This window comes from Abramis brama (genome assembly GCF_963993115.1).
Source record: "Abramis brama genome assembly, chromosome: 25".
Lineage (NCBI taxonomy): Eukaryota > Metazoa > Chordata > Actinopteri > Cypriniformes > Leuciscidae > Abramis > Abramis brama.
In genome coordinates, this window is record NC_139987.1 from 13,930,818 (window position 1) to 14,042,675 (window position 111,858).

Sequence of the window (111,858 nt, forward strand, 5' to 3'; positions counted from 1 at the left end):
CCCTACATTACTCAACTAATGTAGTCCACTTGAAGGAGTGAATGAAAACGAGTGAGTGAATTCGGACACTGAGTGTGCCGGAAGGACTACCATTTTTGCATAGTTTTAGCAAACTGCAGATCCAGTAGTAAGACGAAGAGATTTATCTTTTCTCTTTTAAGAACTCTTTCATGGAAACTAGCATAAACCTTAATTACACAATTTAATAATCAAGTAAAAAGGAATTTATACCTGTATGATATTAAGCTGTAACCACATTGAACCAGTGGTTTGGAAAATGGATGTATGGATGATTCAACGGCGGGCGCCATCTTCTGGTGAGATGCAGGAATTAATTCGGTGCAATCGTCACAGTGCATTATGGGTATTATCTAGCCGTTGAGTATACACCCATAGACAGTATAAGAAGTGGACAGAGCCATCTCATTGGATCTCAATTGAGACAAGTGAAGCCCATTTTTAGCGATTTCTTAGCACTTCCTTTCCTGACGCGCAGACTCAAACCGAGCAAAGCGTTACACGGACCACGTGAGCAACCCGTCTGTCTTCTAGTAGCTGTGCCAAGAGAAATCTGAATCATTCCCTTCCGAATCTTGCAGAGACGGAGAGTGTGAGTAGGAGCTGTCCATGAGCTTGGAGCAGGAGCAACTTTTGCTAGGTATTCTGATTAATTATATTGTCATTTTGCCTCCACGTCCCCCCGATTGCCCGCGAGCTTCTCCTCCCGTCCATACGGTAATCTCTCTACTGTGCGACAGAGAGTCGAGTGGTTATGACGCAATCGTTAGCCTACTTTTACAAAAACTGCTTCTACGGGGCCATAACATAAGCTACAAGGTAATGGAGCATTTTATACATTGTCGTGTTTCTTTAGAAATAAATAATGGACAAATGGAGTCTTCAAACGCCTCAGATGTAAAGTTATTCGCTGTCAAAGTGACGCCAAAATGAATGGGAGTCAATGGGATGCTAACTGCAGGTGAAGTTCTGCTACAAGATGGTGGCACGCGGCCGGCTTCAACTTCCGGTCGACTTCCTTCCCGCCTGTATACACCGGACGGTTGTACATTTGTTACTGTGGTGCATTGTGGGATTGAATTAGTGAGCTTGATAATGTCTACTATGGTTTTGGACGCCACTATAAATGGCTGTCCTCTCAAATAATGCCCTATTTAAGAGTATACTGGTGATTTTGGACACACACTTAGAGTTCAAACCATTTAGAGCAGTGCTTCTCAATTAGGAGGCTGGGGCCCACTAGAGGCCCTCAATTTACTACCCAAGGGTGTACCTAGTGACCTAACTGATGACTTAAATGATTTAAAATAAGACAAAGCAAGCTTTAAAGGGGTCATATAATGTCATTTTTGTACAAGCTAATATGATTCTTTAGGGTCTAAATTAAAAGTTTGTAATATACTTTAATTAAAAATTCTCATTAGTATTGTAAGAAAACACTCATTTTACCTGGTCAAAAACAGCTCTGTTTTCAGCACGCCGTTTCAGTGCATGTGTCTTTAAATGATAATGAGCTTTGCTCACCCCGCCCCTCTGTTCTGTGCGTACACCGTTTAAAATAATAATACAAAAACCATAACGCGTTGTTCATTATAAACGTGGGATTATTAATTATATTGAGAACGTCGTACATAGAAAACATGCCATAATGTACCCTGAGTGTAAAAATAGCCACATTCATCGTGAAGCGTGCAAGCTATTTGCAAAGATTAATATAAAGATTAATATAAAGGTCAATAAAACGTTACACTCACTTGTTCTTCTGGAGGTTCAGCAGGAACAAGAATAGTTGGTACTGATCCTCTTTTCTGGAGCAGCTTCTTAGCAAAAACAGCTTAATACTGACCCTCGTTTGTAAAGCAGTCTCGAGTCTGGTGAAATGATTCGCGCAAACATGACAGCATTGACGTTGATCGTGGGGAATATTCCCTTCGAAAACAAACTCAGCCACTGCGTCTTCAGCTGTACGGATTTAGAAACATCATCAATATGACTGCTGTGTTCGTTATTACACCCAAGAACAGAACACCACAATCGTTAGACGTCATTCTACTCAGCACTCCAGCTATCAACAATGAACGCGCGTCGGCGCGTGCTATGATTGACAGCTCGCTCACGAGGGCGCGAGGGCGGGTCTGTGTTTGAAACGCTGCTGTCAATCACCCATCGTGGGAGGGGCGTCGATATTGTGACGTCACAATATCGAACAGCTTGATTTGAGACGGGAGGAAACATTATAAGAAGATTAAAAAAAAAACACTGGATGGATTTTTATCATTTTATGATGGTTGTGTACAGGCACTGCCAACACACATTTCAGTACAATCAACTTGTAAAAGTGCATGTACCATTATATGACCCCTTTAAAATGAACTAAAACTACTAAGAATAAGTTTCCCCCCTGAACAACTGTTTGTTTCCTGTGGAGAACCAGGGTTCCGTATGCCAAGCTCTAAAATAATTTGAGAATCACATGCAGTGCATTATGGGAAATAAAGTGTTCATCCCCCCCTGATCCAGAAAATTATATTTATTAAAGATGATGAAATAATGAAAGAATGATGAAAGAATATGTAAATAAATACATTTTTAGGTGACATTTCAAACATGTTGTAGATTCATCATTATACCCTTTTTCCAGTTAATGAGGAAAAATTCAGTTTTTCTATTTTTAGTGACAATGCCATAGAAAAAAAAGAGGAGGGGAGTAGATTTTTGCACAATAAAGTAAACATGGTCTTGTGAGGAGGAGCGCTGGAAAAAGGGGGCAACGGGAGGCTCTTTGCAGAGGTTATGGATGAGGCCTGTTTCCTGCTGTTGAAGTAAACTCAGGCCGCACAAAAGAGGAGATGACGAGAACATATTCACTGATACAGAGCCTCTGTTAACAGCAATTCATCTTGTTCTCTCACGTGACATTATAAGATCTGAATTAGCTTTTCTGCCACATATTGATTCAGGGTTGATGTAAGATATTCAGAGTTTCAGAGTTACATTCGACTTACACAAATGCAAGATCAGTCAGTAAGGGTGGATAAATCAAAACCAGGTGGGATACTGTTACTGTCACACTGTTTGGCTCATTAGACCTTCATAAATAATCCATCTTCCTCCTTGACTCTAAATACTGCCATTTATTCACTTGAATGGAAAAAATCTGTCAGAGCTTTGGAGGGAATTGTTTATGAACAGCCACATTACAACACAAAGACGTTGACAACATCCTAGTTTCAGCACGTCCATTTATCATCTTCATTTGTAACTCAACATATCTGCATCCAAAACAACAGCTGAGTCATTTAATTCAGAAAAGCGGCAACAGAAATCTGAATGGTGCGATTCTTTCTTTTTTTGAACAAAACTACATTTATATGAATTACTTGTCAAAAGCGGCTCCAGAGCCAAACCACAGCGCCCTACTTGATCCCATGCTTTTCTTGGGTGTATCTCCTTCAGACACCCAGGAGATGTGAGACCTCTGGGGAAGAGATGTAATCATGAGCAGAAGCCGCAGGCCTGTGACTCAATGCTAATAAATACCTGCAGTGACTCAGCAAATGAGTGGAAAAACAGAGGCTGTTTACTGAACGTTGTGACTCCAACCTGTAACTGATTCAACAGTCCACGCTTCGATCTGCCTTGATTTTAACCAGCTGAAATGGAAAGTTATAATAATAGAGTGGTGACAGAAAAGACACTAAGCAGGAGCGATACATGGATTTGGGTTGCATTAAGAGCTAAGAAAATCTTCCGCCTTATGCTAACAGGGATAAATATTTTATATACACACAACTGTGCAAAAGGATGCATTAAATTGATCAAAGGTAACTGTAAATACATTTAGATTTTAAATAAATGCTGTTCTTTTGAATATTCTATTCTTCAAAGAGTTCTGGGCCGAAAGCTTAGGCAGCTGCCTCGCTGCACTATCAAGCAATGACTTTGCAGGCAGCGTTTGGGCACAAAGGTACCTTATGAAACTGATTTCAGACATATTTCTGAGGCAGCATAGCGGTTTAATGATATACAGCAAAATAGAGTAAGCTTTGGTGATAACTAATCAAACATGTAATTACAACAACAGTAATTTCATGCTATAAATAACATCAAAAGTAGAAAATGTGGGGTAAAAACGTACATTTACAAACATACTGACCACCAACTGCAACTTTTAGATGCCATTTTTATTTTTTAGCTCATAACTCACAGAATGGAATGCACAGGACTGTAGGATCTTTGAATCTATCCGATGAGGGTATCTCAGAGACAGGAACTGAAGCTAATATTGGATTCGGATTTGCCTCTGAGTCCTAAAATATTAAGCAGCACAACTGCTTTCAACATTGATAATAATAAAAAATGTTTCTTACACACTAAATCGGCATATTAGAATGACTTCTGAAGGATCATGTGACACTGCAGACTGGAGTAATAATGCTGAAAATGCTGCTTTGCCATCAAAGGAATAAATCACATTTTACATTTTATTCAAATAGAAAACATTTTAAATTGTAATATTTCACAATATTACTGTTTAGCTATGTTTTTTATTCATATAAATGCAACCTTGGCGAGCATAAGAGACTGTGTATATAAAAAATGTAATCAATTTAAATCAAAATTTAAGTTTTGTGTCTTTAAAGCATGACTAGTCGCATATATATGCTTTGTGTCTTTTTTTACTGGGTCAACAAAGAAATAAGATTGATGACTCATCCTGCACTACAAAGATTTTTGTCCAATCAAATGTTTTCTTTAATGAGATTGTTCTGCCGCTTGATAAGACAGACATATTTTATCTATAATAATCATGCAAGTTAGAATTAAAATCATATTAGCTTAAACATCTGAGAGGACATGACACTGTTGACCACAATCCAAGCTGAAGTCAAACTGTATTTTACTTCTGCAGCTATTTCCTTCTCTCTCAAGCCTGGACTATCATAAATCAGGAGCTGCTGATGCGATCTATCAGCCGTGTCTGGTATAGTTTTGTCCACCTCCGCATTCAGCTCCGGTTCATGCACAGACCCTGAGAGAGGGCACTCGCCACAAACTCTCCTCAGTTAGCACCATTGATCACCACTGCTGAAAGATGACAAACATCTCCTCCTAAATGAGGAAGCATTCCTTAAAGCAGTGTTATTATAATCTAATTTTACATACACACAAAGTAAACAGTGAAACCAAGCAAGAATTTCAACAATTGTGGCATAATAAAGCTGTTTCTGATTAAAAAAAAATACAAATTGTGGTACTTCTACCAGGTTAACCCATGAAAAACATATATATTTCATGACCATTAATAATATTTATTTTGGTAAGTTTCCAGGTTGGTGCATGGCGGAAGGAAATTTTAATTTAATCAAGAAAGCAAATATGAACCGGCATATCAGACATGCACTAAGACAGCACGTACCTTAACCAGAAAGACAGAATGGATAGATTACATGAAAAACATGCTGTAAGAGCAAAACAACATTTCTAGTGTTAAAAAAAGAAGCACAATATAGTCTCATGGACTGAATATGAGAGGTCCCCACTGAATCTGACAGATTTTGAGAGTGACTTTGAGTCAGCATAATAAAATTAAAGACAGAGGTTATATTTAAAGGGTTATAGTTTACACAAAAATGAAAATTCTGTCAGTAATTACTCACACTCATGTCGTTCCAAACCCGTAATACTTTTGTTCATCTTCGGAACACAAATGAAGATATTTTTTATTAAATCTGAGAGCTTTCTGGGAGGAAAAACATAATTTAAGTAATCAATGTGGCTCCAGTGTTTTAACCTCAATTTTATGAAGCGACGCAAGTGCTTTGTTTGCACACACTCAAAAAAAAACCGTTATACTGCTTTATTTACGAAAATATCGACCTGCAATTCAGTAGGGGGAGAACCACGACGCATGCGTGTTGTGTTGACTCAAGACCGGAAGTTATTATATTATTATTATTATGTAAATATAGAGATCTCGGATTTCATCAAAAATATCTTCATTTGTGTTCCGAAGATGAACGAAGGACTTGAGGGTGTGTAATTAATGACAGAATTTTCATTTTTGGGTGAACTATCTCTTTAAGAAAATGCAGAAACCTTCCCTTTGCTTGAGCCAGATCTGGTCTTAGTTAACAGATCTTCTTTATAGGCACTTTTTAAGAACAATTTATAGCATCAGAATGATAAGATCTACGAGCCAAAACGTCAGTCCTGTCATTTAAAATGTAGGCTAGGCTATGATTGGCATAGCTCAAATTTCATTGAGACATTCATTCTACTTAACTAATTTTGACTATGCAGAACGATTCATTCTAATCAATGAAAGATACATACTTTAGAAAGATAGACTTTTTTTCCATGAGGAATGCTGGGATCATTAAATTTACTACTGACCTGATAGGAATAGCAGACTTTTTAATAGCCAAGTCAAAGACTGCGGAATCTTTCTTTGATGTGTATTTTCAACTTGAATGGTGCTATGGAGACTTCCCTTGTTTTTGAAGCGTTTCAAAAATGACGAATCTTAAAAACGCTTAAACTGCCCACTAATCACTTTTTAATTTATCTCATGTTGTTAATCAAAAAAACATTGCAGTTTAATATCAAAACCAGAGATTAGCTCTCTTAGATTTGCAGACACAATATGTATATTTCTGAGGACGGTTCTACAGTGCAATGCAGGGCGAACATTCACGATTATTCTTATCTATAGGCTAATCTTCAATGGGAAAAGCTTGACATATGTCCGATGACCTGATAAACCCCTTTCAGCAGCAGAGATCCACACAAAGATGTGCGACAAGCTTTATGGTTTTATGTGGTAATATTTTCTCTGCGTTTTTAAGTCTTGGATTTGTTATGTAATAAGTAGCTATATATTCAGATCCCCTTTTTATACTTAGGTGTAGATCAGAGTGCATAATCATTCATGTGTCATGGATGAGATTGCATAAATAATAAAATAAAATAAGATTAAAATATAAAATAAAATAAATCACAGCAAGTTAAAAATGTTGCTCTGCAAAACAATTTCCCACAGCACTGGCAATAAACGATGGTGAGAAAAATGGGAAGACATAACAAAAATTGCCCAAAATCCTTCAGCAGCCTTTTACTTATAATGTCTGACAAAGAAAGCAGCAGCAGCAAAAATGTACAAACTGTGTAGTAACTAGACTTGGTAACACAGAGATGCATTCTACATAGATAAGCGTAAATGGCATAGATCAAAATGCTTATAACAGATAAGGTTAAATCTCATCCTGAAAATAATATCAGTGATAAAGAAAATATGTTTATACAGTGGTCACACAACTCATTGCAGTGTTTATAAAACACTGACTGTGCAAGCGAATGAGACTGTTATTTCTTTGTGATATCTGGGATGGTGTAAATCAGTTAGACATGCATAGCACGGAGATGGAGGAGAGCTGAATCTCAGCCAAAACCAACTTCACAACAGGGGATGAGAAAACTCAATACGGTAGAAACAAAGGCAGAATGTGAGAGCATCTAAGGTGTGCTTCAGTTTCATATACACTGTCAAAAAAAAAAAAAAAATTACACAACAGCTTGTTACTGGGGCAGTATCCTCAAAATGTATCCTAATATGCAGCATTTATGCGTAAATAAGATACAAAGATGTACCTTTTCCTGTATTTTTGTGCATTGCATATGGAGAGGTATATTATCTACTCAGTTAAAAACAGAAGGGTGTTGATGTAATGATATGACATGAGTACGTATGATTGATTTCCTTTTCAAATGTATTACATGATACTGTACAATTATAGCAAATATAATCAGTCAGAGATATTTGAGTTAATTCATATGGTGCATAAATGTTAATATGCATTTATTGTATTTTTTTTGGACATTCATGAAAATGTTTCTTAATGGCTGAGATTTTAAAACGGGCACACCCTGTGTCTAGCTATACACAGCCTGAGGCCAGGCTTTAGTCTAGGTTTTTGGAGCATACTGTATCCTTTCAAATTGCTTTTTAATGAAGGACAAATTTGACTCTGACCCCTCCTGTTTCCCTTTTGCCTTTTGCTACGCTTCAGTTACTTTGAAACTCCCCATCCGTGTTTTGATTTGAACTTGGAGGAAGGAAGACAGAAGACTCAGGTTTGACAAAAGAAATCAGTAGGAATTTAATATTTGATTTAAATATGTACAGATGATTTAAACTGTACTGCTGCTGGAATGTAGGCAGCCATCTTGGAATCTGTTGTTTTCCAGACTATGAGACAATTAAATGTCAACTTTTAAAATGAATTGTGCAAGACAGACTTCAAAAATGTCAGACCCCTCTTTGAGTTGCATTTGTTCTGAGTGCTAAACAGGGTCCAGTTACACTTGAGGCAGTGGCGGTATCAGGCATGCACCAGGTAGCAAAACAGCCCCTCTGGTCATTCAAATGCTTAAATCTCTTTCCATCGAGATTGTAAAAAAAAAAAAAAAAATGCAGGGCACTTCAGAAGCTTCTTTTCAAAACAGAAAATATCCACTGTGTATTACAAAAGAAGGTCCATTGTCTAGTGACTTACTCTGAAAGGTGAATAAACTACATCCTAGATGATGGGCCAAACGTTTTTTCACTCTAAATTTACTAACGACCCAACTGTAAGTTATGTAGACTATACCAAACTTTTTTTATTGTCAGAAAAAGCAGCATAGAAACAGTGTGAGAGAGCTGCTGTTTTGGAAGAAACCCATTTATATACAGAAGAGTCTTTGAGGTTTCACCAATTTCTCGAAAGGTCTCCAGATGAGCCGAAAAAAGTATGGTCCTTTTTTTTTTTCTTTTTTTTTTTTTTTTTTTACAATAAATTAGCTAAGATGCTAACAATCTAGTTCAAAGGGCAAAGGACAATACAACTTGAAAAGGCCTATAATACAACACTATGCAACATTGGAAGTTTCAACACTTTCAGCCTTTCTCTTTATAAATAATAAAATACAACAATCTTCCAATCATTCACATTACAAGTGTCACAATTTTCACAACCGCACAGTATGGTGATCCTAGACACTATACAATGATAATACACTTATTATGGCTAGCATACATATAAATATACATACAAAAAAATGTCACTAAAATGTAAGAACTCCTTCTCTCAAAGCAATGGGAAGTCCTTCATAAAAAAAACATATAAATGAAACTGATTAGCATTTTTTAAAAATACAAAAGAAAGAAAAAATAACATCTCCTGGTAATAAACAAATATAGTGACATCAGTTTGAGTTTCTACAGAGTTCTCATTGCGGCCTACAAAGTATGACAATAGCAGCTATTTTGGATGGACTTAACATAACACTGGAGTTTCAAAGCAGTTTGAGTCATCAATATAAAAAGAAACAAACAAAAGGAGCAGTCCACGTCTTGCCTCCCTGGCCAGCCAGTGAGACAAAACAAAGCAACACATAACTCGCTTCACATCAACACTGCGGTGGCTCTGAAGAAGGGTAACGTCGCCACACAATGTTTTTACCCTTTCAGTTACCAGACACCTGCGTCACCATCATGGCTTAGCGACTGATTCTTCATGCTGCCTTTTTCAGGTATGCAACATTGCTAAGAGTGACTAATATAATGTCTTATCAAAAGACATAAAATGGCCTCCACAAAATGGAGTGCAATGTAGCATTAAATTCTCATCTCAGCCTCATCACTGTGCTCCAGAGAGTGCTCTGTGGTGCTGATGATGGAGGCTGAGGGACCTTGAGTGACCCCGAATGGGGAGACGGCTGGGGACCGCGCAGCAAGTGGGGACAGAGAAGGGGAGAAACTGGGAGACATTGCTGCTGAGGAGATGGAACCCTCGTGGCTTATAGGTGAACGCCTTAGCGATGCTAAGTGGTGGAACGTCCGTGCTATGGCGGGTTTCGGTGGGACAGATTTGGCCCCTGGATGAGCCACTGAGGTAATGAGGGGTGGAGGGTCAATTCTTGGCTTGGGGTCTGTCTTGACTTTGGGTTGAAAAGGTCTACGTGGGTTGTTGGGAGGTAAGCTCTCATCTTTTAGTCTGGCAATCTCTGTGAAGACACTGGCTAAGGGTTGGAACTGAGGGCACCAGTTGAGAAGGTAGTCCCAGTTGTAGCTGCCTCGCAGTTCCTCGTCACTTGCCACTATGGCTGTGAGGGAGCCATCAACTGAGGGTTTTCCATCCTCAGGGAAAGCATAATCTTTCGGATGGGAAATATTCAATCCACGACCTACTCCAAGGTAGCCCCCACCTTCATCTCTATAGACAGGGAGCTGACCAGACAGTAGGGTACCACTGAGACTCCCACTGATGCTCCCCAATTTCTTATTTTTGAACCACTGGCTTGCATCAAGTGGCCCTGGTTCACAAGAAATATCAGAGAGTTGGTCTGCATCCTGTTGGATACCTGAATCAGGGCCCCTGGCAGAGATGTGCTCTTGCATTGAGGAGGTGATGCTTGCAACTCTTGGGTACTCATTGATCATCCGGATTTCATCATCCTCTGCCGCTTCGGCAGATCCCCGTCCACTGGAGTGAGAAGGATCTAAGGATCCTCCTCGAGTATAGGTGCCTCCACCTGTTCCTTCTTCATCACCTGCATATCCAGGAAGTGCTTGATGATAGATCCTGTCGCCCCCTGCGGGTTTAGACTCATCCAAGTTTTGCAAAGCTGTGCCTGAAGATACAGTACTATTCCCTGTGTCTTGTCCTTTCTTCTTGCGCTTTGATCTTACTAGATAGAGGGCCACAGCAATAATGACTAACAAGACTATTACTCCAAGAGAGGCAGCAATTATGCTCACAAGGAGGACATTAAAATCTGTTGCGAGACCAAAGGATGTGTTGGTGACATCAATGGTTAGCTGAGCAGAAGCTACTCTCGATGTTTCAAGGGGGCTGTGTGCGGTAACATCCATAGTCATTAGGCGGGTTTCCCTCTTCGAGCGACTTCCACCACTTGAACTGCCAGAGCTGTCCATCTTTAGGTAGATTACACCAGTGGTCTTATTCACATCGAAGTAAGGAGAGGAATTGGGGAAGGAGTACAGTACAATGCCATCCATCCCACCATCCTCATCTTTGGCCTGTACTTGCCCAATGCTCTGACCTTTCTTGGCTCCCTCTGGTACCTCAAAGGACAAGTCTGAAGATGTGAAAACTGGGTCATACTCATCCTCCCCTGTGACGTAGACCTGCACTGTGACTGTAGCTGAGTTGTTGCCTGCATCCACAGCCAAAGCAATGAAGTTAAATGAGTTTACCTTCTCAAAATCAAATATTTGCCTGGTACGAACTTCACCAGAGTTCTGATCTACCAAGAAGAGGTCTTTTCCTAGGCTGGAGTGGTCCATCAAAAAATACTTCAGCTGTCCATAAACTCCTGTGTCATAATCGATTGCATGTAACACAGTCACGGCAGAGTTGGGTGGCTGGTTCTCACGGACACTGGCCGTTAATGTAGCAATGGGAAAGTAAGGTCTGTTGTCATTAATGTCCTTTACCTCTACATTAATAGGAGCCAAGGCAAAATGACCATGGCCATCTGAAGCTTGTACTATAACCACATGGGAAGTTCGGCTCTCTCTGTCTAAAGGTCTTTGAAGCTTCAGTGCCCCAGTCCACTGATCCACAGAGAAGAGTTTCATCTCATCTCCAGAGCTGATGCTGTACTGGACCTCTGCATAGGGAGCTGAATCGGGATCAGTTGCAGTCACACGTAAGAATTCTGTACCAGCAGCTGCCCCTTCACTCAAAGCCACTAAGTACTCAGCTCTGCCAAAGACAGGAGGGTTGTCATTCACATCAGTGACTGTGATGATGGCTGGTACGCTGGAGCTGCGTTGGGGAACACCACGGTCCGAGACCGCAATGGTAAGGTTATAGCGTGATAGCGCCTCAAAATCCAGTCGCTCCGCCAGGATCAGGGTTCCTACGGTCTGGAAGCCATGGCCCTCTATGAAACGAACGCTACTCTCAATCTGGAAAGCATTTCCAACATTCCCACTGGCGATTGCAAAATCAAAACCAGAGTTTTCCTGAGATAGGTCTCCATCTACTGCCTCTAAGGTCAGGATAGTGGCTCCAGGTAGCTGGTCCTCAGACACTGTGGCTTTGTACTCCAACTGATGGAATATGGGGGCATTATCATTGACGTCCATCAGCTGAACTTGGACCGTGGCAGAAGATGATAGAGGTGGAGATCCTCCATCACGAGCTTCGACGACTACACTCACAGAGGGCTGCTCTGGGTCAAATTCTGCTTTCTGTCTGATGAAAAGTGTACCTAGAAAGAAATTGGAAGTGCTTTTACTACAATGTTAATGCTATATAGTTTACTATATGTTAAAACTATTGGCAGTGGCTATTTAAACTACATGCAAGTAGCTGAACTTGTAGGTAGATGCTGTTTTTATTTACTCAACCCACCACTTCATGTACATATCATCCACTACTAATTGCACTTATTATAAACAATTTATTTGTTGCAAGATGCTATTTGTTATAAATAGAATATACATGAGTAAATGCCACTAATATGTTTAGTATAAAGCTTATACCATTTTTAGGATCAATGTAAAACCCGTCCCTCGTTGAAGACAATACTCGATAGGTGACCTTTCCATTTTCTCCTGAATCTCGATCTGTTGCTGTTACTGTGATAACAGGACTGCCTGGTGGAGAATGTTCTGGAAGTGTTACCTAGAAACCAAAAGCAACAGCAAAGTTGTTATTTGGCATGCTTTTTCCTGTATCCACAGCGATGTCATTTTGAATAAAAGCATCTGGTAAACGAACAAATGCAATCATAAATGACTGCATACTTTTTACTGGTGTGAATGGAAACATGTACATTTATTCTGGGATAAATGTATGTGACCCAAGTTATTTTGCCATCCTAATCCATGAGAGTCAAACCCTTTTTCTCACACTGAAAACTTTTCACAAAAGTTAAAAAAAGAAGAACAAAGCCAATAAACCTACATCAATCCTAATAAAACAAGATACAAATTGTGTCACTCCTTTTAAAATACTTCAAATGGTAGAAAGAAAAAGTTACCTGATATAGATCTTGTGTAAATGTAGGTGCATTATCATTTATGTCCTCCACCAGCACAGTTAAATTGGCTTCACTCTGATGCTTTGAATCTGAAGCTCGAATAGTCAATGTGTACCATGTCCTCTCCTCAAAGTCCAGTGGTGCTGTCAGAGACACACGGCCGTTGTAACGATGGATATCAAATTTTCCCTGTGATGGAGCGTCCAGCTGCAAAGAGTAAGACAGCACTGGGCCAGAATCCACATCATTTCCAGTAACCAGGGTGATCTCAGTGCCGATAAGAGAGTCTGGAAGAGGGAAGCAGGGACACAACATTCAAATACATGTACAGTAATAAAAGTCTTGTCTTTTAGGTGCTTGTAATTTAGTCTTTCAAGATAAAGGGTCAAAGGTCACCAGTTAGTTCACTTACTCTCTGGCACTCTAATTTCCCGTGGCACTGGGATGGTAGGACTGTTGTCGTTGAGGTCGACAATAATCACTGTGATGGTGGCAGTGCCTACTAGCTTGGGGCTACCACGATCAGTGGCTTTTATCACCAACCTGATGCAAATGAGATAAAATAAAGGGTTAGATAATTCTTTTCTGACTTATATCACGTGAGAGATGTTTCTGTTCAGTTTTTTGAGATCAAGAGAGAGAACAAAAGATGTCTTCTATTTTTGGAAAAAATATTTGTGCAACAATCCAAAAGCTCTAACAGACCAAAAATGTAGTAAATTAAAAACACACCACTTTATACGGGTAGGGGAACATTTTAGAAACAAAACACATGAGGTAAAACTACGAGGGCTTGAACACAAATGACGCTGGAGAGGACAGTTACATTCCACAGAACAGACGGAAATTAAAGACCTGCAGAGCAATGACTTCATTGGCCGAGCAAGCGCAGTACACATAATATACACTCACTGTGCCTGTGTCCAGATTTCCCTGTCCATAATGGCCGTGGTCGTGATGCTGCCGGTCAGAGGGTCAATTTTGAAAAGGCCACTTTGACTTGAAGACTCAATGGAGTAAGTCACCTGACCATTCTGACCTTGGTCAACATCCTCTGCCATAACCTAATTCATACAAAAACAGGTTAATCAAACAGACAGTCCAAAATGAACACTTGCCATACATAGTTTAAATCTGACACTCGCTGATGTAAAGTAAGAAATATGCGAGGGAAAAACCGGTAAATAATTCCATTATAATATGGTTAAAAAAAAGTTTCATGACAACTACAGTACATTTTCTCAATTCACTCACGATTGGCTAGTATGGCAAAAAGTTACTATGTATGATTGGAAAGTTGTTTGTAGAATATTCACATTTTAATACTTTTCCAATGTGTTTTCAATTACCTGTGACCTTTTAGAAGTACAAAAAAGTAAAAGACCCCTTGCCTGAAGGATTGGAAAATCATAGCCCTGTGCTTCATGCATATAAGCCACATAGTTCTGCAGCTGGAATCGGGGGAGGTTGTCGTTGACATCCTGAAGAATCAGGTTGACAGCCATGAAGGAGCTTGAGGATGTAGTTTCAGCCTTCACCACTAGGCGGAGTCTTGGAGTGTCCTCAAAATCCAGGCCATTTGAGCTCTGTACCCAGATTTCACCTATGAAAGCACCAATAATGCATTGAAGTAGGTCAACTGACTGCCATTGTTAATAAGAAATATTGCTTTTCATCTTTCTGATGAGCTTTTGTATGCATCTTGTCAAAATCTTGTAAAAATTTCCTATCTGACCTGTACTTGAGCTGATGCTGAAGGAACGGTATTTGTTCCCACTGAAGATGGTGTAAGTGATGCCGTCGCGGGTGCCGTCAGGGTGCTGAGCCTGAGCCTGGGCGACTGCAGTGCCTGTGGGGAAAAATACACACAAAAAAACCCCTCAATACTCTTCTGCCAAACTCACTTAAATTGATGGATTGACTTTCAATGCTTCACAAAACTGACTGTGCCTGCGAGAGCTGAAATACAATGCTGCAGTTTTCATCATGCAGTTCATTGCGAAAGTTTTCAACTGCCTCATGCCAGTACTTTGAAACGACAATTGCACAAAGACTAACTTTTAATGTTATCATTCCTTTTTTCCATGAAATGGACAGCAAGGAACAATTTCTTGCTTTGTGTAACAATTAAAATCTTCCAGAATAATAGCACACCAAATCTTTTGCTGTAAATTCTCTGCGTACCTTTAGCTGCATTCTCTTGTAAGCTAACATCTCTGGCGTTGCGAGAGAATCGAATGCCCTTGTAATCTTCCTCCTTCACATAGACCATCACCACACCTAGAGAAGACTGAGGAGGGCTGCCTTGGTCCATAGCCTCCACTATGAGGGTGCGTTGGGTTTGCGTGAGGGTCTGCAGCTTCTCTGTGGTCTGGATCTCCCCTGTTAGCGAGTTAATAGAAAATCCTCGGACTGGCATAGCAAAGCGGTAAAACACCGACCCATTGGCTCCAAAGTCCTTATCTTCTGCTCTCATTGTGGCCACCACCTGATGCGTGGACACACTACCACTGGACACGTTGATAATCAGTGGGTCCTGGATGAAGAATGGTGCATTGTCGTTGACGTCCAGTATGGTAACGGTTACCTGGGCTGTGGCGTTGCGAGGTGCGGCGGGTGAAAGGTCAATAGCATACACTTGGAAGGTGTAAGAAGCTCTTTTCTCTCTGTCCAGAAGCGCTGTGGTAGTGATCCGCCCCGTGTCTGGATGCACTGTAAATGCACCTTTAGCTTCTTGGCTAAGGAAGTATAAGATCTGCCCATTTTCGCCCTCATCCACATCTGTGGCCTTTGCATCCAACACCCCAAAACCTACAGCAGCATCTTCTGAGACATCGACGGTGTAGCTACTGCTGCCAAACTTGGGGCTGTTGTCGTTTACATCAAGGACTGAGATTTCCACAGTGGCAGTGCTGCTCAGTGAAGGGCTGCCATGATCTTGAACCACCACTTCCAAGGAATAACTGTTCTTCCGCTCTCGGTCCAGAGGTTTTGAAGTAGACAGAGCTCCAGAGGAACCGACAAGTCGAAAGTCACCATCTGGGTCGCCAGCTAGAATGGAAACACACAGACAAAACATTTGTTAATAATCAAGCAGAGTGGGTCTTGTTTTTATAAGAAACAAGTCTGCAATGTGAGCAAAAACAGTAACGTGCCTTGACCGCACATAATTAAAAAATGCAATATGTGTTAACTTACACACTCTAAATCTGGTTTGTAATCCACTGTAAAAGCTTTTCTTCTACAGATTCCTCTGTACAGAATAAAAAAAAAAAAAAAGTTTTACCAGTGATCTTATAATTCAGTCGTCCACTCTCTCCGGTGTCCAGGTCTGTGGCTTTGAGGCTGAACAGCTCCACGGGCTCTTGGTTCTCAGGCACTTCCAGACTGTAATGCTGCCGCCCGAAAGCAGGAGCATTATCATTCTCATCCAGCACTGTGATGTGCACTTTAGCCTTGGCAAAGTTAGGGGGTATTCCTCCATCTTTTGCATACACTATCATATACACAAGATATAAAGAGGGTTATTAAGTTTAGTATAAGTTTTGATAATATTATAAATTATAATTATATAAAATGATATTTCTTAATAGCACATAATACTTTTTCAGGCCAGTGTTGTTATTGTTAACTAAAACTAAACTATTAAAAACGTTTCGGTAATTGAAATCATCATTACCATTGAAATAATCAAATAAAATGAAACATTTTACACAGTTTAAACTTTATAAAAACTATTTATTTCAGTTAGTTGCCAAAGCAACATTTTTGAATTTTCGTTTAAGTTAAATTACATTAAATTAAAGCTAAACAGAAACATAAAAAACCCATATAAAACTATAAAAGCACAAAACCAAAATTAAAATCAAAATATAAAAAATAATTAAAAAATCTTAAATACAATAATAGTTTATAAATAATACTAAAATAACACTGTTTTTCAACCATAGTATGTGCAGATCCTGGCTGTGTTTATGTACCTGTTACAGTGTAGTGGTCCTGAAGTTCCCTATCTAGAACCTGAGTGACAGATATCACACCCGTCTCTGGATTAATTGTGAATCCATCCTCAGTCAGACCACCGTAAATCACTAAGCCATTCGTGCCTGCAACAAAAACAGAAATATATAATCAATAATTCTGATCATAATCGAATACTAGCTTATTATCTATCTACTGAATACTGCACAGTAAACACTGCATGCTGCCTACTATCTTTTAGTAAGTGAAACCTTTCAAAGTATACTACATTGTTGCCACATGATCTCACTAGGTTGCATGTGAATGGCTTCCAGTTATGAGCTAAGAGATTGACAATAAATTACATTTACAAAATATATTATTTAAAAGAGAAATAATTTAAAGGTACACTATGTGACTTTTTAAAAGAAAAAACAAAACAGAACAATGGTTATCCTACTGCTCATAAAACATTCACTACTAGGCTTAAGAGATATAACCAGTTTACATGGAAAATATCTTAAGCTGACTAGCTGAAGACATTAAATTCCAGCGCAATATACTATGAACTCTGTTAGAGAGCTACATATGGAAATTTATCTGTTCAATAAAATACCTTATTCACCTGTTGAGTAATATAAACTTCATCTCTGCATCGCTTTTACAACATTTCAAATCCCTCAGTTCTCAACATCTCACGCCAAGCCAGTGTTGATTCTCATTTTATTACGAGCTCTGTCTCAGTCTCTTTTTGCCAGCAAACACTCCTCTGTTCGACATTTTCTTTATAAAAAAAAGTGTGAATCCTCGGAGGTTTGAGATTTAACAGGCTCCATGTCAACTTTCTCGCTCATTGTGACAACTAACCTATGTCACTCCCACACAGTAGCCAGAGCAAATTTTCTCTATTTACGGATATGACGAGACATGCACAGACGGGTGACACATGTACAGTAACCGCGAAAACCATCGCACTAGGTCTATAATATAAACACTTATAATAGGCTTACCATAGTGATCAGGTTAAGAAAAAAGCATGTTTTGTTTTTTGTTTTATTCTTTATAATGACAAAAGCTCTTTTCTCTGCATCTTTGAGTCCTCACCTCATCCCTTACCAAAACCTTGACATATTTTTGGAATTTTTATTTAGAATTTGTGTAAAAATTATCTTTTGGCAGTCTGATCAATTATTAGTATGTGTAGAGAATGCTATTCCAAACACAGCCTGTGGCTGGTAACAATCAACCAAAGCCTCTTTCCTTTCATTCTGAGTTAGAAGATGTAAAAGAAGTTGTGAACGACCTGATTTGAATTAAAACAGAAGTGCAATGTCAAATGTCAAAATATTCAGGTTCAAACCTTTTCATCTCGGATTTAAGACCGGTTTCATTAGTAGTGGTCCACACAAGTGTTAAGCATGGACTAAAGACATACGAGTGCCAGATTGCGTGCAAAGTTAGCAAGCTTTGGCACGAGCACCTGCTTGCTCAATTAATGCTTCCTGAAAAATGTCTTTACAATCTCTCTTTCATACTCTCTCACTAAACCCAGGAGGCTGAGAATGAGTCCCACATACCCTCCACAGGAAGCGTAAAAAAAAAAACCCCACTGCCCTCACTGCAACTCAACATAACTGCTTTAACCAGATGGCAAAGTTTTCAGACACAGGTCATGAATATCTGAAAGGTTGAAATACCCAACAATGCAGGTGATTCTTTTCTATAGTAAAGGAACATTTAACACATGGATTATTGCAGAATAATTTTTTTTTTTAAAAATCACTCACCATGATCCCGGTCTGAAGCAGAGACCTTCAGAATGCTTGTTCCTGCTGGCTGGTTCTCTTTGATTTGGGCTTCAAACTCACTGCGTTCGAACCACGGTGCTTCATCATTTACGTCAATTACTTGTATAGACAGAACTTGAGTGGTGGAATGTTGGGGTATCCCATGATCCTCCGCGACAATTGTGAGATTGTAGTTCTCCTGCTCCTCACGATCCAGAGGTTTAAGGATGGAGAGAGAGCCTGGAGAAGAGGAGAAGAGAAAAACATCTGTAGATCTGCTGCACGCTTCACAGCGCAGCCTGTGGTTGGAGACGTGTGACCGAGGTCAGAGAGCTGTTCTGTTTTATACCATGCATATTTGTAATATTTAATTATGTACATGCCAGACAATATCTTAAGCTGGCTGGGTAACTTTGATGAGGATAGGAGATCATTCATGACATAAAGTAGCCCACCACAACAAATGCTGTGGAGATTACAAATAGAAAAAGTACTGTTTCTGTACAATATTGATGTTATCCAATGGAAATATTATAGTATATAGCATAATACTGATGATACCATAATATTACCACAGAAAAAACCCCCCAAAAAACAGGGTATTACCCAGGGGGACAAAGTTTGGCCGGTTAGCTTGAGCAGTTAGTCCTTACTGGTGGATGCCATAACTATGTGGACAAAAAGGATGTGTCTCCAATGATGGCCATTCAAAAGTAGCTGTATAATTTAATGATAATATAATATAATATAATATAATATAATATAATATAATATAATATAATATAATATAATATAATATAATATAATATAATATAATATAATATAATATAATATGTTTGCCAGCTGAGAAAATACCACTGAGATTAATAGGGATGCTAGCTAGCTCTAAGTATATTAGAGCTCTTTGCATTAGAGTTCTCAACGGGCCTGAAAATTACAACCCGACCCGACCCGGCCCGTGGCTTTTAAAGCCCGGACCCGATCTAACCCGACACATCAACATCTGCCCGAACCCGGCCCGCGGCCCAACGCGCGTCGGATTTTTTTTTTTCTCATACACGTATTATAATGACCAGCAGACGGGAATTCAAACCAACCTTTAATGTTCACGCCTTTTAATAATACAAACAATACAAACAACTGAAACAATAAACTTTAAAATATCTAAATAGGCTGTAGTAGCGACGGTGAATTCACCTGCGGCAAGTTTACTTTTCACCAACTCCATCTTCTTCTCTCCAGGCTAAAGGCGTGCACGCAGCGGCGTCAGGTCTGCCCCCGCCCCTCTCCACAATGCACGTTGCACGCAGCAGCCAGACTTTCTTTACGGTGAACAGCAGCGATGATTAATAAAAAAAATTTTTTTTCACTGAGCGGAAAAGATTAAGCCCGAGGTCCGACCCGACCCGAGTCATTTGATTATATTTTCGACCCGAACCCGCGGGTCCCGTCGTGTTTGTCGGGCCGACCCGACCCGTTGAGAACTCTACTTTGCATGCTTCAAGGGATAATTCATCTTTGCTGGTCCTTTTTTAACATAAATTTGTTCATAGAACAACATAGAAGTCAAACACAATATCCGCTCCTGACATAAATTTTAGCTTTATTCATCCTCTGTTTTTCTCCTCAGTTTAGCTCCTGCACTCTCTATAAGGAATTTGAGAATTAAGTTTTTTGCTGACTTGCTGGTATGAAGACCAGGGAAGAAAGTTGTTGTCATGGATCCATTTTTGATCCTTTCCAGCTATACCTCTCTGCACTGCTGTCATCAGCAAGACCCCGAGCGAGGGTCACCCAGGATAAACACACCCCTGCGGTTGATATGGCAGCCTGACTGTTTGCTGACTGCGAAATATTATTGTGTGTTTGTGAGAAGTCTGTGTGCGGCCTCTTTTTTTTATTTATAGTCCACCTAACACACTCTAGCTTTAAACACATCATTGAGATGTTTGAGCTGGCTTCTGCTTCTGGATACGGTAGCTCTGGTTTTGTGCTTAACGTCCATCTCTAGACCTCTTTCTTAAAGAGTCCAAACAGTGTGAAGACTTTCTGCTTAGTGTCTGGTTAATATCAGCAGTGACTTTATTGTGCGCTTTAACCCAACTTTAATATATAATATACAGTATATACAATATGCCTGATTTAGAACAAAAATTAAACACTAGCCTAGACCATAAACCATCTGACAATAATGGAAGGGAAATCATCTACAGATGTTCAGTCGATTAGGTGATTTTGTCAATTTAATCCAATTTTGTGTGAGCTGTAAATGGTCATATTCTGGGAGGTTGAGAGGAATTTCAAACTAACACATGCATATTTCCAACGCCAAATCAAAGAGTGTGCGGTCGATGGGCCAAAATAGAACTGTGCTCCCACGAATAAACCCTTCAAGAAACTGATCTGCTCTGCTAAATTGCTTCTGGCTTTGAGCGAATGAGAGAGAAGTAATGATTCTTACCACTGTTCGGGCTGAGGCCGAACCGTCCTGCCGTGTTTCCTGACTGGACCCTGTAGGATACTCTGCCGTTTTCGCCCTGATCTGCATCCCGGGCCATGACGTAAAGCAGCACAAAGCCCACCGGCTGATCCTCCATCACACTAACAGCAGTCGGGGAGCTGAAGATCGGAGGATTGTCGTTCTCATCAGTGACGAAAACTCGTGCCGTCACCGACCCCCAGAGTCTCTGATTGGGGTCCGAGGCTGAATCCGTGGCATGGACCACCAGGAACAGGCTGGAGGTCTCCTCATGGTCTAGCTCTCGACCCAGTTTCAAGACTCCTGTGACAGGATCTAGACTGAAGAGATCTGGGTTGTCAGGCCACCGCTGTTGGATAGAATAACGTACCTCACTGTTGGGGCCACTACCATCTTTATCAGTAGCTTGGAAGGTATAAATGGAGGAACCGGCTTGTATGTTCTCAGGAATAACAATAGTGACAGGATCTTCTGGAAACTGTGGTGCGTGGTCATTACTATCCTGCACATTGATTTCCAGCTGAACCATGTGAGTGTTTGGATAGGCATTGGAGAAATCATCCACCTCGATCTGTAGAGTATACCGTGACCCTTTTTCATAGTCCAGCTCTCTAGCCAAGTAAACATCTCCTGTCAAACGGTCAACCATAAAGGTTCCTTCATGATCTGTGCCTCCCACTACCAGGTAGGTCACCTGACCATTTGAATTCACTTCATGCTGGTCATGTGCTTTAACTGAGCCAATAACAGAGCCTGGCTTGGCACCCTCCACTGAGTTGAGGGTCATGGATAGGGTGTTGGGCTTTGGAGGGGTCCTTGTGGAGCCAATGACCTACAGATTGGGAACACAATGAATTTAGAAGATGTAATGTAAAATGTAAAAACAGAGGATAATTTGTCATCATTAGCCATATATACAGTATTCCACAATTTACAACGCATAGGTGTGTTCTCATTGTTTTAGATGTCAACAGAGTGCACAGTACTGAACTAATAAGATGGAATGAACCTGCTTGCCATTTCCCATGTCTTTGAAGTACAGTAGAGCTGGAAAATGTTTGACAGGGGAAGCCTTTCATACTAATATCCCCATGAAAAAAAAAAATGAAAAAAAAAAAAAACAGTACACACATACCAGATCACAGGAAGGAAAGCAACAGAAGGATTGACGTTGATCCATTTCTGGGCTCTCTCTTAGGTGCAAAGTACACTGGACTTTCAAAATGAAGATGGTATTACTGATGGTATGTAAAATATTATCTCGAGATTGCTCTGGTGCAAAGTTCTGTGGTGCGAGCGTATCGGCGTTAGCGCTACCGTGTTAGGGGACCGAAGTTTGCAGCTTTCTGTTTGATCATGGGGAACCACAGCTGGGCCTCATCAGAGCCATCTGGGAACACTTGATTCAAAGGTGCATTCTCCCCCGTCTCTCTCTCACTCCATCTCTCCCTTACTCTCATCTTCCCCATACAAACAGGGAGTACAGAAATTGCATGCAACCGCACACTCTACAATTAGCCTCCAATTCCCTTTTTGAAATCACATCTGTAAAAGCACTAAAGATATTTCGCAACAAAAAAGAACCAGCAAGAATAATTTTGCAGAGAGTAAACTCTTTAGAATCCGGATTCTTTTACATTGGAATGAAAAGCCATGGAAATGATCCTATTGTCAAAGATATAGTTTGACATGTCTGTTTCACGCAGTTCCATGCTAAACATTGGGATTAATACATGGTTTTCTGTTACAGTGCGTTCCTCTGGAGCAGGAAGTAATCCTGGGAGTTTTGAGGTGTTTGTGTAGAAAGGAGCTGGCCTCCGGGTCACAACTCATTTCCCTTCTTGAATATTGATACCACAGCTCAGGGGACTGTGAGCATGATGATAGTTTGGAACAGTCAAAGGCGCTGTTTCTGAACTCCCTGAAAATGCCTCGATTGTAGTCTTGAGTTTTCTTCTGGGAACGTACACGTCACAATATTCATCATTTAAATAATTCCTGCCCAAGGCATATGCAAAAAGGGACGAGGCCTGGTTGAATTGCATTAGTAGTGTGTTATGGTAAGGGGCATGACATTTCCGACACACGCTTTAACTGTTGACCAATCACAACACATTGGTCCAGCCGACCAATCAGAGGAACATATCGCTTTTTTGAAGGAGGGGCTTCATAGAGACAGAAACTAAAAAGGGGTGCATTTCCCGTACAACGACGTAACTCGCTGCTTCGTGCATCATTGAAGAAATCAACTAGCTATTCACGACTGTTTCCCGAAACCGTATTGTCGCAAATTTGTCGTTCAACCATGTTGGTAAATGATGTCACACAGGTAGTGGAGTAATAACTTATAGTGAATCCGTTAGAGATCGAATTAATGCTAGATTTTTTGCTATAAATTACAGACATGACATAGGCTCATAGGCATCATAGGCTTGTTCTTGTGTACTAGAGCACGTATGCACTCTTTAAAAAGTGCTCTTGAGAAACTAAAAGACATAATTGACATTTGTATTTGAAACAAAATATATAGATTGTACTGAATGTCAGCTTGCTTATTTTGCTCAAGATAAGGATTTATTAAGTCCACATGTCATGCAAACAAGAAACTATGCTCTTAACCACAGCCCGAGAGCTGTTTTCCCAACCACACAACGATGCTGTTTGCGAATGTTCGTTGGAACTATGGTTTCGGGAAACACCATCTCATTGAACTATGCTGAAAACGACGGAACTTGCAACCACAGTTGGCAAATTATGCTTTCGGGAAATGCTCCCCAGAGCAACAATGTAAAATATGTAAAATATGTGAGCATGAAAGCATGAAAGCCTTGTTTTTGACTCCAAAAACAAAATTAAGACTTTGTTAAAGGGCATAATATGGCCTCTTTAATACGTCGGCAGATTAACTAAATAAAAAATTATTAAGGGTAGACTTATGACTTGATCCAGTAAGCAACCACCTAAAAAATGTCAGATATTTTTTAAAATAAAATAAAAAAAATAGTCTCACCTGTACAAGTAAGGCAGTTGAAGTGCTCTGAGATGGAGCTCCACGGTCCGAGGCAGTGATAGTGAAGCTGTACTCTGCCTTTTCAGCTCTCCTCAGGGGGGAAGAGGAGCGCAGCTCTCCGGTATTTGGGTTCAAGGAGAAACGTTCTGCTCTGGAGCCTTTAAAAGCAAGGACAAATGGAAGCATAAATATAGACAAATATGGTAGTATAATTAGCTGTACAATACATCATATTAGGCACAAAGATAACTGAGGACATATGTTTACATTTAACATTTTGCATAAACATCCTCCGGCAATAATAATACCCAACACACAGGAAATATTCTGGACTCTTGTTTACCTGATAATGAGTAGAAAATAGTGCCATTCTCTCCCTCATCTGGGTCTTTGGCGTGAAGAGTTCCTAATAAAGAACCGGCAGGAAGACCCTCCTGAACCTGGAAAACATCAAGCAAGTTTTTAAACAGCACAGTCTGGCTGCTTATACTTGATACAAACAACTTCAAGAGTGGGAATGTATCCAAGGTCACATAAACAATTTTTGAAAGATACTATGTACAGACGTAATGACGTTTTTATGATGTGTAAACTGCTTTAATAAACACAAGCACCTATGTTATGACATTGATTTAAGGCTTTGAATATAGTCTGTGCCAGTCTGTTTCTTGCCTGAATGAGAATCTCCCTGCCAGGCTGTGTGTGGCTGAACGCTGGCGCGTTGTCGTTCTCATCCAGCACGGTTATATGGGCTGTTCCGGTGGCGCTACGTGGAGGTGTACCACTGTCCTGTACCACCACAATGAGCTGATAACTGGACTGGTGCTCACGATCCAAAGCTGCCCTGGTACTGATTTCACCTACACATGAAATTTGGGAGTAAGTCAGAATACTCAGTCTAGAATGGTGCAATTGATTTTCAGTGGTGTTGTTAACTAAAACTAAAATTATTATCTATTAAAACTAAAATTGTTTTCATAAATTGAATTAAAGCTGAAATAAAACATAAATATTAGATGAAAAACTTAAACCTAAAAACTGATATACAATTTGAAAAGTTAACTGAACAACTGAAATAAAAACAAATTTAATTAGAAATACTAAAAAAAAAATTACTTACTCTAAAATTAAATTGAAAAGTATGTAAAATATACATACTTAATACAAAATATAAAAAAAATTATTTAAAATATTCATGAATTCATAAACACACAGCTAATTTTTCAAAAGTTTATGGTCAAAAGTTAGAGTATATAGTCTACAACAGGGATTTTCAACCAGACCCAGAAGGTTCTAAGGAGTCCACAAAAAAACTTCAGGGAAAATTTATGTAAAAATAAATAAATAAACAAACAAATAAATACATACATATACATACATTTATATATATATATATATATATATATATATATATATATATATATATTTTTTTTTTTTATCATTAAAAAATAACTTCATTAAAAACATTACTGTTTCTTTCTGCTTTCTAAAAAAAGAAAATGTTTCTGTTGGAAATGACTGAGATGAGATTAATCCTAATCATAGTTATTTTAGTCTACTGATAGCCATAGTTGTGTTTTTTACTTTAGAGCTGTATACATTTAACAGTACATTAATATACAGTAATGTACATTACACCAACAGTAATTTATTTTATAAAAAAATATTTTTCCAATTTTCGCCCCTATTTTTCACAATATAAATGGGTCTTTATACAAGCCTTTTTAATACAAAATATTTGGCATCAAAAAGTTTGAAAGACCCTCATCTAGAAGATTTCTTAAATGTGTAAATGTCAAATGACATTGAAGGGTCAGAATTGTATTCCAACTCACCAGTCCGTGAATTGATTTGGAAGTATCGGTCCGTGTGAAGTAGTCTGTACGTAAGACGGCTGTTGAGACCCGCATCGCGGTCGGTAGCAGACACCCTCCCAAAACCAGTTCCTGCAGGCAAGTTCTCTCTCACTGCCAAGAACACCCTCTCCTGAGAGAAACGAGGAGAGTTATCATTTTCATCCGTCACAGAAACTCTGACCGTCGCGCTGCCGGTCTTCCCCATCTGCCCGCTTCCAGACGTGGCCAGCACAGTTAGCAGGTAGATATCCTTGGCCTCTCGATCCAAAGCGCTCTTAACAAACAGCCAACCACTGTCCGGGGCGATCCCAAATCCTGCTGCGTCCCCATCAGGCCGCAGTCTGTAAGCCAGTGTGGAAGATGGCGTGGAACCCCTGGACGACCCTCCATTTCCATTGGGATCTCTATTGAGTGCCCGGACCTGTAAGAAGTTTGTGTTGAGTGGCGAATTCTCCTTCAGCTCCACGCGGTAGGTCATCGTGTCAAACACGGGACCCTGGTCGTTCTCCGCCTGGATGTGGACCACCAGGCTGAACGTAGCACTAAGCTGAGGCGCGCCGCTGTCTTTTGCGATCACTTGGAGGTCATAGCGAGGAACGCTGTCGTACGACAGACTCCCAATTAGTCGGATCTCCCCACTGCTGCGCTCCACGCCAAAAGTGCGCTGCCCTCCGGCCGTCATCAGGTCAAAGCTCAGCTGTCCATTAGGGCCTGAGTCGCGGTCCTCAGCCTGTACGCGGTACACAACAGTACCCATTTTCGTGGCCTCTAGTAGGAGCAGAGACTCAGAGGATGATGGGAAAAATATGGGAGCGTTATCATTAACATCTGCTACGGTGACCCGAACACGCGTCTCTCCAAAAGCTGGAGGGGAACCGCTGCGCGCTTGAATTTCCAAGTCGAAAAAGGGACGTGACTCATGGTCCAGAGGAAGGCTTGTTCTAAGTGCTCCAGTTTCCGGATCTACCATGAAATAACCATCTGGATCCCCAGCAGAGATAGTGTAGGTGACATCCTTAGAGACTCCTGGAGTGAGAGAGTGATGGGTGAAGATACGTAAGCAGTGATTTAATCTAAAGCGACTTTGTATTCATTACAAGGACAATGTTCTTATGGAATTATTGGTAATGATTCATGGATCATCTCTTCAGACCCTACAAACCCAGATCTTTAACTATTACACTACTCTATGAAAATGAAAATAGGGAAATACAATGAATGAAAGGTACAGACTAGGGATGCACAACATATACAGTACACTAGTATTCAAAATATTGGGGTCGGTCTCTTTTGCTTAATGAGGCTGCATTTATTTGATCAAAAATACAGTAAAAATGTATTTCTATGTAATGTATTCCTGTGAGGGTAAAGATACATTTTCAGCATCATTACTCCAGTCTTCAGTGTCACATGATTTGCTGCTCAAAAAATATTTCTTATTAATGTCAATGTTGAAAACCATTACTTTTGTGGGACCAGGTTTCTTTGATGAATAGGAAGTTCAAAAGAACAGTATTTATTTTCTTTTGAAAATAATGCGAGTCTTTACTGTCACTTTTGATTAATTTAATGTGGAATAAAAAAAATTTTTTTTGAATGGTAGTGTAGTACTACATTGGTTGTTGGGATGATATATCAGATTGTACTGTTAATTGAACATGCAAATTTTCCATATTTTCACATTCCCCCAATTATTACATTAGGAAGATTCCATTATCGAACACTCACTTAAAGTTAATCTTTAAAATGTTATTAATTTAATTAAATGTGTCTTTATCATATCTCAAAATGAATATCAATTTTTCATACTGTACATTGACGTGATGACTAAATTCACTTGTGATTTAGTTTTTTGTATTTTACTTTACCATTTATTTAGACAAAATAGTATCACATTTTAATATCGTTCATTTATCAGTTATTTGCCATAACATGAAAATAATTATTGACTTCCGTATCAGCCAGAACTGTGATATCAGTGCATCCCCTAGTACAGACAGGTACTTCTTATAGAATCCCCCATTATTTTTCATTAAACATCCCAACGAAATGCCTGTGCTATCAGAAAATATACATCAACAAATAATAATTTCCAGCAACATGAGGTAGAGTGGAATCTGTGATGGATGTGACTGTTTAATGAGGTTCACGCAGCAGCTGCTGCTCTATTTGCACAACTGGCTCAGCGAGAGTAAAAATATTCCCGATCAGGCTTTTCCGCACCCTTGACTGTCTTACAGACACCAGTTCATGGTTCAGAGAGCCAAAGCACTGAGGTTAGCAGAGCTATGCGAAAGCATGCAGCAGCACATGGCTACTTATTTTAGATGGAACATGGAAAATGCTGAAACTAACCATTCCTGCCGCTGGCTCTCACTACGCCAACCTCGGTTCCCCGGAGCACGTCCTCAGACACGGTGAAGAAGTACTGCGCTTGCTCGAACATTGGGGGCGCTACTGAGCCAGCCACAACGCTGATGTTCACTCTGGCGTTGACAGGTGCTGTGAGACCGCCTCCATCCCGTGCTGTGATCACCATAGTGATGACGGAGTTGGCCTTTCCATGCAGCGAGCGTGACAGAGAGATCACACCTAACAGCGAAAAAATGCATAAGAATGGAATAAAACGAGATATAGGCTATGATCAGCCCTGAAGACTGTGAATATGAAATATAAGGATACGGATGAGAAAGTTCAGTCAGCCAATCTGACAAGCGATTACTGGAATTAACAACAGGTTGTGGATACTGAAAAGGCCCAAAACTTTTACGGGAATTCTCAAAAATCACCTAAAAATCACCTTAAAAGTAAGAATACACCACAAAAGAATAGAAAAAAATATATAATTTGTTTTCCACACAAGGAAGAAAGTCATACATTGAAAATCATGTTTTTCAAAGTCATTGAGAATTGGTTGAATTATTCCTTTAAAATAAATTTAATTTCATATATTACATTTAACAATAATAATAATAATATAGAATATTATATACATTGTATATATAATTAAATTTATATTAAAGGAATAATTCAACCAATTAAAATATAATATATATATTTATATATTCATTTAATTAATTATAATTCATTTTATTGACCTACCTGTGTCCTTGTTGAGGGTAAAGAAATTGGATCCTCCACCAGGGACAGTGTGATATGTCACTTTACCATTTGCACCAGCATCTGAGTCGTGGGCCGTTACCCTGACAACGGAGGTCCCGGGTGTGCTTTGTGCGCTCAAGCTGACGGCATAGTTCACCGGGTAGAATGTAGGTCTGTTGTCATTAATGTCCACCAGTGACACCTTCACATAGGCGGAGGACGCAAGGCCTCCCTGCAGGGAAAATATCACTTTATATTACTGCCGATAACGACGACAGGATTGTGGATACTGTCACACTTCTATCGAATCAATCTTGATGATTTCTTGTGTGTAATAATGCAGAAGAATACTTCGCAGCAGGATATAATTGCCTTTCCAGGTTAAGAGAGGCCAGTGAGCTAGTATGTACTGCAGTCGGCCTGCTCGCTCTCTTCACAAGGAGCATTTTATGGCTGCATTAATAATTGAAATGGGAAACAAAAAGGGCCACTGCTGTAAGCTTATAAAGGGAAATAGTGTGAGTGTGTGTGTGTGTATGTACAGAAATGTGCCCCTGAGACACTGCGGTTTATTGCCTTTTCATTTAGAGAGCTCATGATTGTTGTTACTGGCAACTGAGAGAGAAAGAACTGAGTGACTGGGCATCTAGGTGCTACACAACAGAACTAATGGTCTTTTTTTAATCAGACTTTATGCTTCTGCATTGAGTTTTAAAGGGTTTTCAACTCTTAAAGCTGCAGTGTATAATTCCAAATGGATCAGGTTTCCCCAAACAGTTAAAAAGCATATTAAATGTATTAATGACCAGCATTTTTCCAAGTGGTCTCACATTTTTGGACACTAACATACAATGTGGTTCTTAAAGGAATATTGCGGGTTGAGGTTTAGTTCAATCGACAGCACTTGTGGCATAATGTTGAATACCACAAAAATGATTGAATACTTGTAAATTACTTGTCCCTCCTTTTCTTTAAATAAAAAGAAAAAAAAAAGAAGTAAAAATATGGGCTACAATGAGACTTATTTTAGTATTATTTATAGTATTTATTAATATATTATTTTATATTTTTAGTTTTCATTTAAGTTTTAGTCATTTTATTTGGTGCTTTTAATACTTACATATAGCTTTTATTTTTATTTCAGTTTTAGTTCAGTAATTTTAGCACTTTTTTAAAGTTTAGTTTTAAGTTTTTCATCTAATATACATATATATATATATATATATATATATATATATATATATACATATATATACATATATATATATACACATATATACATATATATACACATATATACATATATATATATACACATATATATATATATATACATATATATACATATATATATATATATAAGCTTTCAAACCACAACCATAAGAAGTATGAGAACAGCTTCACAGCTCAAATGAGAAAAGTTTTAAATGAATGTGCTTTCAGAAAATTATAAGCTTCAAATTTCTGGCCTTATAATTCACTCACCCCATCCGTTGCAGTGACAGTGAAGTCGAAACTGTCTGACCCTTCGTCTCGATCCAAAGCCACACTGGTGCAGATCTGTCCAGTCTCTTTATTGATGCTGAACTGACTGGGTGGAGCACTAGCAGGCCCGGATCCAATCGAGTACGTGATGGCCCCAAATGACCCACGATCTGCATCATCTGCTTTTACCTGTGGAGCACAAACACAGAGAACGCTGTCAGAATTATAGTCGACTGATGTCATAAACCCTAGTCTTCACAGAGAGCAAGCAGAACAAGATTCAGAGGTCTTAATATGTTTTCATTAAAATAATTAATCAATAAATGCTGAGACTTCGGTATAGCCCTGTTAAATAACCAAGACACTCCAGACATAAATCCCCATCCCTTTCTAATTTCTTTCTCTCTGTCCTCTAGCTGATTGTACCATGGATTTACTGCCAGCTGGTCTGTTCTTGGCCGCACCTGTCTCATCAATCTCTCACAGTGGAGTGGGAAAACAAGAGAAGGCAGAAAGAGAAGGAGAAAAGCGTCTCTTCTCTACGATTCACATTCCCTGCCCTTGAATGCTCGGGTAAAAGTCTATGGAAAGAGGGCCACTGTTGCTGAGAGATGGAGACTCTAAGAAGTGATGAGGTGGAGATAACTGGTTGAAGCTATTGGGCTTCGCCATAGGTGGAAAAATCTGGCCTCGAGTTCAGGAGGGGCTTTAGCCAATTTATGGCAACGTTAATGTGAGGACAGAAGCGTAGATTCATCAAATGCATCCCATATGCAGCCATGCATTACTGAAAACACTATGAGGGGCAAATGTTACTGAGAGAATTTGGGATATTCTCAGGAGAATTCAGGAACTGTTACAGCAGTTGCTGAAGGCTAGGAAAGGGAAAATGTCTTGGATCTCTCTCCTCTATGCTTCCACAAATCATAAAAGCATTTGTTTGTCTGGGCATCCTGCCCTCTCATGTGCGCTAGTTTCTGCACTGCACCTCAATGATATGTTGGTGATATGACCAACTTAAAGGCTGGAAAGCAATCGGAAAATGTGTAAGAGACGTCTGGATCGGGACAAACACAATCTTTTGGATGCAAAAGGAGTCAGGATTGATTACACTACCAAAGTTTGGGGCAAGTAAGAAATTTCTTTTCTTTTTTAATTAACTTTTTTATTCAGCAAGGAGGCAATAAATGGTCAGAAGTGACAGTAAAGACTTTTTCACTGTTACAAAAGATTTATATTTCAAATAAATGCTGTTCTGTCTATTCATTAAGACTGAACACTCTTTTTTTTACATTGCGTGTGCAAGCTTGATTCTTAGAGCTTGATTTTACCCTTAAAACAAGGAAAAGCATTTAACTGAAGACTGTCCATTAGCTGGAAAGACAAACTTGTGAAAACCCATGTAATTTTTGAATCAGATGAGGTCAAGTTCATACTAACTAATGAACTGGAAATATCAGGAAAAATCTGTTTCAGTTGATGTTTTCCTACCAAAATCTACTCCAACAGTTCATATATAATCATTAAGAAGATATTAAGTAAAGGATAATATACAGTACGCTGGTCATTATCGCAAAACATAAACCCATACAGGGGGATCAGGAGACTCGTATCACGCTGAAGAGGTTTATTTTGTGATAATGACCGGCTAACTGTGTGTAATCCTTCTTATTACACAGCTACTTATCAAATACTGTAAGTAAATAAATAGACTGAAATACATTTCAATATGACATTATTTCATTATGTAGAAGGTAAGACTAGGCCTACAGAATGAACATGGTAAAACAGACAATTATACAGTTTAATGGTCAGCAACTGATCTCCCAGAATCAAGCATTCCAGATAGCCGTGAAATGAAGAATTATAGTTTATAAAAAATTGCTATTTTGAAGCTAGTAAATCGCTTGACCTCATAAAACGCAATCACATTTTCACACACGCCACCACAGATAATCTTCTTATTGTCACGCCAAAATAACTGCAGCTGTACAGCTGATTCACATTACAGTCCTGACATGGTAAAAACAGAAGATGCAGAACTTAAGAATCTCAGGCTCCTCAACAGGGCTCCTGCTACCGGAAAGGTTGAGGTCACGACCCCTCAACCCTGCTTTATGCTGTGACCCCTCTCCCACCATGATGCTCTCTGTAAACAATATTACTCTGGTGGTCCACAAAACTTCCCATTCATCAACTCCATAAAGACCTGTAGACCCTAGTGCCTGTAACACAACAAAGGGCTCCTCGCAAAACATTAAGGGGAAATGACCTTTGACTGTGCCGGGGCTGCAAAAAATATTTAATATGGTTGGCTCTGGAAGACGTTTCGTAATTTTCCTTGCTGCCATTTATGAGGACTGCAAAAACCTGTTCTTAAATGCAATCTGGGATGTGAAATCTGGCCAAAATGGCAAAGTAAAAACTATTTTTTCTTTATGGATCCTGATGTTTTTTCCCATATCCATTCCAATAATAATATTTTGTAAAAACAGGAAGTATAAAAGCCTCAAGAGGATTGTCCTGTCCGGTTGCCAGCTGTTAAAAGCACAACTTTTAGTACCTTTTTCAGAACTGGTTGAAAAAAAATCTTAAGGCCGTTTCACACCAAGAATGATAACTGTAAAGATAACTCTAACGATGATAACTATATTACATGCACAACAGCGGATGATAAGACTGAGTTTTGTCCTCTGCCTCTTTAAATGCTTGAGCTTTTTAACGCAGGATGAAGTCTGATTGGCTGTCATTGTTTTTATTGTTCATCAGCTGGAAAAATTGTTCTGAAAGTGATTCCAACAATATCGTTCCTCTGTACCGTTATCGTTATAGTTGTGGTATGCTATACTTTTATATTTAGAAAGATTTTTAGAACTATATATTTATCATTATCGTTATAGTTATCGCTCTTGGTGTAAATGGGCATTTATTCTGGTTATGAAAAAATATAAGTTGTAAAATATTTTGATTCTCATGATGGTCTTTTGTATTGCTTTTAATTTGTTTAAATATATTTTTTAAAACCTCTATTTATTTAAAAAATAAATTGTATAAAACTTAAATATCATGAAATAGTAGTTATACTGCCCTTAATAAAAATAAAAAAAGATTAAAAAAAATAATGCAAAAAACTAAATAATACAAATAAAACAATGCAATGCAAAAATATAAATATTATATAGAAATATAAATAAATATAAATATTGTATATTATTATAAAATTTATCAAGATATAGTTTTGTTGTGCTACCTTTAATATATATATATATATATATATATATATATACAACTTTTACTCAAAACAAAACAAAAATATTATGCTTACTTCCATAAATAATATAAATTGTAAAATATTTATGTCATGGTAGTTTTTGTTGTACTGACTTTTAAATAAACTGATTTAAAAATGCAGTATTATAATCACCTTTGAGAATAATAGGAATTACAAAAAAAGTCGAAAAAATTATGGATGCATTTCGGTAATAAGAATGGAAGAGCAAGTCACTTTTAAAATCTGATCTTGAGGTGCAATTGTTACAAATCAAAATCAAAACACCTGCTCAGAGAATGCTGTCCACATTTCACAATGCATTCCCATGTGCACTTTATGAACCATTCTGGAAGGCCGTAGCAGCTTGCTGTGGTGTTCTGGAGACAGGAATGGCTCATGTGTGCAGTGATAAACCAACAGGTGAACGTGTCCTCCAGAGCCCGACGGTGACGGGGCCAGATCTCGACCTGAATGAGACCACCACTGCTCATATTCTGCTCTGCAATGGTCAACTCTTGTCCATCTGTTTTTACCATTATCACTGTTATTTCCTGTTGGGATTACGAGTGGTGAAATACTATCTTTCAGACAAATCAAAGCCCTACGCCTGTGTTCTTGGGATATTTGGGTAAAGTGGCTGGGATTAAGCATCTGCGATAATGATTCGTCCTGGGACGCTGTGGTAGCCAGACTTTAGTCCCAGGGCGCTGATAGAAACAAGCCTAGCCCACCTGGTGAGCATGACCTCTACACCATCCCTTTTTTCAGAGGACTAGAGCCGATCATTTATACTGCATTAGAGAATAGGAAAAAAAGGAATCCAATAAGATTCAAACATCAAGACTGTGTTTAAGCTGTGGATGATTTGATCAGGTGTGTGTGGTAATGGGGCGTGAAGGTCTAGAGGGTTCAACTGAATGTGTATGTCTGTGAGGTTGGGATTGTGAAAGAAACCTTCTCCAATAAACAGGTCGCAGGTGAGAAAAGCATTAAGGGGCCCGTGAGGCGTCTCGCCCCCTTTTGGGGTTTGAGGGGTGGAGGTCTTATCTGCGGGGAAAGAGCTGATACTGACAGGGGAATGAGAGCAGCACATCTGTTCTTCACACTCTCGGACAGTGCACAAAATTTGTATGCAACTTTGCTGCGAAAATTATTTCTTTATTCACTGTAAAAAAAGAAAAATTGACTTAACTTAAAATTATAAGGCAACTTGCTGCACAAGGAGTTGACTCAACTAATAGAGTTTACTCAACTAGAGATGTTATAGTTAAGTCAACTCAACTATAGAGATGTTTTAGTTGAGTCAACTAAAAAAATCTGTGCAGAAAGTTGCCTTATAATTTTAAGTTAAGTCAACTTTTCTTTTTTTACAGTGTTTTTACTCATCATTTTGTTCTAAACCTGTTTTATTTTCTCTCAAGATATATTGATATATGAAATGTTTTAGTCCATACAGTGACAAAATAACATTGGACTCTGACTTTCATTACACAGACAAAAACAGTTGAAACATTCTTTAAAATCTTCTATTTTATCTGTGTTATAAATAAAACTAGTAAGTAAATAGATAAAGATGTAGTCATTAAGCTTGAATTAAAATTGTATTATTATATATATTTATTTCAATTACATATATAATTATATATCATTTATATTATTGAATTGTTATTAAATTATTTGTGTAAATTGTACATTTATTAAATTAATTAGTATATTTTGTTTGTGTATACTGTACATACATACAACATATTATACAAACTAATTTAATTTATGTACAATATTTTCTGTTTCTGTAATAATAAATGTTAAAATAATAAACAAATAATAGAAATTACACACACACAAAATATTATACACTGTGTATGTTGTGTTTGTAATAAATAAATTATATATATATATATATATATATATATATATATATATATATATATATATACAAATTATATATATACAAATATATATACAAATTTAATTTATTTAATTTATTAAAAAAATTTATACTTTTTGAAGTTTGTACACTTCACAAGAGAGAAAAAGGTCAGCGAGTCTAAAGACTGAAAGTGGGCCGCCAAGATTTTCTGCACACTCATCAGTGCCAATTAAATGTAAAGCTGTCTAGTATTTCTGCACACATGCAAGAATCCATCGGCCATTCTGGCATCAATCAATCTGACAGTCCTGACCAGAATTCCCATCTGCATCACTCCATCCCTTATTCATCAATAAATTAAACAACAGACACAGAGGGTTTCTCAACGTCACAAGAAACAAATCACTAACTCGCCATGCTTTTCACAGCAGATCAATAGTGTCGAGACACATTCAGCCCACAACAAGCAAACAGAACTTTCAAACACCACTTAGTCTTTCTGCTATTACCAAACTCTACAGTTTAATCAGAGACCTGCGCAAAAGTATTGCAATAATTCTGTCTGGATGAAGCCGTGCTCTGCCGTTGAGACTCATCCATTCCCTATCCAGAGCTGCTCTTGGGACAAGCGCTCCCGGAAAGTAGGACTTAACACCATATGCCGTAATTCATGGCTTTCTTGGGTTGCAGACCTCTCAGGAGGATGAACACTTCTATAACTAACCAGATTAGAGGAGCAAAACTGTAATTGAAGAGTTGCATATACTGAATGATCTTGTGGTACAGTAGATTCTTTCCGCTGAAACCTCTCAAAAACATGCACAATAAATCATGAGTCATGAAACAGCAGTTTCATATTAATCTTGACTTACAATACTGAATTTATCACAGCAACTAATGTGCAATATGTTCTTTTGCCTGATGTCACCCCACTGCACTCCATAGTATAAAGAAAAGTAAAAAAAAATTACATCCAGGACAAGGACAAACTTCAAAACACAGCAGAGCAGAATTTGTGTGTATTTAGGGGGACATTTAGTTAGATTTATTTTTCAAACTCTCTCAACAACTTCACAAGCATTCAACAAGATCTATAATATGTAAATATATATATAATAACACACTGATTGAAAGTGATTGCATTATACTGTACATGGTCACTTCCTAAATTCCAGTGGTTTCTTCAGTTGTTTCAAGCTGACAAATGTCTATGTACGTGAATTTTACAGAGCAAACAACACAAAATTGTCCGAGGTTTTTCCAGGGTCACCGCAATTTTACAAGTGCAATAAACAGTTTGTTATTACATTGCTTATACAGTCTCAAACATGTGGTCTACATTATTAATCTTTGAGTTTATCTTTTGCTAGCATCCAATGTCAAGAGGCTGATACTGTAATTAATCTGAATTTTTAACATGATTTTTTTTCTTTCTGTTTTAAACACTGAAGGCAAGACATCCGTTTCAAATGCACATGAACCCACTGACCCAAGTACAGGCTCATACAAACAATTTCAGATAAGACAACAGATCTATTACAGGTCACTGCTTGTCCAACAGATACATTTGTGTTATTTTTACATGGCTCAGCAAACTTATAGAGTTTCTCGCTAATGCACACAACCTTGATATCTGTAATTCAAGATCACCTGGTTAATCTCCGATTTCTCGTTTCGTTCCCGAGGGAATCTGCCTCTTTTAAAATCGCAGGGGTCAGAATAAGTAAAAGAAACTGAGGAAATCCACTACTACAATGTCTCAGGTCTATATCAAGATAAGCAGCAGTGCTTTGGATGTGATTAATTGAGAGCTAAGCAAGATGTCCTTTCCTTTACCATGACCTTTCTGCCAGTCCTTTTCAAAGAGGTTGTGAGTGGCAATATGTTTGATTGAAGATGATATCATTTCCAAGCACTCTCATGTACGTCACAGTTTTAATGTATCTAGACCTATGCTTAGATCTGGATTAGGAATCCAGACAGTTAAAACTACATTTGAGGGTCTCTGTATTGAATTTGTGCATTTGTGAGGCACAGCAAGCAACTTATTAACTTATTCATTGATTTATTTAAATGGATAGTTCAGCCAAAAAAACAGTGAGGGATCAATGAAAATCAATGGGGTCCAAAATAACATTGGGCTCATTTACTTTATGTATAGACAAAAACAGTTGAAAAATTCTTAAAAATCTTATTCAAAAGAAAAAGTCAAACAGTCTACAAAAAATGGACTACTTTGCAGAATTTACAGTTTTAGACTTTAGATCAATATTTAAATATATTTACAAAAAGTAATGATTCAACATAGATCTAACAAGTTTTTTCCCCCTTCAGGGGAGGGTCTCGACTCTGTAAATATGGATTGGTTTGGTAATTTAAATATTTTAAATAGTCCGTTCCCTTGGCAGCATGAATAATGGATCAAGATAAATACAGCTCGTAAATCAAAACCCTAACATTTCATACTCAATATATCATTAACCATCACAGAGAGAATGTAAAACCAGACTAACCATTACTAGTCTTATTAATTAATGGAATCCCTTAACTGACATATGGTGTTATGAAGGCCAGAAATTACAGACCACTCAATTGTCATACTATATTTAAAAAAAAAAAATTAAAGAAAAATGTAATTTCTTTTTTTAAATATATTTATATATCTATTCAATATATCATTAACCACCACGCAGAGACAACCAGCCCAACCACCATCAGTCTTACATATTAATGGGAGCCTTTAACTGGCATCTGGTGTTATGAATGCCAGACGGACCCAGAACCTCCCACACTATGGCAAATGGCAGTTCAAAGAGGAAGTTGGTCTGGCACTCATATGACACTGCTAAAATATGAGGTCTATTATAAGAAGTGGTGAAAGCTAGGTGGTTATTTTGGAGCAAACCTGAAGCTGTTCTTTAATCCAGGCATGAGACAGCAAACCATTCTGTTCATTAATGCGTTACTTAATAGCTGACTGCAAAGCACATTGACTATTCATTGATTAGTGCAAGTGTACTTTTTATCGATACTTTCTAGTTATGTTATGCACAGGATTCACTCCTTTAAGGCTAAGGGTAATTATTAGAATAGATACCCATCAAAAATGTGTGGGACAGTTTGGGTATAATACTAAAATATGAAACAAGTTTTTCTTTTTACACCAACAGTTTGATGAGATGATAATGAGAAATGATGAGAAACACAACTGTGCCATTAGAAACCACTGCAACTATTGTACTATATTTATAAAATAGACATGACATCCCTTATATTTTCTTTTTGGTGGTTTAATGTGAGGAATATTCTACATTTGTGTGGCCACAGAGTAATGGAGAAGGAAGAAAACATTCATATTCTAACAAATCCATAAAAATCATAAAAACCTACTTTTGCATTTGCAACTTGTTAAGTGTTAACTTGGGACCCAAACCTTTCGGAGCCCCTAAAGTTACATGGTGAAGTAAAAATTATATGAGATGGGAGGAAAAATAATATATCAACGCTTTTGCGTTCTCTCACAAATGTTTTGTGTTCTCCCGAGAAACTATCCATTTGCTCGCAAAATCACATTGCTCGCAAAACTCAAAGTTTCGTGGGAGAATGCATAACTTTTGCGAGAGAATGCAAAAGCATTGAAATAAATTTTTCCTCCCATCAAATATACATATATAGTTTTTATCACCATGTCCCTTTAGGGCTCTGTACAAAACAACTAACTAAAATAACAATTATAATGTAGTATTCCTGCCTCTCTGTACCCATACTGTACCCAAAGGTCGCATTGTACTACAGCAAAAATGCTACTTGAATCTGAGTAAGCTGGGGAATTAGGAATACAAAAACATAAACCCAGAGACAAACCAAATAAGAAGGAGAAATGCTTCCAGACTCTTTGGTGAATGAAAATTCATTACTTCCAGAACACATTGTCATTGAAATTGAATTTCCATGTGAGAAAACTATAATTAAGTAGGACAGTGATTGACCAGGGACAATCCAGAACATTCTCTAAACTGGCAACAGATGAGAGCGGACAGATTCCAACCACTTCTCTTTCTCAATGGGTCTATGTCTCAACAACTGCAAACCACACTGGCGAACTCCACTCAGTGCTGTTTGTGTAACACGCTGCACCTTTAAGAAAATTTATGGGCAAGAGCATCTCGCTTCGAGGCCTTGAGCTATGCATCACTACGGAGAATATAAAAGGCTGTATTTTAGTGGTTTTACAGTGAAGAAAGGGTCCCTATAGCTTTTGCAAGATGCCACAAGAGTCTTATTTTCCTTTTACAAGTTTGTGGGATCTAGCCTGGGACTTCCTTCCAGACTTGTGTATGCTTTTGAAGTGTACGCAATTCATGTTGGTTGCTTCCAATTTGTATTTCATGGCAGAAGTATGTACACAGACGAGAAAAGCACAAACTTGTTATACATAATTCATTCCTCTACTTTGGCAACTGAGGTTTGGAAACGGCCGTGTGCTCTGTTTAGGGGGCGATGTGCTCATTGGAACATCACAATACCTACTTCCAACTTTCTGGCAAAGTCAGAATGCGTTGGAAGAAAACTCTTGATTTTTTCCTCATATATGTTCACTTGTCTTTTGTATGAATTGTTAACAATGTATCCTAAAATGCACCCGAGCACATCTACCTTACTATCCCAGGCACTGTAAAGTGGATTCATGTGATTGTTCTGATGGAGCCTGGGGACCAATCCTGTTAAATGCAGGCTGATTAGCATCCCCGCTAGGCCTCTAATGAATGTGAGAGAGGCAAGAGCTCTCCCAGATCTGGCTACGGTTTCCTCATCGGTTCTGGCCTGGGACAGCACGCACACTCATCTATACATGCACACTGATTATAGCACTTCTAAAAAAAAATCTAGAATGTCATTACCACTTATTCAAGAGAGGAGCATGTAATCACAAGGAAAATATTTCTTATATTGTACAGGGATAACATAAGGGAAACTATTTTATAACAGGGTCAATGATAAATAAGAGTGTCTAGGACAAGCAAGACTTCTTTTAGCACATGTATTTTTAAAAACACGTGCTAAGTTCTTAGAAATGTACTTTTGTACTTTTTTTAAAATATAAATTGGTACTTTTATTCAGCAAGGACACATTACATTGATTAAATTGATCATTATAAATTAATCAGACAGGTATAATGTTACAAAAGGTTTATACTGTATTTCAAAGAAATACTGTTCTTTGGAACTTTCTATTCATTAGAGAAACCCTGAATTGTTTTGTTTTTTTATTGTTTCCACAAAAATATTAAGCAGCACATCTTTTTTAAATTTTAATAACAAGAAGAAATGATTCTTGGCCAACAATCAGCATATTAGCATAATGATGCTGAAAATTCAGCTTTGCCATCACAGGAATAATTTACATTTTACAATATATTAAAATAGAAACGGTTATTTAAATCGTAATAATATTTCACAATATTACTGTTTTTACTGTATTTTATTTGATTAACCAAAACCATTCAATAATCTTACTGACACAAACTTTGAACAATAGCGTATGTTGAATGAACACTGACCCAACAACCAAACTGTCAATGGTAACTTCACTAAACTAAGCTAACAAGCAGGGTATCTATATTTAAACACTAGTTTAGTGCGTTTCTGCAACAATATTCTTTTCAAGCAGTCAAATCCCTGTGATTTTAGTGTTAAAGTACTGATTGATTGATATAAATGTCTTAATGAAAGTATGAATGTTGATCTACTGTAGGAACATGTTCTACTGGGATAAAAAAAAAAACATAGTTCAATGAAAACATTGCTTATACTTGAAGCCCACAGTAGTTTATAACCGTTTCCTGCCCATATTATGAGTACAAGCCCATTGATTTATTGATATTACCTCAGTGATGCTGACAAAGTACAGGCCAGAAACTAGAAGAACGCTGTTCTTCTTCCAATATGTCCCCCGACCCCTGACCTTGAATGGCACAAACCTCACATCTCAACACTCTTACACTAAGTGATCCCAGCCCTAAAGAAAAGGGAATGAGGATGGAGGGGAAAAACAATGGAGAAAGGAGGGAAAGAAGGGAAGAAACATAGCATCATCATCCCAACTTCCCCACTCTCCGTCTCCTCTCGGATGGTGTGGTCTTGATTACAAGGCCGCCCGAAACCCAAACAACATTAGTGCAGCATAAACTGACCCTAATATATAACCTACAATGCCTTTCAATGCAGTCGCCACTGTGACAGCAGTATCTTAGTCATATGCCTCACAACAGCTCTTTTGGATGGGGGAGGATGGGCTGAGTAAGAGTGGAAGGGAAGGGGCGGAGCTATAACTCAACATCCTCTCTGGTCTGGGGGAGTTCAGTGGATAAGCATGAGCTGTCAAAGCCCCATAAACATGGGCAGACAAACTGTGCTCTCCCCCAAAACATGGACCTGTTCTCCATACGGTATCACTTGAACTCAAGCGCACAGAGCACCAGGAGTCTTTAAGCTTATTGAGTTATTAAGGTATGCAGGCCTCAGGTAAATCATTCTGGACCCCAAGAGAAGAAATGAAAAAAGTTTATGTGTATGTCAGTTTTTTTGTAGCATTACAGTATCTGTAAGACTTTTTGGCCTTTATTTGCAGGACTGTATGGAGAAAGTGCATTCTTTTCTGGACCACAACTCTGGGTTGATTCTTCTTAAAGGGATAGTTCACATAAAACTATAAATTCTGTCATCATTTACTCACTCTCGAGTCATTTCAAATATTTTCTTTTCTTCTGTGGAACACACAAAAAAAGTTATTTTGAAGAATGGTTCAACCATTTTTATCCATACAATGAAAGTCAATGAACAAATAGCATTGGACCCCACTGGTTGCCACTGTATGGACAAAACATGCTGAAACATTTTTCAAATGTCTCATGTCTCAATGTTTTTTTTTTGTTTGTTTTTTTGTGAACTATCTCTTTAAAAAGTGATTATAAACAAAACCAAGAGCGTGGCAAAGTTTGTGAATTTGAGGTTCCAGACACCCAGACTATAAAAGCAAGATTTGTCATTGCTATAAACAGTTTCTGCCACAGGGTAAATCATGATGGGAGACACACTCGTCTGTAAGTTTACAAATTACATACAAGTATTCATGAAGCATAAAGCCACTTTGTGAGAGGAAATACGCTGACAGTCACATTTGGCATTGATTACGGCAGAGTTCTGCTTTTCCTGTCACAAGTTTCAACCATGGCTGACAAACAGTTGATCAGACATGGTTTAAATTTCAGCATACGTCCTCAAACATGAAAAACAAGGGTTGGACGTCACGAAGCTGAATTCTATTATCACACTGTTGTTATCTTTTGTAACAACATCCAATATAAGTCAATGTGAATTGCCATCTGCTACCCGTTTTACTTGAAGCAACATGAAGCAAATCAGCATATTAGAATGATTTCTGAAGATTATGATTAAAGATTATGAAGGATTTCATTCACAGAAAGTATAAACCGGGTCCATTTTGTTTTCACATTGATTTTGAGTTTTGTTTTTTTTAAGTGACCATTTCGTTTTTTATTACAAATCTGTTTCTAATTTGATCAGCTGACATATCCTGTCATGTTGAAATAACTTAACTAACACTAACGTAACATACTCCACCTGCAGAGGTACACACACTGCCTCTGGTCATGGCCCGTGGACCTTTTAAGGGTCAAGGTCATAGGTCAGCAAGATGCCGTCCAGTTCTTTATCAGCCGCTAGGTCGACCCCTGACCCCTGGCTGCTAGGCTGCAAATGCAATCCTTTCACTACATCTAAAATGAGCTGTTCATTTGGACTGTGACACATGCCACATAGCCAGACAATGAGAGACCACCTGTTATCTTTAAATAAAACACATGCACAAACTTCTGTGGCCTCCGCTCATCTCTTTTCATAGGAGCAAATAAATTCAATTAGGAAGAGGGATATCCTGAGGCATGATGTCACTTGCTTTAGTCAGAGGGTCAGGGACTCTGTAATACAAACTCACACTTGCTTGCTAAGTTTGGGGTGAAACATCGAACCCATTTCAGTGCCATGTGAGTTCAAAGGTAGTGCTGAACTCTAGCAGGGCATCTATGAGTCAGGGAGGTCATGAGATTATGGTTCAAGCATTGCAAATGAAAACTGTGTGAAAAGAGGGAACGGGCAACTCGCATTCATTAGAGAGAATTATGGGAACACAATGACAGTGAAAAATCTTAACGCATCTGATCAGAGCATGGATTTCAATATAATGTGCTTTTCTGTGAAGAATAATCAGTGTACACTGTATATTCTTTAAAAACTTTTCTTGAATCCATAATTAATCTTTTTAGCGAATGAGTCGTTTTCATTCCATCTGTCTGAACAAGAGACATGATGTTTGGACAGTTTGTGATTCAGGCAAAAATTTAACAAAGACGTAATTGAAAGTACTGTTTATGTTTAATTGAGGTTAACTGAACTAAAGGTTGAAAAATGGAGGGGAAAAATATAGATTTATTTTGATGCTAAATGATACTTAACACTCTTTCTGCAGTCTCGAAACCATTTTGTATGGACAAATAAATTAATAAAGGATAATACAATTTGTTTCAGTCAAAAAAAAAAGTTTTTTAAATCAGCTGAGTGAATGATTCAACAGCAAAAAAAAACAAAAACACTGGTGATGAACCTAAAGAAAGGACCACTGCATGATTCAGTGACTATATTAGTGAACTGACTGCAAAGATTCAAATCACTGGGATGAGTCAATTAAACATGATCTGTTAAAACTAGAAATGTTTCAGAATGTTCAGAGCCAAGCGTTTTCAGAAACAACTTTTCAGAAACAAATGAAAACTCCATAAGTCAAATTTAAGCTCCATAAGAAAAAAAAGAAAAAAACATCTCAAGGCCTGAAATCAATTACCCGAACACAGGGAACACAGACCGAAGTATGGAGCGAGCAGGTCAGTTCTACATCGTTTTCCTATCTCATGTAGCTAATGACTCAAGTCTTATCACCACCCCATGACTGAGGCCCATGAAAGATGGAAATCATTTAAAACCACATCCCTTGACCTTGTTCCCGTAGTATCACCACAGAAAAGAAAAATGTCTACCGACCAACTTTGAGATTCATACCCACTTCATTCCTAAAATTCCTCTTGGTTTTCTACTACATCAACACAACTTTAAGTTTCCAGAAGTCATGGGACCACCTACTATAACCTGTGAGGTCAGTTCAAGGGCTGGTCATTGAGTTGCAAGTGAGTTTTCCAGGCATCGTGGGTTGTTTCTCTGCTCCTTGACTGGGACAGAAATGACTTTAATAAGTCTTGATATGAAACTCAACACAATTTCACAACCAAAGCTCTGCTTTTGCGAAATTCCCTTTGACGTGAGCTTACAACATGGAGACCTACTGCACATACCATATTATTTCTTAATTCAGAAATAATATAAATATAAAAATTGCATATAAAATATAATGTCATTATAACATACTTGAAACTATGTAGGGTTGAGCAAGACAGCGAAATACAACTTTTTTAGACCCCCCAAAAAATGTATTCCAAAAATCTAATATCACACAATATATAATGATATAATATAATATAATGTATTTTTTGTTCAAAATGTTACAGCAAAAATCTTAATAAATAAATGTATATGTACCAATATAACAACACAGAAAAATAAACTGCAATATGTACTTTACTGTAATTTAATTTACTGTAGGTTTGAGCAATAGCAATGTATTTACCATTTTATCTCCATATTTGTATTTTTTAAATGTTTATTTAATATTTGATAAATAACATACTATATATATATATATATATATATATATATATATATATATATATATATATAAACATTTTTAACATACAGTTACAAAATGCTTTTATTTTTCAAAATGCCAGACTGACTGAACTTATTCATGGAAATTAAATTAACTTATCACCTCTAAAGCACCTCTAACATTCCTTATACTGACAATGTTGATCCATTTTTATAAATTGCAAGCATAATCAATGCAAGCATATCATTAATGTTGCATTTTGTATTTCTTTTGTTCGTTGTATAGTGAAGGAAGTTAAATTGTGTGAATGAATCCATGCTTTAACAAGGTTGAGAGAAAGGTCACAGGCAAAAATGTTGGTCAAGATTCACTTATACAATGCAAATTAGAGAGAGGAGGAAAGAAAGAGAGAAAAACAGAGAAGGGGGTAAAATAGAAGAAAAAGGGTGATTAGAAGGCTAAAATGGGGGGAAGGAAGAGAAAAAGCACCTCCCTTGAGAGTTCTGCTTAGTGTTAAGGCCTTGAAAAACACTTCAGCAGAACCCCTCCAATCTGACTAATGGAAGCCATATTGAATTAGGCCGTGGTGAACACATGCAGCAGATTGTAGAAGGTGACTCACACACACTTTTATGACCACAGAAATCACAATAAATGCAGGCCAATTGATAGCTGACAACTGTGTAAGCCGGCAAAATCCAAGGGTAAAGTGACATATTGCTCTCAGTCGAACAATAACTAGATTTTGTTTTTGTAAAGGTGCAGTATAGTTCGCTTAACCTGATTTACACTGCATTGACCGATCAAGACCTTTGTGGGTGTGGAAATAGAAGCGCTGTTTGTTTATTCTGGACTTATAAAGGGGAACCAGGCTTATTGATCATAGTATATAATAACACATGATGTAAAGGGTTAAAATCCCAGTCAGGGTCCCGAAGGAGCTGTGTGAATATGAATCAACGATCAGTACCCCGGGGAACATTAACTGGAGGACGTGAATAAATAGCGGAAAGACAATTTGGGGAGTAAAGAGAAAAGGAGAGACAGATGAAGAGATGGGAGATCTCTTGAAACAGTTTCAAACAATAAGACATCCACTTTTAGACTACTGAAGGTCTGTGTTTTAATGTATTGCGCTGATTGTGGAACAAGCAAGGCATTATTTATTTGAACTATCTTGTACCAGAAAGGAGTTACGGATAGAGTTATGGAATCAGAGATGGTACGGAGAGAGAAAAACAGCCGCAGTTTATTCAGACCACATTCCAAGCAGGTCAAGGTTCCCCATAGGATAGAAGAAAAACAACAAATTGGATTTATAATATCTCAGTTGTTTCTCAGTGACAGCAATGAGATTAAATGGAGAGTTTTACTTTAGTCTCAAGAATTTTCTGCCCTCAGCAATCTCACATGTCTCCTCTAGAGGTTCAGAAGAGGTCTCAAAAATGTATCTTACTGAGCTCATATTTGCCAAGACACTAGTTTGCTATCAAGTCATAGCCTGGAAATCCAGACCTAAATCTAAAAGATTAATGGTCTGGCATCGACTAATGAAAATCGCCCAGCTCGAGGGGCGGCACCAAGCGTGCATTTGAAAATCTCACTGCACGCAATTGGATAACATTACAACCAATCACAACAATAAACCCCAGCTACCAGCAGAGCTAACTGGTAGATTATACTCTTACCGCATCCGGTCGGCAAAACAGCAAAAACGTCCTTCTTACAAAGGAACGATTTGAGCGGCGTCTTCTGTTCCTGTTTTAGATAAAAAGTCAAGTCTAACTCGTTCATTGTAGCCGTTTCAAACAACTGGTGTTCATCCATAGCCATCTTGCAATGTTTACTAATGACTTCGACGTCACAGCGCTGTCGTCATCTGTTTAGCTCGCCTCTGGCCCGCCTATATCAGATAACCCGATGTGATTGGTGCAGCTCAGATCGAGGGGCATATTTAATGAGCATCATTATTCGACACCAGAGTAACTCGCTGAGCAAATTCAACTTGTGCTCTCGCGAGCACTCTGGATTACCAGTGTAATCAAGTCAGATAATTCAGTGCAAACTCAAACATGTCTCATCAAATTCAAATGCCACCAAAAACAATGTACACTGGAAAACAGCTATTCGTTTTAAAACAGGTACAACTGCAGAAAATAATATTTCTTGTTCTTCAATTATTTAACAAATTTGAAATTTAAATGCATGGATGGACATGGATAATAACAAATAAAAAATAAAAAAAATTATTCTAAATTTTATATTTATCTAAATGTTTATATATCTACATTTTAATTTAATATTTTAATTCTAAAATGATTTTGTAATTTTATAATAATTGTATGTTTTGTTTTGTTTTTAAACAACAGGCATGCAAATAGAAAAAAAGAGTCCCCTGATCATTTGGTTATTTTATTGGCTTAAATATATCAGCCTATTTTACATATTGGACCTTTAAAAAATACCACCAATATATTTTGTATCCCTAATGTAATACACAATGTTATAGCTACATATACTCTCAAGGCCCATTCACACCAAGGACTAACAATATACTAAAATCATTCTAAATAGAGCCACAACTATAACGATAATGGCACAGAGAAACAATATCATTGGAATCATTCATCAGCTGGAAAAAAAAATGTTCTGAAAGTGGTTAAAAATCAGAATTCATTCTTTTTTAAAGAGCATTTAAAGCAGCAGACAACAAAACTGCAGTGAGCACTTAGAATAAACAGAACAATATCGTTCGCTGGTGTGGATGCTAATATTGTTATAGTAATCTCTATAATTATTGTTCTTGGCTCGAACGGGCCTTTACTGTATGTTATCTATTGATTGATTCATGGCTATTTTTCAGGAGAAACCTCTGATACAGAAAACTGAATTAAATCCCCTGAGCCATGAACGAACAACCTTTGAGCCGTAAAAATCACTCTCTCTCTCTCTCTACACTCAGTCGATTTTATAGAGTAATTGAACTCATTTTCTCTCTGGCTATAAATTATAATTAGATCTGAGCATTTAGACCCCCAGCCCTCCCTTAAATGCACACATGCACACCAATCAATCTCCACCTCCTCACACATGCGCCTCTGATATGATCCAAATGGGGGGTTTGGGGGGAGAATTCATACTTGTAAAGCACCTGTTACCTCAGGGGTGCCCTGTTGTTGTTGAGAAAAGATTTCCGAGGAGCTTAGCAGGGGCACACAAACCGAAATAAAGCTGTCAGCGAATCCCAGCTGCCCAGATGTAAGCGTTCCTTGTCTAGGAAGCACCAGCCTATAGTCAGCCTCTGGACACGGACGGACGCGATCAAAGCAAACCACGACGGTTTACACCACATGCTCAGCACATAATTAAGTCTCTCCCTTGTGGAAAACGGGTCATAAATTATCAGAGTGGTACAGCACTTCCTGCGCACCCATATGCATCCATAACAAAACTTACAAGACGTACACACATATCATAAAGCACTCGCAGGCACAGACGCACACCCTCCCACACACAAACATCCTCCAGACAGCACGCACCAGCTTGGTCCCAATTGCACTCTATTTTCTTCACTTTTGGCTACCTAACGCACTGGGAATGGCCAAGAAAAACACGCCGGCTGAGCGCAAGATAGCGCACGGGTCAAAGGTCGTGAGGCTCCAGCTGGGACGTAGAGAGTCGGGCCGAGAGCAGAGCGAGAGAGATGAGTAAGCGCACGTGTGTTTGTATGTGCGCACGGGTGCAGAAAAACGTCAGAGGGAACGTTAAATCAAGACCTTGTCCTCGCAGGATCGCTCGACCTTAAAGCTGACTGATCCAAGTGGTGTCTGCATATGAGGAGGATAAATAAATGGAGTAATTCTCAAAAATGAAGCCTTTTGAAGCCCTCTGATTTGTTTTTTGTTAAGATGGTCTTCTCTCTATGCTAATGATTATTAGAAATCAGGACCAGAGAGGAAGCTTTTGTCTGACCAGTGTTTAACATAAGGTCCCCTGAGGACCAAAACACAAAACGATGCCTCGACTGCCAACTCAAGCAAATGTGTTTACAGCAAACGCCAAAACAACCACAAAGAAATGAATGCATTTCTATACATTACAGATGTTTCATTTTTCAACGCATTTGATAAATCAACAAATATATAATTATATAATATATAATAAATATATAATTATTGCTACCACTGCTACCACTTTTCACCTCTATATTATATTCATAAAAATTATTAATATCTTAATTTCATAAAAGTATATTTATATAAATTAATTTACAGTAGTCAGGGTTTCCCAGATTGATCATTGAAATGAGAATTTGTGTAAAAACTGTGCTTAATTGTCATTTGTAAATTATCCCTTAATTGGGCTTCATTTGCTTTAAAAATATAATTATTTATTTATTTATTATTTTACATAATGGGAATATGTGACCCTGGACCACAAAACCATACCCGTCACATGGGTAATTTTTTTTTAATTGAGATGTATACATCATCTGAAGGCTGAATAAATACGCTTTATGTATGATAAGCTCCATTAATGTATGGTTTGTTATGATATGACAATATTTGGCTGAGATACAACTATTTGAAAATCTGGAATCTGAGGGTGCAAAAAAATCGAAACAATGAGAAAATCGCTTTTAAAGTTGTCCATTTATGTTCGCGATTGTGCTGCATTCACTCACAAAAATAAATGCTTTATATATTTATGGTAGGAAATGTTCAAAATATCTTCATAGAACATGATCTTTACTTAATATCCTAATGATTTTTGCCATAAAAGAAAAATTGATAATTTTGACCCACAATGTATTGTTGGCTATTGCCTCTAATATACCCGTGCGACTTGTGATCCAGGGTCACATATTATTGTCTTTTGGTGTTCATGAAAGTTTTCATTAGATTCACCAAAGAAGGAACATGGAAGTTGGAGAGAAGAGGAGAGAAGAGGGGAGAAGAGCTCTTAAATTCTCCAGCTGTAGAAAGTAAGTGTCATAAAACAGACGAGGAGCATGACATCATCATGACCTCAATTTCAAGAGATGCCTTTGAGGCTCTCGCACTGTCTGTTTTCTTACATTTATGATTAACTCAAAAGATACCATCCCAGTACATCACAACCACAACTCTGAACCAATAAATCCCTTGTAGATTTTAAATATCCTCATGGCATTTAATGGCCATATTTTTGGTATGACATGACAGGCACGAATAATTGGCGCTACAAGTCCCATTGTTTAAATTTTGAAGTACGTGTAGCAGTCCTTAACGTGCTCTCATCAGGGTCAGTGCTGCCCGTGGGCCGTGTCCTATCCACTGAAAATTAAAGCCTCTTCACGCTGAAGTGTTTCTTCACATGGTTCAGTCCAGAATTCCTGAACAGAGAGCAGAACTAAATTACCTCAGAATTAATCCTTTCCCAAAACTGTTGCTTTATGAGTCCCATTATAACAAAACACATCTGTTACAACACTGCAAACAGAGCCAGCCATCACATCAAACCCTGTAGACATAACACGGACCCCCAGTTCAGTCACCTCCCGGGACGGGACCCATACTGGGTGGATGTTCGTTTCTCGCACCTGCTGGTTCCCCACAGCACGGTTTAACTGAACTCGTTCCTTTAGATCCGTCACTGACGAGATGATGTGTTATTGAGGTAGGAGATGCGCATGGATTAACACTCTCTAACACACATTCCCACACACGGGATGCAAATAAGGAATATGTTTTGGAAAATGAGAAAGAGTAGAGCTGTTCTGTGTGCCAATATAAGCCGAGGAGGATGAGATTATCTTTAAATCACTGCGCCTCTGGGCCTCTGAACTGCCAGCTAAATAAAAGACTTGTAGTCAGGGTGCAAAGCTCTCATCGTCACATGATATGTGCGGCTAAACAGGGCTAGCAGGAAGGTGATTAGCTGATCAAAGCTCCATAAACTGGATTTGGGTTTCAGGGTGGGCTCAGAACAGATCAGTTGGACCATTAAGTGCAATTCTTCAGTATTTAGGAGGGCTGTCTGGAGGTGTTCATCACTATGAGCATTTGGATGAAAGAATTCCTAAAAAATAAATATATATTTATTTATAAATATATTTTTAAGAGAGAAAATAATCTCGAATTGGAGCTCATTATTATGAATATATAATAAAATGAAAATAGCTGTTTCTTATTTTATACATAAACCCATATACAGTACGCACATAACATACATTATTAAATTATATATATATATATATATATATATATATATATATATATATATATATATATCATTTAATAATGTATGTATATATATATATATATATATATATATATATATGCTCCCTCTGCTTTCCAAGATAAATTCAACAAATCCTTGAAATACATACTGCATTTGTTTCATATTTCTTTAATATTGCTGCAAAACAAAATAAATAGTTGTAAAAAGGCATTATTAGTCTTTAAGCCCACACTGTAAAAAAAATTACATCCCCAAGTCAAAAATTTCAAGTGACCGATAACATCTAAATTTTTCAATTAGTCTGACGTATTATTTCTCATTGAGCCAATGTTAACAGACTATTGCAACAAGAATTTCACTTGGGCCAATTGAAAAATTTAGATGTTATCGGTCACTTGAAATTTTTGATTTGGGAGGGTTAGAAATTTTTTACAGTGCAGCATCTGCACTCACAGGCCAAACACTGCCAATATAGGCCAAGAAAACAGATTGATAAGAATTGTCTCTGATGGTATTGTTCCAAAACTGCCTGTTATGTCTGTTTGGCTCTGAGTTCCGCCTGTGAAAACAAAGCTACTGTGAATGGGAACAGCTCTGCATCTCCTTAATATTTAGCTTAAAAGCAGAAGACAAAGCAGCATGTTTCAAATGGATGCTTCCTTCCAAGAGTCTCTGCTCTGTACATTCTGTGAACCTCTTTTCCTGTCCCAGGAAAACACCCGGAATTGAGTGTTCCGTCTGCCCCTTCATTGACTCCCAAGAAGCACGTATTTCCAGCCTAGGATGACCCTGTGGGAGTGTCTCTGTGTGTTGGTCAGCATTTTCGTGCATCGTGTCTAGATATTTACCTCACGTCCATGAACTCCACTAGAATGGTTTCATCCATAATCAAAGCTATTGTATATTTCTCTTCAGATTCAGGATGAAACTCTCTAGTTGTCCATTCCCAAATAAAACCCTGTCTGTCATGTTGTAATGCAGAAACCAGCTCTCTGAAACACCGGCTCTTTGAAAATTGCCTGACCTCTACAAGGACATTACTGCAAAAGTCTTCTATACATTCTCTATCTGACTCCTGCCACTTCTCTTTTTCCTACAGAGTCCCCAGATAAAAGACAGAGATCCTATAATCAAGCTTAGCTGGCAGTCGATTGCAGGGTCATGTTCAGCTCAGCTCAGCACTGGGTGTGAGATAAAAGGCAGAGAAAAAGTGTGTGAGCGAGAGAACTCGTGATGAGACACCCTAATGTTCTTTCTTCAGCTTGAGTGAAATACACACAGCCTCATATAGTTCTGACTTGTGAGGAGTTGCATTCACTTTGCAACATATTAGGAATTATTTGATTACACTTTACAATAAGGTTCAATTTGCAAACTTTAGCTAATTTACAGATACGTATCACAAACCAGTGAATGAATTTTTAACAGCATTTATGAATCTACATTAATGTTGGTTTAGAACTATTGTTCATTGTTAATTCATGTTTGTCCATAATACATCAACTATTGTTAATTTATACTTGAAGTGTTGTGCATGTTTATCAAATTAAATTAATATTAAACTAGATTAATAAATGCTGTATTTTAATATTATTATTTTAATACATGCTTTATAGTTTCAAGTATTAATTAAAAGTTAATTGCTCATGATACCAATTACATTGACTAATGTTAATGAATTAAACACTATTGTAAATTGAATTTGTTACCAGTGTCATTTTATTATTATGTATATACTAGCATTTTTAATATTTTGAATGACTTTTTTATATTTTCAGTTTTCATTTAAATGTTATTTTGTTTGTGCTTTTGTCATCAAATATTTGTTTTTTATATATATTTCTATTTGGCTTAAATATATTTTTAATATTTAATACATTTAGTACTTCAACTTATTTTTTCAGTTAATTGCCAAGACAACATTTTTTAATTTTCATTTCATTTCCTTTTTTTTTTATTCTTTTTTTTTTTTACATTTTTCATCTAATAAACAAATTTTTAGTAGTTTAGTTAACAATAACAACACTGAATGTTACCTATTCTTGGCTCCATTTTTCATTGGTAATACCATATATATATATATGATATTACCATATTTTTCCCTGGTTATATTTTTGTCAACACCACCATGATGTCTTTTTAATAGTGCCTTTGTTGTTGTTGTAAAAAAAAAAAAAAAACTTTTGATCAGGTAAAAAAATGCACACCCTTAAGTAACACTAACGTATAAAAAGATGCTTATACATCTTATTGCAGGCTAATGAAAGCATCTTTCCAATTAATCACATTTCCACTGGTAAATCAGCGCTGTACACATGTGCAAAGAATACTAATTTTAAGCAAGGAGTCACAAAGAACCCCAAAGCTTTCTGAAATTGAAGATGCAAGTTGCATACCAACCAGTTACAGGGTCTGACCTGTGACCTCTGGAGCAAGGTGACAATAAGCATGCATGTTTAACTAGTGTCCCAGAAATGACAGAGTGTGTGTTGGACACATCCACCATCCCTTTGAAGACAACAAATGTGAGCACATTCCACTAGATAAATCACTGATCTCAATATCAAACGCCCAAAACGATATATCTCGACAATATTTTAACTCCGAATGATGGTTCTCACGTCGGTACAGTCAAATAAAACAATGTTGAGGAAATAGCTGCCAACTTCTGTGAACTTCAAAACTTTTACATTTACTGCAGAGGATGTGAGATTGAGGCGACTGACGTTTATGGAGACTAGGGTGTGTGGAGGGGTGGCTTCAACATCTCTCTCCAGAGAGACGGGCTAGCATAGGATGAAGAAACAACACAGCCTTGTAAATTTCTACCTTAAACACTTGGTTCCCTGCAGGCCTATTCTAAACCGGCCCGTCAGATTGGGTTAGCCACCAAATCCAGAGCGCACAATGGCCTCTATGTGCATGAGGTTAGTTAATACCCCAGCCATCTCCTCTCTCTAAACACATGCACGCAGACATTTACTACCATACTTTTTCTCATTACAGTCTTTTGCACATATCAACGGCTCAGCCCATAAATAGTGTCTGCAATCAAATACAACTATCAAACAAATCAGGATTTTAGATTGGCTAATAACATTATAGGGGCTTCTTCTGTAAATACCATGTTAGTTGGTTTGCTAAAGCCAAGTTGTAGAATTACCTGTTGAACACACAAAATACACTCTTAGTGATAAGACATTATTGACTGAAAATCTGCTGTAGTTCCTATATCTCCATTTGCATTTTTGTGTATTCAAATGCAATTGGATATGACACATTACAACCAATACATTTGTCAAACCTGTCTTCATGTGTCTTCATGCAGTATATTTGAATATATATATATGGGAAAAAGGACAAGATTTCTATCAAATAATGGCTTAGATTTTCTTCACCAAATTGTATTTAATTGTTGGTGTTCTACCAAATATTTTCCACAAAGCACTATGGGAATAATTCTCTCATAATGAGGCACAATATTCTTGCCAGGCCCAGTTCGTTATCAACCCAGCAACCTTTGTGTTGTAGATGAACAGTCAAGGTATAAACAGATCAACACAGCAAGTTTGTTTAAGCTCATATGTAGCCTTGGCCAAGCAACTCTCTGACCTCTCCTTATCCGAGACAGAATCACAGACTTAAGTTATTCATCATTCTCTCATGGAACAATAAACAAATCCATGGTGCAGTTTTGCAAAATACCAAAAAAAACAACTACCCTACAAACGTCACTCGGACAACTTGGAGTGAACAACTTTACAGCTTTGGCATTGTCATTGTGTTTATAACATTTATAAAACAATATTGCTAAGTCAAACCCACTTGTTAACTGATGATTCTTCGTAATTATTTGAGAAATTTCTGAGCGAAAATGGTTTCTTTTTTCAATGTATACTGGGTATATATTGGAAGTGATTTGGAACACTGATCATACCCGACTACAGAATAGTTAAGCGTTTTGTCGTGTTGGCACAAGCAAGAAGTTTGAGGGCAGCACAGTTTGAGTAAAACAGCGCCAGTTTGTCCACCCAGTTGTTATGTGTGTGAACCACTACCCATGTGTGTCAGAGTTTCACTTATCACTCCTGCGTGTTTTACCAGGACCTGTGGAGTGCGATTGTGAGATTCCTTGAGGAATGTGGGGCCGCCAGGCGACATTCTCCCGTTTCCGTCTCAGCAAAGTATATCTCTACCTCTTCTACCACCTCTCTCTTCCTGTCTGTCCGACAAAATATATACACACATATACCTCATTCCAGGTCAACACAAGCAGAATCAGACAATGCCCCTGAAAACAGCCTGCGTTTTTTGTTCATTCTGATGTTTTTTTCTTGATGTGTTGATATTAAAGTAATAGTTCACTTAAAAATAAAAATTCTGTCATCATTTACTCACCCTCAAGTTGTTTCAAACCTGTTTGAATTTCTTTCTTCTGCTGAACACAAAGGAAGATATTTTGAAGAATGTCGGTAACCAGACAGTTGATGGACCCCATTGACTTCCATAGAGGGAAAAAAATATGGGGTCCATCAACTGTTTGGTTACCGACATTCTTCAAAATATCTTCTTCTGTGCTTAGCAGAAGAAAGAAACAACTTGAGAGCGAGTAAATTATGACAGAATTTTCATTTTTAAGTGAACTATTCCTTTAACTGACCATGGTTGTTTCCCTCAAAATAAGACGGCTTTATCTTTTATCAAGAAAACCACACATACTAATGTTAAAATAAGAATGTTAAACATTAAATTACAACAGGGAACCTGGGATGTCCAGTTATAATGCTCTACTCCACATCTCTCCAAAAAAGTACCACTAGGTGAATTCACCCATGCATGAGCCTTAGCTTTTTAAAAGTGCTGTGCGGAAATTGACTTCTTTACAGCAATACATAAGGAACCAGTAATTCGGAAAAGCCTGTGGTACCTCACAAACGTTGAAGAAGGGAAAAAATGAAGTCTGTGACCTTGGAGGAAATTCTGTAATAAACCAGGAAAAGGTGTCTATTGTTGGTGGAGAGAGAACGGAAGCTTTGATAATGCGATACTGGCTTCATTTGCAGCACCAAGGCTGTTTTCTTTCCTTTAAGTTTCTTCAGTGCTCTAACCATACTGAGAAAACATTAACTTTGCACTTATATCTTCTCCAACATCTATTTTTAATAACCGGTAGGTTACACTATCTCATAATGCAATGGGCTTCCCCTTTTTTTCATAATTTTCCCCTGGCAGCGAAGAACAGCTGCTGTTCTGTAAGAGCAAACAGCACAGATGGCAAAATCATTGTTGTAATGCAGTTAATATAGCTGACATTACGTTTGGCTCCCAACAAATATCAATTTAACAATGCGGAAACACTGAGCTCATGTGTTGCGAACATAATAAACTTCAGAGGCAAAGACGCATTACCTGAATGGCAAACTGTCAAAGTTTGTTGCCATACAAAAAAAGTATCATAAAACAGAAGAAACAATGTGTCCAGACGTCAGTTTTCCTCATAACTCAGAATTACAAGAGCGTAATAAATATCAGAATTTCATAGTTTGATGCTATAAAAAATAATCACAAAACATGCCAACCATGGCTCAATATGTTTGAGATTACTGTCAAAGCTTTACTTGCCTAAAAACCTCAAGGTGTGATCAAACTTGTAGTTCGGTTCTCTTGGTTCTTTTGGTCCGGACCAAAAAGAAAATGATACATTTAGTCATGGTTCGCTAATTTTATAACATCAAACCTAAAGATACAAAACATCTTGTATTTTGTGACAGAACTTACCGAACATGCAAAACAACGCTGTGTGCTGGGCTAAATGTGCTTGCTGTATGTGCGTACATACTGTAGAACCAGCTAAGAACTCACCAAAAGCTTATAAAATGTGTAAAGGAGTTAAAACAGCACCAGGAATTCTTCCGAAGCACACACAAATTAAGATCTGCTGCAAGGAGATGGCAGTTCTGATGCCTTTACCGAACTGGGCAGCGTATCCTTAAGCAAAAATCCTTTTTAGGGTCACATCTTGTGACATCACAATGTTTTAGGCTCGTTTAAATGTCTTTGGTCCATGTTGCATGTATTTCAGTCAAACCGCACCATAGAAAAGGTGGGTCTCGGTCCACTTGTTTGTTGTGCACCAGATGGCAACTTTCACACTTATTCAAATGAACCACACTAGCAGAGCAATCGCATCAGAGTTTGTTTTAATCGAACCGAACCTGCCAAGTATGAACACACCCTAAAACAGATGCTAAGAGAGGTTTTCATGCTTACTTTTAAGCTAAATGTTTTCTGACTGAAGATTTGTTGGATTTTTAGGATCAACACTGCCATGTTTGAGTAAATGTAAGCGTACATGCTAACAAACAACAACAACATGGCTTTTCCATACAGAGTACATGAAAGAGAAGGCAAGGCTAATGTATCTTTTAAGACTATATTAAACTTGTCTTAGTCCACAATGGTCTTTTCATATCCAATTTCACACATAAGTAGATTCAGAGTAGACGTGAATCTTCACTAAAAACGTGCAAATTATTTTACAATCTGCTGCTTCAGACTATGGCATAAAAGCAACATGTAATCGGTGTAAGTACAGTGTTTTGTGTGGGTGAAGGGACGTTTTATACGGCACGACTGTTCTCTGGGTTTGGCATATTATGGTTTCTTCCATGTGAGCTTGCCAAGTGCTCAGGCTGTTACTACTATGAATGGGCGTCACTTTGATTGGATAAGCCACTAGGATAGACGTGAATGAGTCAGAGATGATTACTAAACACCAGAAAACAAAGAAGAAGAAAAAAGAAGTGACATGTAATGAGGAATTAAAAATCCATGTGATTTTGATTTCTTGATAGGGTGTAAATATGATATTGAGGACTGTGCTTATGTGTCAGTGTTGGTCCGTGTCTCTGAGATGATTGACGGTAATGATTTCAGTAACTTGTTTTGACTACATCCATGTGAGGAGGCTGGCAATGAAACCACATTGCTTTGAATGACAGGAACTCTCTCTGAACATCAAATAATAGACAAAACCACAAACAAACAAAGAATGCTGTCTGCATGTTTGAATGCAACAGAACTTTACCTCAACATTTTTCAATGTATTGTGAGGTAACGTCCGGCCATGTGTCATAAAATGTTAAATATGTCTATAATTAATGCAACATGTAGCAAAGAAGTTCACTGAACAAGTTTTAACAGCAATGAGTGTTAGCTTTAAAAGCATTTTTGAAACTGCGAATACCAAAAACTTCATAACTTCACAAAGAATATAACTTGAAGTACTGGGGAAAAGTGCTTTTGTAGGTTGACTATTGAAGAGGCATTACAATAATCAGTAAAACTACAAAACAGAATGGAAATATTGTTAAAAAACAATAATATTGCTATTTATGCTAATATATGCTTATTTTGATTATATACTACGATGTGAAGTCATTATTTTTTTAAAGAAATGAATAAATGTATTCAGTAAGGACACAATAAATTGTTCAAAAGTGACAGTAAAGGCATTTATAATGTTACAAAAGTTTTTATTTCAAACAAATGCTGTTTTTTTTTAACTTTCCAATAATCAAAGAACCCTGTTGTGCACCACAACTGTTTTAAACAATTGAGCAAACAACATTTTAGAATGATTTCTGAAGGATCATGTGAGGCTGAAGTAATGGTGCTGAGAATTCAGCTTTGCTATCACAGATATAAATTATATTACGTAATTAACACAAATAGAAAAAGAAAATTTTTCTTAATTATTTTCTTATTTATTTTTTAATTATTTTAAATTGTAATAACATTTCACAATATTACTGTACGCTACATGAATGCTATACTGTAGATGTGTTAAAATAGGTCTATAGGTGTGCATTTAGCCTCTTAGTACCCTACATAATACATATAATTGGAAATACATCACTTTGCAAAAAGTAAAATGTGTTTGTGTTTTTTGGATCTTTTTTGGGGGGTTTTCGGCTTTCAAAAACAGGAAAAGCACCATTGTTTCTTACAGCCAAATTACCTTAACCAGAGCCTCATTGTTCCTTTCCACTTGAGTTTGAATTTGTGTACTTGATTCAAATCACTGAACCGTGCACTGTGTAGAGATGATCCAAAGGCGATAATTTCAGTGCTGCGTCTGTGCCGGCTGGGCAGTGCACTAAAAAGCAGACAGGAGACCCAAAAAAAAGATAGAAAAGCCTTTGATACTGAGGTAAATTTAGGTAATGGCTTCCAGAATGTGAGTTTCAGGTCACTGGAATGTTACGGAGAGATCTTCCAGTACTAGTACAGCCTTTCAATGTGACCTTAGGGTTCCCTTTACAGCACCTCAACAACTATTTCTCTCTTTACGCCGCAGGGGATGAAATGTGCTGGGTCATCAACCAACATAAGAGCAATAGGGAAAAGAATCTGGCACAATTTATCAGTGGGGGCAATGTGAAATTGTAGTAAAAGCAAAACTGATATGTGTGTGGCATTCCTATACCTGTGGTGTCAAGATGCCTATGGAGCCTGTTGATGTTTAAATGCATCTGTCAATGTGAAGGATTGAACTCTAGAATGCCATTACAAAGGAAGATCGTTTCACGCAGCATGACACATTCCAATCAATCGCGTAAGCTGAGGGTCAGCGCTATTGGATTTATCAGTTGCCGGAGAGCAGAACGAATGCAGCAGTTAAGCCATGAATCCTGCAGCACACTTGACCTCTTCACCCTCGGTCGGAGTGCAATCTCATACCTAATCACCAGCACATGGGGTCTGTACACCTCAAGAAGGTTTCAGGCACGCATGTATGAGAGGTTAATGCAACCGGCTTGATGAGGAACATGCTTGTTTTTGTGTCACAGAAATCTCAAGAAAACATATCCAGATCATGTTTTGCATTGTAACATGATTTCCATGACAATTCAGCACATTTCCTCTCCAAATTCTCACTGCAAAATACATTTCATTTTAGATAAATTCATTAGATATAAATTGTAATAGTTTTCTATATGAATTATTTTCTTTTAATTAATTAATTTGTAATATTAATCATATACTAGGGCTGGGGGGAAAAAAATGTATTTGCAAATGTTTTCTGTGATATTCCAATTTTGGATGGAAACATAGCTATTGTTAGAATCCATAAAAAATGTACCGGTCAGCTGATGATTGACGCCATTTCATATACTGGCCAACGTAGATTTTTTTCCACATTTGACACTTGCCAAGTGTTAATTTTAGGGTAAAACATGACCTGGACATGGTTCTGTGAGATTCACCCACACACTGAATATATCTTCAGACAATATGGTATTGTCTTGCTTGCTAGTGTCATAACACAAATGTCCTGCCAGTTTTAGAAATTCTGGTGACCTGCCTTTGATCCAGTCCAAATCATTAAGCAAAATCACATTCCAGTAACAAGAATTTTGGATGTACTCAGCTCTACAGAGATATACAACAGAATCAGATCTGCATTAGATCATCATGGTCTTCCAATGAACTCACCCGCTCACAAAGTGTAAAAAACAGACTGATGTGGAGGCAAAGCTCATTATAGCAATTTCTTAAAATGCCTTTGCTTTCCCAAGACACAAAATCTATGGCCTTTTGAATGTTTCAACGTTGGCTCAAGAAGAACAATTAATTATTGAAGCATTTGACTGAAACCGTACCCTGGGAGACCGTTACCCCCGGACAGGTTACCATGGACAGATAGCGTCAGCAGCATTATGTGCTGCCTCAGTGATGCCCAAGCCTAACTATACTGATAGTGGACAGATAAACCAGCAAAACGGGAAGAATTTTCCCAAGAGGGAAGAGAATCTATGAGTACTTTTCCAAACAGTTTACATACTTGCTTATCTAAGCATGATGTCAGCATCAAGATAGGTACAGCGATAAAGAGATTAATTTGTGTATTATGCATCACAAGACTTTCTGCACATAAACATTCACACATGATGATTAATACGTGCTTATAAAAGAAGACGTACACAGACTCAAGAACACACTAGTCTCACCGATGGACACGTGAACAGACGCAGGGCCTGCTGGGATGGTGTGTTGAAGAGTATAGTCTATTTGTTTAGCTCTTCGGGCTTCCAGAGAGTCTGCAGTTTCGAGTATGTTTACCCTTCTTGCTGATCTTATGTCCAGGCCTCCCCTTTGTGTAATGGTGTTGACATGGAGGGAGGGGAAATAACCTTCACATGGTTGAAAAAAACCCAAACCTGTGTTCTCAGAGAAGTGGAGACTGGGGTCAGAGGGTTTACGAATAGAGAAATTGATGAGACAAATAAAGTCCGTGTTTTGTACTACAGGTAATGGCGCAAGTCATGCCGCTGCAAACACATCTGGCTTCCTTCAACTGGGATTCTGGAGGTTAAAGGGTGGATGTGGCGGCATCTGAAAGCAGACCTTTGAAATCCAGTGATTGAATGTATGACATCAGCCTGTAATGTGGTCAATAAAGCCATAGATGGAAAATATAGACTGGTCAAAGGCATAATTTCCATAGTGTAACATTCATAATGGTTCTCTTCATTTGACAATTTGTGGTTACTTTGTTTTCATGATGTTAAATGTGCCCTCGAATGGCTTTCCGAGCAAACACCTCAGTCCAATCCCACCACCACAACACCAACGCAAACAACCCCCCAAAAAACAACAAACGCTATCCTCGTGTTACCTCGAAAGGCTGATCGAGGATGTGTTTTAGAAGTGCATGGCCAGCACCCGAAGTGCTAAATCAATGACATGAGCTCAGCACAGCTCTTCAGGTTTCTGCTGATGAGGTGCCTTCCCCGAGGCAGTAAAATGAGAAAAAAGGAGTGACTGGAACACTCAAGCTTGAAAACAAGTCAGTGGACTGTGTACGTGTCCGAGAAGGGCTCTTTCCAGGAACAAAGAAGTTTAATCAATCGCATGCTTTTTAATTTTTCTCCCAGGCCCCCGTCACACTCACACAAGATGTCTGAGCTGTCGGCAGTCAAGGCCCGTCTCAAGGTGAGAAGCCAAATAGTCAAGGAGGCTGTTGACTGGGTCGACTTCAAACTGTGTTGAAGATTGAGAAATTAGTATCATTTGCTATGTCTGCATCCATGTTGTGAAAAAGGGAATATGTAAAAAAGGGAAGAGAATATGGGAATAATGGAATATGGGAAATATATGAGGAAAAGGGAATATGAAATATAAAAGAAAATATTAAATTAAATATTTGTAAAAAAAAAAAATATATATATATATATATATATATATATGTATATATATATATATTAAATGAAATTCAATTAAATTAAATAACAGTGACCAATTACTTTATCTCTAGCTGTTTATATATTACTATAGTGTATCAATAGATGTTTCCATTCAAGTTAGAATAAAAAAAAATAAAAACAAACTATTGAAAATGCCACTGTGGCTGTTTTATTAAATGTAATAAATTATAAAACACTCTAAACTACGTGGTTGCTATCGATCTGGCAGACTGTTATTATTAATCTAAAAATAATTATGTGAAAAGAAAGTGACCACTGAATGATATGAGAAGCATTAAACTTAAGTATAGCTTTGTAGGAAATCCGTGAAATGGTCACGATACAAAAAAAAAGAAAAAATTGACCAGCAGAATGTTGTGACTGACCAATTATAATCAAGTATTCAAGCGTTGTAATAAGTAATTTCCTACATCTCCGCATTTGTATGGGATTAATATCCTGCCATGATTCAAAACTGAAAATAAAGTTCTGAAAGGTTGAAACTAAGTGTTCGAAAACTCAAAATCTTATAAAAAAAGTTTTGCAAGATCGAAAAATAAGTTTTGCAAGCTTGCAAAATGTAAAAAAAATAAAAAATATCTCTGCAAACATTATGTTGTTTTTGAGATTTCCTTCTTCAGAACTGCAAAAAAAAATTACGATGTTGCGCAAACAATTTTTCAGAGTTTCAAATTTGTCAGTGTTCTCCCACTGTATTAGTTTGTTTTCCAGGTTTGAAACCTTGTAAATGGTGATCTGAAAACTGGTGTGCGAATGTGTGAAAAAAAGTTTTGAAACTCTGAAAATAGAGTTTTGCAGGCTTGCAAAGTGGTAAAAAAAAAAAAATCTCTGCAAACATAATATTGTGTTTGAGTTTTCCTTCTTCAGAAGTGCAACACTCTTTTTTACAGTGTTGTGCAATCATTTTTTCAGAGTTTCGAATTTGTCACTGTTCTCCCAGTGTATAGTTTGTTTTCCAGATTTGAAACCTTGTAAATGGTGATCTGAAAACTGGTGTGCGAATAGGTGAAAAAAAGTTTTGAAACTCTGAAAACTGAGGTTCGAAAGGGCGCAACTTATTACATTACATTACATTTGCACTCCTATTGCAGACTATTTTTTCAGAGCTGAGTTTACAACACCCACTTTGCGGAGATACGCCCTCACAGTTGCGAGCTTGCGACTCACGTGATTTGTGGCAGCGTTGTCACGCAGCTCTGCTCTGAAACTCTGAAACTCAGACTGAGCGAAAATGAAGCTTCGCAACTTCGCAACTTAAAAAAAAGCCTGGAGGGAGGGCCTTCTGCTATTGGCCAATGCTTTGCTGTCTGCTGACGTACAGTCCAATCACAAGTCGTATTTACTGGAAAGGTGGGATTGACCGACTGCTCCGCCAATGACGAAATTCTCACTCTCGAAATTCTCATGCTCACTCGCCTCACACACAGTCTATGCTCACACAGCGAGCGACTTACTTTCCTCAGCTGGCGACTCACTTTCCTCAGCTGGCGACTCACTCTCCTCACACAGCGAGCGACTTACTTTCCTCAGCTGGCGACTCACTCTCCTCACACAGCGAGCGACTCACTTTCCTCAGCTGGCAAATCATTCTCCTCACACAGCGAGCGACTCAGTCATGTACATTGGCCTAATATTATAATAAAATCTCAAGTACTGTATTGGTGCAATAACTAACTTCAGTAAACTGTTCAATTGTTGTGTTGTAAAAGTCATTTATTCTGAACCAATAATCTTAAATTGATTCTCATTGCATTTTTTTTTAACATTTATAAAGGCAATTTCCCCCTAACTGTCATCTTTCAAGTCAAATTCTATACATTTTAAGTCACTATATTAGCCTACTTTTACCAATCAAATTGACTAGTATCAACAAAAAAAATGTGTTCCCACTGCAGAGAAAACAGAATCTGCATCAGAGGTGGCATTTATAAAAAGTTTAATATGCAAAACAAGCATAAAAAAAAAAAAAAACTCAAATATTCAACATGAATGCATGGGGCAAAAATATAAAAATATTTAGTGTATATTATGTGTATTTTATGTTTGTTTAAGGACTGCTGCTGGCCAATAAAAAAACCAATAAAACTTATGAATACAATTGTAGTTAAAAAACAAATAATAATCATAAAACATAATGGGGCATTCATGTTGAATATTCTTTTGAATGGTGTTATCAAATAATAATCTGTTATAATCTGATTGTAATTTATAGGCCTACAGTTAACTAATGTGATCTTTACAAAAACATAATGGTGTATGTAACTTTGAAATGTGTTTTACCTATTTTGATACCAATGTGAATCAGCAAAAATGGAAACGTCACTTTTTCAGAATATTCTATTTTAAAGATAATTTATAAAATAAACTTTTTAAAAAGCCGTGCATCCTGTTAGCGTATCCTGTGCGCTTTCGTCATTGGCGGAGCAGGCGGTCAATCCCACCTTTCCAGTAAATACGACTTGTGATTGGACTGTACGTCAGCAGACAGCAAAGCATTGGCCAATAGCAGAAGGCCCTCCCTCCAGGCTTTTTTTAAGTTGCGAAGTTGCGAAGCTTCATTTTCGCTCAGTCTGAGTTTCAGAGTTTCAGAGCAGAGCTGCGTGACAACGCTGCCACAAATCACGTGAGTCGCAAACTCGCAACTGTGAGGGCGTATCTCCGCAAAGTGGGTGTTGTAAACTAAGCTCTGAAAAAATAGTCTGCAATAGGAGTGCAAATGTAATGTAATGTAGTAAGTTGCGCCCTTTCGAACCTCAGTTTTCAGAGTTTCAAAACTTTTTTTCACCTATTCGCACACCAGTTTTCAGATCACCATTTACAAGGTTTCAAATCTGGAAAACAAACTATACACTGGGAGAACAGTGACAAATTCGAAACTCTGAAAAAATGATTGCACAACACCGTAAAAAAAGAGTGTTGCACTTCTGAAGAAGGAAAACTCAAACACAATATTATGTTTGCAGAGATTAAATTTTTTTACCACTTTGCAAGCCTGCAAAACTCTGTTTTCAGAGTTTCAAAACTTTTTTTCACACATTCGCACACCAGTTTTCAGATCACCATTTACAAGGTTTCAAACCTGGAAAACAAACTAATACAGTGGGAGAACACTGACAAATTTGAAACTCTGAAAAATTGTTTGCGCAACATCGTAAAAAAATGTTGCAGTTCTGAAGAAGGAAATCTCAAAAACAACATAATGTTTGCACAGATATTTTTAATTTTTTTTACATTTTGCAAGCTTGCAAAACTTATTTTTCGATCTTGCAAAACTTTTTTTTGTAAGATTTTGAGTTTTCGAACACTTAGTTTCAACCTTTCAGAACTTTATTTTCAGTTTTGAATCATGGCAGGATATTAATCCCATACATTTGGGGTACCATTTGGGGTACCAAGCCCGAACTTAGCAAAGAGAACGATTTTGCTTTTGTGTTTCTTTTGCTAACATTCTCACAGTACATAATGTGAAAACCAGCAGGAAAACATTCTTTCTATGCTAAAAGGCTGAAATGCATTCAGAGTAGCACTATAGACATCAAGGAACCCTTTTATGACCTTCCACATTAATTAAATCAAATCATTTCATGTGGGCCATAAACGTTTTGATTCATTTTCAGGGACTGCCCGATGATGCCGGCATTCACATGCTCTCTGTCTCTCTCTACATCTGTTTGTTTAATTTTTACTTTGTTCTGTTTTTGTTTTTTCTCCGCTCCACTCGCTTATGGCTCAGCTGCGGCATTCCAGTTTACATTAGTCACAAAGTTATGACAGCTGAGCCCGACACTGTTCTGTATAAGACGCGTCCAAGATTCATGGGTCCTGCTCAAAGAGCAAAACCTTCGCTATGGGAAGACAATTATGCCATACTGAGGAAGAAAAAAAGAGATGAGCGCTGCACATTAAAGAAACAAGACAGCAATGTCAATCCACTACTCAAATCTTAGGTTTCAAAACAGAGACCGCTTCCAGACGCCATCTGCACATGAACGCACTTCATAAACAAGCAACAAAAACAGATTAATTTCAGGCCAGGCTTGAGTTTCCTCTGCCGTTCTCAGTTATACCGAGCAAGAGAGAGTGTGAGCCTAGCCAAAACTGTTTGGCCTCCCCTCCACGTCGCACTTTAGCTGATTGGATTCAGTTGTGCTGAAAGAATGGTCCTTATTAGGATCAGCCATGTTTAAAGACATGTTAGCAGCAGGGAGTCATTTATGAATGGCATCTTCTGACCCAAAAACACTGCTGTCATACTAACTGAATGACTGAAAGGTTTTTAGCAGAAAAGGGTCTTTGGTACTGATTTGTGGCTAGGTACTGTGAATCGTTCAAGTTAAACTGACTCTTTTGGCATAGTTTTGCATTCCTGTGCTCACTTTCTGACCTCTAACCTTTGACCTTGAAACTGTGATTGTAATTCGATCACCAGGAAAGAGCTTAGCTGCTATCTCTTGCCATTTGCCGACCCGAGAGGTGAAACACTTAACCCTAAATCAAACCCAAACCCCGGGTCATCGATTTCTGGAGTTAAACTATTATTTTTCTTGATTAATTCTAATTTCTTTGCAATGTTTAAGCTACAGATCTCTGCGTATGTACCAGTACCTGACGTTTGGGAGCGAGAGTGTTTAGCGCCCAGCGGACTTGTTTACAAAATCCAATTGTTGAAATCCAGGCTTGACAGATGGCCTTGGGTCTCCAATCAGCGCCTCGCGTGAGGAGAGCCTCAGATTGATAAAACAGACATGTTAAGATATTTACACATGTCTGCCAAGAGAGACCCTCTCTGGAGAAACAGGAGAGGGGCCCTCAAGTCCCCCCTCACCCCGTCCCCTGTTCCCTTTCTGTTTAACATGCGTTTCTCAAGCCCTCGCTCAGTTTAGCTGAGCAACAACAGTTAAAGTTGGAGGTTTAAGGGTAGCAATTAAAACAATTTTCTCAAATATCCCAGAGAAAACAAATTAACCAATAGACCAGAGCATGTAGGAATGAGATCATTGCTGTTAATAATGCACATTTTCCCATTACGCGATGTTGCCAATGGAGAACTAAATGGAAAATGTCCTTAGTTTAATTGAACAGAATGGGTTGTCAACATCCAATGGGCCAAATGGATCTACATTTCAGCGATTATGGATTTATGAATTCTACAATTATAAAAGGTGGCACTCAAATACCTCTAACATTCATATTTGAATCTATCATCATTAGTTTCATTTCCAAGATTATAACCTAAAATCCACTGATGTTCACATTGTCAGACCGAAGAGGCAAGGAGTGACATTCAATCTGAAAATTATAGGACACAGTTATAGTGAATCAGCCATTTTATACCTTTTTACTAACAGTGTGGGATATCGCAAACAGGTGAACACATTTGACGTGCTGAACAGATTAGTCTAAAATGGAAAATGTTCTTAACATCAAATGAGATCCTTCACTATCCATATGTATAAGTTTACTTGTGCTGATTTGAGTGTGACTGGTAGACCAGCATAGCCATCGTGTTCAACTTAGTTGGTGAAGCTGGTTGACCAAGAAGCCTTGCTGGTTAAGCTAGTCAAAGTATAAAATATGTTAGTGACCAGCCTGTCATTCTTTTCCATGGGGGTTCATCGCTAACCATCTAAATGTATCTGTCACCAGCTGGATTCAAGCAGCAGAAATCTGCTTATCGTAAGAGACTGTGACTTGCATGTCAAATCATTTAGTAAGATGCTTCACGTGACGCACGACTGCAAGGTCAAAAACTAGCATGTGCATTTCATTACAGAAACCTCACATATGTTTAGCAATGGTTCAAACATAACGGGCATGTTAAACTGCATTCAACATCCAGCTTTCAAAGCAATCTGTTGATCAGGTAGACATTATGAAAACAGGGTTTGTAGCTAAAAGCTGCTGTAGTCTGCTTACTGATTTGGCAGAAGATGTGACCAGCCCCAGATCTTTCAATGAACACCAATTAGGCTAAGCGTACAATTTCAGAGTAGTGAAACATTGGCTGATCTGAAAAAAAAAAAAAAAAAAGCTTTTATTTTAAAAAACATTATTGTTAGTTTAATACAATAAACAATTTTGATACTGTGTTGGGTTGCCACTTTCGGTCCATTGTTAATGTGTACAATCAATATCCTAAAGCAAAATAGGTCGAGAACCACAGCTTCACAGTATAGGCAACAGGAATTGTAAATCACCATATAAACTCTTTGAAATCAAATCAGATCTACACTGATGAAGCACTGAAGCAGACAGGATCTCTTTTTCGTGGAATACTTTAGCTCTAAGGTTACCTCTGAAAAAAAAAGAAGAAAAAAAACCCATGGTCACGCTCAGTTCTTTTCAGTCCTAATCAACCGTCATGGTATCCTCTTGTGTGAAAAAGAAATAACGGGAGAAAAAAGAGAGAGAGAGAGAGAGAGAACAAGATAGACACTCCCTGTGGCTAAAGAAACTGACCACTCTCCCTGAGCAGGGTTCAGTTTAAAGAGGATAGTCCCTCTGGGAAGTAACTAAGCACAACATTTAGTCATTTCTCACCTTCACACAGATCTCAAAGCCTTATTTCCACCACTGAAACAGCTGCCTGACTCATTCTCACTCGGAGGAATAATGGATGAAGGAAGCCGGAGAGAGGAGGAGTGGAAGAACTGATTAAAAGGAGCACCAGAAATGGTGTGCCAAAGAAACCATCACACCTGAAATTCCCTGACGGACAAAAAGAGACAAATGAACACTGTATGTGGAGCAAAAAAGAGATGTGGAGGGGAAAAAGTGAAAGAGGCCCATAGGATAAATCTGTCAGGTAGAGTTATAACTTAAAGCCGGCTGCTAAATGTCTTGAGTAACACTGCCCAGATTTGGGCACCTGACCTCTGTCCAGTCTAACGGCCAGTTTTCCGTCTTTACAGATTGCTGATGACAAACTGGACCGATCGGAATAATTTCCCAAAAGGGGAAATCTGATATTGCTCTGCCATGCTTGAGGCAATAACTGGCCTGGTATGTTTCAGTTAACAACAGTGATGTGAAGCTATTGTGGATCTGATACTAAACAATATAGAAAGAGAAGTAATTGATCTGCTATATAACAAGATCCATATCCTCACTGTTGGCACTATTTTGGATCGCTCGCTTTTATTCCAACAATGTTGGCAGACATGTAACGCAGTAATGGAGTAACTCAACACTCTCTTCCCGATTCGGACCACCATGGTCAATACGAGTTGCATGGTTAGAGAGACTCAAGAAATTAACCAAAAAGGTCCTTGCCTAAAGACACAAAGTCTTCACTACATTAAGGATACATTAAGGGAAACGGTTGCTCCATAAATACTCAGTTACCGTTTGGAAATGTTTCTCTTTTCCTACCTTGAAAACTGTGGTCTGTCCAGGCTGACTGAGCCAAACTCAACTCAACCAGAAAGTTTCGGATCAGTATAGATCTCTTCAATCTGTCTCCCTAAAACAACGGCAGTAAAAAATCCACACCATGGAAAACAAGGGATAAAGTTCTTGTTTCAGAAAATCTGAACATCTACACCATGGAAACATGTTACTTTTTAAAACACTCAAAGCACATCTAAATAATTGAAACATTAAAAACTAATATCAATAGTTTCAAATGCTGGTAGGAAAATGGATATTGAGAATTGTTATTACATTTAAAAGTGTTAAATTTGTGTAATTTAGAGACTGAGACTGTTTCCGCTGGTGCACAAACAGGTAAGGTAAAACTCCAGACCCAACAGTTTCCTCTTAAATCAAGCACTGACCTGATAATTCCTAGCTGCCAAGCTTCTCTACATCGCCACAGTTTGACCTTAAAATAGTCCCAGATTCAAATCCCAGGACTCTGTTTTGGCATCACATACATACAGTGCTGTACTGCAAACCTTAAATATAATGGCAGCATATATTTCAAACATATGTTCCAACAAAAGCAAATATATTTTGCCTTTCACTCATCATGCCAAGAATTAGGCCAAATTAGATCACTGGAGACTAATGTACAGGAACATACATTTACACCTAACCGTCAGCTGGAGTTGAAACGAGAACTTTCTGGACTTTCATTTTACATAGATAAAGAAAGCCCTAAAGTGTCTTTCTGGACTCCTGAGCACCTGTAGTGCTCTTGTGTCAGCTCTATGGATTTTATTGGGGCTAAATCTCCCAATGCTACTCTCTATGACTCATTTAAACAGGCTTTATTTAGACACTCCTCGTTTCCTCCTGCTGAGAGGAGACATTCAGCATCCCACAATCCCGTGGGGCTTGCTGGCCTGCTCAATACTGCCATTTCCATGGCCAGCGTCCTCACGGCCAGATGTTGAGTGGCATCGGTCGCTAAACCACAATTATGTAGTATTGGATTAAACATAGGCAGATGAAGAACTGTACATTCAGAGGAGAAAAAGAGAAATAATAGATTGACAGACAAAGAAAGGCAGAAAGAAAATACAGACTGAAAGAAGAATAAATGAATGGACGGGTGGATAGATGGACAGAAAGAAGGATGGACAGAAAGAAAAAAATGTAGGGATGGGCAGATGGACAGACAAAAAGAAAAAAGACAGACAGGCAAACCAAAAGAAAGAAACATGCAGGGGGGCAGAATAAAGACAGAAAAGAAAAGATAGATAGCAAGAAAGCAAGCAAGAAAGGAAGATTAAAAAGACAAAATGAAAGAAAAGGAAGGAAGGAAGGAAGGAAGGAAGGAAGGAAGGAAGGAAGGAAGGAAGGAAGGAAGGAAGGAAGGAAGGAAGGAAGGAAGGAAGGAAGGAAGGAAGGGAAGAATGGAAAGACAGAAAAAAGAAAGAAGGACATAAGGACAGTCAGAAAAAGACACACAAGCAGAGAAATAAACAGATGATCTGTAAGAAATATAGTGGGAAGAAAGAAAAGACAGAATTAAGGAGGACAGACAGACAGATACAACAAGACAGACAGAAAGACAGTTGGATGGAAGAAAGCAAGCCAGCAAGAAAGAAAGTTTTGCTACAACACCCAGATGAATATTACTCCTAATCTTTAAACCCAGACCCTGAAAGGGAAAGCGAAGGATGGAAATCTTTCAAGTTCACATGGTTACCGGCAGACAGGGCACATAAATTAAGCTCTGCCACACACTGAAGCCTCACTCCATACATCACCCCACAAAACCAGAACAATCACTATTACACTTGAAATGGTTCTCTTTTCAGTTCAACATAAAAACTAATTCAGCTTAAGAACAAAAAGAAGCCATTCCACTTAAGAGCCGTTTTCACCAGTTGACATCAAGGGCACTATTGTGGAGTAACACCCAGGGGTCCAAGAGGCGTTCTGGGCTTGGGTCCGGCACTCAGTCTAAACCGCCGGAGCCCACGTCCATGAGACAAATGGGAGTCTGATGTATAAAACATAAATTTGCCAGGACCTGGATGTCTGTTATGCAAATAAATAGAAAAGACTAATTACCTTGAAAAAGAGGTCGTGTGGCATTTTTCCATTTTAGGGGAACGTTTAGCTCGGGGGAGCCGCCCACCCTCTTAATATTTCAAAGACAATTTAGGATGAATATGACTTTGGTGGCATGTGAACAGCTTGAGAAAAGATTGTTACCATATGACGAGGATCCTTTAATCGCCAGCAGTCTTTTAGACAAAGATTGCGATGTTTACGTGACGAAAGTCATCTCACTAAGGCCGTGTGTCCACCAAAGCGTTTTTAGCCAGCTGAAAACGCTAGCCGCTCTGGTGAAAACGCCTAGCTATGGCCATTTGAGAGCTTTTTGGCAGCGCAGCATTTTTTCATTTGAGACACTTTGCTTGTTATGATACGGAATACCCACGAATGTGTTACTAGTATCTCATTTCACACATATTTTGTTTCTGTGTTGATTCTATATTACAATGTTGATACAATGTAACGTATTTTCTCTGGCTCTTGTTTTAAATTATTTTGTTCCGTTATTATGCTTGTTGTCGTCATCTGTTGCCGTTGTACAAGCAGAATGTGGCGGTTGGTCGGTGTGGTATTAGTCCCGCCCCTCCTCCACTGTGATTGGACGGTTGGGTAAAAAGTGACAGTGATGAGCGCTGCGTTTTACCCACTGTTGAACATTCTTCAACTCTCGCCGACCTGTATAAACCGCTGAGCGCTGGGCGCTTCAGCGTGAAAAAAACGCTCAGCTCATGGCGCTTACGGCGCTCCCATTGAAAACAATTGAAAAAATACGCCAGCCGCGTGAAAAAACGCTTTGGTGGACACACGGCCTAACACACCGAACATCCAGGTGTTCGTCATGTGGTGCACGGTTAGGGACTAAGCGACACTTCAAGATGTGTTATGTCACAGACGTTTCACACCAGATTTCCTTCCGGAGACATTATGTGCTTAAAGGGATGTTGAGATCGCCATATTCACAGCGCTGCCTAAAATAAATCACAAGTGCCCAGCGACATCAAAGAGCTAAACAAGGGCGCAAATGGCTCTATAGACCTGACTTGTTTAGGCTGGAGATGGGAGAAGTTTGTGAGAATACTATCACAAGGGTTCACAGCAGCCGGGAACAGTCTGGATTTTTTCCATGACTAAATCATATAATGGACGATTCAAGGAAGACGAGACGGTTTGGAGGAGATTCAGAGAAAAACAAAACTTCTACATCAACACTGACGTGAGATGATGTGCCATTTTCTAGTTGAATAATGTTATCCGGCAAGTTATAATGGCTATGGATGAGAGGACAGTTTTGCATTGTGCTACATCAAGGCTGCCTCACTAACTCAGAGCAAATACTACAGGGAGCAAGGCTATTGTGTGATAATATTTCCCAAGTTCCTCAGCAGCCTGACTCATTATTTTACTAATGCTTGCTATATTATGTCAGTGGTCATATTACTAAAAACTAATACCCTACCCAGGGACTCTGGTCTGTAGAAGCTGCTCTGATTTGACCTTTACATTCAGTTTGAAGTTCCATACACCCAACCAGCAGAAGCCTAGTTTAGTTTCAGGGGTCAAAGGTCTAAAGGAACTCAGGGTTAAACTCATTCTAACAACTCTGGATGTTGCTGTCGTCACCTTTGTAAGACCAACAAGAAAATGCAGGATAAACAGTTCTAGGTGCCAGAATTAGAGTCTTGATCTCATGGAGATGCTATCCAGACCTGACAGGAACACATAAAGGTGACCTTGGACTGAGTCTCAGTCTAAAAACTAGGGCAAAATAACATATTTTTAAAATAAACTAGTTGGAAGGTTGCCTCTAACAACTAGACTTCTGATAGCCTTGGATGATTAGGCTAATTCTGGATTCACCTGACTACACCATAGGTATGCTAATATGCACTCATTTTCATCAATCTGAATGAAATCAGTCCAATTGCAGATTCCAAAAATACTGTTTATGTACCATAAACATTCAAATCCGATTCAAATATTCATATATTCAGAACAAAACTTCTGTGGAAGTGCAGTGTCTGTCGTCACGTAAAACGAAAGATGTAAAAACGTGTACCACTGGACTGAACATGTGCGGCAAGTATTTTCGAATACGATTGAGAAAATAGTCAGATTCAAGAGTTTATATGCCTAATTATTTTCTATTTCTCTGATTATTTCATATCTATAGGGTCAAGCTCAATCGGATCTACTGAGGTGTTTACATGAAAGCTTTTCAGTTCATTTGAGCCATCAATCTGATTACTGATGGATTATTACATGGCATGTAAAGAAGGGAATGCTCTTGCATTCAAAAACCGCAGAATGCAATTCTCCCGAGACAGAAATCTAAAACTACTTAACCTCATTAATCAACTAGTTGTTTGTTGAAACTAGTCACTCATAATGCATTTCCCTACTGGAAGCATAAAGTCTTGGTCTGATGGCACTTAAAAAAATAACGACAACAAATTTCTAACGGTGCATTGTCAAATCGTGCCTTTGTTCAACTCAATTATCTGTAGAGCCAGGAGGTTAGAAACCAAAGACAAATGAACGATTACACTGCACTCCCCCTCATTCCCTTTTCTTTCTTCTCACCACTCTTTCCGTCTCGTCTCCTCTTATTCTCTCCCCTGCAGCGCAACAGTGACAAATGCATTTGCGAGAGAGATAAAAATGACAGCCTGTAAAAAAAATAAAAATAACCATGTGCAGATTTCTTTTACAGGGGAGGCCGGGAAAAAATTAATTCACTCAAAATCTAAAATTTCAAACAGCTACAAAAATATTTTCCCACCAAACACAATCCAGATGGTGGTGAGCTCCCAGTTTCACCTTTTAAGGTCCCTCATTATATTGTTTGTGGCATAACAATGCATGTTATTAGGAATGCAAATTTTTTTGATTGCTGATAAGCATCGAAACAGCACTGTGGTCCAGACAGCATATCTCTGATCAGCATGAGGTGTTAGCTTCCTGCTCTGAGATCTCCATAGGAAGGAAGTGATTCCTTAACAGATGAGGTAATCCAGTTCGAAAATTACGGCACCATCTGACTTAACTGGCGTCCACCGCTCCATTTAGAATCAGCCTTGCTGCGATAACGCCATTATTCAGATTAGAAAAGCTAAAAGTCTGAAACCATTACGCATAGGTTGATAAAAACATCAAAGTCTGTATGTTTTCCTTTCGGTATTTAGTACATGTTAGCAATCAACAAAGTTTTACATTCTCTTCTTTTGGAATTACTTCTAAGCTTGCCAGACTCAAGCTTAGAATAAGTGTTATATTTGAATGTATTTTAAACCATACTAGAAATAAACATTAACAAAATATATAATTTAATCAATTTAAATGAAAGCACTAACTTATCAACATTATAACAGTATTAAAAATACATAATACATTTAAATTCTGCTAAAGATTACATTTAACATTGTTATATTTATATTAAATTATTACTTTAAGTACACAATGACCATGCACAAATAAATATCTAATATACTGTAGCTACATACTAATAAATTAAAAGAAAAATCGGCATTATCATCCAATATGGAACCAATATATTGCGCATCTCTACTTAATGCAGTCAGAACAGATGAAAATTCATCAAATAATTATAAGCTCCTGCAAACCAAATGAAGCATCAGTGGCTGCTGTTTGAAGAACGGAACATTCAGATGAAAGTGAGGAAGTTGTGTTCTCCAACTTTAGACTGGATTTTCCCGTTACACCATCTCCCGGATCATACAGCGTGTGTGTTTTAATTGGGTAGGGGTAAAAATATAACAGAGACCAATCCTGCAAGAAATCCCCTCCGCCCGTTTGATCATTATCCGCCCAGACAAAGGGCTTTGTATTAGATCACTCCGCAGCTCTGAGACAGGGTGGGGTGGGAGAGAGATGGGACGCTTTGCTCTCAGAATGATTGTAAACTCAAACTTCTTTGATTATGGAAAACGGATGGACTTACTGTAGTATCGCTCAGTGTCTACATGATTTCATTGTTTTCTGTTGCAGGTTGTGGTGGAGTGATTTGCTCTCTCTTTAGCTGTTCATAATGGTTTGCATCTGTGTGGCAGGAGGTACAGTATTTCCTCCATAGATTTCATACGGTGGAAAATAAGGCTGCCGAGGATTAAGGCCAATTTCCCTTGTGGTAAATAAAAATGGGTTTATGGGTTCCTTTAGTTTGTCAAACAATTTCTACGGGTTTTGATTACGCCACACGTAGGATCACAGAGTAGTGTTGATGTAAAGGAGTTGTTGCCTGAATAACCAATTTTAAATCATTAAGAACAATCAAATACCTTACAGGTGCCATGTGACATGATGTTTCATAAACAATGAAATAGCACGCATCTGCATGTAGTGATATACATGCATAAACAGTTGAGTAAAAGTGCACAATTAAATAGTGGATTTGTCCAGATGGTGCTCTTGATGAAGGCCTATTAAAGATTTTCAAACAACACCACTGCACGTCAGTCCATCACCCTTCATTCCGACATCCTGTTTGTCCTTAGCTTGCATCAGTTTTCTTTCCCTACACCTGCTATCCCATGGGTGTCTGTTACCATAGTAACAAGATTGCTAAACCTAGCTAATGGTCCCATTTAGTCTTTTTTTTCCTCTCATTTTTCTTTCTACCAACCACTCAGTCAAATCTGGTTGGTAGACATCAGACATCACCCCAGACGTTACACTCCACTACCCTTACAGATCAAAAATCCATGAGATCCACGGAGGAACAGACGTCTTGTTTTGCGTATGCTGTGAAACACAGCCAACACCAAATCCAGAATAATTAACAAGGCACCCATTTACTCAATGGATATTATGTGAAGAAATTACAGCCAGTTTCAGTCAATGGACAAATCACAATCATAGGTCTGATCATTAGGAGACACATTAGCAGCCTGTGGATGGCGAAGCACCGGCCTATTTTAATATGACCTTGATACAGTGAAAATGCATGCAGGAGACAAGTGTTAATGACTCAGGGGGGTGTCTATGGGCTATGAGTGAAGACCTGGGAGAATTGCATAAATATATTACAGAAACATGGAAATACAGATGTGAAGTTAGAGGTTCTGGACAATAGTGGTTGCAATATAGGTTTTAAATGACAAATGCAGATACGTGGAGCGCAAGGGTGCAAATGGTAGGTAATGATGATAAAGTGTACATTTTATTTATTTCCCACAATTTCAATGGTTACATCTTTGGGTACATATGGGTACATATTTAATTATGCCATAATTAAATATGTAAATGTTATATTATAAATATTATTGTATTTAATTATGTATATCATTATTACTATTATTTAAATAATGAATAATATAAAATAAATATTAATAATATTAATTAAATATATATATATATATATATATTTAAACATATTATACTGAATATTACTGAACAAAAAGTCAGAATCAGCTCATATATCTATATCCGTTTATTTTATTAATCTGGATATGAAAGAAATTGTCCTTGATCAGATTGTTGGTACTGAAAGATTCCACAGAGATTTCAAGCTGTCTTTTAGCTAATTATGAGTATGGCTCTTCTATAGTTACAGAAGCTTGATTTAACAAGATGCTGATAATTAGACATGATAATTATCTAAGGCACAGTGACAGTTAAGCAATTGTTTCACACTTATATAATGTCACCCAGATACACGTTTGCATGTAGACTCACAGGCTGATACTTAAACAACCACACAAACCACATTCAGCAACCCTTCAACAACACAATACAAGCACACGTACAGTATGAGTTTGAGGGGAAATGGGTTCAAGAAAATAAAAAATAAATGTGTGTGTGTGTGTAGCTCTACCAAGGTACAATAACATGACACCAATCACACTTATGACCAATATCTATTGCAACATAACATTCCAAGAATATCCACATGAAAACTAGCCAACAATTACCCAATGGAATTTAAATTTCAACACTATAAAATTACTATCTTGTGCAGAATTGCATGTTTAAATGTTTCACATTTGAGCCAAAGATCTATTTTCTTCTCAAAATGATCCCTCAAACCAGGAGAGACAGATGACGGGCAGTGGAAAGGCGGACTGTGTGTGAAGGAGCTCTGGAGGAAGGGACAGCTCTTTGTTCTGGTAGAGAGGAGATCTCTGGGGAGAGCTGGTGTTATTCTTTACCAGTGTGATACCAGCATGGCTCACTGCCCACAGACTGTCTGCTTCCATTTTACTCTCTTTTGTCATGTAATTCTCTGGTTCAGGCGGCCCGATAAGAGTGTGTAGTTTATGAGATAGAGAACCCAAGAAGATATGTGAGATGGTAGGGAGTGGCTTTGTTTCGTATTTGTGTGTGTGTGTGTGTACTTGTGCACAAGTTTTACTTACAAAGGATCACACTTATAATTTATTAACCCACTTCTCATGTCCTTGAGGGGAGCCTGGGCAGACATAAAGCAGACCTGCAGACACACACTTAAAAAAGCATATAACAGAAATGTCTAAAAAAGGACAAAAGGGACCATTGCCAACCAGACCATCAGCCGAAAGCAAATTACTACCCCTACACACAAGCCGACACGCGCACACACAAACACACACACACACACACGCACACACACACACACACACACAACACCTCCCTCCTCTTCGCTGTCGGATTGCCATGGTAACCATGACTACTGGCACAATTCCTTGCTAATAACTCACACCACATGCCGACATCTCCCTCCCTTCTCTCTCTATCTCTCTCTCTCTCACACACACACACAGACACACACACACACATATACATACATACATATGCATACATACATGCATAAATACTTTTATATGCATGTTTTTAATTTCTGAATTAAAATTCATTTTGATTTTTTTGGGGGGGAGCATAAAGTCAGGGTGATACAACTGTTCTGATATTATAATGACAGGAAAAAAAAAGCCTAATTAAAGAAATTATATCAGTAAAATTATATTTCTTGAAAAGAAAACTTTAAATAGTTTGGCAAGAACTTTTATTACTATTTCTTAGAAGAATAATTAGTATAATCTTAGTATCTTAGTAATCTTAGTATATCAGATAATTTCACGTTTGTATGAAGGTTTGTTCAGATGGTAAAATGTCATGTGGAGGAACTCTCCAAAAAAACAATGATATTTATGCATTAATAATTCAAGATATTTTTTATTTTATTTTTAAATATATACTTGTACCTTAAAAAAAAAAATGTTTAAACATTTTTGAAAATAATAATTCAGATGTGTACAGTACACTCATATTCAGATTCAAACCAACATTAATCCAAAGAGTACATTTCTAAGAAATATGCACGTTTTACACTAGATCTTAAAAAAAAAAAAAAAAAATTAAATCACAGATACTCTTAAATGTCATTGACCCAGAAATTCTGAACTGTGAGTGAAAGCCTCCCAGATTGTCTGATTTATCATTATTTGTTGCTGTAGAACACACAACTATGCCGATAATGGGGTTGTAATTTATGGGTGTAAGTGCATGTACAAACTGTACGAAAGTGTAAACAGCCAACCAAAACAAAACTCCCAAATCGACTTGTCTCATAAACAGTTGCCTTTAACTGCATCATTGCTCATCTTCATACTTCTACTCATAAGAGCTCTCATAAGATGAGTACACTCTTAAACAGTTCAGGGACAACCATCTGGCAGTCGGTACAGATTCAGGGTTATCCAGGGATACATTGCTGCTATTTTTCAGCACCTGGATCCGAATGATCCGTGTTTGATTCCTGTATATGAATTGATTAGTTGGAAACCATCCAATAATGGCACAGCCTCTCCGCAAGACAGCTGAGAGCTTTTATTGAGCATTCAAGAGTCCAGAGATCTTATCATTCAGATGTTTCTGTTTGATCAGCGCTGGCCCATTTACACAATCTTTAGGAGAAAAGGAGCCGAAGAAATATCTCCACCTCATTATGAGGGGTGCAGGGCTCTTTATTAGAAATCAATGATCTCTGCTTGCAGGTGGAGCAGGTTGAGCCAGATGATCCGGTCAAGTTCTACTGCAATCACAAAGCGCCCTCATATCCGCTTTCTCCTTGTAAGCAACGAGCGCACTGCATTCCAGGGGTAAACTCATCCCGAGGCAAAACACTTGAGCTCAGAGCAGTGCGTGCTACTGAAACAATGATGAATGGATCAGCGCAGCATAGACGGCCATTGAACTAGGGTCAAAATCATCACCTGGGGTGTAGAAGACAATCGTTATCACCACAGGCCTACAGCTGGCCGAACATCTTTCCACAGAATGGGACCATGTTAAAGGACTACTCCAGGTTCAGTACAAGCTCAATCAAAAGTAATTGTGGGGTAATGTTGTGTTTGTGAGATAATAGCGGGAAAATTTTGTTTTTACCAAAACATAACAATAATTTCAACTTGTCCCTCTAATCTTTTACTATTTCATAACCTTGATATGTTTTTTTCAGGATTATTTGATGAATGGAAAGTTCAAAAGAACAGCATTAAATGTAAGCAACACTAAAAGAAAATGAGGTACAAGTCAAAAAATATATTTTTGGCAATCAATATTATGCTTGTACTGAACCCAATATTCTTTTAAGTTACAACATCCCTCTGGAGCAACCTGTGTTGTTAGTTAGTTAGTTAGTAGTTGCAAGAGGGCTTAAGACTTGCCATGAGAATCAAGAGCTCCATCTGAAAAAGCATTATGAATTCAAATGAACGTCTCTTTCCTTCCAGGCCCCGAGTGACGGCAGACATAAAGCCTGGTGCACACAGACCAAAATGAGCTACTGGAACTCACTCCCCTATTCACTGTAATACTTTTAAGCGTCCCACACAATTTGATGACTGACAGAGACCGTGAGGTCGGCAATCTTATTTTTCCAGGCTTTGTAGCCCAAGGTATTTTCAATAGGCCTACAGAGGCCGTCCTTTCTTGATCTGAAACAAACGTGGACTGGAAAAGAAAGGACCATGCCAACTGAAAACGCTTTGAACAGTAGGATAAGAAACACATTGTAACATTTGTGTCACACCGCTCTGAGAGAGTATAGTTAATACGGTACACGCAAATTGGGACCACTATGCAAGCAGTCCGAAAACTTTATTGGCTACAGAAAGATTAAAAAGCCATTGTAGCCAGAATAAAAATACTTTAGCATCAAATTAGCTGAAAAAATTACTGATGGATGAATTTCCAAACATTTCTATGCTTCTTTGCCTTATGAAGGAGACAAGTAAAATAAGAAGCAATGAACTTTACAAAAGATCATTTGGATAGTCACTGTACATAAATCAGTACTTGAGAGTTGATCTGGCTTGAATACAAGACCTTGATTATGAGTCACTCTGAGCAAGTATGACAGCTTGGGGGGAATAAAACAGGGCCAATGTGTGAATTTTGAGAGAAAGCACCTCCATATCTTTCTCCTCGGCTTGCAGAGTCTCTTCCACGAAGTTAAATCTCGCAGAACCACGCTCAGATGCCAACTCAAACAAGTTTACCCAAACCCTGCCAAGGATAGATGAATCAACTCAGCGTGAGGTTTGGAAAAATGCAGTAAGCTCCTTTTCCCATCAAACAGAAACCTCAGGTTAATGTACAGCCTCTTAAATGTAATGCAAACAAACCTTAAAAATACTGACAGGGCATTATGTAATGGCAACACATGGAGGGAAATGACAGTCCTGAGAGTGAGGGCGAAGGCCAGAGGGTTCGATGAGTAGCAGAAAGTGGCGAGATCCCACAACGGCAAGCTGGCAGAGCATCAACCGTGCGGGATGGAGGTCAGAGAAGAGACCACCAGGGTGACGGCAAGATTACTGGGTGTGTTGGAGGGATAATCTAGGTGCCTGACAGTCTGCAAAAGCAAGGATGGGTTAGAAAGACCACAATTAATGGCACAGTGTGCATATGTGCCCAGTTTATTGGCACATCGGCTTATGAAGGCAGTTGTTTAGAAACGTAAAGGTGGAGTGAGCAAAAGATTATAGAGTTTACCGCCGCCATGCTGTGGTTCAAGGTCCGCAGGCTTTAATGGACTTTTCACCGCATTGGACTGTTCATTAAATCAATACAGCAGGTATTATTACTGGCTGAGTCTGGTGCGCACAGTAGCTTTGTAATTAAATTTCATTTAACTGAGCTCTTTTTATGGGAAAAGCTTAAAAAGGGAGGGAGAGACTTGCTTATTTTGGAGGATGGACACGATAGATTGAACTGTAGTATAGAAAGTAAGGTTTGACAGGGAAGGAGTGACACATGGTGAAAAAAGTGAATGTGAGTATTGTATGTGTAAAATAAAAGCAGAAGAGTGCAATTACCCATCTCTAGTCACCTCTTCTAATTTGCCCTTTCATTAAAATATAATCACTTTTATTCAAGCCTCATTAGGCTCTTTGACTGGATAAGATTTTGCCTCTGTGAAGCACAGCACTGATATATCTACACTAGCTCAGCAGATATGAACTACAGAAGATGGCAGGAGGGGAAGAGATTGAGGGGTGTTTGTTGAGGCGGACAGTTCACTCAAAAAAATTAAGATTATGTCATTTATTTAAAATTTTATTTTGTGCTCTGCAGAAGTACGAAAGTCATGCAGGTTTGGAATGACATGAATTTTAGAAAATTATGTATTTTTGGGTGAACTAGCTTATAGCTTTAATAACATTTTGACTTTTTTATGGTGCATTCAGCTCTCATTTACTTTGAATGGGTGACATCATGCGTTGCCGAACTGAATTTTGGGTTCCGTTGTGTGTTGCGTTGCGTTACTGGCGTTGCTTGCAGCAGAAGTTTAAAAAATTTAAACTTTTCAAGCACCGACGCAGGCAGCAGCCAATCAGATCACCTTTATGCAAAGCTGGAAGTAATGTGATTGGCTGTTGTCACTATGACGGTCGTGTCAGTTCAGAGCATCAAGCATTGACGCCGACGGCCCATGTGAATGCACTGTTACAAGCTTCCAGTGTTTAGCGGTACATAATCTATTATACTTTAAGTTTACACCAAATTTGAAGTCTCAATTAAATAATTAATACTTTATCACAGCTGCATGGTGAGCTCAATGAAATTGACATTACAACACTAACATGAGTTTAATATATAACTCTGTCTCTATGTATTGAAAAAAGAGGTTTTCAAAGTCTTAAGACCCGTTCACACCAAAGACAATAACTATACCGATAACTTTTAAGTTTGAATATTCTATGAGAATAGCAAAGTCCACCCCACAATTATAATAAAAACACAGAAGAACAATATAGTTGGAATCATTTTAAAAATGATGTTCTACAGCTGATGAGCGATAAAAACAGTGACAAACCTGTTCTGATCAACAGGTTTCAGTTCAGTTTGATAGACAAAAAAACAAACAAAAAAACCCTAGCAAATCTTGGTTCCAAAAGTATTTTTCGCAGTCATTTTCTCCATTACAATTTTTACAAATCTCAAAAGGTACACATCACAGTGTGTACTTAAAGGGGTGGTTGATTATGATTTCACTTTTCTAACTTTAGTTAGTGTGTAATGTTGCTGTTTGAGCATAAATAACATCTGCAAAGTTACAACGCTCAAAGTTCAAAGCAAAGGGAGATATTTTCTTTTAAAGAAATTCCTTTTTAAGGACTACAACAAACGGCTGGTAGGGACTACGCGATATTCCTCCCGGGTTAGTGACATCACTAACCCTTAAATTTACATAAACCCCGCCCCGGAACACGATTTATAGATTATCAACACAGAATATGCTTATCAATGACTAGAAGATAACTACACATAAGCTACATAAATTCATCACAAATTCAGAAATGTTGTCTACATTTTGTCACTTTTTGAGTCTCTCCATGTTTGTCTGATTTCAGTTTGAACATAAAAGGCTAAAAGTTTTTGAAATTTTCAGTGCATGTCTGTGTGGGGTAATCAAAGCTGCAATTGTAGCTCCTCCCTCTGTGCCGGGAGCAGCAGCTCATTTGCATTTAAAGGGACAGACACAAAAATGGTGCGTTTTTGCTCACCCTCAAAAACTGACAACTTTAACATGCTATATAAAAATATATATGGGGTATTTTGAGCTAAAACTTCACATACACACTCTGGGGACATCAGAGATTTATTTTACATCTTGTTAAAAGGGCATTATACCACCCCTTTAACATCTTTCATGAGCCAATGAACTACACATAAAGCACTGTCAATAACGCAATAAAAAAAAATGACAGTACAGTAAAAAACTTGTTTATTGCAAAATAGTCAAATATATATGTTGTTTAAGCACTGCTTCATGAGGGTGGGAGCTCACAGCTGAAAAAATTGCAAAGTTTAAAGCAAAATCTACAGGATGTTTCTCTTAATTTTGCCTACAAGCGATGAATGCACAATTATGATAAACTAAAATAGTTTTCTCCCACACTAAACCATATCACAGAGGCAAAGTTACAGCCCACTAAGCCGAGAAACATTATTAAGATTAAAGTCTGCTTTTACAAAAATATAAAATTGAATTGATTTATTCTTACTTGGTGAATTATCATCATTGGCCTCGTCTAATATGCTCTGGGCTACCCTGACGCTTTGAGAAATGCTGCTTTGAAATCTCCTTTTGACCACAAAGAATAATACATGTGAGACATAATGAGGCCAAGACACAACAGTGGAAAATCGCGGTTGTCTACATTTCAGATTTTGTGACAGGAACATTTGTAATACTGATGAGACAAATGAACAATGGAAAAATATGAGTGTTTAAAGAGATTTACATTGTTGAGACGCTAAACAAACTTGTGTATCCTGTTACTGCTGTGTTTGTTTGTTCTCTCAGATGACAGCTTTATGACTTGACTGAAGCTGAATTTATTGACTATAATGTATTATCTTATCTAACCATCTCGTATCTAACCATCTACAGATAAAGACCAGATGGTCTCCACGTTCCTACATTTATGATGGGCCATCTCTGCTTTTCATCTTTATCTCTAATTATATCAAATATGACACTCTGGGAAAATTATCCCCAATGCTGAGCTCACCGCCCAAAGGAATCATCACCTCTAAAGCCATCAACCACCTGCTGTCCCATGAAGCAACTCTCCAACAGCAACTTTCTGGACCCTAAGGATTCATACATGGTAATAGTCATCTCAACACATCATGAAATTCAATTAGCTGATCTTAAACAGCAACACTGCCCCCAGAAACCTCTGAGCTTGCCAGTCTCAACACTATGTCACCAGATACAGCCACAGCTGCTCTGCTTTACTCCGAGACAACAACAGTGGACATCAGGCACGCAAACGAGAGAAGGTCGAACAGCCACATGAGTAGTACGAAATGATGCAAACAATGTGTTAGAGAGAAAAAAATGAAGGAATGGTGAGGAAATCAAACGGAATTGAAGATAAAAGGAATGACAGAGGAGAGAGGAGTGAGAAGACTAATAATTAGGAGTGCATAGCTCTCTGGAAGACCAAGAGAGCTATGCACTCGACCAATATGACCAATACTCGACCAAAATCGATCAATATGAAAAAAACTTTTAACAGCCGATCACCAATATGATACCGATATCATTGACTGCTGAATGCTGCAATTGACCAATCAGAATCATGCTTTCCAAATAAAGCCACGTAATAAACAGAATAGTGCAAGTATTTCACTAAAAAGGGGGTGAAAGGAACCAAAATATTGCATAATGCAATGCTGGAAAAACAGAGTAGAGGAAATGAAGAAAAGGCTGAAGCCACATTGCCATATGGGGTGAGAATTCAAACAAATGAGGCATTCTGGCACCCCACATTCATAGGACTGAGATTTCAACCCATATTTGAGATTAAAAACATTTATTAAACTTGTGAAGTGTTTGTTTAATGACTTTACTAATTGTTGTGCCTTAAAGGAAAGAGCTTTATTGAGCATAAAAAAGGAATTTCAAGGAGGATTTCTCGAGCACTTGGGCAACTTACATGGGTATTCAATACATCTATCACCATTTACCAACTACAAAAAGGGTTTGTGTGCTCTATTGCAGAATGACACAGACTATGTGTAGGTAGTCACAGTCTGGATCCTGTTTCCGTTGGGGCACTTTATAATGTGACCCCACCAGGGGGCCGGTCTTATGTTACAGGAAGCTGTTCCCCAGGTAGCTTCCTCTACAAGCATAAGTCCAGATGTGCTCCAATGCCCAGTTTATTAAACGCGATTAGTCTTTAGGACAAAATACCATTCAACACCACAGTGCGTACAATTGCTTCAACAGGTGAAGAAAAGAGTTTTCTACAGTTTAATTTGGGAAATGTAACACTAGCTGCACCTGTGAACATAAACACGCAACCCTGCCAAATAGAAATACGTAGTACACAATAAATTCATATGATACAAATGAATTGTTTTAAGCACTGAAGAGCTGTCCAGTTCAACATGACCCTGAGCTGCCAAGGCACGATTCAGGAAAAGATCTTTTTCGCTTCGTGAAGCGCATATAAACACTAAGCTTTCTCTTAAATGTGAAAGTAATCAAGGCACATCCTGAAAGAATGATATACTCTTGATGACAGTTTAAGATTTGTATGTCTATATTTTGTCCTGGGTGGGTGTAAGTCCATTTATCTCTCATTTGTTCTGAATTAAACTTTATATGTTCCAGACCACCGTAAGAGACACTTTAAATGCATCAGACCAGCAGTGAGAGACTTATTATCAGATGTGAACAGGAGGGAATTGATCTCCGGTCTTACTAATGGGTGGACAATGTACACCAACTTGGAATCAGTTTTTTACACTTAGGAATCATACAATGGGAACAAAATCTGCTCTGAGATCAGCATAAAAGCGCAAGTGTAACAGTACTAATGGAAAAGCCCAACGGTTGATACATGAGCGCATTGGGTGGAGAGACCTCTGTCCAGTACATAAAGAAGGGTCCTTCTTATCCAAACATGCTTTAAAAGGGACTGTCCCGAACAGGGTTTGGTTTGGGCACTCTACTCACGAAATCTGTCGGATCACCAGAACAATGAACAGAAAACTAGAGCAGACTGCTTCCATGAGAAATTACTCTTGGGAGAAGAAAGGAAACCGAAATACAAATATAAGGCAGTTTTCTCTTTCAGCAGTGTGTAAATAATACACCATTCTATTCTATAGATAAGCTTAGTTAAACAGACATGTTTTTGGAGGAAATGACTGGACTAGCCGTGAGTGTTTGTGTTTGGGGGATAGTGGTTGAAATTTAAACTATTAAAAATATACATTCATCAATCCAATCTGTCATTCAAGACTGCTAATCAATGTCTAAAAAATTCCTATAGACAAATGCATGTTTATTCTGAGGTGTGCTAAAAATGTATATTATGCATCAGCAGTTTATCATACAAACATTGATTAAACACAAATCCCTTCTCTGTGAAGGGCAAACTCACTAAGAAATAATGCATTTGTTGATAAATGCTGTCAGTGATGTTTTAGTGTGCGATTTGATATCTCAGGAAAAATTATGCAAACTCTAAATGCAATTCCCCATCTTGGATATAAAAATATTATCTATCATGTAATGAATAGCTACAGCCATGATCAACAGAAAAATGTACACAAACATCTCTATTAAATACAATTTAATAATTGTGCCACACAAACAGAGCAAAGTCAAAATCTATCATGAGCCTAATTTACATAAAAAGGAGTTTTTGGACTGAAGAATGATAGTGTTATTTTAGCGCATTTAGTGCCTGGTTAACCTGGACTGTAGGTGGTTAACGAATAAGATGTATGTTTTTGTGCAAAATAGCGACAGTGAATTTGCCCCTTGGTCTTATTAATAAATTTCCTTAAGTGCTGCGCACTCTGAAGTTCCAAATTGAATAAAAATATGAATGGGACAAATAGTGATTTATAAAAATACCGAATGTCTACAATGTCCAGAATAGAAAAACACTAATGCAAGCCAAGTCCAGTGTCTTAGTGGATCAGAACCAGTGACCACAGCCGGTTTGGTGTATTACATGCCAATATGTGAGTCCTGGTGCCATAAGGACTGCTGCTACTGAGCACTGGATCAAAAATAACACCCATACTAGTGTCCTAACCTGGTTCAGTGAGACCAAAGGGAAATATGCTGGAATGAAAGTTGCTACAAGGGTACTGAAAAACCAACTGTGCTGCCCGAAATGAGTTGAAAGAATGTTGACTAATAATGAGAAAAGATTCATTCAACAGAAAAACCATTGAATTTTTTCATGTCATTTGTGTTGAGTGAGTGATTTAAATAAATAATGTTTTGATACATTTAAACAGCGTTTTGCTAAACTTGCATATCTTCTAGTTTCACAGAATAATTTCTCATAACCCCTTCATTCCAAGATTCACCGATCAGTATATTGTTCACTTCCAGCTTCCTTTTTATTCCTGACTTTATGCATCTCTCTATGTGTGTGGCAAAGCCTCTTTGTCTCTCTTTGTCTCTCTATTCTTCTCTTTCATTCACTCTCCTACTTCTTCTTCATACTGCAAACCCACATACCAAATTCCTCCAAACAGTGACCAGCGATTCTTTCCAAATATATGTTAAATGAACCAGCAACAATGTGGAATTCCAGTATTTATCTAAAAAGTTTGTTCTGGAGGGTATTTTTCAACAGATGCTTCTGTTGGAAACTGACATTACGGAGGTCCTTTGAAGTCTGGAATTGCTTATTATTGGGCGAAAAAAAAAAAAAATTAGGAAAAAAGCATGCCCTGATTTTCATTTCTTTCCCACAGGGGCAACAACAGCTTGAGAACACAGTTGGCCCAGTTGCCACACGGTGACAACAATTATCATGGCAACAGACTTAAACCAACATTTCAAAAGAACAACAAAGCACAATTTTACCATCTGTCAAGCAGCTTTCTGCAATTCTCTATGAGAGGATAAAATCTGCTAGTCATATATCATAATTACAAATTGCCTTGGTGAGTGAAATTACAAGTTTTTATTGCTCCACAACTACCATGGATCTTTCAAGCTAAATAAAAGACCCAAAACAAATATGCACAATACTTTTAAATCTTGTTCTAAGACATATGAGATTGCTATAGTCAAAAGTAGGGCTGGGTAAAAAAAAAATCTTGATTTTCCAATTAATTCAATTTCAATTTCCAATTAAACTGCTGAAGCAAAAATGTGCAATCAGTATACCATAACTCAATTCCCACAACAAACAACTCACTCTTATAAGTTACCAATTTGAATTAGTCTGAAAAACCACACTGTATCTTTTACAGCATTAGATGCCATCACATAAGCAAATTTGTCATTATAACTGAAATATATCCAAATCAATCCCAATCAAATCAAATTGGAATCAAATATTTAGCTTGTGAATCAGAATGTAATTGAATCAGGAAATAGGTATGAATACCGAGCCCAAATCAAATGTTACATTTAATACTACGAAACCTGAAAAAAATCATGGCCAAAACAATCACAGAAAAACAAATCACAGAAACAATACAAGTGAAGTAGGTGAACAAGGTACAAAACATAAAAGGAAAACATAATCATTCCTACCTCAAGGAAGCAGGTCCCTGCTGATGTGTTCTCCTTGATTGAAACATTGTAGAAGCTGCTCCCAAACACTGGCTCATTATCGTTACTATCCTGGAGGTCTATTTCTACCAGAGCAGTGGAGGATAACGGGGGTCGCCCTCCATCAGTGGCCACTACTTTGAAACTTGGCTTTGGGTCCTTCTCATAATCCAGATTGGTTGCAGTGGTTATGATACCTGTGACAGGGTCAATGGTGAACCAACTGGCGTGCGTTTTCTTGTCTGGTAAGATGCTGTAGCGGACATCACCGTTGGGACCGTGGTCTTTGTCTCTCGCGGTCACTTGCAGCACAAAGCTACCTGGGTAGACAACTTCTGGAATGGTCTGCTTATATGCCTGTTGGTCAAAGAGAGGTGGGTTGTCATTTACATCGGTGACATGAATCGTAAATGAGGACTCTGCACGAAGCGGTGGGGTTCCAGAATCAGTAGCCATGACACGAAGTTCATAAGAATCCCTCTCTTCCCGATCCAGAATCTGGTCTACGTAGATGAGGTAGATGATGCTGTCTTTAGTGGTCAGGGCAAATTTCCCATCCCCTCCCTCAAGAGACACATTGACATTGGAGTACTCGCCATAATCAGGGTCTGAGACAGAGATTCTTGCAACGTATTGGCCCGGCTGAGCACCTTCAGAGATTTGGGGTGAGCCGTCCTCACTGAGAAAAATTATGGTCATGGTTGGCTGGTTATCGTTGTAGTCTCTAACATGTATTGTAACAAAGGCATTGGTGATCTCTGGATGGCTCGCATTATCTCTGGCTTGCACTACCAGCTCATGAACCTTCCTCACCTCGTAGTCTAGAGGCTTATTGAGTGTAATGATCCCAGAGCGAGGTTCGATGACGAAGTAGCGATCCGGGTCGCTCTGCCGTCGGTTTATCTCATACAATACAAGGCCATTGTCTCCTTCGTCAGAATCAAATGCAAAAACTTGCAGGATGTTACTGCCCTGAGGAAGGCTCTCAGAGATGATGGCACTGTAACGGCTTTGGTTGAAAATCGGAGCGTGATCATTGATATCCTGCACCAAGACGTCAAGTGTCATCTGTCCAGTCTTCCTCGGAGATCCACCGTCAAAGGCCTCCAACACCAAGGAGTAGGAGGACCTCTTCTCTCGGTCCAAGACTCCATTGACTACCAAGTCAAGGTAAAGGACTTTGTTTGCAGCTCTTTTGGTCTCGAGTCGGAACACTTGTCCTACATTGCCTTCTTTAATCTGATATCCTTGTACAGTAAGCTGATCCTTATCCGCATCAGTGGCAGGCTCAAGAGAGAACTTAGTTCCCACCGCTGTTTGCTCTGGGATCTTCAAAGAGGCTTTCTTCTTGGGGAATGTAGGGGCATGGTCATTGATATCATTTACAGTGATTGAGACCTTGACTGTGAACCCTGTCATAGTGACAGCTATAAAACTGTAATGGTCTCTTTCCTCTCGGTCAAGTCGCCTGGCGGTCTTGATAATGCCTGTGGTTTCATCGATGTGGAGATCACTACCAATGCCGGTACCTTCATGATCAGAGATGAAGTATAGTGAGGCTGTAACTCCAGGTAGCAAACCAGCGCTAATGTCGCCCACTATCGTCCCTGCAGGTTGTTCCTCATCTAATTGGAGCTCTAAAATACCTGATGTGCCCTCTCCGCTGACCATTACTGTTAATAGTTCCACTACTACACAAAGCACCAAAAGCATCCTTAGCCTCCAGAATACCCACATCCGGAACTGTCCACATGTGTTTTTCCCAAAGCCATTCAACGGAGTCATCGTGCCAAGGTTTCTTCACACCTGCAAAACAGGAGGGGAGCAGATTGTCACAATCACATTTACACATCAGAATATTATGACATAGATACCAATGCAGATCAATGCAAATTCCTGTCTCTCACAAACAGCTGGAATGCATGAGAAAGGGGTGTGTTTGCTTCAAAAAGGAGAGGCTTTCCCCAGTCAGGGCAGTAAAAACGTATGTGGATGTTGTACATGCTCTTATTTATGACTATGCCTTTTCAAAATACACTTCACACGCATCTATTTCCCATGTATCTATGATGCTGTCAGATAGTCCCAAATGCTTTAATAACAGTGTATAAAACGTTAAAAAAAACAGCCACCAGACGTTTGTTTACTCTAGAACTCATAAGCCCATTAGCTGAATCAGACTTTTTTTAATGACAACCTAAACAAAAAGCAAAAATTTTTATACCATTGTTGTCAAATTTTATTCCTGATTTGAGATGTTATATGAATGTAATATAACAGCTGTACTTGCATAACTGTACAGTAAATAGCTGCCCAGGATATTATGAATATGGCCACCTAGTCAACCAACTGGCAAAAGAGACTTGTGCCATAGAATCATTCATATTTGAAAGGGTGGTCACCAGATTGCAGGACAAGCCTCTCTTGCTTGCCACTATAATCCCAACATGTTAAGGACAGACCACATGGAGCCCTGCCGTTAAAAAACGTTTAGTTAAAAAACATGTTAAACATGTTAAAAAACATTTAGTTGAGATGTTGACATATAATATTCTTTGAGTACATTTATTCATTTAGCAGGTTATTCATCCTTTGAGTGCAGTCAGTTCAAACCAAAACCAGCCAGTAGTTGATTTTTAAGAAAAAATTTCTTTTTTTAAAGCCATGTTAAAGAAGCAAACTTAGCCACAAATTTTGAGCAGACAGAAAGACATTACTCAGACAAAAAGGCCAGACAGAAGTTTGGAGCATGTGTTTGGAAAGCATCTCTTCTCTTGTCATATGTGTGAAGGCTGAATCCTCTGTGAAGCAATCTGCTACAGATGGTCAGACTCCGGATATTTTATACGCCACTGAAGAAGTACACTAGCACAATTAGAAAATTATACTACTTTGGCTGGAATCACAACAAACCTCAGGAGTCTTTGCACTTGCGCTGAGTAGAGTATCTGTTGGTAAAGTCTGTATTATCCAAACCTCAATGCATAATGATGGCAAATCATCACTGTGGGCTGTTGTGGTCTCTATTCATAATTGGATTACAAATGCAATTTGTCCTTGTCAGATCTGTTTAAGAGTTCTCCAGTGAGATGCACAGAACTCACTGTAGGACAAAAAGAAATATTGAATCTGGACTTCAGTGTCATTTTTTTTTTTAACAAGAAAAGCCCTCCAGATAAAACCACATGAATGTTTTCATTCATTACAAGGCTTTTCAAGCAGGCTCCCTCTAGTGGCCACAATGAGTCAATAGGTTTATGAAAGGAGTAGAACAGATTTAAAAGTAATGCTTTTTACCTTTAATCTATCACAAAGATGTCTACTGTCTGAACCAATTGTCCTGTGTGTTGTGTATGACACATCAAGTGATTTTGTGCCACTAATGGTAGGCATTTACAAATAATGATCCTCACAAACACAGTTGACCAGCAGGGCCCCATGCGGTCTGTCCTAATCAACTATCTGCGACCTTCACTAACATGTGTTTTCTAATACGGCCTTAGCCTGACGTGTGTAAGGGGGGCACACTTACACACAAACTGCATATCCAAGGACAAAGACAGCAATGACTATCTGTTCATCACATTGATGATCTGAAACAAATCTTGTCGAAACAATTTAAGTGATCATTATAGGACAGGAAAACAGTTGTATTTGGGGTTAAAACCTAAAACCTTCAATTTTAGGATCAGGGGACCCCCTATAGGTATTTGTGTGAAGTGTGGCGGGCCCTATGTTCATTCTAATGAAAGTAGCAGAGATTGTGGGGCACTTGGGGGCCACTTTGAGCCAATTTAAACAGATTCTGAGATCATGGAGGCCCACGATGCATTGCCACACAATGCGTCTCATTCTTATATTTAACGGCTTATTAAAATACATAGCATAAAAAGGTTGTCGAGGGGGCCCGTGGAACTGACGGTTTCTCCATCACGATCTCTCCGAATAAACAGAGGCCAGACTGAGTGATTGACAGAGGCGTCTGAGGAAAACCTGTGGGGGGCCGGCTGTCCTATACAATGTTTCTGCAGCAGCACAGAGCCGAAGATCACCGCCATGTTAGACCGCGGAGATTTAAGAATCTTCCTATGGACATTCAAACTTGTATCTTAAAACTAATTTGATAGCCTAACTACTTTTGTTAGAAGCATTGGAACATTCAAACTGTGAGTGATCATATTCATGTTGCACTATAAAAATGATGCAGAAACCATCGCAGGGTAGGATATATCATTTTAAGAAACTTGGCTCTATTTGAGGGACGAATGAGAAATCTTTCACCAAAACCCATGCTTATGATGGGTCTGAAATGACTGAATACGGATGAGCAGTTGCCACAGTTTCCGCAGGCTAAATGGGTATGGAATTCACTCCCGCTCAGTTTTCAGTATTTAGACAACCACAGTGCCAGACCTCCTTGGGCTTTCTGCTTTTAGCCGTCCAGCTGTCGTCAAAATGCTGGAGTTGGTTGATTTAACGGTGAAGGTGGCAGGCGGGTCTTAGTAAAAGATTCCAACTGATATGAGACTGGCTTAGTTGTTTTTTATGGCAGTTGAGCTATGCTAAGTCTGAGGAAGCAGGTGACAGATGAACAAAGGATCAGGTCACTGAGCATCCATTAAATAAATGCAAAGAGTATTTACAGATGCTAATACTTTATAATATTGCCATAAAGTAATTTAGTTAAATAAATGTGGGGGTTATTTTGGATGAAAACTTAGATTCTTATTGGACTAGTTGTGAGGAGGGGGAAAAAACAAGGCTAAATTTAATCTTTTTTTTTATATATATATATATATATATATATATATATATATATATATATATATATATATATATATATATATATATACATAATGTCCAATGTAAAATCCTGAAGCAAAATCAGTTGAGAACCACTGATTGAGACTATTTGTGTGCCGGTATGAAACTGCACTATACTTGTAAAACTCTATATCTCAAAGAAACCTTAATTCTCTACAAAGATAGCCATTCATACAGTACATTTGCAAAACCCTAAAGATATGAGATCCAATAAAATCCCTTATCAGCGTGCTTTACTAGTGACTCACTCATGGTAGCCAACGCACGCTTTTTAGCTGTCATCTGTACCGCGTTTGAATAAAGGCCGAGATTACACTTCTGAGGGCAATTACTACTAATTTCTTCAGTGTGTAAAGACCCTCAGTGCACTTAAACAAAACAGCTTAAGACATCAAGAGTGAGTTCAAGGTTGGAACCAATGCCAACTCTAAAACTCGTATAGAGAATTTGCCACTGGTTCACGGGAGGTTTACCAGCCCGATAAATCTCTCAGTTAACACACTAACATGGGCTGAGGAAAGATCTCATGAGTAAAAACAACCTCCATCATCAGGTGAGTGAATGAAAAGTTTGTCCCCCAGTTTGGACAACAATGACGTAATTCTAAGTAACTGGTGTAACATAGCTTTCCGGACATTTCTCTCCACACAAGCACATACTAGTTTGGTTTTTTATGGTCTCTCTGTGGCACAGGTTTAATAGGATATGTGGTTTCCTGAGAAAGTAACTGGAAATATGGAGTTTGTCACTGTGGCAAAAATGCAAGGAAGAAATGTTTCCAAATTTCCAAGTCCAGAAAAAACAAGGTTTGGGCTAAAGCAGTGACCCCACAAGTTCAGATGAAACATTTCTCATGCTAGCCACCCCAGAAACACAAGTTCCCTTCATAATCATCAGTAAACCCTAATTTAGTGAAAGCTACACATTTTCATTCTAAATTTTCAGTGTTTTTTTAAGTTTTATAAATGTATTTAGTATTTTTTATGCAGTATAATTATTGCAATAGCGTAAATATATGAGATAATACATTATGTAATATAATTATTATTTATTAATTATTTTATTTATGTTATTATTAGCCAATATTTAGATTGGATGGATGGATGGATGGATGGATGGATGGATGGATGGATGGGATTGAATTTAATAATATATTAAATTCATATAAAAACAAATGCATGGTTTTGTAATAGAAAATATGTACTATATTTTAAAAAAAAATCAATCCTCAAGAAGAATTTCCCAATTATAGATACACCCTACACACTACTCTGCATGTTCAAACCTTCACCAACCAAAGACAAAACAAGGTCGTAAACCAAAATAAGGTTGTTAAAAGTCCAACTTGTCTTAAAGTCACCATGTAATCAAAATTGACAATTCCAATTTTTACAGAATGTTGCAGTGTTTATAATAAAAGATTTATCTCTGCCATCTGTTCTCTTCATGAGGTATGTCTCGGCAGAGGGTGGGGCTATATATCCTCCACAACTGACGGCAAACTGGCATTCAGATCTGCCTCCATTTAGTTAGCAATATCCAACTTCCTACAATCTAACAAATTCCCAAGAACGAAATCAAGTCCAACCCTACTTTTTTTTCTCATTCCAAAAGCCGTTTCACTCAGGTATATAAGTCACAATATTCCGTTTCACAATAAGTCGACTTTTACTCTCACAAAACAGATCTGAACCATATTATGCCAACACAAGTAAAAAAATAAATATTAAATTGCTAATTACCTCTTCCCTGAGTGATTTGCAATGTTTAAATAAAAAAAAATATTTTAATCAGATTAACATTTTGCCTTTACCTGCCAAGCACACTATGTGCTCTAAGAAAGAGAAAGCTTCAGTGAGTGAGCAAAACAACCTGCGGTCTCCCTGTTATGATCGGGGTCGGGTGTACAGCATGCTCTTTTTCGAGGAATGGGATGTAACAGGAAAAGAGAGACTGTGAGAGAGACAAGCTCCCTGAATTATTAATAAGCAGTGACGAACTGTTTAACAAACGTTGAACATTGAGATGCCACATCTCAGGTTCCCATGTCTCCCAGGTTACAGCACACTGTCCCACTATACACACTAAACTGGGTATTAGACTACTTGAGATAAAACGTCTCTGACATCTAATTGCTTCAGATGTTGAAATCTCTGGGGGAAACAAATGCTTTGCTCTTCGAATGGTTTAACATTTAAACGTATTAGTTAAATCGCTGTAACACAGTACAGTATATGTATCACAACAGAACATTTTACATTAACATAACATAAAATTTAATTAAATATTAAATCTAAAAATTTTAATTAAATGTTGAAATTAATGTTGAAATTTAAAAAAATAATGCTGATGATAAAACCAAATGCAGTTTTTAAAAACCCATTTATTTTAAAATATTCTTATAGGGTGTAATATTTTAATATAACATTTTAATGACATACTAAAAATGTGTCAATTTCATAAGAAATTACGTGACCAATAAAAACGACCAAAATATTTTTTACTCCTTAGACTATGGGGAAGTTAATGTTAAAATGTATAAAACAGATGTTTGTCTAAATTAGAATTACAGAAAGCCTACACCCAGAGCAATCACCACCAGCCGTGGTACCTTTCTATTAAGGAAAAGGAACTGTGCCTCAGTAGAATTGTACACTGACTTGTCCAAACTCGGACCTTATCTACAAACATGCGTATTTCCAGTCCATTTGACAGTGCTGATGCTTGAGAACAACTACCATTACTGGCCATGAGAGGTAAAACACAGCACAAAGCCACAGTGCCACCATGCTAAAGTTTGCTACTCTGAATAAATATGCTGTCAAGGGATTTTAGACATAGAATGAAGCTCTCAATGATTCAATGATACTGAGTGAATGAGCAGCTCAGGTGAGAGCAGAGCGAAGCATTCAGTGTCTTTTGAGTGCTCTGTGTATCTCACAAGCCTGGTTTGGCTTGTTATTAGTATCTTAATATAAAGCACACAAATAAGAGCAAAGACTAAATGTTGCACTTCAGTAACCACTTACATTGAAAGCGTATAGCAACCTCACTCAAGAGGAGTGGATCACCAACTGGTCAAATGACTTAGCAAGAACATGCTTCATAGATGGAAAAAAAGAAACCTTTCCCAGGAGAAAAGCCGCTGGAGCGTTTAGATATAATGGCTTGGCTCTAACCAAAGTGCCAGGGAGCCGATTCCAAAATCTAACAATAGAGACCGTTAGGTAAGCTAATTAAAAACAGAACATTTACACACAGACACAAAGTGTTTTAGGCAGTTTTTGTTACCTATCTTGGAGTGTAATGTAAGTTAGAATAGTATGTAAATATAAAAGAAAAAAGGTCTGGTTTTTATATCTGCAACCCAGACTCAATGGAAAAAGTGTTTGTGGCGACATTTCAGCTAAATTATCCTTCCTGCATGTTTCGCGACACTTTCAAAGTGAAATGTCCAGTGAGTGGCATTAAAAAGCATGTTCAGTTTCATTTGAAACAGATGAATGTGAATCTGGCAAATGTTTTTGTTGGTTGTTGTACACATTGCGGCAGTTGAAGGAAATTAAATGTATAGTGCTAAAAGGTATTAGCTCAACTGCATTTGAAAATAACGCACCACCTACACTAAATCAAACTGATAGTGTTAACAAAAGCAAAAGTGAGATTAAAAAAAAAAAGTCTACTGAAGCAACCATGGCATTTAACTTGCTTTCGAGCTTTTTAATAGTGATTCATTTTTTCATAGGACTTGTACCCAAGCACTCCACATCGCAAGTGCAGTGCTGTACCAGGTGAGCTACTGAGCAAGTTTACCAAGTCAGACAAGCCATACAAAGAGTCGGTTATGTGATGCAAATATCAAACTGTATTTACAAATCATGCATTTCAGCTGGAAACTGCAGTGAATTGTAAATATAGGTATGTTTTTGAAGTTTTGCAAAAATGTAGATAGATGCATGTATTTCCATCAAGCCTAGGTTGAATATTTTTCATTCATTCAAAGAAGGGAGGAGTGAGAATTGGTCTATGGCACATCCAAGAATAACTTAAAAAATGTAATGTTTTCATTCTTTTTCTTTTTTTTTTATAAGGCAAGTGTATAAAATCACACGCAAACCGTTTCCGCTAAAGAACAATTCTAGGATGATTATAAGGCTTCAATTAAAAGCATAAGGAAAGAGAAATGGATATACACCCTTGAGATCTAACATCTAGACAGGGAAATCACTCAGCACTGGGGCTATTTCTCCCCTTTCCGACTGCGGCGTTTGCAGGAAACAGATTAATCGTGGTTTCCCCTAGACCAACAAAGAGTTCAGACCATACTTCTAATCTTAGAGTTTCAATGTCTTTAAAAAAGGGTAGCAAATACACATTTATATTAAATAGCGATCATTCAACAAAATACCAAGTACATAAGCTGCACAAATGATCCTCATGCAATATGCGGTGGTCACGAGTGGTTTCAAATCCCCTCCAACTGAAACACACACCCTATTCTCTTCTAATTAAATCAAACAGCTTCTCTCCCCCATGTGTTGCCTCTGATCAGTTTCCAAGTGTTGATGGGCAACAGTATGAACAGACTCCCCCTCACTGGGCATGTCTTTCTTTTACTGCCTTATAACGTGTCTCACGCAGAGGCAGCACATGTGCCCTGCGCTCCTGACATCAGCTATGATCTGTGATGCAGGGAAAGAGGTTCCAGAGGAGTCATAATAATTATTCTTAAGTATATTTCAACGGAAATCTGTGATTTATAAAAGAGAGGAATCACTTATTATGTATAATTAGATCTACACTAAGATCTATTGTGTCTGTCTTTCTGCAATTTTGCTCATTAAAGCTGCCTCTCAACTGCCAAACAAATGTAAGAATTTTTAACCAAGCTCATAACTGTTTTCCTACAATATTTACAAAAAGCGTTGTGCAAGAAACACGATTATGAAATTCAAATGAAATGTTTTACGATTCACAACAGACTTGACTATCACCCAAGCGGCAACCTTCCGGTCTCTCTCTTGAATCCAACACGGAAGTGACTTATACTGCAATTCATCGACTGGCCGCTAGAGACAGGCTCCAAAAGAGAGTCAATTCCATATACCTCTCATGTTAATATGCCCAACTTTACAGCAGAGCCTGTATATTTTTATAACTCATCCGTTTAAATTATATTTAGCCTTAAAGTTCTGCATAATTAAGGGCGTGGTCACTTGAGTGACAGGTGGATTGCCGCTGCTGTCACTACTAGCCTTTTGTCTGCTGTCTGTTAGCCGGCTAGTCACCTCAGCTAATCCCACCTCTTTACCCATTTTCGGATATCCGGGAGTGACGCGCTGCCAAGATGGCAACGGCTGGCACTGCCCACTTTGGGCTTCAAAAATGCTCTTCAGAAACCTACGGGTGATGTCACGGACACTACGTCTATATTTTTTCACAGTCTATGATATCACCGAGCTCTCCGTGTACAGAGATGTTTTGAAATTATATGCGCTGTGACTGTATATGCCTTTGTTCAAAACCACGCCGAATCGAGAGCTCGTGTCCAATCATGACTGACAGTCAATCAATGACTGACAGGCCAATGTCCAATGAACAGATGTTTCTTACAATAAAAATAGCGCTCATGAATGCATGGCGTCCGACTGAAACCAACAGCAGGGTTCTCAAGTTTTATCAAAAGCTTGGAGTGAGATCACATGCGGTTAGGGGAGGAGCCCTAATGGAGCCCCGCCCCCGCCCGTCCCCGCCCCCCAATTTTACCCATTGTTCATAATTAACCAGCACAAATTGAAATTATAACAATTGGTAAATCTGATAAATGACAGAGCAATTCATCACATCAAATATACTCTTTAATGTTATATTTCAAAATTACAAATATACAAAAATTACAAAAATATAACAAATTGCTCCAAACAGTTTGGAAAAACAAATCTTTTTGCATTTTGAATGTGTCTAGTCGAAATGGTATAATGATTTATTGTGTGGTGGGACATTGTGAACAAATGACATATTAGAGTATTAAGGTGTGTGTGTGTGTGTGTGTGTGTGTGTGTGTGTGTGTGTGTGTGTTTGTGTGTGTGTGTGTACACAAGAGTACACACTCTAGCTTATGAAATGTGTTTTGTGTTGTAAGTTGTAAGCTCGATGCCAGACATTTTCACTGTCATAATGGATGACAGTGTTCCATCCAGAGCCAACCTGTTTCTAGTTTTGGTTTTGTTCAAACCTACAACAGAGAACACTCTCTCTGCATCTGCATTGGAGTGGGGAAGAATTAAAACCAGTTTGGCAATCTTTGACAGCCGTCCAAATCGGCTCAAACCGGTCACCTTTAAAAAGAAAATGAAGCAATGAGACCTAAATAATTCTTTAAATTCTATAATTCTTAAAATGTTAGACGATGTTCTTCCAACTTACCTTCTCCATCACGACGTGTGTTCGTGCGATGTTGTTGGTTACCTAGTAACGAACGTACGGTGGCCGAGAATGTTCCGTCAACTTCCGTGTGTTCGCGCATCTATGTTGCCTAGTAACGAACGCAATCTGGCCGAGATACGTGCTGGCGGCAGGAAACTTCACTTTATGTGCCTGCGCCTCTTATACAACGTTATATATAAAGCTTGCAGGACAACTTGGTTGGCATTGCCTTTTCAGCGTGAGAAATACACGGTGTGGCGTGTAAGTGTGTGAACTGGTTGAATTGCGTGTGTCTCACGGCCAATGCGTGAGACTTGAGAACCCTGCAACAGTGACGCTTCCCACAGTCTATTGAACATCGATCTTTGCTTTATTAATATCAATGGTACAGGTGTCTGTCATAGACTGCCGTGAAGTACGCTTTGACACGGCTCTATAGCCGTGCGTCCGCTGAATCCTACGCACAGATTTGTGCAGATTGAACAGGAGAACAGCGCCACAATCCTGAATGTTTTCGACCTTTCATCTGCTAAAATATTGACAAGGGTAGCCTATATGTAAATTATTTTAAGCGATATCAAATGAGCAGACGTGGTGTTCCGAATATCACTGCTGTGATTGTTTTTACTCTACAATTTAATAAACAAGAAGTTAATATTGGGTAAATTACATTTCAGTCACAGTATTTCTAGTTATTTTGTTAATTAATAATATCACTAAAGCAGGATTTACTGTTGTGCGTCTCCAAGCAACACACAGTAGTAGCGTTTGGTTAACAAATCGGTTTAGTGAATGATACTCATCATTTACAAAAACGCTTGCTGCCACCTAAAGGCGTAATGACATAACCTCCAGAAAGGTCACTGAAAAATCCCCACTAATACAGTGACACAATCAGTGAAAAGTCCCAGTTCTGTATTCCGTCTCATCACTCTTTAAGCGCAGCAAAACATTGAGGGAAGTGGATTTTAAAGCAGTGCAGTCATGAAGAAATCACCACAGAACTCAACAGTGGGGTCCCATAGCAAAATTGTTAAGTTCTTACACATCTGCAGTCACGTACAGCATCTACTTTCCTGTACTCAGTGCACACAACCCCTCAGTGCTACTTCTGTCAGTTCCACCAGTATTACATGCCTTTCACACATGAGTGAGTGAACTGCTCTCTTCTCTTTTAACTACATGCTCACGATACTTAATTACAGCCTGTGTAGTTTGAATGAGGGACCTAAATAATAGGCATGCTTTGATGCCGTGAGGTGCGTGCAGTTACGTTGCGTGCAGGCACATACTATAGCTACGCGTCCAGTAGCCGCAGTCACCGATAAAAGAGAGCAAAAAAAAAAAACTGGTAATCCTACAAAAACTCAAACATATGTCTCTTGTTAAAAATGGGAGTCTGTTTTTGGAGAATGCACGCCTCACAGCTCAAGAAGAAACCGATCTCCACTTGATCATTTACTGAGAACGTTTCAATTTACGTGCGACAATAGATAGCACTTGGCAATCCCATGTTTAGTGAAGATATGGCTCATTGTAGGATCCAAGACCGTATACTTGGTTGGGTGAAGGTAGGAATGATTATGTGCCGACAGTACAATCAGAAAACATCTTTGAACGTGGATGTTTAAAAATACCCACTGCATTAGTTGTGACTTTGAGAGTCAACTATTTCTAATAGCCTAAATTCTATTGGCCTATATGGCTTTTGGAGTTTGGAGGCTTTTAAAGTTTGCCTCGTGCAAACTCAAGACTTAACAATTGATTATTTTTAGGCTATAACCTAGGCTATAGCCTGCGATAGGCTATGTTAATGTTTAATAAAGTGATTAATTACAGCAGGCCTAATTGTTTTTCAGCAAAAAAATAAATAAAAAATGCCTACTGTAGGCTAATTATTTATCAAAACTTTTGTTTTTTTTTGTAATTTTTGCTTATGTAAACACAATTTCTGTTGTTAATGAAAAGTTGTTTGAAAAAGCCTACCCGTCTAACTGTTGAATATACTGGTAGGGTGAATTCAGATTGATTGGGACACTTTTTGCCATTGAGATGACTGGAAAAAAGTGTAATGCAAGAATCAACCTGAATTCACCCCAGTAAGACTCCACAACCATAGCCTATCCACAACTACCCCCACCCTGCCTGCGGAAATACACCTGAACAGAATATCAATTCTCAACTTGCTAATTAACTAAACATTAAGTAGGCTAGGTCTAGTTCATTTTTGGTTTGGTTGGTTTAGCTTGTTAAATTGTTTCTAGAGGCGATATCTTATGAGTTACGTGTTGGTCCATTTAGGAAACCTCTGTGGATGTTTATTCATTTTCTTGCTTGAGTCCTTAACGCATCCAAGCTGCATGCTTTAACCAGCTGACATGAAATACGCGGACGAATACAGTCACTTCATCGGGGTGAAAGAAAATGAATGAAACCACACTCTTGCAAAGGCTACACAAAGAAGCGCTTGGTTTTTGCTCAAACAGATATGTGAATGAATGATCAATAAAAATGTGGCTAAATCGTGCAGCCCCCCAACGTTTTCTCTTGAGCAAACCCTTGAGGTGTCAGAATCAGTGTTAAGCAGACTGTCTTAAATCATAGTGAAAGATAGGATAACGACATTGATTCTTACATTCATCTGATCGAGCTCCGCCGCTGTCTGTGAGCATCCGTTGTCTCACTCAAATCCAATTTGTATGCAGATGTATCCAGCCCGTTCCCAGCCTCAAACGGATCGTTTTTGTTTTAAGATTAATACATCAGCCTTAAATCCATGGGAAAGAGATTAAATACTCAAGCAGATACTCCTTGCTTTCACCGGCAAATATAGCCTATAGCCTCTCAGGTGTGAGCGGGTCTGCATTCACTATTCCATTCACCAAACGGGATCAGGATATCGTACGATTGCCTCTGTGTGTTAATAGTAACGCGCACCTCCGTATAACGGTCACCTCAGCATCCAATGTTGCATGGACTGGACGCTCTGTGGATACACCGCACCTCCGCGAGTGAAATCCGACACCCACCTCAGGCCCGGCCTCTCTTAATTTGGGTTGCTAATATATTCGACACGTGGGGAGCGGTACAAAAGGGGGAGCATTGGAAAAAAGAGGAGGACTGAGGAAAAGAGACTAGTTCCTGCAGACTGTAGTGCCACCATGCTCTACCTTGGAGAAATGGCTTTAAGACAAAGAACCAGATTCTAGACCTTCTTCCAATGTAGTTTGATGGTGTATGTAACTTATGTTTTTGCATATAGACTACATTTGCATATATGCACAATATATGTTTTCATATATATACAATTATGTATGAATATTAAATATTAAGGGCTATATAAGATAAAACACCTAAGTGTTATTGTAAGCAACCTAACAGTTATTGATGAATTGGTATAGAGAGAGGAACATATGAGGTTTGGGGCTGTGGACGTACAAAAAAAAAAAAAAAAAAGAGGTTGGGAATGTGAAACCTAAAATTCATTGATGGTTGTTGATTGATGGTTGTTTTAATGATTTAGAATAAATTAGCATTGCATATTATTTAATGTCTGTGAGTGGATAGACCTTGCTGGACATTATTTGTAGTATAGGGAGCATGGGCGTACACCCCGCAGACCGATGGAGTCTCAGTGCACAGCAGCACCAGGAGAATCAGTGTGACAGCAAGGTCATTTATCAACCTGGGTTTCAGGTCAACCCCCCCTCCAACTGCACCCAAGCGTTAAGTAGAGAGATGGGTTGCTGCCTGAATACAAACCTGCAGAAGAGAACACAGTCTTTCCTTGTTAAACGATTCAAACGCTTGGAAATTAAAAGGTGCAATTTGTGTTCTTATCCAAGAGTCTTACTGTAAATATCACATTCATTGTTCTCCATTTTCTCCAGAGTTATAATCTGAATGTTGCGCATAAATATTTTGGTCCTTTATAAACCTTGAGGTGAAATCAGCATTCAGTCATCTTATATGTAAATTTCTTTGCAGTTCCATTCTGTTGTAAAAAGACTTTACCGCAAAACTCATGATACACGCTCCTAAGTGTTAGCAGATGGTGACGTTGCGTTTCTCGTGTGCGAGCGTTTGGGGAGAGGCTCCCCACAAGGTTTAGGACACACTTGGCCTCTGTTCATAACCTTCAGATATCAGCCTCTATTTCTCTGATTTTATGTCTAGATGCAATACAATTCAGCCAATAGGCTCATGCAAATTCCCAGCCATACTAAAACACACAAACTCAATTTAAATGTAATTTCACAGAGTTAAACCTACGCATGTGGAGCTGTACTGTATGTTGCGTTTGAAGTTTTTCCATTGCTGATTTCCCACCAGTGCTGTTGTTATCTTTTGGAGAAATGGTACATGAGTACCTGAAACTTTGTGAAAGACTCCTCCTCACTTTGGTGAGTCCAATCACAGTGAGGTCATTTTGTCATGGCTCATTTAGATTTAATAAGGGTTTCTGTCTAAGGTGCCAGCGCCATTCACACAGACTGAGTTTGGCTGTCCTAACAGACTTTTCACTGGCTTGGACCGAGGCATTTTTGATGTGTGTGATACTTGAAATTGAGAACATTTATTCATTTTACATAGGAAAACATTTTAGTAACGTTATGTTTTTATGGAAATATTTATTCAAACTCTGAATAATTTCCTTATTCTGTCGATCAACATTACCTCTCTAGCCAAAAGTCTGGTACAATTCTAGTTCACACTTTCTTCCCTAAAACATAAAGGATGAGGTCACTCTCCATAATCTGAGGAGAGGTAATTATGTCTTTTTTCACAGTCATAACAGCCTTTACTGTTATTCTCTACAGTGGTCAGATATTGGACTTTAAAGACAATGAGAGTCTATCAAGTTATAATCAAGTTATCAAGTTATGAACACACATGAACAAGGTCGTAATTGTAAACTAATGGGCTTTCTTTAAGCTCTTTCTTTAAAAACTATGTACGTGTACGTTTACACGACAAATATGTACTAAAAACATAAAAAAATTCCTTCTAATTTTTTCCATTCATAAGGATCCACGAAAATGACAAAAAACGCTGTATTTTGCATGCCAGGCCAGTAGTTGGCGATGTCACTTTGCAAAGAAACACTACACGCCTATAGACTGAACACAAAATATGACATCACCAGTTTCACAAATTCCCGTTTTTGTAGTTTACATGGAGATGATAACGGAACACCGTAGTATTGTACAATATATAACGATTCAATTTACAGACACTTCATAAATTGAATAAAAACACACCTGATGCACATTCTTTAGTAGAAGTAGAGTACAAATAGTAGAGAAATGGTACACTGCCGTCTTGCTTCTACCTAAAGAGACTTCCCAACTCATGAATACAAAGTTTCCAGAAGTAACTGAATGCACCGTTAAGTTCAAGTCAGAGTATAAGTTTATTTTTGAATGGCAAAATATTGCAAACTCAAGGCCTTGACTGTAGCCTCACCACACATGTATTCATTTACTTCTCATAATCTATTAATGAATTTAATACGCACATTTAGAGTGTTTTTGAAACCTTGGAATTTCACCAGCTTTTGACAAGTTCAATAAATTCAGTCTTTGTTGTTTTTCATCAAATCCTGAAAGATTTATTTCAACACAACATCATGAAAACCTCATGCCTATATTTGTGTCTTATCTGTCAAATCTAATAGGTTTTTGCTAATACTACATCTCAAACTGAAAAATGTTTGAGTTCTGATAACTGCTTTCTAGCCTTTGTGCAAATTCTGTGTGGATATGTGTGTGTAAATATGCACATAAAAAGAATCAAATTCAAAGCAATGAGATCTTTGTTGGCGTTTTTTCATTCTTATTGCTTATAAGTTGGAAGAGATGATGTAATTAGGACTGGGCTGTGTGTTTAAGCATGAAAAGATGTTCAAGGTCTGAAGGGAGCGAAGGAAACTGATATACAGTAATAGAAACTACAAAAAGCATAAAGAGTTGAATCATGCAAAGGAGCATGTTCAGAATCCAGTAATAATACTGTAGCAGTAAAATGTTATTCAATAGGCTTTTTATAGACATGTACAATGTCGATCAAATTTGCTAGGTTGAAAAAATGTAAAGATATTTGGTCCATTGTGCAGATACTGACAGATTTTATGAAGCAGCTGCTTTCAAATCACAGATCTCTTGAAGAGAAACTCATGGGAGATTCTGTCAGTCCAAGATACACTACACTGCGGATATTTATGCATTGACTTTGGATTTCATTTATATCCGTTTCTCACTCCTGTGCAGACATATTGATGGATAAGTATAACTGCTGTATATGGTTGTGAGTATCCACTCATATTTTAATGGTATTTTTGGTTTGAGGATTGAATGATATGAGATTTTTTCACAAGTGGTGAAAGAATAACTTGTGCATATTACATAATATCTAAATTATAAACATCTGATATCTCTCTCTGACACCATTTATCTCTCTCTCTCTCTCTCTCTCTGTATATATATATATTGTGAAATATTATAACAACTTAAAATAACTGTTTCTATTTTAACATTCTAAAATGTAATTTATTTCTGTGATGGCAAAGCTGAAGTCTTCAGTGTCCTTACAAAATCATTCTAATATGCTGATTTGGTGCTCAAGAAACATTTCTTATTATTATCAATGTTGAAAACAGTTGCGCTACGTAATATTTTGTGAAAACCTTGATACATTTTTTTAGGATTCTTTGATGAATAGAAAGCAACAACAACAAAAAAACAATTTATTTAAAAATGATTTTTTTGTAATAATGTAAGTCTTTAATGTCACTTTTCATCAATTTAATGCATCCTTGCTAAATAAAAGTATTGATTTCTTGGGGAAAAAAATTTGGAATGGTAATGTATACATATAATGGAATCATAATATTGAAAGACAAGTGTAACAGTGTTAAATTAATGAAGAGTTTCATAAGCAAGTCTTTGAAATCACTGTACTGCCCTGTATTGTATGTCAAAACTGCCTTTTTGAAAACAGGAAGTGCAAAATCCTGAGAACTTCCTATGAGTTATTTTACTTTATGTCCAACAGTGTGCATGGGGAGAGCAACATGGCCGCCTCTGCCAAGGCGACAAACCTCACCGTCAGCTTCCTTCCTTGTGGTGCCCTGACTGTGAAAAGCATCGTGGGAAAGAAACAAACTCTTGACAACACTTGGCCTTTCCTCTGCATTGTGCCTAGTCACTCAACATTGCGCTAAAACAAGCACCACAGCTTTAGACTAGCAAATTATTCTGTATGAGTGTATGTTTGTGCATGTTCAGTAGTATGTGCGTGAGAAATGTGTGTGTTGATGGCGTGGCATGATTATGGATTGTGTGTGAGCAAAGAGGTGGATGTGTGTATCATGAACACAAAGACTGCATGCAGTTTTGGCATCATATGCTAAAAATTCACCCTTCCAGTATTGTGTTGCTGTTTTCTTATCAGCATTAATCGCTTCTCATCAGTCCAAGAGTGAAACAGAACACTGTAAGAAGCAGATCCAGACTCTACAAGGTCCTGCAAGGTCACACGCAGGGGGTCATTTCCATGGGCCCTTATTTCCCCCCTTTTATGAGCCTATTCTTTCCATTATGGCATATAAATGAAATTGTAGTAAAATCTATGGTAAAGTCATCCTCCACCTCAGCCATTCTCTCAGCTTTGGCACGTTAAAAATGAAGAATGGGAAGGGAAGGATGGAAAGGTCAAGTGCAAGAAAATACGCAAATGGATATCTCACCTGCTTCCTGTTTATTGTTATGCAGATTGTTGTGCCTCTGTGATAAAGATGTTTGTCCTTCGACCCCAAGAATAGTGGAAATGATTCTGCTACAGCTTCCGTTCATGCAGGAGGCCAAATCATTCAGCTCATCCATTTCCGACAGTAGTGCCTGGCCTTTGAATTTCAGGAAGGATGTGTGAACCACGCAGAGTTCTCAGTGAGAGTATCTGTTCGGCCGGAAAACTTGAAACACAGTGAAGAACGTTTGTGTTGGACGGCACATGGAGGGTTTTGTCTATCTTGCACATGGACACTTGTTAGACTAAAATTCTTACCGACAAGTGATTCTAAAGTTGCTTTTATAGTACCATTCTTAAATGGTTAGTTCAACCAAAAATTGTACATAAATAAAAATTCTGTCATCATTTACTCATCCTCATGTTGTTCCAAATCCATAAGACTTTAATTCATCTTTGGAACACAGATGAAGATATTTTTTAATGAAATCTTTGAGATTTCTGTCCCTCCATTGACAGTCAAAGCAACTACCACTTTTACGCTTAAAAAAGTTGCAGCCCGTTCTCATCCTAGGGCGTCATATATTGATGCTTTTGACATTTCGTCTACATCGAACGCACATGGCACCCTTTAGCGTTAATATGAGACGCAGATAGAAATGGGCCAGAAGGCGCCTCCTAGCGGTCTAACCCTAACCCTACACCAGACCTAAACCTACCCATAACCGAACAAAGCTCTGTGCGTCTCATATTGACGCTAAAGGGTGCCATGTGCGTTCGATGTAGACGAAATGTCAAAAGCGTCAGTATTATGACGCCCAAGGATGAAAATGCGTTGCAAAGTTCATAAAGAGATCATAAAATGAATCCATGTGAATTGAGTGGTTTAGTCCAAATTTTCTGAAGAGACATAATCGCTTTATATGATGAACAGATTTAATTTAGGCTTTTATTCACATATAAACATTCATCAACGCATGCATCGGTTGTGGTAAATGGAAGCTCAAGCATGTTCGCTTGACCTGCAAGAACCAATGAGGTTCATTCTTGTGTGTTACGCAGCACGTTTGAGCTTCAGCAAAAACCAATGAGGTTTATTCTCGTATACGAAGCACGTTTAAGCTTCCACAAGAACCAATGAGGTTTGTTCTCAAGCAAGCAAGAACAACTGAGCTTCTGTTTATGTTCGCTGATCAATGTTTATATGTGAATAAAAGCCTTAATTAAATCTGTTCATCATATAAAGCAAGCGAGTCTTTTCAGAAAATTTGGACTAAACCGCTCAATCCATATGAATTAGTTTTACGATCTCTTTAATAATTTTTTTAAGTGTCAAAGTGGTATTTATATAGTTGTCTATGGAGGGACAGAAATCTTTTCATTTAAAATCTTTTCATTTTGGTCAAATACAGGTTATTTTCGCTGTGTAAAACATAGAATACGCTTAAAATGATTATTCATATATGATATGTACTACTTTAAGGACAAGGCGATGTACAGTAGCTGTTGTGGAAAAACTAATAAAGAATATCAGTCACAGCAGCAATCATTCTCCTCTCCGCCATGTTTAAAGCTTATGGCCCGCCCAACTCGGGAACTTAGGTCTCATAATTATCCCTTTGAGCTTCCCAGTGTACTATGTCCAGTTTTTAACTAGAAAACTTGTATTTACAATAATCTGTGAAAGAATGTTTAAAAACCATAGGCAATTAAAATGTGGCTGTAAAAACAAGCGCACTATTAAAACTATTTAGGCTATTATTTTTGTCCATTTCATATTAATAAAAGGCATTTATAAAACAATTAATGGGAAAAAATTCATGATGCTTAAACACAGTTTTATGCGTCTTTTAGTAGACTTCTAAAAAGTATTGTTTTGGTCGGTAACAACAGTTATGAATGATTTGATGACTCAGTCATGAAACAAAAAAAAAAACATGTCTCTTCACAGTGTACTGTGAGATCCAGTTAAAGGGATACTCCACTTTTTTTGGAAATAGGCTCATTTTACAACTCCCCCAGAGTTAAACAGTTGAGTTTTACCGTTTTCGAATCCATTCAGCCGAACTCCGGGTCTGGCGGTACCACTTTTAGCATAGCTTATTTGTTTTAAATAGGAAAAATATCGAAACTCTTTGGTCATTTTTTTGAGAGAGATGCTAATGGTCCTGTCCGATTCAATGATCTATGCTAAGCTATGCTAAAAGTGGTACCGCCAGACCCGGAGTTCAGCTGAATGGATTCGAAAACGGTAAGACTCAACTGTTTAACTCTGGGGAGTTGTAAAATGAGCCTATTTCCAAAAAAAAGTGGAGTATCCCTTTAAAGTGCTCAGACTGCAACAGATGTTTACATTTGTTTCATCATTCAAGTACACCCTTGACAGAGAAGATTTGTAAGACAATAAAGCAGGGTGGATGGAAAAGAATGTAAATAGGCCATTCATTGTAGATACAGTAAGATCTCCTCAGTTATGTCAATGGATCTTCTGCCTCATTCAGAACAATCAGACCAAATATTTGGACAAATGCATTAACTAATAATGCTCAAGCTTTGACCTCAAAATATTTATTTTAAATAAGGCCCTTTCTACTTGACTACGTAGACAAATCTAGAAGCATTTGTTCAGTTATTTTACTCATTTGGAAAACTTGTAGCTCTGGGAAACAGATTCTCATG

The 111,858-nt window shown here is 38.1% G+C and overlaps 1 protein-coding gene across 1 annotated transcript; it reads right to left on the bottom strand.

The window, feature by feature from the left end:
* Positions 1–8,152: 8,152 nt before the first annotated feature.
* dchs1b (dachsous cadherin-related 1b) lies at positions 8,153–104,377 on the bottom strand. Its single transcript, XM_084104432.1, has 21 exons — positions 104,069–104,377; positions 90,166–91,989; positions 30,754–30,942; positions 29,269–29,500; positions 28,522–28,758; positions 26,146–27,192; positions 24,983–25,170; positions 24,654–24,750; positions 24,311–24,468; positions 21,283–22,132; positions 18,822–19,061; positions 17,055–17,180; positions 16,361–16,570; positions 15,259–16,125; positions 14,810–14,923; positions 14,466–14,677; positions 13,987–14,138; positions 13,487–13,617; positions 13,075–13,361; positions 12,575–12,716; positions 8,153–12,300 (listed from the first exon to the last, which is right to left on the bottom strand). Exons 2-21 carry the CDS (start codon positions 91,966–91,968, stop codon positions 9,677–9,679), a joined length of 9,906 nt encoding a protein of 3,301 aa, XP_083960558.1. The 5' UTR covers positions 91,969–91,989; positions 104,069–104,377; the 3' UTR covers positions 8,153–9,676.
* Between the last annotated feature and the right edge of the window lie 7,481 nt (positions 104,378–111,858).

Bases quoted from the DNA above. Each gene is read 5' to 3' on its own strand.
- dchs1b (XM_084104432.1), bottom strand. From the start codon at position 91,968: ATGACTCCGTTGAATGGCTTTGGGAAAAACACATGTGGACAGTTCCGG. The intron at 14,924-15,258 runs GTACGCAGAGAA...TTTTCCCCACAG, and splicing joins ACAAGAGAATGCAGCTAAAG to GCACTGCAGTCGCCCAGGCT. The intron at 12,301-12,574 runs GTATAAGCTTTA...ATTTCTTTCTAG, and splicing joins TTACATTGATCCTAAAAATG to GTACACTTTTCATCAGACAG.